The sequence below is a fragment of the Myxocyprinus asiaticus genome, chromosome 29, assembly GCF_019703515.2.
Source record: "Myxocyprinus asiaticus isolate MX2 ecotype Aquarium Trade chromosome 29, UBuf_Myxa_2, whole genome shotgun sequence".
Classification (NCBI taxonomy): domain Eukaryota; kingdom Metazoa; phylum Chordata; class Actinopteri; order Cypriniformes; family Catostomidae; genus Myxocyprinus; species Myxocyprinus asiaticus.
The window spans coordinates 20,918,311-21,057,585 of record NC_059372.1 but is presented as its reverse complement, the minus strand read 5'-3'; the positions used below and the strand labels follow the sequence as shown (position 1 = coordinate 21,057,585).

The following is a 139,275-nucleotide window of genomic DNA, read 5'->3' as shown; positions in this document are numbered from 1 at the left end:
CATAATCTTAGGTAAAGAAGCACAATTTATGATACTAGTGTTGTCAGAATTTACTGCTGATTTAAAATATGTTCTTTGATCGTAATCTTGACAAACTGTTTTGGAGATTTCGCTCTTTCCCCATTCAAGTAGATAGGAGCTACACTTGTATGCCGCTTGTTTACAGAAAAATAGCTGCAAAAGACTTTGTTAAAGCTGATGTAACTGTTTCAGTGTTAAAATACTGTATTATCTCTCAGCTAATTATGCAGAGACAACTATAAATAAGCCATTCATAGGATAATTTTCTCAAAAACTGTAAACATTAGGCTTGTTTCAAATGTCAAATGCCTCGCCTTGAAAGTAGACGATAATAGGCGGCTACAGTCAGGTGAGGAGTGAAATTAGTCGGATATTTCACTCCCATTCAGATGCATCAGAATGCAGCAGAGCGGAAACGCAAGCTCATGCAAAGAAATTTTGTACTCTTTCTAGCAAGTCAGTCCACTGTTGGTCATATTTGGAACGCACCTGGGAGGCTATTTCCAATCATGACAGTGCAGCTCCTATCTACTTGAATGGGGGAACACCGAAATCTCAAAAACAGTTGGTCAAGATTACGATCAAAGAACATATGCACAGAACTTGTAAGCAGAAGGTTTCCGGTTCGAACCCCACTGCCATTGTAACCGGTCCCACTCGACCCGTTCTGAACGGGACTCGAACCGGCGTCTCCAACATGGGAGGCGGGCGCGCTAACAAGGAGGCTAAAGGCTACACCCCTGTCAGTCGCTAGTGCACAGCTACCTACCAGCTGACTCCTGTTACTCCACCACCATTGTGTCCTTGAGCAAGGCACTTAACTCCAGGTTCCTCTGTGGGGACTGTCCCTGTAATAAGTGCACTGTAAGTCGTTTTGGATAAAAGCGTCTGCCAAATTCATAAATGTTAAATGTAAATGAAATGTCACATGCTGACCTCTTGGCTCAATTCAAATGATACTTATTTCAAAGCTGCGAGATTTATTGTTGCAGGAAAGTGAGTAGACAATATATTTTAATTTTTTTTTATATATTATTATTTGTTTTTTGTGATCTATTATTTACTTACATTAGAAGTCCTCCCGCATGACATCATATCCTGGTCTGTTGCATTGTATGAAAAAAATGTGCATGCTCATTGCCTAGTGTCACCGCCCCTTTAGACCGGCCCCAATAACTTTACTCAACCAATGGACCCATTTCACATATCTGGGTTGGAGAGAGAAGTAGACGCATAGCAGGGTAAACTTGAATGGTGGTGAATGGGAGACCACAGCAAATTAAATTTTTGCTTACCCATTTGCTCCAACAGCAAAAGAAAATATTCCACAATTATGCTTTCACAGCTTTGCAAAAGAAGATAAAAAAAATAGAGCGCTGGATAACAGCAGTAAGAAGAGAGAAATAGACCAAATTTTCTGTCACCCCCTCAACAGCTGTGTTAGAAGCCTCATTGCAGCTATGGTAACTGATTTTTAAAAACGTATTCCAGGATAATACAATACAAAGTGCAGTGTTATAAATGTACACTAAATACTTTTGAAATTGGAAATATAAAAATGCTTCATTTACGTTATTAAAGAACGTGGAAATGTGTCATCAACTGGTCTGTGGGGGTGGGACTATCTGACTGAACAACTGAAGATGAGGGTCGTATTCAGAAAGCTGTTTTGAAAACATTGTTTATTTTTGCAATTCATTCGATGGCACCTGTGTCACAGAAATTACATACTTGGTTTTTAATAAATGTTCTGAAACTCAAAAGATCCTCTTTGATCCACATTAAAAGCCATAGAACAAGGTCCAGTTAATTTAGTTCCATCTCTCAAAATCAAACAGTGCTTTAAAAATAGCCAAAACAGCCAATTGAATATAAAATTGATTGCAGGAGTTATGAATTATGAACTGTCCAAAATGTTCAAACAATTATAAATCCCTTATCAACCTGACTTGTTTGCAAGTAGGCATTGCTGTAGCCCAGAGATCTCCAAACAGGGGTGGAAAAAACTCTAGAAGGTTTAGGTTTAGAACTTTATTAATCCCTGTAGGGCAATTAAAGATAGGGCTACAGCTGTGCTTCATTGAAAAAAGAATATTAAAAGTACATTTAAAAAGACAAAAAAACAATGAGAAATCAATAACAGAGATTCAAGAGGAATAAGGGTAAAAGATTATTAATAGAAAATACTCACATGATAAAAATTATAACATGTACTGTATATATATATGTGTGTGTGTGTGTGTGTGTGTGTGGGTGTGTGTGTGGGTGTGTCAGGTGTATTCTGTTGATTCATGTCTTTTATTTTGAAATTCTAGTTCCTGTTTCATGTCATGTGTTCCTGTTTCCCTAGTCATGTGATTTCTGTTTTCCCTCCATGTTCATGTGTCATGTTTTCATTGGTTTATTGTTTAATTATCTTGTTATCAGTTCTGTTTGTTCATTGGTTTATGTTCTCACATGTCTTGTATTTAAGCCCTCATGTTTGCATTGTCTATTTGTGGAGTATTGTATGTGATGGTATGTGTTAGTCAAGTCAAGTCAAGTCAAGTCAAGTCAAGTCAAGTCCTTGTTAGATCACGTTTATGGTTAGGGTTTTTGGAGTTCACTTATAAAATAAACTGCACTTGGGTTCTTCATCTTCACGTCCTCGTCATCATTGTCAGCAGTTCCAGCATACGTTACAGTGTGTGTATGTATAAAAAAATTATATGCAGCAATGGATAAATACAGCTTTTCTATTACACAGGCAGATAGCTTCAGGCACAAAGGAAAATTTAAAACGGTTTGTAGAGCACTTAATACTAAATAGATGCCGCCCTAAGTGCAAGAGCTCAAACTGAGAGTGTAGGGGATGTGTATCATCTCCCGTAATGATATGAGACATTTTTATCACCTTCTGCTCATAGAATGGACCGTCATGGTTACTGGTGTAACCTCCGTTCCCTGATGGAGGGAACGAGACGTTGGGGTCGATGTAGTGACACTAGGGGTCACTCTTGGGAGCCCGAGACACCTCTGGTCTTTGATAAAAGGCCAATGAAAATTGGCGAGTGGTATTTGCATGCCACTCCCCCAAACATACGGGTATAAAAGGAGCTGGTATGCAACCACTCATTCAGGTTTTACGCTGAGGAGCCAATATAAGGTCCGGCCATTTCAGCGGGTAGTTCAGCGTTGTGGCAGGAGGGACCAACGTCTCATTCCCTCCATCAGGGAACGGAGGTTACACCAGTAACCATGACGTTCCCTATCTGTCACTCACTCGACGTTGGTGTCGATGTAGTGACACTAAGGGTCCCTATACAAAACGCCACAAGGCTGAACTGTGTTACGTGAACTGGCGGTGTGTGGTGGGCAGACTTGCTGTGTGCCTCATAGCCAGCGCACCAGGTCGACACGTAACCTCCCCCAACATAGTTATGAGTGTTGAACGGCCCTTTTTGGGGACAAGTCGACTACCCAGAGATAGAGACAGGCTTAACCCAGTCGTGGCCTCTTTCCCCTTCTCTTTTTCCACTCCCTAAAAAAGAAGGGGGATTATCCGACTGGGCCGCCAGGTCTAGTCGGAAGGTGTCCCTCCCAAGGGGAGGACACCGCGGAGACCACACCTCGCCCCAAGAGAGGGGGGGATATTTAAGTGGAAGAATACATCACATGGTCTTTCCAACCATGTGGAGAGCCTTCAAGGTAGATCCTGCCCAATGGGGGAGGAGTTACTACAACATGGAGACTGGGGCAGAGGGGCTCTGCCCAAGGAAGACGCAGTTTGCCAGCAGGGAAACGAACTAGCGGAAGATATAGATCGCATGGGGTTAGCCTTACAGAGAACCGCCACATGCGGAGCACCTACCCCAGAACCGGGCTCTTAGTTAGTGCGTGTACTGGGCCGGCAGCGAGTCTCCGAAAACTCGACTGCCACAGGGCTCGGAGGAAGTCAACCAGGGAACAACTTTTGTGAACACTACTGGGAATTAACAGCGCACGTCTTCAGCTCAAAAGGAGGTGGAAGGCGCTATGTGCAAGCGATACACCCGGCCAGCTATCCCGGGCTTATCCGCTTGTGTTGCGTGCCACTACCTGGGATGAAACCGGTTCCACCCGGAGGTTGTAGAACCTTGCAAAGGTGTTGGGTGTTGCCCAGCCCGCTGCTCTGCAAATGTCTGTTAGAGAGGCACCTCTGGCCAGGGCCCAAGAAGCCACTACACCACGGGTAGAATGGGCTCGTAGCCCTACTGGGGGCAGCATGTTTTGGGCGAGATATGCCATAGTTATGGCGTCAATGAGCCAGTGGGTGATCCTCTGCTTGGAGACAGCGCTTCCTTTCCGCTGTGCACCAAAGCAGACAAAGAGCTGCTCAGAGATTCTAAAGCTCTGCGTGCGATCCAAATAGATGCGTAAAGTGCGCACCGGACACAGCAAAGACAGGGCTGGGTCTGCCTCCTCCTGGGGCAGCTCTTGCTGGTTCACCACCTGGTCCCTAAAAGGAGTGGTGGGAACCTTGGGCACATAGCCCGGTCGGGGGTCTCAGGATCACGTGAGAATAGCCCGGACCAAACTCCAGGCACGTTTCGCTGACAGAGAACGCTTGCAGGTCACCTACCCTCTTGATGGAAGTGAGCGCAGTCAGGAGGGCAGTCTTCAAGGAGAGTGCCTTAAGCCCGGCTGACTGCAAAGCTCAAAGGGGGCTCTCTGTAGACCCTGAAAACTACAGAGGTCCAATGAGGGAACGAGGCGCGGCCTGGAGGGATTCAGCCTCCTGGCGCCTCTTAGGAACCTGATGATCAGATCATGCTTCCCTAAGGACTTACCGTCGACTGCGTCATGGTGTGCTGCTATGACAGCAACGTACACCTTCAAGGTGGAAGGGGACAGCCTCCCTTCCAACCTCTCTTGCAGGAAGGAAAGAACTGATCTGACTGCACACCTCTGGGGGTCTTCCTGACGGGAAGAACACCACTTAGCGAACAGACGCCACTTCAAGGCATACAGGCGCCTCATAGAGGGAGCCCTAGCCTGAGTGAACGCGTCCCGTCCAGGGGCCAGACATGGAGATTCCAGAGGTCTGGGCGCGGGTGCCGGATGGTGCCCCTTCCCTGAGAAAGAAGGGCCTTCCTCAGGGGAATTTGCCCGGGGGGAGCTGTCACGAGGAGCGTGAGGTCCGAGCACCACGTCTGGGCGGGCCAGTAGGGTGCTTACCAGGATGACCTTCTCCTCGTCCTCCCTGACCTTGCACATGGTCTGTGCGAGCAGGCTCACTGGGGGAAAACGCATATTTGCGAATGCCAGGGGACCAGCTGTGTGCCAGCGCGTCTATGCCGAGGAAAGCCTCGGTGAGGGTGTACCAGTGTGGGCAGTGGGAGGATTCTTGGGAGGCGAACAGGTGCACCTGTGCCTGACCAAATCGACTCCAAATCAGCTGGACCACCTGAAGGTGGAGTCTCCACTCTCCCTTGAGGGTAACCTGTTGTTACAGCGCGTCCGCCGAAGTGTTGAGGTTGCCCGGGATGTGAGTGGCTTGCAGCGACTTGGTGCTGCTAACTCCGTTGGAGGAGACGGCGGGCGAGTTATGACATACAGCGGGAGCGCAGACCGCCTTGGCGGTTGACATATGCTACCGCTGCCGTGATGTCTGTCCGAACTAGCACGTGCTTGCCCTGGATCAACGGCCGGAACCTCCGCAGGGCGAGCAGAATTGCCAGTAACTCGAGGCAGTTGATGTGCCAACGCAGCCGCGGACCCTTCCAGAGGCCAGCGGCTGCGTGCCCGTTGCCAACAGCGCCCAGCCCGTTTTGGAGGCGTCTGTCGTGACCACGACGCGCCTGGAGACCAGTTCTAGCGGAACACCTGCTCGTGGAAACGAGAGGTCGGTCCAAGGGCTGAAAAGACGGCGACAGACCAATGTAATGGCCACGCGGTGTGTCCTGTGGCGCCATGCCCGTCTCGGGACTCGAGTCTGGAGCCAGTGTTGAAGCGGCCTCATATGCATCAACCCGAGCGGGGTGGCCACCGCCAAGGATGCCATATGCCCCAGGAGCCTCTGAAAAAGTTTCAGTGGAACCGCTGTTTTCTGTTTGAACGCCTTCAAACAGGCCAGCACCGACCGGGCGTGCTCGTTCGTAAGGTGCACCGTCAAGGAGACTGAGTCCAACTCCAAACCGAGAAAAGAGATGCACTGAACCGGGAGGAGCTTGCTCTTTTCCCAGCTGACCCGAAGCCCTAGTCGGCTGAGGTGTGAGAGCACCAGGTCCCTGTGTGTGCATAACCCGTCTCGAGAGTGAGCTAAGATTAGCCAGTCATCGAGATAGTTGAGAATGCGAATGCCCACCTCCCTTAACGGGGCAAGGGCAGCCTCTGCGATCTTCGTAAAGACGCAAGGAGACAGGGATAGGCCGAAAGGGAGGACTTTGTACTGATACGCCTGACCCTCAAACGCGAACCGCAGGAAGGGTCTGTGTCGAGGAAGGATCGAGACGTGAAAGTACGCATCCTTCGGGTCTACCGCCGCGAACCAATCTTGATGCCGGACGCTCGCTAGAATGCGTCTTTGCGTCAGCATCTTGAACGGGAGTCTGTGTAAGGCCCGGTTCAATACTCGCAGGTCCAAGATTGGCCGCAACCCACTGCCTTTTTTCGGTACAATGAAGTAGGAGCTGTAAAACCCCTTCTTCATCTCGGCTGGAGGGACAGGTTCTATCGCGTCCTTCCGTAGGAGGGTAGCGATCTCCGCGCAAGGTCGCAGCGTTTCCGTCTTTCACCAAGGTGAAGTGGACACCGCTGGACCTGGGCGGATGCCCGGCGAAGTGAATCGCGCAGCCGAGTCGGACGGTCCGGACCAGCCATGCGTCCAAGTTCCGCGCAAGGGGGACCAAAGGGACAACGTCATCGGATGTACCGGCAGGTGGGGCCTCGCGGCGGGGCGGAGCTCGAGGTGCCACACCACATCGTGGCCGTGCTGAATCCGAGGACATCGAAGCACTTACCTGGCTCCTTGTGACCACCCCCGGAACAGCCTGGGACAGGGGAGGAAGAGACCTGTCCTCGTGACCCGTGGAGACTGTCACATCGGGGGTGGATTTGTGCCACAGCAGGGCGGGAGACCGCTGCTGGAGCGCCAACCTGCCAAATGGAGTGGTGGATGGTGGTCGTGATGCCAGCCGTACACACCGGATATGTGACCCAGGGAACAAGGAAACCACTCTTGATGAGCTCTTGAGTACTGCAGCCGCTTGGGCATGCAGCGCAATTAAATGCAAAAGGTAACAAAAAGACGAAGATCTGCTTACCAGCTCCAGAGCAGCGGGTTTCGTTGTCCCTGGGTCGCCCGTCTCAGGGGCGATTCGAAGACCTCCGTGGGTTCTTCGGTGCTGGCTGTGAGACAGGTGGCGTTGGCTTCCTGCGGTGGGCTCCACGCCGGGGCCAGGCCGGAGGGGCGGGCTGCGGCGGAGCCGGTGCAGTCACCGCAGGGGGACGCCCTCGGCGATGAGTAGATGGGGTGCAGGATCTTGAGCCGCGCCGGGGCAGGATAAGCCGGCTAGCATCCATCTACTGCTCTACCATCGAGAACTGCTGGGCAAAGTCCTCGACAGTGTCGCCGAATAGGCCCGCCTGGGAAATGGGGGCAGCAAGGAATCGTGTCCTGTCGACCTCACCCATCTCGACCAGGTTGAGCCAAAGGTGGCGCTCCTGGACCACTAGTGTGGCCATCGTCCGCCCAAGAGACCGCGCCGTGACCTCCGTCGCTCGGAGAGCGAGATCGGTCGCCGAGCACAGTTCCTGCATCAATCCCAGGGTGGAACTACCCTTGTGCAGTTCCTTTAGCGCCTTGGCAGACTTGCAGGAGAGCCATGGCGTGCAGGGCGGAGACGGCTTGTCCAGCGGCACCGTAGGCTTCGACCGTCAGAGATGACGTAAACCTACAGGCCTTGGACGGGGGCTTTGGGCACCCGCGCCAGGTGGCGGCGCTCTGCGGGCATAGGTGCACCGCGAGCGTCTTTATCCACCGGGGGATTGCCGAATAACCCTTGGCTGCCCCACCATCGAGGGTAGTGAGACCGGGGAAGCTGAAAAGATCGGGACTGGGCAGTAAAAAGTGCCTCCCGCGACCTTGTCAGCTCTTCATGCACTTCCGGGAAGAAAGGAACGGGGCGGGGCGTGGCTTTGAGCAGCGCCGCGAGCCCAGGAACCAATCACCGAGCCGCGAGGGTTCAGGGAAGAGCGGTGAAATGCACTCTAACCGACGCTAGCGGCTCTCCGGGAAAGCATGTCGTCATCTCCGCGTCAGCCTGTGACTGGGCGATCAACCCCGAAGGGAGGAGCCCAGCTGAGGCTTCCGACTGGACGAGCCCACTCTCCGATGCTGCGCTCGAGCTCATCACTTTCGCGGGCTCCGAATAAGAGGTCGAACTCGCCGTGAGACGAGCCGGCGGACTCACCCGGAAGCCCGCTCGGGGCAGACGAGCGTGCTGGGGAATGGGAGGTCCGCGGGGGGATACCCGGCGGAGGCGGTCCCATTGGGGTCCCCAAATCGCCCCCAGTGCTAGCCGCGCTGGCCTCAAACCCGTGGGTAAAAGGACCGAGGCGGGAGCCTCTGGGGTGGCTCGCTTTCTTACGAAGGCGAGCCGCGACTGCAGCGTTGCCATGGACATATTCTCGCAATGAGAACATGACCATCCACGAACGCTGTCTCCGCGTGAGCAGTGCCCAAACACGAAAGACAGTGATCGTGACCGTTAGAAGGCGAAAGATAACGAGCACAACCAGGAATAACACACAATCGGAAAAGCATCTTTAAAAAGACGCGTCTTTAAAAAGACGTTCCGTGTGTGCGCTCTTTTAGAGAAATATATACTCTTTTAGAGGGGAAAAATGCTCTTTCAGAAAATATACTCTCTAGTTTTTCTGCCGAAGCGCCCAGGGGCGTTCTCTGCAGTGCACCAGTGCAGAGGAGGGAGAAGCCGCTGAAATGCGCCGTCAGATCCAGCAGGTGAATGAACAGTAGTATTCAGCTCAGCGAGCATGACCGTCCGGCTCCGAAGAGAAAATCTGAATGAGTGGTTGCATACCAGCTCCTTTTATACCCGTATGTTCGGGGGAGTGGCATGCAAATGCCACTCGCCAATTTTCATTGGCCTTTTATCAAAGACCAGAGGTGTCTCGGGCTCCCAAGAGTGACCCCTAGTGTCACTACATCGACACCAACGTCGAGTGAGTGACAGATAGGGAACAATAATTTTTGAACATGTTTTAACAATAGTTTGAAGACGGATTTTGTTCTTAAGAGACACATAAGAAAACCAACATACAAAAGAAAAACATAAGATACTTTCAATTAATACGTTTTTAAAAGACGTAAGGATGGACACTGAATGAGTCCAGTTTTCTCAATACATACAGTCTTTGTTTTGATTTCCCAATGATGGCCTCAGTGTTTTGCTCAGACTTCAAGGATTGGTAAAAAACTTTCCCCAGATACTTATATTCTCCAACAATGTCCACATTTACCCCGTTGATGTACACCGGATGTAGCGTTGGGGACTTTTTCCTGTAATCGACCACCATTTATTTTGTCTTTAAGGCATTCATTTCCAGTTTTACACTGTCACACCAGGTGATAAACTGCTGTAGCGAAGCACCATGATCCTGTTCTGTGTTTGAAAGCAGGGAGAGGAGGACTGTATCGTCTGCATATTTCATATTCTTGCATATTCATTTTCAATAGAAGGGGGCGGGGTTACTCCAGAAGGGGGTGGGATACACCAAAAGGAGGCACTTCCACCCACGGTTAGGGTTAGTGTAAGGGTTGGGTTAGGGGCTCTGTATGCCTTTGCTAGCAGTTTGGAGGTCGCCCTTTTTGGATCTCGGCCTGCAGCTATACATCTCCTTGTTTGGGGCCCCCTGGAAATTTACTGAGGCCACCATGATGAAAGCCACTGCTTTAGAGCTTGATGAATCCACTTTATGGTCCAACTTGAAGATCTATAGATACATTTACACTAGAAATAAAATAGTTGATTTTTCAAATAGATTGGTCTAGATTGGTCTTAATTTAATAATGTTGGCCATTTGGAAAGTTCCACCGGTTTACCATAGTTACACTTTATATTGGCAAGAGTGTATTTATTCAATAGTCGAGTTTTCAAGAAGTGGTCGAGTTTATGTGCCAGTTGGTGATGTTGTCTCCCCATTCTACTTCCACATATTATGCCAGACAGTGCAGTCTGACAGGATATTATATACTGGTGTTTTAAAAGTGATTGCCATGAATTTTAAAATGGGCAAACTCTGGAACATTTGCAATTGGAAGTATCGCAGATGTATTTGGACCATTATATTAATCTAACTTAATACAAATTGGACACTGCTTGGACATAGTACAGGAAAATCAGTTATCATACAGTATAAGTTTATATGAAATTTACAGTGAATTAAAGAAAAACTATAATAAATGTATAATTGTCAATACAAGAACCATTGCCAAAGTTCATAAGTGATTAAAAACCTTTTATACACCACACTATCACATAAAACGCATGTGTTCTAGACTCAGACAAGATGATGTCATGTTGGAGGAAGTTGAATTGTTTCTAACCTGATTGTCTGGAGTTGTTCCACCCAAGCTTGACCCACTTAACACTGACTTGCACAGATGGAGGCCTCAATGAATTATGGCTTTGCTTGTTCTTCCTCAGTGCATTCCTGACAGTAAATCTGAAATGTTACAGGTCAACTTCATGAGCGCTTCATAAAATGTAGCTTTTTAGATCCCACATATACAGTATAGGAGAAAATGTAATAATTGTGTATAAAATTGCACATAATCTAGAATGATTTGAGGACATGTTCTATCTTATTTATTTGTTCTTTTATATTAATTTAGAAATATTTCCATCTTATTTATGATGTTAACTGTTCACAAGAGTTTTACAAAATTTTCTGCAATGATTGAGAAAATGCTTCAGAAAAAAGTAAGAGTAAATTTAAACATGCATTGCTGTCTTACTTTCAGGTCTTAGAATACTTCAATGTAGTAAATGTGCAGTGGCAAGAAATAGTATGTGAACCCTTTGGAATAACTGTTTTTTTTTTTTTTTGTTACATTTATTGGTCATAAAATGTGATCTCATCTTCATCAAAGTCACAAGTATAGACAAACACAATGTGCTTAAGCTAATAACACACAAACAATTATAATATTTAACGTCTTTATTCTACACATCCCTTTAGACATTCACAGTGCTGTTTGAAAAAGTAAACCCTTGGATTTAGTAACTGGTTGATCCTCCTTTGGAAGCAGTAACCTCAACCAAGCATTTCTGGTAGCTGCGTATTAGACCTGCACAATGTTCGGAAGGAATTTTAAATCATTCTTCTTTACAGAACTGCTTCAGCTCAGTCATATTCATAGGATGTCTGGTGTGAACGGCTCTCTTGAGGTCATTCCACAGCAACTCTATTGGTTAAGGTCTGGGCTCTGACTGGGCCACTCCAAAAGGTGAATTTTCTTTTTTTGAAGCCATTCTGTAGTGGATTTACTTCGATGTTTAGGGTCAATCTGCTGCATCACACAACTTCTACTGTCACACAGCAACCCTGACATTATCCTGTAGGATATCTTGATAAACTTGGGAATTAATTTTTCCATCGATGATGGCAATCGGTCTAGGCCCCGAAGCAGCAAAGCAGCCCAAAATCACGATGCTCCCTCCACCATACTTCACAGTTGGTATGTTTTCATGTTGGTATGCGGTGGCCTTTTTACACCATACGTAGTGCTGTGTCATCTTCCCAATAAATTCAGCCTTAGTTTCATCAGTCCACAAAGCATTTTCCCAGTAGTATTGTGGAGTGTCAAGGTGGTCTTTGGCAAACTTCAGGCGCACAGAAATGTCTTTATTGGAAAGCAGCGGCTTCCTCATGGTGTCCTGCCATGGACATCATGCCTGTTTAATGTTTCCTTATAGTAGACGTTAGATGTTGAGGGTTAACCAGTTTCAATGATTCCTTCAAGTCTTTAGCTGTTACCTTAGGGTTCTTTTTTACCTCACTGAGCATTCTGCGGTGTGCCTTTTGAGTCATCTTGGCTGGATGGCCACTTCTAGGGAGAGTAGCCATAGTACTAAATCGTCTCCATTTATAGACAGTTTGTCTAAATGTGGACAGATGAATATATCTAATTTCTTCTAGATAACTTTGTAACCCTTTGTAAATGTTTTAATAAAGCTTTATACAAAGCAACAATTCTTGATTGTAGGTCTTCTGAGATCTCTTTTTTGCGAGGCATGGTCCACGTCAGCGGATGTTTCTTGTGATTAGCAAACTCAAAATGTTTGAGTGCTTTTTATAAGTGAAAGTAGCTCTAACCCATACCTCCAATCTCATTCATTAATTGGATGCCAGGTTTGCCAACTCCTGACTGTAATTAGCTTTTGTTGACGTTATTAGCCTAGGGGTTCACATACTGTACTTTTTCCAACCTATACTGTGATTGTTTGAATGATGTATTCAATATGTACAAGAACAACACAATAATTTGTGTGTTTTTAGTTAAAAAAAAATTGTGTTTGTTCATTATTGTAACTTTATACATATATGCAGGTAATTCCAAAGAGTTCACATCCTTTCTCTTGACACTGTATGTGGTAAATCAATGAGTAAATGAGTGAGATATAATTATGGGAAAATATTTAATGATATGGTAATTCCTTTCCAGTAACTGGTGGTCAGAACAGGCCCATTGTCTCTGTTCCCCTCAAAACTATCCAACAGCATCACGAAACAAATTTGTTTTCTGCCTGCCAAAACAAAGTTTGGACTGCTGACATGAGAAATTGAGCATTAAACAACAGCAGGGAATGGGGAGCCCTGGATTTATAATAAATGACGTGCTTCATGCAAAGAAAGACCTGACTGCCCTTTTCATTGCTGCAGAGTGGACAATGGCACAGCTGTGCACCTTTTTAAGTCACACTTTCTCTCTCTCCATCCCACAATGCAGATAAGAAGCATGAATGAGGCGTAGCCAAGGTAACCATCATGTTACACCATGACAGACGGACAAATGGACAGAGAGATAGATAAATAAAGAAGACAATGAATAATGTATTACATTGAACATCGATTCATAGAAAGTATCAGTTGTAGGTCACATTTTATATTAGATGGCCTTAACTACTATGTACTAACATTAATACATACAAGACTATGTATTTACTGTGTAACTACATGTAGTTCTGCAAAATTCCCACATTTGCTGCTACTGAGGTTGAGGTACGGGTAGGTTTAAGAGTAAAGGAAGGGTTAGGGTTAGGATTAGGGGTTAGAGTTAGGTTTTGGGGTAAGGGTTGGGTTAGGGGTAGAGTTAACAGTGTAACTACAAATGAAATTAAATGCAAGTACTTTAAATGTAATTACAATGTAAAAACATGTATGTACATAAGTACATTGTATCAAATGGTTAAGTACATAGTAGTTAAGGCCACCTAATATAAAGTGGGTCCCAATTGTACATTATAACCCTTATAAAACATAAAACCATATGCAGTTATACCTGCTAGATTGTCCATGGACTGCTTCCACATGTTGTGAGTGATTCATTATTTATTCCTGCTCAACATTTATCACCTCCTTTGATATGTGATCACAGCACTATTAAGTATGTGACAGAATTGACAGAGAAATGCCTATAGCTATTTATAAATGTTACCCTTCACAAGGGCTCATTGTAGCTTGGAATTCTGCATCTGTCATATTAGCACATAGAGCTGTTACACATTTGACCCTGAGGATAATGTTTACAATATTGTCATGTCCATAAAATTACTAAACTTTTGAAAAATATATGCATGTTGTCTTCAAAGACAAAACTGCAACTCTAAAGGGCTGTAATGTCATGTGTGTTCAGAATGACATCATATGTGTGTCTAGAGAACAAGTTGCTGCTTTTTTTTGCAATCCACAGTAAGTCAACAGAAAATCTTCCAAAAAAGCCTCAAGCTGAACCTTAACCTGCCGACCTTGGCAGTTTGAGGATGACTGTTAACTTTAGAAGTTTCTATTGATGTTAAAAAGAAGCAAAGAAGAGGTATTCATTTTCAAGGCTTCATTGTTTTATTGTATTTTAAAATGATGTTATTGCACAATATTATAATTATTAAAATATATACATATATATTGCAATATGCAATATTTTCGCTAAATTGTTATAACACTGGACTATTCAATACTTACATTAGATGTAACCTGTAAAATAACTGTGCGGCATGGTACTAGCAAAAATGTAATCACCAGGAAGACTAAAACATGGTTATTTTCATAAAAGGATTACTGGACTTTTCTTCAACTCCAGAGACTTTCACTGTTAAATTTTTCTTAAAATGATAAGATTTTGTAAAATATAGGTCTAATTAAAATTAAGGGTGCCTCTCAATCGGAAGGCTGCAGCCTCGTTAGGCTGGATATCTCGGCTGCCACATCATCACCGTCAAAGGCCGTCTAAATTGTGAGGACCCCTGGAAGTCAGCCTCATTTTGCAGCCTTCCTTTGACATATTTTGGAGGATGCATCGGGTGTATCCTTCGTGGCCTTCAATTACCCACAATCCTTTGCACATGTTATTTTAAAAAGGGTGGAAAACTAGTCGTTTGACTGCGGATGCAGAAACCTTAATGACCAGCTTACTTTTCTTACTTTTTTGAAGCTTACTTCAGTTTTTATGCGCATTTGCAGCAATGACAGTAAGTAGAAAAAACAAATGCAAGTAGTTTAGACAATGCAACAAATTAGAAGATACAAATCACAATAAATAAATAAATAAAATTCATAAAAGGGCAATTACATAAATGTAAAAAGCTTTAAATATTTAAGCTATATTTTTTACAAGTCTAAGTTTCCGTTTAATCCTAAGATTAGTGTTGCAAAATGTATTATATAAAGGCTTTTTTTGAGTGACTCTAGCTTTGTGAATAAAACATTTTGCTAAAATAATTAAAGACAAAATAAACGCACAAGAACACCACGGTCTTTGCTTATGAAGAGGCTGTAGTCATTGAAATATTAGTGAGTAAAAGATAACCATATTTTAAAGTTTTAAATCACAATGCACTAAATATAAAGGAATAAAAAACACTTACTCATGCTGTGTTTCTCAAGATAACTGCATTCAAAAATATAAATAAACTCCAGAGGCATCCGAAGCATTGCATTCATTAGTGATCAGGCGTGAAATGTCTCGAACACAACCGCAAATTTGCCGTTATTTCTCCGCATTCGAAATGTAAATTCAAGCCAGCTGACCCGTAACCAAGGAAGTTTGGGTTAAGGAACAATAGTTTTGAAGGAAGTAGGGAACACCAACATGTGACTGAGGCTTCGTATAACTCACCGCCGATACTGGGTGTCTATAAAGTAAATTAATCCAACCAATAAAAGTATTCCCGAACCCATACATTTCCAAAATCTTAAAAAGATAACCCCATTCTACCATATCAAATGCCTTTTCGGCATCCACATGATATTGATGAAACGCCTAATGTTATCAGAAGAGCTGCAGCCCGAATAACACCCACCTGATCTGTATGTATAAGAGATGTCATAACTTTACTTAATCGGTTAGCCAAAATTTTTGATAATATTTTTACATCTAGCTGGATCAGGGAGATTGGACGGTAACCTTTACACTCGCTTGGATCTTTGTCCTTTTTAAGAATCAGACTGATCTGGGCTTGTGTCATGGTTGGTGGAAGCTTTCCATTCTTTAATGATTCCGTATAAATTTTTAACAAAAGTGTAGCCAGATCTGTAGAATAAGATCTAAAAAATTCAGCGGCAAAGCCATCTGGCCCTGGAGTCTTGCCTGTAGGCAAGGCCTTAATTACCTCGCCAAGCTCCTCCAAGGTTATCTCAGAATCAAGAGAATTTTTTTGCTCCTTCGTCAGTTTAGGGAGTTCTAATAGTTCCACAAAGTTTCTAATATCTTCATCAGTAGACGAAGACGTGGAACTATAAAGATCAAGATAGAACTCTTTAAAGGCATTATTAATATCAATGGCTGAGGTAAATATTTCACCACCAGCAGATTTCACTGAGGGAATGGTAGAAAAAGACTCTCTCTGCTTTATATATCTAGCCAAAAGCTTCCCTGCTTTGTCCCCCGACTCAAAGTACAACTGTCTTGCCATGAATAGCCAAAACTCCACCTTTTGCGACAAAATAGTATTATATCTGTATTTCAGTCCATCAGATGACATTCGGTGCTTCAGCTCTGCCTCTGCACTTTTAATATTCTCTTCCAACTCCACAAGTTCTCGTGCTTTGGATTTTTTGATGAATGAGGCACACTGTTTGATCCGACCCCTAAGAACCACCTTAATTGCCTCCCAAGCCACGCCCACAGAGGATACTGTGGACCAGTTGGTCTCCATATAAACGCTGATTTCGGCCTTTAACATTTGTTGAAATTCAGGATTTTGCAAAAGGGATACATTAAAGCGGCAACTATATGATTTCTTTTTCTCCGTATGTGGCAACACCTCTAAACTCACCAGGGCGTGATCTGAAACTAAGATGTTTCCAACTGAGCAATCAACAGATGAAATGAGGGACTTAGATATAAAAAAAAATAAAAATCCATTGTAGAATAAATCTTATGGACTGATGAAAAAAATGTATAGTCCCTACGTTCAATTTTATTTGGATATTTTTATTAGGCATCATTTTCAATCAAATGTGAAAACAATTTTTAATTGTGTGTATTTAAGATACATAAAATACTAGTTACAAATATACAGCTCTGGAAAAAAATTAAGAGACCACTGCAAAATTATCAGTTTTTCTGGATTTTTTACTATTTTTACTAATTTTACTATTTATAGGTATGTGTTTGAGTAAAATTAACATTTTTGTTTTATTCTATAAAGTGCAAATAAATTCCATATAAAAATATTGTCATTTAAATCATTTATTTGCAGAAAAATGACAACTGATCAAAATAAAAAAAAAGATGCAGTATTTTCAGACCTCGAATAATGCTAAGAAAACAAGTTCATATTAATTTTTAAACAACACAATACTAATGTTTTAACTTCAGGAAGAGTTTGGAAATCAATATTTGGTCATTTTTGCCACTCCTGGTGCAAAAAATCAAGCAGCTCGGCTTTGTTTGTTTGTTTGAAAACCTTGCATGCGATCAAGAGAAGATGGATGGCTTGTGACCATCCATCTTCTCTTGATCACATTCAAGGTTTTCAATGGGGTTCAGGCCTGGAGATTGGGATGGCCATGACCATTGATCCGGTGGTCCTCCATCCACACCTTGATTGACCTGGCTGTGTGGCATGGAGCGTTGTCCTGCTGGAAAAAACAATCCTCAGAGTTAGGGAACATTTTCAGAGCAGAAGGAAGCAAGTTTTCTTCCAGGATAACCTTGCACTTGACTTGATTCATGCGTCCTTCACAAAGACGAATTTGCCCGATTCCAGACTTGCTGAAGCACCCCCAGATCATCACCGATGCTCTACCAAATTTCACAGTGGGTGTGAGACACTGTCGCTTGAAGGCCTCTCCAGGTCTCTGTCTAACTATTAGACACCCAGGTGGAGGTGCTTCAGCAAGGCTGGAATCGGGCAGCTTCGTCTTTGCATGGGACTGGATGTGAAGAGGAAGTGTTATTTTATGAATTTTTTTTAATTCACATCAAGGAAAGCTATTGTACATTCATTTGACCTAATCCACCTACATTTTCTTGTCTCAGTGAAACTGACTTATTTAATTGTGTGTAAAAACTTTTTATAATTCAATTAAGTTATGGTAATGACATTTGAGTGTGTGCAAAATGTTTTAATGATACTTTAATTTCTTAAGGTACACAGGACTAGTCCAAAGTTGAAGAAACACCCAGCTATATTTCCATAGTTTTCCTTTATATTGCGGGTAAAACAAGCTATAACAATTGTGTGGTATATATAAAATTATATTACTGGGTAATAACACAAACTACTTTATTGACATATTTTGCTGAGGCAGATATTAAAAATAACTGTCCCATAGTACTGAATCTGAAACTCAGTGCTTTCAATGACCCTGTTCAGGAAAGTTGTGGCGTGTATATTGGCACTGCCCAGAGACTGGAGATATTACACATCCTTCATGGAATCCGACACAGCTGGGAAAATGTGCTGTCTTGACTATGACTTTATAAGTTGGCCTTTGATTAATGGAACAATTCCCTCCCTTTAACAATATCCTTGCCTGTGCTTTTTCAATTTGTTTTATTTAATAATATTTAATTTTGCAAGGAATATTAAGGCCCATGCCAACCAAAGCTTTAAAAGATTTAAAAGAACAATTAATAGTAAACTTTATGGACAAGTATCAACAATTTGTAAAAAGCCATATGTTTTGATTAAGATTTACCATTTGATGCCACTTCATGCATTCTGAATGACGTGTGCCATTTACAATGCACAAGCTTGAATATGAGGGGCCTTCAGCTAGCCAGAGTGCTAATAAATGGCATTCATCATTAATAAACTGATATGTAAATGTCTGATATGATTTCATTTCCATTCAATTTACCTGTACAAATACTGTATGGTATCTTGTTGTTAGCATATAACTTACTAGTATATGCTGCTGTTCAAAGGATGCTATATACCATAAGAAATGAAAACAGAGGTTCAAGCTGCTTAGACCAGCCTAAAGTGGTTTGATGGTCTTAGCTGGTTTAAGCTGAAGTAACCTTTTAAGCCTACCAAAGCTGGTGTTAAGATGGTCAGCCAACTTGGTCAGCCAACTGGTGTCCCAACCTGCCCAAGCTGGTTTGGCTGGTCTGTGTTAAAGGTTTTAAATGGGTTTTGGAGACTAGCTAGACCAGCTTGGAGACCAGCTGGCTGAACAGTTGACCTTTTAAGGCTGGGGGTAGAATAAGAGACAGGGGCTTTTCTTCTACGTCAAATAGCCTCAGAGAGTTGGTCCAGTTAAAGTTCCCTGCCACACATATCAATGAAGTTGTTTGCAAAGGCCAGAGTTTAAGTGGAGATCTATTCAGCTGTTCTCCGGGCTGTGCGAAAGTGCTGCAATCACTCGTCAAGGTTTGTGCTGTGAAGACCACTCCAGCTGAAGACTCCCACTTTCTTCAGACTGCATGAAAACATCCATAAGTATATACCATAATATTCTCTTGAAAAACTAAAAATGATGAGATTAGAAATAATTTGTAATGTTTTCAAATATAAGTTTATTTGACAGTCTTTGCTGATGCATTTTTTCTTCCAAAGTTAAGACAGTCATATAAATAATAACTTCGAAGTCTAGTGAGGGGATTAAATGGACTGTTATGACCTTGTATAAATCATTGTATGACAGTTAGTTACGTATGTTGAAATATTTATTTATTTATTTATTTATTTATTTTAAAGTGGCCTGTCTATTAGTTTGCTACTATATCCAGTCATATCATCGTGCATTGCTTCGGTTACAGCTTCAGATCTGTTATCGTTTAGCATAGATCAGAAATGGCATGATTAAGCTGCTATGTACCGCATTAAGCTGTAGTTTGCAGGGACCGTTTCATTACTAAGTTTTAGTAATATTTTACTGGCTTATAGTAATGCAGTGGGCAACTGATGACACCGAATACTTCTTTCACAAGTACAGCACCTGTAGCCAACCTGGCAGAAGGCTGAATGATGAATTTGGCATGGGCTCATTTGTTCTTTGCTGTCATCTTGTGGTCATTGCCGTGCACGACAGCATCACTGGCGGTCAACAGCTCACCAGATGATGTTTCCATTGTGGCTCCGCTGAACGTTAGGAACAGGAGCGACATCAGTGCACCTCGAGACCGATGGAAACGCTACATCTCCAGCAGAGATATGATGGCAATACTGGATTATCACAACCGCGTTCGCTCACAGGTCTTTCCATCCGCAGCCAATATGGAATACATGGTAGGAATTTTTTTGTTTGTTTGATTTTTGGCGTAATTAATTAGTATTTAAAATTTAATTTAAATAATTATTATTTATGTTACAAATACTACTACTACTACTACTACTAATTATTATTATTACTGCTAGTTTAATTAATTATAGTAATAATAATAATAATTATTATTATTGTGATTATTATTATTATCATTATTATTATTTGTCTAATTACCATCATCATTATCATCATCATCATTATAATTTATGTTTCTCTGTTTGTGTTGTTATTATTATTGTTCATTATTATCATTGTTGTCATTATTATTTGTTTAGTTATTATTATTATTATCAATTACAATTATTTATAATAATACAAATTATAATTATTATGATAATTATTATGATAATCATCATCATTATTTTTATTTATTTATTAAAATAAATATGTATTTATTTATTATTGTTATTATTATTATTATTATCATTATTATCGTTATTATTGTAGTTATAATAGTATTAATAATAATAATTATTATTATTATTTGTGTTTCTATGTTGAAAAAACAGTGTTTTTGTGTATGTACTGTACGTTGCATACTAAACGATTAAAGATAAACATTATTAGTTTTTTTTCCTGAATGCAACATTTCAGGACAGTCTGTGGTTGCCCCTCAATTTAACTGAATTAATTATTTTTATAATCCATTCTTTCTCCTTGGCGAGGTGTGGGATGAGAGACTGGCTAAATCTGCAGAGTCTTGGGCTTCTCAGTGCATGTGGGATCATGGACCACCCCATATTATGCGGCATACAGGACAGAACTTGTCCATCATCTCTGGAAGGTACATTACAAAAAAGTAATGCCATGGTGCTATCTTATATATATATATATATACTAGCCTAGGCTGCAAATTTTTCCATTTACTGTTAGCATGGAATGATTATTTAAGATCCCATCTGTCAATTCTACATCAAATCTATATGTAGTGTTATCATATTCTGAATATGCTTGTAATTATCGTTCTGATATCATGGGGAAGACAATTAATGGTACAATTTATTTCCTCTTGCAGATACAGATCAGTCATTGAGCTGGTACGATCCTGGTACGATGAAAGACACTCTTTCTCCCACCCCAACGGATGCAGTGGATTTGTCTGTTCACACTATACTCAGGTGTGTCTCCAAAATCAATAAGCATTTTACAAACCCTTTTGTCAGTGGACCTACGCTGGTGGCCAAAAGTTTGGAATAATGTACAGATTTTGCTTTTTCGGAAGGAAATTGGCACTTTAATTCACCAAAGTGGCATTCAACTGATCACAAATTATAGTCAGGACATTATTGATGTAAAAATCACTATTTGAAAAAAGTAATTTTTGATCAAATCTAGACAGGCCCATTTCCAGCAGCCATCACTCCAACACCTTATTCTTGAGTAATCATGCTAATTTGCTAATTTGGTACTAGAAAATCACTTGCCATTGTATACCAAACACAGTTGAAAGCTATTTGGTTCGTTAAATGAAGCTTAACATTGTTTTTGTGCTTGTTTTTGAGTTGCCACAGTATGCACTAGACTGGCATGTCTTAAGGTCTATATTAGGTAAAAATGGCAAAAAAAAGAAGCAGCTTTCTCTAGAAAGTTGTCAGTCAATCATTGGTTTGAGGAATGCAGGCTATACAATGCTTGAAATTGCCAAAAAAGTTTCATTACTTTCGTAACCTCTGTTCCCTGATGGAGGGAATGAGACACGAGTGTCCACGTCGGGGGGGGGGGGGGGGGGGGGGGGTACTTCAAGTGGAAATACATCACATGGTCTTACCGAGTCTTGTCGGAAGTATGTCATGTGGAGAGTCGCATGATAGGTCCTACCCAAGGGGGGAGGATTTTCTACAGGCATGGTGACGTAGTTTACCAAGAGGGAAATGATTTTACGGAAGATATAACACATGGGGTTACCTATGGAGAACCACCGCATGCGGAGCACCTACCTCAGTACAGGTACAGGTTTCTCCGCAAACTCGACTGCCACAGGGCTAAGGAGGACGTCATCCAGGGATCACAGTCTGTGAACACGACTGGGAGTCAAGAGTGCACGTCTTCCCCTCAAGGGAGGGGAAAGGCGCTATGCGCAAGCAGTACACCCGGCCAGCTGTCCCGGAACTTACCTGCTTGTGCCTGCCACTACACGGGACAAAACTGACTCAACCCGGAGATTGTAGAACCTCACAAAGGTGTTGGGTGTTGCCCAGCCCACTGCTCTGCAGATGTATGCCAAAGAGGCGCCACTGGCCAGGGCCCAGGAGGCCGCCACACTCCTGGTAGAGTGGACTCGTAACCCTGCAGGGGGTGGCACGTCCTGAGCTTGATATGCCATAGAGATTGCGTCAATGACCCAGTGGGCGATCCTCTGTTTGGAGAAAGCGCTTCCTTTCCGTTGTCCACCAAAGCAGACAAAGAGCTGATTGGAGCTTCTAAAGCTCTGTGTGCGATCCAAATAGATGCGTAAAGCTCGCACCGGACACAGCAATGCTAAGGCTGGGTCTGCCTCCTCCTGGGGCAGCACTTGCAGGTTCACCAACTGATCCCTAAAAGGGGTTGTGGGAACCTTGGGCACATAGCCCGGTCGGGGTCTCAAGATCACGTGAGAGTAACCCGGACCAAACTCCAAGCTGACAGAGAATGCTTGCAGGTCCCCTACCCTCTTGATGGAAGTAAGCGCAGTCAGGAGGGCAGTCTTGAAAGAGAGTGCCTTAAGCTCAGCTGACTCCAAGGGCTCAAAGGGAGCTCCCCGTAGACCCTGAAGGACTACAGAGAGGTCCAATGGGGGAATGAGGCGTGGTCTAGAGGGGTTCAACCTCCTAGCGCCTCTCAGGAACCTGATGATCAAGTCGTGCTTCCCCAAGTACTTACCATCTACTGCATCGTGATGAGCCGAAATAGTGGCTACATACACCTTCAAGGTGGAGGGGGACAGCCACCCCTCCAACCTCTCCTGCAGGAAGGAAAGCACCGATCCGGCTGCGCATCACTGGGGGTCTTCCTGTTGGGAAGTACACCACTTAGCGAACAGACGCCACTTCAAGGCATACAGGCGCCTCATAGAGGGAGACATAGCCTGAGTGATCATGTCTACCACCGCGGGCGGTAAGCCACTTAAGTCCGCCGCGTCCCGTCCAAAGGCCAGACGTGGAGATTTCAGAGGTCTGGTTGCTCCCAGTCCTCCCTGATCTTTCACAGGGTCTGTGGAGGAAACGCATACTTGCATAGTCCAGGGGGCCAGCTGTGTGCCAACGCATCTATACCGAGAGGTGCCTCGGTCAGGGCGTACCAAAGCGGGCAGTGGGAGGATTCCCGGGAAGCAAACAGGTCTACCAGTGCTCGACCGAATCGACTCCAAATCAGCTGGACCACCTGAGGGTGGAGACTCCACTCTCCCCTGAGGGTAACCTGGCGTGACAGCGCGTCCGCTGCGGTGTTGAGGTCGCCCGGGATGTGAGTGGCTCGTAGCGACTTGAAGCACTGCTGACTCCAGAGGAGGAGACAGCAGGCGAGTTTTGACATGCAATGGGAGCGTAGACCGCCTTGGCGGTTGATGTAAGCTACCGTCGCTGTGTTGTCTGTCCGGACCAACATGTGCTTGCCCTGGATCAAAACCTCCGCAAGGCAAGCAGTACTGCCAACAACTCTAGGCAGTTGATGTGCCAACGCAGCCACGGGCCAGTCCAAGAACCGGCGGCTGAGTGCCCATTGCATACAGCGCCCCAGCCTGTCTTGGGGGCATCTGTTGTAACCACGATGCGCCTGGAGACCTGCTCTAAGGGAACCCCTGCCCGTAGAAATGCCAGGTTGGTCCAAGGGCTGAAGAGGTGGCGACAGACTGGCGTGAAGGTCACGCGGTGTGTCCCGCAGCGCCATGCCCATCTCGGGACTCGAGTCCAAAGCCAGTGCTGAAGCGGTCTCTTTTGCATCAACCCGAGCGGTGTGGCCGCCGCTGAGGATGCCATATGCCCCAGGAGCCTCTGAAAGTGTTTCAGTGGAACCGCTGTTCATCTGAATGCCTTCAGACAGTTCAGCACCAACTGTGCTCGCTCATTCATGAGGTGCGCTGTCATCGAGACTGAGTCCAACTCCAGACCGAGAAAAGAGATGCTCTGAACCGGGGAGAGCTTGCTTTTTCCCAGTTGACCTGAAGCCCCAGTCAGCTGAGGTGCCAGAGCATGAGGTACCTGTGTGCGTATAGCAACTCTCGAGAGTGAGCTAAGATCAGCCAGTCGTCGAGATAGTTGAGAATGTGGATGCCCACTTCCCTTAGCGGGGCAAGGGCTGCCTCCGCGACCTTTGTGAAGACACAAGGGGACAAGGACAGGCCGAAGGGGAGGACCTTGTACTGGTACGCCTGGCCCTCGAAAGCAAACCGCAGGAAGGGTCTGTGTCAAGGTAGGGCCGAGACGTGGAAGTATGCGTCCTTCAGGTCTACTGCCGCGAACAAATCTAGATGTCGGACGCTCGCTAGAATACGTTTTTGCGTCAGCATCTTGAACGGGAGTCTGTGCAAGGCCCAGTTCAGTACTCGCAAGTCCAGGATTGGTTGCAACCCACCGCCTTTCTCTGGTACAATGAAGTAAGGGCTGTAGAACCCTTTCCTCATCTCGGCTGGAGGGACAGGCTCAATCGCGCCCTTGCGCAGGAGGGTCGTGATCTCTGCACGCAAGGTAGTGGTGTTGTCACCCTTCACCGAGGTGAAGTGGACTCGCTGAACCTGGGCAGGCGCCTGGCGAACTGAATCACGTAGCCGAGTCGGATGGTCCGGGTCAGCCATCGCAACGGGTTGGAAAGCGCTAGCCATGCGCCCAAACTCCGGGCGAGGGGGACAAAGGGAATGATCACGTTAGACGTACGGGCGGGTGGGGCCTCGTGGTGGGACGGAGCTTGAGGTGCCACTTGAGAGGACTCGAGCCCTGTGGCTGTGCTGAGTCCAGGGACATCGAAGCAGTTACCTGGCTCCTGCCGCCCACCATAAGATTGGTCGAGGAGGGGGGAGGAGGAATCTCGTCCTCGTAGTCCACTGGAACCAATCCCGTGTGGGCATGTTTGTGCCACAGCTGGGCGCACAGGGGCAGGGGGTCCACTGCTGGAGCGCCATACCTTCCAAAATGGGACGGTGGACATGACGACGGCCATGCGCACCGAATATGTGACCCAGGGGACAAGGGAACCATTCTTTTGTCAGGCTTTTGGGTGCCGCAGCCTCCTGGGCATGCGGCGACAAAAGATTCTCCTCCCGGCCCTCCACCGGGGGATGGAGTGTTCTGTTGACCAACCCCAGAGAAGTGGATCTCCTCGCCCCTGGGTCGCCTGTCTCGGGGGTGCTTCGAAGCCTTCCTCGGGTTCTTAGGGGCCGGCCGCGAGATGTGTGGCGTCTGCTTCCTGCGGATGGCTCAACGCCGGAGCTGGGCCACGGGGGTGGGCTGCGGCAGAGCCGGTGCTGCAGGAGGACTCCCTTGGCGACGAGCAGACAGGGTGTGGTGTCTCAAGCTGCGCCGGGGCAGGATGTGTTGTAAAACCTCTGTCTGCTTCTTCACTGCCGAGAACTGCTGGGCAAAGTCCTCAACGGCGTCGCCAAACAGGCCAACCTGGGAAATGGGGGCATCAAGGAACCATGCCTTGTTCGCTTCTCCCATCTCGACCAAGTTGAGCCAAAGGTGGTGCTCCTGGACCACCAGGGTGGACATCACCTGCCCGAGAGACCGCGGCGTGACCTTTGTCGCCCGGAGAGCGAGGTCGGTCGCCGAGCGCAGTTCCTGCATCAATCCCGGGTCAGAACTACCCTCGTGCAGTACTTTTAGTGCCTTGGCTTGGTGTACTTGCAGGAGAGCCATGGCGTGCAGGGCGGAGGTGGCTTGTCAAGCGGCACCATAGGCTCCAGCCATTAGGGATGACGTAAACCTACAGGCCTTGGATGGGAGCTTTGGGTGCCCACGCCAGGTGGCGGTGCTCTGCGGATACAAGTGCACCGCAAGTGCCTTGTCCACCTGGGGGATCACCGAATACCCCCTGGCCACTCCGCCATCGAGGGAAGCGAGAGCGGGGGAGCTGAAAGACCAGGACCGGGCAGTAAAAGGTGCCTCCCATGATCTTGTCAGCTCCTCATGCACTTCCAGGAAGAAAGGAACAGGGGCGGGGTGTGGCTGGCGCCCCATGCCCAGGAACCGATCATCAAGCCGCGAGGGTTCAGGGGAGAGTGGAGGGTTCCACTCTAGCCCAACGCTCGCGGCCACCCGGGAAAGCATGTCTGTCATTTCCGCGTCGGCATGAGGCTGGGCGACTGTTCCCGAAGGAGGAAGCCGAGCCGAAGCCTCTGCGTCAGACTGGACGAGCCCACTCTCCGATGCTGCACTCGATAACTCATTGTCTTCCGGAGCTCCGAACGAGAAGTCGAACTCACGCTGAGACGAGCCGCCGGTCTCGTGCGAGAGCCCGATCAGGGCAAGCAAGAGTGCTGGGGTATGGGAGGTCTGTGGGGGGATACCCGGCGGAGGTGGTCCCATTGATGTCCCCAAATCGCTCCCAGTGCTAACTGATGCGGCCTCAAACCTGTAGGTAGAAGGACCGGTGCGGGGAGCCGCTGGGGTGGCTTTCTTTCTTATGAAAGCAAGCCGCGACCGCAACGTTGCCATGGTCATGTTCTCGCAATGAGGACATGACTCATCCACACACAATATCTCCGCAAGGGCAGTGCCCAGACACGTAAGACAGCGATTGTGGCCATCGGAAGCAGAGGGATAACGACCGCAACCAGGAATAACACACAAACGGAAAGGCATCTTTAAAAAGACGTGTCTTTAAAAAGACATTACGTGTGTGCCGCTCTTTCAGAAAGAAAATATACTCTTTTAGAATATACTCTTTTAAATGTTCTGCCGAAGCACCCAGGGGCGTTCTCTGCAAACCACAGATGCAGAGGGGGAGAAGCCGCTGAAATGCGCCGTAAAATCCAGCAGAGAGAGGTGAATGATCTCGGCGGATGAATTCAGCTCAATGAATAGAACCGCTCGGCTCCGAAGAAAAAATCTGAATGAGTGGTTGCATACCAGCTCCTTTTATACCCGTATGTCCGGGGGTGTGGCATGCAAATTCCACTCGCCAATTCTCATTGGCCTTTTTTAAAAAAAGCAGAGGTGTTTGGGGCTCCCAAGTGTGACCCCTAGTGTCACTACATCGACACAACGTCGAGTGAGTGACAGATAGGGAACTGAAGATTTCATACAATGGTGTACACTACAGTCTTCAAAGACAAAGGACAACTGGCTCTAACAAGGATAGAAAGAGATGTGGAAGGCCCAGATGTACAACTAACAAGAGGATATGTACATTAGAGTCTCTAGTTTGAGAAATGCCTCACATGTCCTCCGTTGACAGCTTCATTGAATTCTACATGCTCAACACCAGTTTCATGTACAACAATAAAGAGAAGACTCAGGGGTGCAGGCCTTATGGGAAGAATTGCAAAGAAAAAGCCACTTTTGAAACAGAAAAACAAAAAGAAAAGGTTAGAGTGGGCAAAGAAACACGTACATTGGACAACAGATAATTGGAAAAAAGTGTTATGGATCTTAACCCCATTGAGATTTTGTGGGATCAGCTAGACTGTAAGGTGTGTGAGAAGTGCTCGACAAGACAGTCACATCTATGGCAAGAGCTACAAGAAGTGTGGGGTGAAATGTCACGTGAGTATCTGGACAAACTGACAGCTAGAATGCCAAGGATCTGCAAAGCTGTCATTGCTGCACGTGGAGGATTTTTTGATGAGAACTTTTTGAAGTAGTTCAATTGTTATAGTAATTTTTTCACATTATTAATGTCCTGACTATACATTGTGATCAGTTGAATGCCACTTTGGTGAATAAAAGTACCAATTTCTTTCCAAAAGAGCAAAATCTGTACATTATTCCAAACTTTTGGCCGCCAGTGTATCTGAGCAAAAAGAATTTTGTTTATCTCATAATATAAATGTAACATACATTATATTTCAATGATAACTCAGCGATATGTAGGACATTAATATTAGTAATGGCTGTGTTTCAGATGGTGTGGGCCAGCAGCAATAAGATTGGGTGTGCTACCAACAGGTGTTCAAACATATATGTATTTGGGAGTATGTGGAAACAAGCCACCTTATTGGTTTGCAACTATTCTATCAAGTAAGAATAATTCTGTATCAAAATCATTTTAAGGCATAATGCATAAGCAGAATGAAAGTAATCAAATCCCCTCATATTGGTACTTTTCTTCTAGGGGTAACTGGGTAGGAGAAGCTCCATATAAGTCAGGAAAACCATGCTCTGCATGTCCTTCAAGTTATGGAGGTTCATGCAATAAAAACCAGTGTGACTCTAGATCAAAATCCAGAAAAAATATAAATGGTTTCAAAAGCTTATAAATTGTTCACACTCAGCAGGAAACATTTACAAATTTTTTCTTCCATTATTATAAATCAAATAATTTTAAAGAAAAATATTTTACAAATGAGCTAACTATAAGGTACATATTTCACTTTATGGTGTAAGGTGTATGTATTTTTACTAAACATTTTCTTATATAATAGAAAACCACTAAAACATACATTTCATGATGCATTTCTTCAAGAAGCAAATTATTCAATGGATATCTTAAACAACTGAACAGCACTGAACTGCTGTAAAATGTGCAATGAATCAAAAGTTGGTCCAATTATCCCTAATGACCACATTGAGTCAACTGTTGTGTCATTAACCCTTATTTCTGACAAATTTTGTATATTTCTTTTTTATCTTCTTTGTGTTGTTTTTATGTTCATTGTTTTTCTTTTCCAATGCCATGGACTGTTTGCACTGTTTTACCTATCTTTTTTGTACTTAGCTGCATTGCAATGACAGTTCACATTGAGAGTTAAGCACTTTCTTTTATTCTGCCTTTCTGTGCAGGTAATAAATTTTCTTTAGATTGGGAAACGTATTGTGTTCACTGGTTTCCAAGTTACTATCTTTTCGAAATGTGTACTGCACTCATTTCATGCAGAGGACATGACTACATTGTCAACACATTTGTCCTCATAAAAACAGACCTTTTATTTACATTTTCACTCATAACACATACATGTCTCCTACAGGCTGTTGCCAACACCTTCACAGTAGGCACATAGCCAATGGCAAAATAAATAACCACCTATCAGAGAATCATTTATAATTTACAGCAATTTATTTTAGATTTAGGGGTATCTCCTGTAGGACAGTGCAATTATAGTCCTAGACCTCATTAATGTGCTCAGTTCACCTAAACAATCCAGATATGCTGTAAACCAGAACTAAAAAGGCGTATAAAGCCATAAACACAAGAGCAGGACCACTGTCTCCAATTCAATGTAAAGTATTGGGAATACTTAACGGCAATTGCAATCATTTGGATGAATAATAAAACATGGAATATATCTGAAATAGTGCAATATGCCACTAATCATTTAATTTGCAGTAATGTAGGGACATAGGGCCTCAATCAGTTGGCTCTTGAATATGCACATTGCAGTATAATAAGCCTAATGGATGCACATAATTAAGGACTGTGGCGACATTTTTACATAATGATATTTCATTGTTCATTACACATATAGCCAGTTCAGAGGGGAAATGCTGACTGTGTGGCGCTAAAAGCTAGTAAAATATTCTCCCAAACAGATGAGGTTTTTTAGGTAAATGGTCTATTGAGTTTTAAATAAACAAAAACCTACCTCTCTTCCCTAAACCTACTGTACCTAACCAATAGTGTCATATAAGCAAATGTGAAATGAAAAACAGATCAAAATTTTAAAGGGGTCATGACATATTCTTTTTCAATAACTGTATTATCTTCCCTGGGGTCCACTGATAATGTTAGTAAAGTTTTTTTCTCCACCAAAACAGTCATAATTTAGTAATATATAATCATTTTCCACCCTGTCTCTGGTCCTCTGTCTGAAACGCTCTGTTTTGGTACACGCCTACTGTTATGATTGGCTAACATCGTGCATCCCTTCAAATACAGCCATTTTTTAAACTCAACCGGAAAAGAATGAGCAAGCTCCACAAAATTATTAAACAAAAATTCTGGGTTTACATGGAACGAACATCCAAAACATTGCATCCAAATATATTAAACTATAAACTATCAAACATTTGAAAACATTTGAAACATTCATGAATAAAACTGTTTACTTACAGTTTTGCGATTGGGTCCAATAGTGCTTTTAACTGCCCCATCCTTCAATAACAGTTCCTTTGCAAAGCTTGAATCAAACTGTGACTGGTTCACAAGCAATCCATGATGATATGAGTCGAAACAAAAATACAGTCCACGCAGAAATAAAACGAAGACACATCTATATGACGCACACACATACAGTATCATCCTGCACTGATGTTCACATCAAAACAGTCAAAGAAGTCCATCTAGTGTAATGCATGTTTTCATATACCAACAATAAAAAAATCGCTCACATGGGCGCTAGCACTCATCCAAGATGCATCTGTGCTCAAAACAGCAAGATGCAGTGCAGCCAAATGAAACAGAATGGGGTCTCCTTTCCAGAGTTGTAACTTGATACTGCGTCTTTGAAAAGCGATGAAAAATACATGGCAATGGTCAAAGATGTTTGTCTAGTGCATGTTTATATACAAAAATAATGTAAAATAGTCCAGATGGGTCCCCTTTGGTGTTCAGGAATAGTTATGCCACACTAGGCTTGTCTGTCCTGCTCTTTCTCTCTGTTTACGAACTGAGCACTAGTGGACAGGGCCAAGGGTGTGATGATGTAAAGTAGGAGTTGATGTTGTTGCTTTAGAGGCGGTCATGAATTAATGAGCCTCCTAGTGACGTCATGAAGTTGCGGAAGTAAAGAACAAGGTGTTTTTGCAGCTTGGTTTCAATAAATGCTTTTATTGCATTGGGGATTAAGTTTTGAGCTCTGAAATTTACAGTATCTTATTAAAGTAGAATGACCTCTTATATGTCAAAATATCAAGAAAAAATGTATTCCTCATTACATGACCCCTTTAAAGTTAATGCTCTATCGAGTTTAAATCAACAAAACAACCACCCTACCTTAAACCTTGAACCTAAACCAAACCAATAGTGTCATAAAAAGCAAATGCGAGATGAAAAGTGCAATAGCTTCTATGACACTTTTGGTTCAGATCTTGACTCGCATGCTCTTCAGGACTCTTACCTCAGTCTTTTGCGTCGAAAGTGTAACGCTGAATCATTTGAGCTACCGCGCAATTTGATCGCACTTGAACAAGCTTGTAAATGTAGTTGGTTATGTAATGCAAACATTAAAATGTATTGCCTAGCAAGTCAAGCGCTATAGTAAAAGTGTTTTGTTGTCATAAGATAGCATTCTGTGAGAAACAGAGCGAAGAAACTGATAAACTGCTATTTTACATGTGAATTGTGTGAAAGTGAATAAAAGTAATTGTTGTTGTACCTCTAGTGTTCATTTCACCATGAAAGTGCAGAGTTGCGTACAACGAGCTATGTTTAAATCATTTTGCAAAATGTAGGGCTAGTAATGTGATTTTATGTGACCATGCCTGATGTCTTAGCAGTGTGACAAATGTGGGAAGAATATAAAATTTCAAAATAACCACTTTCCCATGAAGTTACTTGAAAGTGAAAGCAACAGTAGAGTAGTGTAATGCTATACTTCTGTCTGAAAGCATCACATTATATTCGTGGGAAAAGCTGTTGAATCTAACACACTGTATCCATTATTTTCGAAGAAAAAAGTCAGTTAATTTACTTATGCAGTTTATGACCCCATGTCTATACACAAGCTGTAAACAATTGAAATTGGTAGTGGTCTAATGGATAAGAATCTGATCTGCAAACAAAGGTTTCTAGTTTTATCACAACCAGGGATGGGATTACAATTACAATCAAGCCACTTTAGTGAGGCACCTAGATTATTCCAGAAGACTCACCATTAAATTATTGAACTGCAATTCAATTTCAGAAAGAAAAAGGCAAATGACAAATAATTACAGGAATCTATAGCATCTGATACGACTGTCTCAAGTTATTATCAAAGTAATGGGATTCTGACAAATCAGAATACATAAAAAAGTATGTGCAAACTCTCCACTCCTTTCTTTTCTCACACACCTTCCCCATTTCCTCTTGCCTAACTAAACAAAGCACTTCCTACCATTAATAATCCATTCCGAATATGACAATTGTTGAAAAATAGATGCAGACTTGGAGAAATGAAGAAAAAATTATAACAAACTGTCTATTTGAGTTTCTATCATCTTGTTACCATAGCTACAGCTGTCATATGGATTGGTCTCTATACAAGCTTGGTTACTGTTTAACCTCTCCACCCACATTTGCCCAGATTAGGAAAATCAATAAGATAACAGGAGTACCGGCCTTACCTTGCGCCAGCAACACCTTCCCCAGAAACACAGTGGGCTGTGCAAAACTTATATGTGTTTATTCCTCAATTTTTAAACATAATAGAGAAAAAACACTCAAATATAGTTGTGGGGAGCAGAGGAACCGACATGGTCAATGTTAACTCTCAGGTTAACACCCATATGGATCTACCATATGGTAAGTACTCCATCTCTTCCACTCTTTAGATAACAGCTTTCAGAAAAAAAATTGTGGAACGCTGCGGCGTCTTGCTGATGTTGAATGGACATTTTGTTCTCTGACATTTAATCCAATATGGTAGCTATCTTCGCCATTCGTGAGAGCTTTTCATGCACAACTGTAATTTGGGAGGTGTGGCAACTCCATGATGAGTGCTAAACAGGGCCTATTTGCAGGAGGGAGATTAATCGTGTGGACAGAGTGGCATAAGTTCCTCTTTTCTCGCTGTAGTTTAATGACTCAGTGTACTCTGGATAAAGTGCTGCACTGGAACAAAGCGAGCATTATAGATGATCTCTAAAGCTTTAGTCTTCACACCAAACCGGACATGATGTTGTCTTAAGGATACAGCTGTTTAATGTAGCTAGAAAATACAGCAAGATTTTCTGCATGTGTCAAGACAAAGTCTTCTGATTCTATCTCAGTTCTTAATTGCATGACAATGCATTTGTTTACATTCAAGAATTTGGCAGACACTTTTATCCAAAGTGACAGTAAATTCAAGCTATACATTTGATCAGTTTGTGATTGAATGAAAATACTATATGCTACTATTTATGTCAAGACCTTTTAAAAATCTTTGAAAATTGTAGATGAAAATGGCCCATAACTTATACATATAATTGAAAGTTAAATTAAGCATTCGGTTGCCTTTTTTACATTTTCAATTCATACATAGAAAAAAATATAAACACATACATTCAATAGGTCATCTGTGATTCTTTAGAATAAGAAGTTAACATGTCGTCATTAGTTTTAGGAATGAATGCACAATGCTTTGCATTTAGCAACATAGGATGCAAAACGTCTGAGTAAACTTGACATACCTTTGTTCAGTGTGTCACATATACCGACACCCGCTTCAGTCAACTCCTTGTGGCCAGCAACTGGTGGCTTGCTCACTTGAAATATACTTTCTAACAATCATATATTAAAGAAGTTGATGTCATAATTCAGCATCTCAAAGTGTCTTTTGATACATTTTGTTAAACAAGTATAGCATTATAATCATATGCCATCATTTGCATGAACTTAGTGGAGTATTTATGGCTACATGTTTGTCTCAGAGTAGCTCTAGTGTATTCTAAAACATTTATATTACAGTTGCATAGTCTTGGCATTGTCTTTTCTATCTGTCTTTTTGTGTAGACACAGAATGCTGTCAGGGACTGTTGAGGTAAATCCAAGTAGCAGCAGACACAGAATAATTTAGAATATGGCACAAGTATATTAGTATATTAGCATATTAGCATTTTTTTTTAAAATTATTATTATTTTGTTTACAGTTGGTAACATTTACAATGTGGTTGTAAACATTATCATTATAATATTCATTATAACTCAATAGTTAACATGAACTAACAATGACAAATAATTGTACAGCATATACAGTATTAATCTTGGTTAATGCTCATTTCTGCACATGCTAATAAATTCTGAATAACACTTTACAATAAGGTTTTATTTGTTAACATTAGTTAACTACAGTAATTAACATGGTCTAACAATGAACAATAATTTAACAGCATTTATTAATCGTATTCAATGTTAATTTTGACATATTGCTTCTATTTTTTTTTTTTTTTTTAATTAGAAGAAGTATATGTTAACATTTGGTTATGCATTATTTTCATAAATTACATTAACAAAGATTAATAAATGCTATAAAAAACAATTTTCATTGTTGGTTCATGATAACTAATGAATGTACTAATGTTAACAAATAGAACCTTATTGTAAAGAGTTACCTAACTATTTTAACATTAGTTAATGAATGCATTATAAACTAACAATGAACAACAGTATATTTATAAACAAACATTAATCAAGATTAATAAATGCTACAAAAATGATTGTTGTTGATTCATGATATCTTATGCACTACCTAATGTTAATGCATAAAATCTTATTATCATAATTTCCAATACTTTTTCTATGCAACCACAACAGCTAGCTTTAACCTTCCCTATTTATACAACAATGATATTGAAAAAAGAATTAATGAGAGGTTTCAGTGTGGTGTGACTCTCTCATAACTGAATCATTCACAATCACTATGCTTTTATAAAGGCCAAATACTGCAGGACTCTCTTGCATTGAGAATGATCATTAAGAAAATATAATATTACAGCTGAATAAATCTTGGAAGTATCTTGCATATGAGGACTGGGATGCATGAATTGCTTGACTGTTACAAACAGCACAAATAGTTTCCCTGCAAATTTAGAAGGATCTCCCTCGAAAGTAAAAACAACAAGCGCTCTTGAACACCTCATGCCCTCTGTTTGCCCTGAAATGCTAAATGAGTTTGTGGTGGAGGTCCAGTGGCTCCATTGTTGATTCAGAGGCTGTTCAAGGCTAAAACAAGCAGAAACCATATATAGTAAGTGGAATTTTGCTAAAAGGAGAACACCTTCAATAAACTTTTTTCTAAGTTTTAGAAAAATGTGTTCCTTATCCATAGTCATTTCAGAAGAGTTTCTTTCTCCTGCTCACAGAAAAACTGATCTCTATTTAGCATGCAGCAAGGTTTCGAGAGGTGTTCAGGCCTGGAATTAGGCAATTTCATCCAGATTTCCAGAATGTTTTATACTTTTAATCTTATCCTGCTCAAGTTTTTACCTCTCTTGGGATAAGAGTGGACAATCCATATAGGCTACAAGATATCATGGGGTCCAAAAATCCACTACTGAAAATTTAATTTAGCATTTTTCAAATGTAATACTATTTTTTCATTACAAAATATTTGATCAGCATAACAATTTGATTAAAAAGTAAAAAAATAAAATATATATTTTTTTTAAATTAACATGAATATCTGAATTTCATAGTATTTGGTACCCTTTTGCTTTAATGACAGCATGCACTTGAGCTGGCCTGAACTCCACAATTTTGTACAACACCTGATGATCAATGTTATCCAACATGATTTGAGAATGTTTCAAAGAGCATGTTGTGTGCTTCAATGGAAGCAAGGAAATCTGACCTTTAATGACCTTTAAATTAAATTTGGAATCCCAGATTTTCAGTGTTGACTTTCAGACTCCTCAATATATAGAGTACATCCACAACTTCCATACTATAACAATGCATAACAAAATTTCTGCATATGAGGATTGTGGATTGAACTAAACATGATAGACTAAAAATGCTGTGTTGTTTTGTGCTCTAGAGAAGTTTTGCAAAAAGCAGCAGAATCAATTAAATCAAATCACATACTGGAGTCTCAACTCACCATTAAAGGGATAGTTCACCCAAAAATGAAAATTCTCTGATAATTTACTCACCCTCATGCCATCTGAGATGTGTATAACATTCTTTCTTCTGCAAAACACTTTTGAAGATTTGTAGAAAAAGATCCAGGCTCAGCAGGTCCTTAGAATCTGAGAGGATTGTGATTAGAAATTTGTAGATAGTCAGCATAACAGTAATCCATTTTATCTCCAGCAGTGACATTAATGTCTTCTAAAGGGAATTGATCAATTTGTGTGCGAAAAAGAATGATATTTAAGCACTTTTTAACTATAAAAGTTTGCTTCCAGTCAGGTGATGACGAATGGCAGAATTTACCCGAGTGCTCCTGTGATGCAAGCGCGTTGGCACGTTCCTTCGACTCACTGGTTGTGTGTCTGTCTGCGTCTGTCAACGCCTGAGTGGAAGTGATCTTTTACAGTTAAAAAGTGCTTAAATATTGTTGTTTTTTGCACACAAAGTGATCGATTCGCTTTAGAAGACATTAATGTTACCACTGGAGATAGGATGGATTACTCTTATGCTGGCTATCTGTGCTCTTTGGACCTACAAATATCTAATCACCATCCTCTGCCATTCAAAGGACCTGCTGAGCCTGGATCTTTTTCTACAAATCTTCAAAAGTGTTTTGCAGAAGAAAGAAAGTCATACACATCTCAGATGGCATGAGGGTGAGTAAATTATCAGAGAATTTTCATTTTTTGGGTGAACTGTCCCTTTAACTCCCATAGAGTTACAAATTAGCTTGTTGCTAAGGTAACAAGTGACACTTCAATAACCATATAAAATATATACCAAACACAAATACTGGCTAAACTAGTAAATTTTTTATTATATTTTTTTTTAACTAACTTATACTTTTCAGTAAATAATAAAATATCTTTGTTATTTTTATAAATATATTTAGAATTGACATTTCTCTCGCCTTCGTCACCAGTCTTGGATTAATTTTTCCATGGAGCTTGTCACAATGCATTCTGTGATGGCCTTATCCATGAAGGATATATGTGCAAATTGTGCAAATCTGTAAATAAGGTACTTTAGAAGGCAGTGTAATTTTGCTGCATATTGGAAGCTCGCTTATGATACCTTAAAATGCTTTTGGAACAGAAATTATGTTTTCTATACATTTGTGGTAGAGTTCAGATGCATCAGGAGTGCGAGATATGAATTATGCGATTTGTACACTTGACACTATAAGACCATGTGCTCAAGCCCCCAGTGAAATCTCATTGTGACAGGCATTAAGGGATTAGGTGAGTTGCCGGTCAGCGTGTGTGTTGCAGTGAGAACAGTGGCTCCCACATTCACAGATACACATAGAGGACCGAATGGGCAGGCGGTTGTGTGGAGGAGGTTGAGGAGCAGGGGCCTGCCAGCTCTCAGTACCACTAAGTGCAGGATGTATGAAGAACATGGCAGTGGGTACTTCAACACTACACCAGGTACAGGAGTGTGAGGGCTGCATAGATTCACTCTTTTAGTGAAAGTAGTCTGTGTAAAAGACTATGAAGGGAGGCCCTGCAGTTTGTTTATCTGCTAAACGGAGAGAGTTGTTGTTGTGGCGTTCATGAAAAGCAGTGCAATTTCCTTGCAGTTTGTTGAAAAGATGAAACAAGACATGAAAAAGAGTAATGAAACTTGAATGAATGCTAATGAAGCGAACAGTTTAAATACTAATAGTTATCTAAAAAAAAATATTAAAAAAAATAGTTGACTCAACTTAAGCTTGATTTTTTACTATTCTTATTAGTTTAAGTCAAGTTACTGTTACTCTGTAAACCCTAAAGTTATAATTAATAAAAAATAATCAAGTGGTCCTACTTAAACATACTTGAAATGTCACATTTGGAATCATAACTCAAATATATCAGTTCTTAAACTTTAGCTTTAAGCTCTACTAAAAACAAATTATCAGATACAATATTGCTGCTGTGTGGAATACTAGAAGACATTTTTGCATGAATAAATAATGTATGTTTTGTCAAGACAAGGGAACTAATGAGAAATACAATAATTGTTATTAAGAATTAATACAGTTTTAGCTCTTTTGACTATTGTTGTTGTTTTGTTGTAGCTGGTAGATAGTTGTGATCTGTGTAAAGTCACCAAAATTCAAGCTGTTCTTCTCTACTCAAATGTAAATAAAGTACTTTAACAAAGTGTATATTTATGTGCACTAATACGTACTGAGGAGAATCCATGTGCTCAATGGCTAACCTAGTCATAATTTCCCTGTGAAACTTGAGGCATAACTCAATTTAAATGATTAAATACAAACAATTATTCGTTAACCATAGATGAGTTAAGTTTACTTGTAACTAGTTAGCTGCACTTAAATAATTAAATTCACTTTACTTGAGCCAAATAAGTATGTTTACTTAGACAACGCATGCAAACTGATTGCCTTAAAAATCTAAGTAAGGTCATTATTCAGTTTTACAGTGAAAACATACAGGAATATAATAATGTTTTAAAACCAAAAATGCTTCCAAAGAATTGTTATGACTCACATTTAGCTTCAGATTTTAATGGTACAGTTTGAAAATACTCACTGCATACCAGAAGCAACAATTTGATATTTACCTATAAATCTGTAGAGCCTGTGGTTCTCCTCAGTGTCTGTGTGAGGTCCATGCAGGGCTGGAGGAATTTGAAAGATAGATGTAAAAGATAGTTTTGCCCACATGGAGGAGCTGCTTAATAGTAACAGGAGCAGTTTTCATTACATTTATTGATGGTGACTGGGCACACTAAAATCTTGATACACTCAGATATATTTCTTAAAATATCTTAGTTTGGTTGTTTTATTCCAGCAGTAAACACATTTGACTTTGCACTCACTATATATAAACTATATTAACAGTGGTTCCAAAAAGTATTTGGACATTCAAGCCACACTTAAATTAGCCTATATGAATGTCATTCCATTAGATATCAACCATGTTATCAAACCAAGAGGTATTTATATATTATATTTATAATATACAGTATATGAAAAGTGTATTTGTATATATATAAAAATACACTTTTCATTATAAAACAATAAATATACCATTCAAAATGAACTACAGCTGTGGTCACTCTGCTAAGACGTGTGTGAACATGAGGGAAATTTCATACATCTACTAAAATGACCTAAACAACTTTTAATCAGTTGATTAAAAGTAATTGCTGAGATCTAGAATAATTTGTTTGTGAACTTGGTTTGATATTTTGTTTCTAATGCAAGGAAATTCAAACAGATTTAGGTGACAGTTTACAATAAAGCTGTATTTCTTAGAATTAGTTAACACTATTGTAAACAATGAATAACACACTCTGTGTGTGAAAAAAAAAAAAAAAAAAAAAACAACTCTTTGGCTGAACTTGATTTAATCATTAGTGGTTCCACATATTTTAGGGTGACCATACGTCCTCTTTTTCCCGGACATGTCCTCTTTTTCGGACTTTAAAAAAGCGTCCGGCCGGGATTTGTAAATTTGCGAAAATGTCCGGGATTCGGCTTTAGTTGCATTATGATGTGCATCTGTCTAATACTTCATTGTGTGTGCGCGCATATTTTTGTAAGTCCCGCCTTCTCGCACACCAATTGGTCGATTATAAGAGGCTTGCAGCAACTATTGGCCAAATTCCTGCCTGTCAATCTCTCCGCGAACGCGCAAAGCGCTGCTGTGTTCGGCGTCAAACAGTTGCTTGACAGTAGCAGCAAATGACAGCTGAGTGGAAACAATGCCCAAACGAAAGTGCAAATTTACAGAAGATTTGCACAAAAAATTCTCATGCTTTCATCCAGATCGAGATCCGTGGGAAGCAGAATGTATGACATGTAAAGCTGGCACTTATGAGTCAGTTGCTAATAAAGGTACAAGTGATTTAGAAGCACACATTAGCTCTGCGAAGCATAAAGGGTCAGCAAAAGGTGAAAGTTCATCAGATAAATTAACGGACTACTTTTTGCAACCAGGTAAAATAGTTATCACATTGCTTCATTTTCCATGGCCATTCAAAATAATAGTAATAGTAAATGAAGGTACACTCATGGCATCAAATATTTATTTTAGTACATGGACATTCAAAAAAATGTTGGAAATTTTTTATTTATTTATATATATTTATGTTATGCTAATAGAGTGTCTTTTTCACTGTATTAAAGTTTGCATTCATAGTAACACTGTTTTGAACCCTATTATTCCAACCTACCCCATACACCCCCAGCAAAAAAAAAGAAAAAAAAAAAGGTGTCCTCTTTTTAGAAAACCAGAATATGGTCACCCTAACATATTTGAAATGAGATTTCTTAAATTAAAATTGCCTTGTAATTTCAACATAAATATTTCAAGTAGCAATACTTCAACTGAATCAAGAAAACCCAACACAATTTCACATGTCAAAATAACTCAAATGAAACTCTTTTAGTGATATGCTAACTAGTGACAGGAAATGTTAGCATGCAAATACATGCTGGTGGGAAGCACTACTGCATGCCACTTGGTCACTATGCTGGTTAGCACAGCAATTGTTGGATAAAGCAATATGTAGAATACTCAAATCGTATTGGTCCTCAACTTAGGATCAAGCTCCACTCTTCAACATGATGCTAACCCCCAAAACTACAACATAACAAAACATTAAACACTAACAACTCTTCCCCTTTAATATCATCTTGCACAAAGGCACATAAAATAACACTTAATTTGAATATTTACTCTCCCTGGGGCCTGGGTAGCTCAGCGAGTATTGACGCTGACTATCACCCCTGGAGTTGCAAGTTCGAATCCAGGGCATTCTGAGTGACTCCAGCCACGTCTCCTAAGCAACCAAATTGGCCCGGTTGCTAGGGAGGGTAGAGTCACATAGGGTAATCTCCTCGTGGTCACGATTAGGGGTTCTCGCTCTCAATGAGGCGTGTGGTAAATTGTGTGTGGATCGCGGAGAGTAGCATGAGCCTCCACATGCTGGGAGAAAACATTTACTCTCCCTGTCGAGTTCTATGCAGAGCATGCTGGAAACTAGAAATCCTCTGCCCAGTTTCAGTTAACCGAACAAAAAATATTAATGTTGTCCCAATGCAAATGGATCATGTAAAGTTGAATCAACTCAGTTAATTTAAGTTCCCTTGGTCACATACATTTGTTTTTTTTAATAAAATGAACAAGGGAGGATTGAGTAAAACTAACAATAGTTAAAGTTCATTTTTTTTACTAAATACTGTAACAACATTTATTAATCTTGGTTCATTTAAATTTATATACTGTATAAACTAATATTTTTTCATTAAACGTTGTATACATTAACAAACAATGAACAGCAGTATTTTGATAAATTAACACTAATTAACATTAAGATTAATAAATGCTTAAAAAACATTCATGATATCTAATGCATTAAATAATGTTAAAGAATATAACCTTATTGTAAAGTGTTACTCCTTTTTTAATTGTGGCTTAAATCTCTAAAAACTTTAATGCTTTAAAACTTTGAGCTGACAGACCAAAATCCTAAGACTCTAATGAACAACAGAGAAAAGAGTATGTCCTGTACAGAGTGTCCTAAATGTCTTTAAAATGGTTAAACAATAATCACAATGGAAAAAATGTCACATTCATTCCACAATCATATAATATCTTTGTACTACTGTGATTTTCAAAATCCATAGAGCACAAAAAATTAAAAACAGACTAAACTGCAATAACAAATAACTGATTATAAACCAATTTATAAGCCATGCATGACTCAATAGCTTAGATAAACTGGGGTAAGGTTAAACTTGTTTGGGCAAAATGTTCCATGAGTTGTACACTGTGATGAAAAGGTGATTGATTGGTGATAACAAGTGAGTGATAACTGTCCACGCAGCATCACTGAGCCTGCAAATATGATTGGGTCAATGGGCACACTGATTTTCAGCAAAAAAAAAAAAAAACAAACAAAAAAAAACAGTTAATCATTGAAAGAGCCTTATCAGAAGATGTGATTGATTTACAAAAAGAGCATTGCTCTAAATGTTTATTGATGCAATTGTTTACTTGTGTAATGTGCAGAGAGCTTTTGTAATATAATGAAAGAAACAGAGCAGCTTAATCATTTCAGTAGCATGTTCACACATTTTATTTAATCCCTTAATGGAAACCTGTGATCACTTGACGAAGGAGCTAAGCATCACAACTGCAACCCATCAGGAAAAAATCCTATCACAGGCTTTATCGTGTTTCTGATGGAAAGCATGACAGAGATAAGCAGAAAGTAATAGCAATGGTTGGCTGGTCCAAATCTGAATTTTATTTATTTATTTATTTATTTTTTTTTGCCGAATGCATTATTACCCAATGATTTTGCATTTTAAACAGGAATACTTTATGGAGACAGTGCATTATTAGGCCCTATAGGGGTTTATGATTACCCAGACTACAAATACCCTGATGGGTGATGACATGGGAGCTTCATAGATAACTGTGTCTGTTAATAGTTATGGAGGAAGCTGGTTCAGTCTCAGACAGCCCTTAAGAAATTGCATTTGCTTGATGTTATTTGGTATCTCTTTTAAAGTGAAAACACTGCTAAAAGAAATGTTTTGATACTGTATGCATTGACAATCAGAAAGCCAAAGCCAACAATATTTTAAATATATCAACTATATCTAACTATAAAAAAATGCTAACCTGCAATTGTTACCTTAAGGAGCTATTTCTACCTGATCTAACCTTTAAAATTAGTTTTGTTGGTGTAGCCTACCTAATGTAGACATGTTGATTCAGATATGTTAAATAATATTTTTTTGACATGAATCAAACCAGTTCATTTAGATGTTACCACATGAAGCCCATTTTTAGGTTAACATTTTTTTATTTACACACAGAAAAAGTTTATAAGAAAGAGCAATTGAATTTCAGTTGTAAAAAGCTGTAAAACTTTCCCATGGCCTGTAAGGTTTTGGTTTAAGTATCAGTTACAGGCAACATCTGTGGATTACATATTGGCATGAATTACAGATTTGCTTGTAACTTGATTTTACACCATGGCTATGTATTAAAAGCTGTATGCTTGTACACCTATTGTTTGTCAGGGTTACATGAGATGGTCCTCCATTCCATAGCACTGATAACAGTTTGATTAGCAAATGGTTTGCATTCTTCCATCTGTTCTTGCTGGAAGCTTAATTGTCAGAATGAGTTTTATCATGTCTACACAAAATCAGCTGACCGAAATGGGTGTCTTGAGATCACCAGGAAATGATGAAATATACTATTAAAGTTGAAAATGAACAATCAACTTAGGAACAGAATGAATGGAAATGTACATCTCTCGCTGCACATATTCTGACCTAAATGTCATTTGGCATCTGATTTAAATTAACAGGCCTTTAAAAAGCACCACAACTTGATGAAACTCAAAAGTAAAAGTTTAGACAGAGGGGAGGGGCATTATTCATGCTTATCAGTCCCCTACTCACTCAGTTTGGAATGATATATTTAAAAAAAACCTTACATTAACATTGCACCAGTTTAAAATTGAATCAAAAGCAAATTATACAGAATATAGTCCAGATGTTGATTTCCATAAAGCAAAATATAGGCTAAATATTTTGCCCTCAAAGACAAGGGAGGCATGAGCTGTGTGGTTTGCACATAACCAACCATTCTGTTGACAATCTGTTGTGTGTTCACTATGTCGCCATACTCGCATATCTGTGCCATCTACCCCAGTCAAGTGGCTTTTCACTGACCTCAAATGTGCTGTGGCAAGCATATTGCCTCTGTCTTCTCCCATTCCTATGGAACAAAGCTTCATAAAAAGCATTGTTTGAAAACCAAAGAAAACAAAACAATGTATTCCCATGTAAGACATATCAGGTACTCCAAGATGATGTTATTCCATGTAGGCCACCAATTCCACAAGCTGTGAATTACAACCACTTTTGTAGTACTACTTGTTAGTCCCATTTGGTCAGACAGGTGAAATGAAAAAAGTGATTGGAGAGAAAGTACAAATAGGCAGTGGTTACAAATGGAGTTTGGTCAGTGGTCGGAGATCCTTATTGTGGAGATAGACAGGACTTTGTTCACAAACTGGAGTTTGAAGTTTCAAAGGGGAAAATAGGCAGTTACATCAGTTGTGAGCAACCCTCTGACTTTTAGCCCCAGGCGGTATGGGTGACTGATTTTAGTGCAGAACATGACATCGCTGTGTGAGGAGACGATCAGGGCAGGACATGTGCTATGTAATATTGTCTTCTATGATGAGACTCAAAGTACACTTGTTGCACTGTGCTGCAGTGTGCATGTAAACATCTGTCTCGGGCCATCAATGATTATAGCAGTGCTCTGTTTCATGGGTTGTAACTCTGCCATAGATATGCCATGTGGGCAGCGATCAGAATTTGTTTACCATGAGATTAGAGATATTTGGGTTTCAAATAGTGATCCAGTTGATTTGACTTTGTTGTACTGGTTGGGTCTAAAATGGTTTGGTCTCTGTGTTCACAGTAACAGAGGGTTTAGGGGAGGAGAATGGAGTGAGATGAGAGTGTTAAACCATTAAAATATAATCAACAAGTGTGATTCAAGGTTGATTAAACTTGACTTAACTTGATTAAAAGCCTGGTTAAAATAAAAAACAAAGAAGGCTGTGATTAATAGATGACGACAATGTTTTGTTAGTGAGGAAATTGAGGATTGATAATTCATTGTTTTAGAGAAACCCTGGACATGTGCAAAGCGTGTCCATGTACTTCATTTTAACCAATATCAAGATTTTAGGTTGAAATTACGTTTTTCACCTTTGTAATCACCTTTTTGCCTTAGTTAGAACTAGTTAAGTTTAAATAGTTCTGTAGTGTGACAAAAAATTTGTGAAAGTACAAATATTCAATTTAGTCTCTCAAATACACTAGATGATAAAAGCTGCATGTACAGTATAATAATTATAAAAGAACAAAAGGCTGGTTAAAATAGTTATAGATTGAGCATGTATATTTTACAACACTATAAAACTTAATAATAATAATAATAATTAAATTGTTACTGTACTAATACTATAGTAACTAATACTTTAATTATTAAAGGAATATTGTGTGTTCAATACAAGTTAAGCTACATCGACAGCATTTGTGACATAATGTAGATTACCACAAAAAATATTTTCGACTTGTCCCTCCTTTTTGTTAATAGAAGTAAAAATCGAGATTACAGTGAGGCACTTACAATGGAATGATCCAATTAAAAGCAGAAATGTGAAGCTTATAATTATATAAAAAGACTTTACAACATGAATTCTTCTGTTAACCGCTTCATCTCTGGGGCATTTTGGGACTGCCGAATTTTTCACACTCAAATTTGAAAGTTTACCTTTTACACACACAGTGGACTAATTGCCAAAATGTTGTCTAATTTTTCTTATCCTAACTTTATAAGCATCTAATTCTTCACTCCATCTCCCTCCAAACAGTCTTATTTTATTCCACTAGATTCAGTTCATGCACCACCTCCATTGTTTTATCAAATATCTTGGCCTCTGAGTGGACTAGAAGCTCAATATAGGAGTCATTAGAAAGCTGAGATTCATTACTTTGCAATCATATATAACATTTTATCATCAATAGTTGATAACATATATTCCCAATTAATTGTTTTGCATGTTTTTCCTGCTGGACCGCATATTTTGTTCTGGATATCTAAGATATAGCATTGGATTATTCACACAAGCAATCTCACAGACAAGTAAAAATGGTAAATTGTTTAGAAAACTGTCCAAGGTAAAAGCAAATATAAAGTTTTTAACTATTTGGGGCTTACAGCAGCAGTGATCGGCGCATAAAAGAGATGTTTGTATTTTATGTCTTACAGAAATCATATTTCACTTTGTGATTCTTTTAAAAATCTTACTAACTGTGGTATTAGGCAGCAAAATAAACTGTACAGTCACTTTTCTCAGAATGGGAGCTTTCATTTGATATATGAGTTGTCTATTTACGTGCTACTTGAAAGACTTTTATATTCATATTAATATTTCTACCACATGACCTCTAGGTGGTGCTAATTTGTAATGGGAATGTTTTCAGGCCTTTGTTATTTTATGTAACATAAATGCAGTGATCTATGAAAAGTTCAGATTCTAAGCTTTCAAATGATACCACAAATGCCTGACATATGTATTTTGAGACTTGAACATTTTAAGCGTAAACGTTTTTCGTGACATAGCGCCTCCTTTTGGACCAACTGGCGAGTCTGCAGAGTTGTAGAGGTTAAATCTCGGGTATAATTTGAGTTGTAAAGTTGTTTAAATCGTTGTTTTTGCGACGGACTACTATATTACTGGGATTACAATGTTTACGCCGTTACATCATCATGGCAACGAAGTTGTAAATTTGGCTATAACTTTACTCACAAAAGGTTAGTAAGCGATTTTATCACACTAAAATCATGTTAAACACACATATTGTTTTTGTCTTGCGGCTATACATTTGAAACAGTGAGTATTTTAACGTTTACAGAGTAGCCCCATTTACCTTCCTTGAAAAGTGCCACACTGTAACCCAGATTTGTGCTTTTTTTTTTAAAGAAAAAGAGGGACAAGATGAAATAAATTTTTGTGGTAATCAACATTATGTCACAAATGCTGTCGATTAAGCCTAACACATATTGAACGCAGAATATTTCTTTAATAATATAGTAGATAATTTATCTATAAATCTTTTATTTAAATCAAATTCAAAAATTCCTTTTTTCAAAAGTAATTATTTATTTACATCTAATGGCCTGACACATTAAAGTACATGAGTGACACATGAATACAAGTTTATGAATACATAGCCAAACCCACCTTTTAATTCCACATCAGCATACTTGCAGATTTAGATCTTTTAAATAGGTTTGTTCACCAATAGGCTTTGCCCATGTAAGGTAATGATCTAATGCAGTTATCTGTGCCTACCTGCTCTGATTGTTGAGTTGCATGTGAGCAAAGACCATAACTGTACAGATTATACTTTATAGAGGTCATTCCTTACTTCAGAGAGATGTGGAGATGTGAGCTGCGATAAGGAATTTAATGGTGACTCAGATAAGATTTGTCCATTGTGAGTCATTCCTGTACACTGATTGTCATTACTATTTTTTTTATTAAGTAATTATTGGTGAAGTGAGAACAAATAAGTATTCCTTATTCACATAAAATAGCCAGATGTTTTAGTGTACAAAATCTATACAGATACAGCTCTCAAAATTTGTAGATACCCTGAAATTTGTTAAGGACTGTTTGAGATTTACCATCTAAACATCCTCATGTTAGAACTCACTAAGCTAAGCATTAAAAAAACCACACAGTCTCTACATACTGTAAACCTACATATCATATACATACTGTATTTTCCTATGAATGTAATTCACTTTTTTATGCCTTTATACATTTTAGTATCCTTTTAACTACACAAGTAACTGATGTCTATGGAATACATTCAGACAAGCTTTCTTGTGAGTTTAGGTGTTTTCCAGCCTATTCAAAGCCAACTCAGCACATTTATCCCACAGAGATAGTCAGGTGGGATGTGCATTTATTAGATAATAAACAGAGTCTGTGCTGTTTTAGCAAGCTTAACATAAATAGATAATCCCACATTGTCATTATATTTCACCCAAAAGAGTAAATGAATTTAAACACTGAACAAACAAAAGGATGAATAGAAACACTACTATGACACTTCCGTTTCATTCAACAAAGAAACAAATTTACATTGCATGAATTTATCTGTGTACACTGTGTTGTGGACAGCACACTCAGTGATATTTAGGTTGTTTACTCTGATAGCATGTTAGTCATCTCTTCTCTACATAGTATATACTTTGGGCAGGTTGACATGAGGTCCTTTAGCCTGATTTTAAAGGCTTCAGTGCAGTCTGAACTGAGGAACGTTGACCTGTGGGTTGTTCTGTTGCTTTCTACTTTTCAAATATACATACTTGCCTCTGTTTGCCTTGGCTCACTTATGTACTTAAAGTTGGTATTTGCGTAACTGTAAAATTTTCCTGTTTGAGTAACCAGTCGTTCTATCCTCTCCAATGAATGTTAGGACATTGGTTGTTCTACTAATTCAGCATGTCACACACAAAACCGATGTTTATCACTTTAGGATTTTTTCCTTGATTAGTTAGAATCAAAGCTCTGGATACTGTTTTGTGTTAAAATCATTGTGGATTAATATAGTAGATTCATCTATTTCTAATTGATCTTACCCATCAAGGTACATTTTTTTTGTCACCTAAATGTTTTTTTGTTGTTGTTTTTTTTTTTACAGTGTACCAGGTGTCACCAAACCTTATTTACAGTTAAAGCAACAAAGGCTAGCTTTGTATGACTTTGATGTAGAGAAACCAGAAAAGAAATTTCTACTGGAACAGAGTTGTGTATCACGTGCATATGCAGAATGTTCAACAGAACAATGAGTTCTTTTACATAAAGGCCACAATTTTTACACTGTGTAAGTTATTGCTGTTGTTTATTGTGCTAGAATTAACAGAGATTTAGCAAACATGTAATTTGCACATTGAAATGTGGTGGACTAGTTATTCTCAATCTGATCTATTGGAATGTTCAATATGATTAAGCTTTCCTGTCATTAATAACACAACCTAGCCGGTCAATTAAAGGGATAGCTAACCCAAAACTAGAAATTCTGTCATTAACTCTGATTAACCCTCATGTTGTTCCAAACCCCATATGACCTCCTTTCGATATTAGGAAGAATGTTTGCCTCATTCGCCATTCACTTACATTGAATTCTTTAAAATTCCAATTTTCCACTTGTGCACCACAGAAGAAAGAATGTCATATGGGTTTGGAATAACATGAGAATGATTAAATTACAAAATTGTCATTTTTGGGTAAACTATTATTTTTCTACTTTTATTGATCTCTTGAAACCTTATTGAGGACCTGAAGTATGAAGCACAGTGTGGAAGGTAGTTGAGACTGACTATCCTGCAAACTTCTTCCATTAATGAATTTAGGGCAATGAAACAGAACATAAGACAGTAAAACCCCCTGATTGTCTTTGTCCGTGAAAAAACAACTCTGATTTAGCACTAAAGAAGCTTTAATCATTAACACAAGGGCCATCCCACTCCAGACTGGGGCCGTGCCCGGGGAGGAGGCCTGGACTGTCAATCACAGCAAGCCTCATCTTTGCTCTTGAGGACATGGCCCCTGTCACTCAAAGGTGTCTACTCCTCAGAGGGGAGGGGCTTGGCCTGTGAGGGGGTGTCCAAACTCTGTAGAGAGGACAAGTCTTTCCCCCCGCCATCAGGTAGCTGAGAATGCGCTTGTCCAAACCACTAGTAGACATGGAGATGGCAGACTATAGCGAGGCCTTGGACCCAGCCTACACCACCCTGGAGTTTGAAAATATGCAAGTGCTTGCAATGAGCACAGGTGAGTCATCCACTTGGATATTAGACCCCACGGTGAACTTTGAGACCTTTACTGACTTATATAGGCTACTGAAACTATGGTCAAGTGATGGAGGCTGATTTTAACAAGGCTGAAAGTTTATAGTTACAGGAAAAGCCATTGTTCAGAGATATCTTTGCATTGCCTGGCAGGATTGGCAAGCTTGTAACCTCTTGCACAGAACACCCAATGGTGACTGTAAAAGTCAATAGAAAATGCATTTTTAAGTAGAAGATAAGAAGCACAGTATGCCCTATCTTGCAGACATGGTACTCTAGAAGAACAAGAAGAAAGAAAGTGTCAGTTCATTCGTCTCCTCTTGCTTGTTCTCATAAAAATGGCTTTGGATAAAATGACTTGTTTGGATAGTATTCCCAGAAGTTTGACACCCAGCATGAATGATTACTGAGAAAGGAAAGCGTCATGTAAATGTTTTGCAGCCAAGTGTCCCATGTCTAGGTTTTATGCAACAAATTGATATCCATTGATATCTGATCTGGCAAAGTAATCTAATATGTATGGTAAAGTTATTTAAAGTTTTAGAAAAGCAGTAAAATAATAAACAATATCTTCTCTCTGTAGATGAAGGTGAGTCAATTTGATACATTTATAAACATTTAGGTATTGGAGGGATTCACTGACATTTGAGCTTGATTGACATTTGCTAATCGAAGCACACATAAGAACTTTTATTTTGATTGACCCCAATATCAATGGCAGTCACATTAGCATTCAGTGTGGAGGGGGTTTCATCAATAGTGTATAACAATTTTTTTTTATTAACATTTTATTACTAAATGAAATTATTATTATTTTTTTCTGTTCAAAATCATTTTATTTTAATCACACATATTTTTGCACTATAGTCTATGAGAAGACTCTCTCACAAATTATTTTCCATTTAGATGATCATTACATAATCACTGATGAGCCATTTACCCAGTTTTGCCTTTGATCAGCCAAAGTCATTATGTTGGTTTTAATGTAATTACCTCTAATTGCTTCTCTAGCATAAAAATGAACATTTCACAACTCTTCCAACCTTCCTTTGAAATTATGAATTAGGTTAATATGACATATTGTCATTGACAAACAACATAATACAATCAAATGAACCAAATGTAAGTCTTGGAGTTTAATCATGTATCTAATGTTTATTTATTTGTATGATTATTAAGTTCATAGACATAGTTTAATGTGTTTAGTAGGTCATCAGTAACACTGATTTGAGTTAATATAATGAAACATGATCTTGTTATAGCTTTAGTACAGAATATAGTAATAATCACTTTTGGATTTTTAAGCAAACAGTCATTTCCAGCACATTTTAATCATGGTAATCTACAGCTAATGATTTAGAAGTAAAAATATATTTTGTTAACGTATTTTTGCACCTCATGACCTTTCCCCCATTTAGGTCTGGTCTGGAATCAGGAGTCTGACTAATTCAATCTGCAATCCAAATATTTAGGCCTCAGTATTCAATATAGTCCAGTCTTTCATAGTCCCTATTATAAGAACGTCATATTTGTTGCACAAAAACGTAATAAAACAGCAAAGTGAATTATCCACCCCATTTGGCTTTCTTGAGAGTGTTCCATCCCATTAAGTTCTCTAAATTCAAGATCCTTGTAATTTCAGACTCCTCACCAGCTGAGAGTGCCAACATGAATGCTGCCAACCACTTAGGGTCGGGCACCCTATGCGCCATCTGTGGAGATCGGGCCACAGGCAAGCACTATGGAGCCTCCAGCTGTGACGGCTGCAAAGGCTTCTTCAGACGCAGCGTACGCAAAAACCACATGTACTCCTGCAGGTCAGAAACTAACAACCTTCAGTAACACCATAGCATTGTTGAATTCTGCAAACAAGCTAAACTCTCATTGGCATAGAAGAGTTCATTAACCATCTGATGTGCTAAATAAACATTTGGTTTCTTTATGCTTTTGTTGCAGGTTCAACAGACAGTGCATAGTGGACAAAGACAAGAGAAATCAATGTCGATACTGTAGACTAAAGAAGTGTTTTCGAGCAGGGATGAAGAAGGAAGGTACTTGCTCCTGTTAGATCACATTCAACTAATGCTATTAAAGAAATAAAGACAAAGATTCCCCCCCGTTTGGGAGGTAAGGGGATGAGGAAAGCCATTGGTGGGGCAAATAGAAGATGTTGCAACTGCGGGGTGAGAGCGAGTGAGAGCCATGTTGTTAATGATCACTCAACAATGCAGCAAGGTCTATGTCTGGTTTATGCTGAACAAATAGTGTAGAGCCATCATAACTACACACTGATAAAAAGCGCAACCTTGAGGTCTCCCCACCTCTCACAAAGTCTGCTAATATCCCTCATCTCTGCTATCTCAATTGGTTGTCGGAACTGGATGGCATTCATTGCTGCTGATAATAAAAGACTGAGTTTAAGTGGTCTTTTCCAGAGTTGTTTTTATGTTCAACATGCACAGGTAGGCATTCCATTTGTATTTTTAATGATTTAAATTTTTTTGTCTTCAGCTGTGCAGAATGAAAGAGACAGGATTAGCACTAGAAGATCCAGCTATGAAGACAGCAGTTTACCCTCCATAAATGCACTTATTCAAGCAGATGTCCTTTCTAGACAGGTATATATCTTATGAAGTATAAGCACACTTTAAAGGTGAAGTGTGTAATTTCTGTACCTCAAGAGACACCTACGGAATTGAAATTTTAAATAATTATTGTTTTCATACCTGTCTCCTGAACACAACCCCCATTAGCCATTAGATGGAAAACAGATAGTCCCGCCCCCAAACGTATGCCATTTGTTGAGCCAGTGTTGGTGTGTTGAGCTCAAAATATAGTCAGTTCTGTATTATGTTTCTATTTAGCAAACAGTCCTTTCCAGCACATTTCCATCATGGTGATTCACAGCTAATTGATTTAGGAGTAAATATTTTTTTGAAAGTCATGTACCCCGTGACCTTTCCCCATTTAACTCTGGTCTGGAATCAGGAGTTTGACTGGTTCAATCTGCAATCCAAATATTTAGGCCTCTAAATTCAATATAGTTCTATATTTAATAGTCCCTTTTGTAAGTAGATCATATTTGTTGTCAAAAACTTGATAAAAACCAGTAAACAAAGTGAATAATTTGCCTTGAAGATCCTTGAATGTTGCTGTATTGACCTGGTCGGGTTGCTTAAACAAACAAAGCAATGTTTTGAAAGAAATGGATTTCTTTTCATTTTCTCTGTATATTAAACTGGGATAGGAGATTTTAAGTATTTTAACATTGAAAAATTACACACTTGACCTTAAATTGATCGTTCAAATCTTGTCAAATGATGCATGATATACATATATGGGAAAAATAACATATATTCGTAATGGTATTGTGTAGATCTCATCACCAGGACCTATCATGAATGGTGACATCAGAATGAAGAAGGTAGCCACTATAACTGATGTGTGTGAGTCTATGAAACAACAGCTGCTGGTGCTGGTTGAATGGGCCAAATACATCCCTGCTTTCTGCGACCTTCCCCTGGATGATCAGGTAGGATGAGAGCAGCCTCTTAAATGGATAGTTCACCAAAAAAAGAAAAAAAAAATGTATTTATTATTACTCTTTCCTACTTTCTTCTGTGGAACACAAACCTAGATGTTAGTCAGAGGCCCTGTCCCAATACCCACACTTGCGGTCTTGGCCACTTGAGTGCATGTGCACGCGACAGGAAGTAAGTGTTCAAGACTGTCCCATGTCTAAAACATGCCAAAGCTCAGTGCACTTAACCCATACTAAATCCACACTAGTGCAAATACCGCTTCGGAGCAGTCTTTCAGGCTAAGTGTATCCCAGAGTTCATCACGTTCAGGAGCCACACCCCGCCTAACTGAGTGATCGGCATATTTTATATAATATGTTTAGGATGACTTAATATCAGCATCATAATTACAAAATATTATTTATGTGTATATTTATATACCTCTTTGATTTCCTTCTTGCCCAGTAATTACTTTATTTTGTTTGTTCTTGCCTAATACTGCTGGTCATTTTGGACATTTATCAGCCAGTGTGGCATACAATATGCGGTCTAGTAAATGTTGTTTTAAAATAAAAAAAATGTATCAACTAGTACCACAGTTTCTCTCTCATCTTTATGTATATAAAATGTACATTTTAATGCTTTTTATTTGTTGTATGAAACCACATTCTGATAAGCTGTGTAAAGCAGTCTTTGGTCGTCTTATATAAATGACCAAAAAGCCAAAGCTTTTTGTTAAATATAATTTAAATGGTTTGTACTAGTAGCTATTAATGGATCACAAAGGTTTATAGAATAAAGTTTTTTTGTTTGTTTGTTTTTTTTTAAGTTCTATGCAGTATATTGAAAAAAAAAAGTAGAATGAAATTGCAGTTATGGACAACGCAATTTTACAGTTAAACAGTTTAATGTTTAATGTGCAAAGTATTGTAAATCAAAATGAGTAAAAATAATTAACTTTTACAATTATTTTCACACAATAAAAACATTATACAAATTTTTTACTTACATATTTTCTACAGCACAATACACTTCCAACAACCAGTAATGTATTAATAAATGAAAAGATGGGTAAAATTTTCGGTTATTTATTATTTTAAGTAGGCTATAATAGTCACTGCAACCAAAAACAATCAGTCTTCCGCTGAGTGAAAAGACAAAAACAGCTGTCGCGAACAGCACCAACATCCTTAAATCTATGAGTGTCCGCATAAAATCTCATTTTGTGTTCCATGGAATAAAAACATCATACAGGTTTGGAACAACATGAAGGTGTGTGAATGATGGCTGAATTTTAATGTATGGGTGAGCTACTCCTTTAATTAGCTAAAAACGCAGTTCCAAAAGATAGATGTCATGGAAATTGTTGTGAACAAATTCAAATGTGGGCTTAATTTGGAAATAAGGTTCAGAGATCCTTAGTTTGGGTGGTTAATGTATTTTGATGGCTCAAGTTAGAATATGATGAGCTGGTTTGAAAGTTACATCTTTTCTTGAGACATTCAGAATCATTAACATGCTGTGCACTGAGGCATGCTAACTGATAGAGTGTTTAGCTGTGTGTGAGAGCGCTACAAATGGCATCTTCTCACACAAATACACACGTGAATAACAAACATGTGCATACATGAATACCTGCCTAATTTTGCCTGCATGTAAGGTCTATTTATAATGGTGCAATTTGGATTTTTCAAGTGAAAGTCAGCTGGTTTCTACTGGACATTTCATCAGTGGTGGAAAGAGTACTTATTTTTTAACTTAAGTAAAAGTACTGCTAATGAAGAAATACTTCACTTGAGTACAAGTACTGAGAAATATTATGACTCAAGTAACAGTAAATAAGTAGTTTGCCGAAAAACTACTCAAGTAATTACGTTACAAGTTACTTTATGAAAATTATATTATATAGTATATACACTTCCATTTTTAGAACACAAAGACATTTTTTTTCTTGAAAGAAATTGATGCTTCCTTTCACCAAGGATGCATTAAATTGATCAAAAATACTGCCAAAATCATTAATTATTATTACAGTTTGAAATAATTGTTTTAAGTGGTATTTATTAAAACATTTTCTTTACCCATGATGGCAAACATATACTGTGTCACCTATTCCTTACAAAAGCTTTCTAAAGTGTTAATTTGGTACTGCGGGCTTCCGCCGTGCCGCACACAGCGCGTTTTAGTTTCACTGATATACAGTATATATATATATATATATATATATATATATATATATATATATATATATATATATATATATATATACAGGATTGGGAGGGTTACTTTTGAAATGTATTCCACTACAGATTACAGAATACATGCTGTAAAATGTAATTTGTAACGTATTCCGTTAGATTACACAAGGTAAGTAACGTATTCTAAATACTTTGGATTACTTCTTCAGCACTGGTAGATTTTTTCACTTGTTTTGATTATAAAAACTCTGCCAATACAGTAAGACAAAATACACGTTAAAAATACATTCTCTGAAAAACTTAAATATCTTATGCAGTGTTGTTTCTAAAACAAGATCAAGCAAACTGAAAGGATTTTTAGATATTTTTATAGAAAAACAATACAAAAATTATTATCAAAAATAGGATTTTTGCCCTAATATCAAAGGTCTTACTAGAAAAAAAAGAAATTATGATCCAACGTGAATTGTCTTGATAAATAAATATGATCATGCCTGGTAACGTGCATGTAAAATGGCTAGAAATAGCATTTTAGCTTAACGTAAAGCTGACAATTTACACAAGGTTTATTTCTATTTCTTCTGCTCCAAACTTCAAACGTACTTCTCCGTCTGCTCGTACGAATGTAACACATCATAAGAAAGTGTTTTACCGCTGTTCAAATGCACTTTGGATTGCATAATTTATATGTATAATTGTTTTCCATCTACATTTATGCATTTGGCAGACGCTTTTATCCAAAGCAACTTACAGTATACTTAATACAGGGACAATACCCCTGGAGCAACCTGGAGTTAAGTGCCTTGCACAAGGACACAATGGTGGTGGCTGTGGGGATCGAACCAGCAACCAGTAACCTGATTACCAGTTATGTGCTTTAGCCCACTATGCCACCACCACTCCTGAAAGGACTAAATATTAAATGAAACAAATGACAATAAAATGCAAAGTAATCTCTTTAGTAATCAAAATACTAAATACCAATGGAATACAGTTACTTATATTTTGTATTTTAAATGTGTAATCCCATTACATGTATTCCATTACTCCCCAACTCTGTATATATATATAGAACTGGATCGCTGATGCAACGGTAAACTGCCAGCAGGAGGTGAAGACACCGCAAGTGTTCGAGCGGCCATCTTGTTGTGCCCAAGCTCTCATAGAGCATCAATGACTGACAGGTGAAAACGCCCCCGTTTCACCGTCTCTGACCTCTGGATACGACAGTCACATTTCATCCACTAGTGACAATCATGTTTAATGTTTAATTTGCTCGTTGTGGATAATTCATTACGAGGGAGAAGATATACGCTGATCGGATCGCGATGTCAGAGCATCCACCTGCCCCGGTTCTTAGTCTATCAATGCAGCACAACGATCACCAAAGGAAGCATCAAAACTGTCCACAGGTTGTAAGGAAAAGCTGTAATATCTGCTTGTTTAGGGTGACAGTATGTCTTTACCCCTGAAAGGGATGTTAAAAACTGGGGATTTCTAAATCACCTTAAATGCCTGGATTTGCTTGTTTTCATATTAAAGTGTTCTCTGTAGTCATACATGGATACATGTCATATATATGTGTTCGTTTGCCATTTAAACCTAGCTTATAAATTAAATTTTAACCAAATTTTGTTTTTGCATATCTCCCTCTCTGCATGCCCACTGCGTGTGTTTGGTAGAGGGAGAGCGTGCTCATTTTTAAGTGACAAAGAACAAGGCACTTTTTTGATGAAAACATAAAACAAGTAACTCTGAACAAACACTTCGATGTTCACAATAAAGAAGTCTGAAAATGTCTGTTTGTGTCTTTCCTCAGTTTCAGTGAACTTGTTTATATTCAGCTGATCTGTTCGCTGATGAAGTTTGTTAGAGGTGGATACTGTTTGATATAGATACACATAACTCGCTTGGGCTTTCAAGAAACAGGAAAAATTCCCGACTTTAAATAAATAAATAATTAGATGTCAAGGACGTTTGCGTTGTAAGGATGTACATGCAGATTTCAGTCGGAGATTGAATGACTAATGTTTACTCGCTGAAATAAGATAGGGAATTGGAATTGGAATTCTGACAGAAGATAGAACATTGGAATATTTGGGCATAGCAGTATGATGGATCAGTGGCTTCACTGTTATGACATCATGAGTAAACCAGTTCTATATTATATATCAGTTTTTAGTTCATAAATAGAATTTTCCCAAAAATTTAGACATACTGTGTATTTTTTTGTACTTTGTAATTGTGGTGAAAAATAACTGTAGCGAAGTTGAATACTTAATTTTTAATCAACTCAAGTACTTTTATTTAATTATATTTAAAAAAGTAGAAACATTTGAAAAATGTACTCAAGTACTGTAACGAGAGTAATTACTTTCCACCTCTGCATTTCATTCAGACAAAAAAACTTTCTAACCAAACGAATGCATATTCTTTCCTCTCAGGTTGCCTTGCTGCGTGCTCATGCTGGAGAGCATCTCCTAATAGGTGCAGCCAAACGTTCCATGCTGTATAAAGACATTTTACTATTAGGTAAGCAACAAAGAAAGACACATTGAGAATACAGTAATGAATTAAAAACTTAAACTTGCTGTGTAAAGTTGGTGTGAGTTTATGTGCTTGAAGAATCTGTCACTATTGTGGTCATTAAGTAGCTACTGAGGTTCAAAGCACACAGCAACTTCAAAATTCAGGTTTGAGGCATTGTGTCATTTATGTTGTAGAACAAAATGTGCAAGTCTCTTCAAGTAGCCTAATGTCAACCACAGACTTTACTAATACATAAAAAACTGCTATTCTAGTGTAAAAAACCTATTGGAAAATCATGAGGCAAATGGCGAATTAGTTTTCCATGTTGGCCTACAAATAGACATCATGACTGAACAGCTTTATTTCTATTGCAACTCCTTTTTAGATTTGACCAATGTTTTACCTCAGAATGTTTCATGTTTCTCACAGGTAATGATCATATTATTCCTCGAAACTGCCCCGAGTTGGAGGTGAGCCGAGTGGCTGTCAGGATCCTGGACGAGTTAGTTTTTCCCTTCCAGGATCTCCAGATCGATGACAATGAATATGCTTGCTTGAAGGCCATCGTATTCTTCGATCCAGGTAGATAAATATTCCTGAAACTGAAACAAAACTTAATCTTCTGAACAGAATTTTAAAATAGAGTATTGTTACAACTTTTGAGTATTCAGACAGATCTTATACGATGGTACTTTCTCTACTCATTTAGATGCCAAAGGTTTAAGTGATCCAAGCAAGATCAAGCGTATGCGATACCAAGTTCAAGTTAGTTTGGAAGACTATATCAATGATCGCCAATACGATTCGCGGGGACGGTTCGGCGAGCTGCTTCTTCTGTTGCCAACGCTACAGAGTATCACCTGGCAAATGATCGAACAAATCCAGTTTGTTAAACTGTTTGGAATGGCAAAGATAGACAACCTGCTTCAAGAGATGCTTCTGGGAGGTAATTACAAGAATGTAACAATTTCTGTTCAGTGAAAGGAACTTTGAATGGAACTTTGTTTTAAAAGGATAATTCACCCCAAAATAAAAATTATGTTATAATTTTAATCAAGCTTATGTTATTCCAAACCCATATGATTTTCGTTCTTTCGTGGAACACAAAAGGATAAATTAGGCAGAGTATTAGGGACTCACAGCCTTAAGGATAAATTTGGCAGAGTATTATGGACTCACAGCCTCAAAGCCCCGATATACTTCATGAGAAATCGAAGAACAAACATGTATGACATCATTTAGAACAAAATCTGGCCAAAAAGAAGGCATTTTTGCATTTGTTTCAGTGGTACATAACTTTTAGGAAAACATTTAACTGGCTGCTAAACACCTTCTTACTGCCATTGGTCGACGTCATCAGAAGGAGTAACCTGAAAATCCACCTACTACTTTGTTTATATTGTTCAGTAAGACTGAGTTAGGAACTGCATGCTACACATACTTCTACTACTTCTGTCTATGGCAGAAATAGTTTGAGTAGTATGGTAGTATGCAATTCCGAACTCAGTGTCAGTATTCAACTCGAACACACTAGCATGCAGTTATTAGACAGCTGGTGCAAATTTACCTTCATCTGTACGACCGTTTGCGTAGAGATATTTTCTAAGACCATGTAATGTGATTTTTGTTTAATTGGTCTATAAAAGGAATCAAATCTACTCAAATACCTTCAAGTGCCTATTCACTCATGTGCCATCTGCAGGGAAAGCCATTCACACATCTGCCCAAAATAAGATATGCCTCTATCACCATTATTTTGTCTGCATTCTGCCCATTAACACTCTTTTATACAGGTACATCCATCTTTGCAGTAGTATCAGTATCATCATAAATTACAATAACAGAGTTTAATCGCTGCATATTATGGCCATGTAGAGCATGTTAGCACATTAGCGTCATGAATTCAGAATGTAAACAAGACAAAGTAAACATTTTCTACTGCATATATATTACTTGAAATAATCATAGAGTGGTTAAAACTGCTTCTTTTACTGACCTCATGTGAATTCTACACATAGAATGAGGCATATTTCGATAACACATTTTATGGTTTTACATGTAGCATCCTCATATTTAAATGTACCTCTAAACGGCTCACACAGTGGTGTGGCGGGTGTCTGAATGTTCACAAACATTATACCAGGGCTTTCCAACTTCATCGACAAATGGGCCAGATGGAAAATATCTTCGGGGCACGTGGGCCAAGCGAGGATATTTTGTTATCGAAAAGCTTCTATCTACAGATATTGTGTTATAACAGGCCTATAATATTTGTTTAATATATAAATAAAACATCTGTTTTATAGCTTTAGTTTTTTTTTGTTTTTTTTATCATGAGAAAAATTTCCACCTAGCATGAAATTCTGCCCCCAAGACAACTGACAACCTCACGCCACTGAAAATTTCAAACGGGCCGGATTTGGCCCGCGGGCCATCAGTTGAATAGGCCTGCAGTATACCATTGCTCAGCTGTTTCAAACTTCTTTTTACCTGTAAACAAAGAAGAATTCTCTGGAAGTATATCGGTGTCTTAATGAACCACCGAAACAAATGCAAAAAAAAAACTTTTTTTGGATAGATTTTGTTCTAAATGACATCACACCCATTCATTCTTCGATTTCGTATGAAATATATCGGGGCCTTTAAACCTTTTTCTCATACACATGCTCTACAAGTATACATCATAGACAGAGAATAATGCTACTCTCCATATCAAAAAGAGTGGAGAATTTCCTTCATCTGAATCCTAATGAGCTTCTCATCCTATCAGGTTCAGCAAATGAAGCCCCTCACACCCACCACTCTCTACACCCACATCTGGTCCAGGAGCACCTTAGTAACAATGTCATTGTTACCACCAACATGGCCACTACAATTCACAATGGCCAGATGTGTAAGTACTTTACACATCTTAAACGGATTTTTAATGAAAATTTGTCATCATAAAGGAAGATGTAATTGGGACTAATACAGGTCTTGATGGTTTTCCCTCAGTTTACATTCACTCTAATGGATGAAGCTATGGACAAACAGGCTTGTTGAAGTAATCCCTGCCAGAATCGTAAAAACTAATCAGGCATACTTAGTCAAAGAAGGCTACTGTAATTCTTTCCTACCCTAATGCCTTCAGAAATTTCATAAGCGTGCTTATTTTGGGTCAGCCAATGGTTTCTTTCTGCCAAATGTTATCATGCTATGTAAATTATGTCTATTTAAGGTTCCATAAGGTTCCACCCCCATGGAGTCCCCTGATCTAACATATCCTCTCGCTCTCTTTCCAAACAGCCACTCCAGAAACTCCAATCCCATCTCCCCCCACGGCCTCAGGTTCTGATCACTACAAAATGGCTCCGGGAGTTATAGCCACAGCTCCCAAACAGTCCAGTTCCATCCTTCAAACCATCACTAAACAAGAGACGATCTGACTGCTTTAGGAGAAACATAGCTCATGGATTTAATTGAGTATTTTGTATAACGGTAGTTTTAATAGGCAACAGGTTGACTCATAAACATTGGACACCGTAAAGCTGACATTTATAGTGGTTGAAGTTAAGGTTTTTAGGAAAGCCAATGTGAAAAGAATTTCCAGGTTATTATTTTATTTGTTGGCTGTATGTATTTTTAAATCTAGAGTTGCATATTTATACTACCAAAGGAGTCATAAAAGCATTCAAAAAGTCAGAAATGCCCATAGAAAGGTTATGTGTTGTTTTTTCTTTTTCCTTTTCTTTCAGGAGTTTGAGTTTCATATATGTTACAGCAGGCCACTTATCTGAATGTGATCAGATGTTTGTTCTATTGTACAGTATTTTAATAGCTTGACTCTTAAAGTACTTTTGCGGTAGCCCGAAAGAATACATAACATTTTGTGCCTTGAAAAATATTGTTATTTACCAAAATGCTGGAAATTGTTTTATGTATGTTAAGAGTATGTGCATTTAATATTTTTCTGTATGTGCCATACTTAAATTGTATATATAATGATTTCTTTCTTCTTTTTTCATAAACGGGTTTAGTCTGTTCTGAGTCACCCACTACGGGGGAAAAAGCTAAAAAAAAAACATTTTGGTCTCCTCTTCAACCCCTTAACTGTGACTATTAAGTAATGCATTTGTATGCATTCAGTGTATTTTAGGAGAGAATGCCAAACTTCTTTCATAACTAGTTTTAAATGTTGGTCTAACCAATTTACAATTACCACCTTCAGGGAGAAGGATCATTTTAAACTTGCAATGTGAACTGATATTAAATACCAATGCTATATTTTTTACATAAAAGTGTGCTGTGGTTTATTTTCATCCTTTTTTAACCTTGATTTATAACATGATTTAAATAGGTAGCTGTTATAGCATAAATGTTAAAATAGGACCCACTATAATTTCCGTGGGAGGTCTGAACAAATATCTAATGATGAAATGATGAGTATTAATTTCAGTTCCACTTTATATTATGTATCATTAACTACTATGCACTAATATTTAAATACATACAGTTGCAGTCAGAAGTTTACATACAGCTTAGCCAAATATATTTAAACTCAGTTTTTCACAACTGCCGACATTTAATCAGAAAACTTTCCATGTCTTAGGTCAGTTAGGATCTCTACTTTATTTTAAGAATGTGAAATGTCAGAATAATAGTAGAAAGAATGATCTAGTTCAGCTTTTATTTCTTTCATGACATTCCCAGTGGGTCAGAAGTTTACATACAATTTAGTATTTGGTAGCATTGCCTTTAAATTGTTTAACTTGGGTCAAACATTTTGGGTAGCCTTCCACAAGCTTCTCACAGCAAGTTGCTGAAATTTTGGCCCATTCCTCCATACAGAACTGGTGTAACTGAGTCAGGTATGTAGGCCTCCTTGCTCACACACGGGTTTTTCAGTTCTGCCCACAAATTTTCTATCAGATTGAGGTCAGGGCTTTGTGATGGCCACTCCAATCCCTTGACTTTGTTGTCCTTAAGCCATTTTGCCACACGTCTGAAGGAATGCTTGGGGTCATTGTCCGTTTGGAAGACCCATTTGTGAATGAGCTTTAACTTCCTGGCTGATGTCTTAACATGTTGCTTCAATATATCCACATATTTTCCTTCCTCATGATGCCATCTATTTTGTGAAGTGCACCAGTCCCTCCTACAGCAAAGCACCCCTACAACATGATGCTGCCACCCCAATGCTTCACGGTTGGGATGGTGTTTTTTGGCTTGCAATCCTCACCCTTTTTCCTCCAAACATAACGATGGTAATTATGGCTAAACAATTCAATTTTTATTTCATCAGACCAGAGGACATTTCTACAAAAAGTAAATATTTGTCCCCATGTGCACTTGCAAACTGTAGTCTGTCTTTTTTATGGCAGTTTTTAGAGCAGTGGCTTCTTTCTTGCTGAGCAGCCTTTCAGGTTATGTCGATATAGGACTCGTTTTACTGTGGATATAGATACTTGCTACCTGTTTCCTCCAGCACCTTCACAAAGTCCTTTAATGTTGTTCTGAGATTGAGTTGCACTTTTCGCACCAAACTACGTTAATCTCTAGGAGATAGAATGTGTCTCCTTCCCGAGCGGTATGATGACTGCATGGTCCCATGGTGTTTATGGTACTATTCTTTTTACAGATGAATGTGGTACCTTCAGGTGTTTGGAAATTGCTCCCAAGGATGAACCAGACTTATGGAGGTCCACAGTTTTTTTCTAAGATCTTGGCTGATTTATTTAGATTTTCCCATGATGTCAAGTGTGGTGGTGGGGGCGTGGTTAAGCACCGGTTTGTAAATGGAGAGCGAGATCAGAAGCTGAGAATGGTAAGGATCATCACCTGGCATTGACTGCCTCTAACAGCTGTTTGTCATTGCAGTGATTGTGGAGACGGGTTTTAAAGAGCGAGCCAGACACCAGTGAGGGGGAGAGGGCTGCACAGAGCAGAGTGTTCAAGACTGCAATATTTGTGTTGTGCTGAAAAGCCTTATTTGAGTGTGTCCACTGAAAAGTGTGATTTATAGACTGTGAAAAATGTGGGAAATAAAGCCCCTTTTGAGTTGGATCTCGCCGTCTCCCGCTTCCTCCTTGCCACGAAAACTATGAACTTTATTACACTGGTGCTGAAACCCAGGAATTAAGGGAGGAAGAATGCCGCCATGGATCCCTCACCTCTGGAGGACATGGTCAAGACCCTCGCCAGCTTTCACCAGACACAACATCAGGCTCTCCTCGAGCTGCCTACTGAGCAGGAACAGCAATTCTTTGCACTCCTCCAGGCCCAAGTGGAGGACCGGCAGGTGTTCTGGAACTTGCTGCACCAGGAGGGTGCTGCCACAGCGACCTCGGACCCTATGACCACCCCGCCCCAGGTTCCGCTCATGAAGATGGGCCCCCTCGATGATCCGGAGGCCTTCTGGGAGCTCTTTGAGCGGACGGCAGGGGCATATGGATGGCCGAGCACCAGTGGGCTGTCCGATTTATTCCACTGCTGTCCAGGGAAGCCCAACTCGTGGTGCAGCAGTTACCAGCGGAAAACCTCCTGGTGTACGCCGAATTGAGAAAAGCCATCCTGCAACAGGTCGGCCAGACACCCAAGCAGCAGCACCAACGCTTCCGCTCTATGACCATTGGCAAGCACGGCTGCCCATTCGCCTTCACCCAACAGCTCCGGGACGCCTGCCGGAGGTGATTGCTGGCTGAGCAATGAGATGTCGGAGCTGTCATCGATCTAATGGTACTGGAGCAGTTCATCGCTCAACTTCTGAGAGGGAGGACTGAGTGGGTCCAGTGTCACTGTCTGGCGTCGCTGCAAATGGCCATCCAGCTGTCAGAGGACCACATGGTTGCGTATTCGGGAGCCGGCGAGCCCTGAGATGCTTCTCTCTCTCTCTCATTCCCTTGTCTCCCCATCTCCCCCTGCTTTCCATCCTGTTCCTCCTCCCCGGAAACGGGGAGAAGCCCCCCCCATACCGGCTCCTCGACTCCGGGATTGCACTATCTGCCGGTTTCCCCTGCCCCTCTCCACACTCACTCCCAGGGTGGTGGACCTGTAATCGAGTTGGGACGTACCGCATACCTGCGAGTATTAAGGGGGGTACAAACCAGGCCTTGGTGGATTCAGGTTGCAGCCTCCATCCATCAATGCCTGGTTCTAGACGAGGCTTTGGGTGCTAGTAACAAGGTGAAGGTAAGGTGTGCGGCATGCCGTGAATGTCAGCTGGTGAATCCGCCGGCCACCCCAAGAGCACCTTTGCAACCACTTCCTTTGATCGAGGTCCCCTTCGAAAGAATTGGTATGGACCTCATCGGGCCATTAGAGCGGATGGCATATGGACATCGCTTTGTGTTGGTTGTGGTGGACTATGCAATGTGATATCCAGAAGCAGTGCCTTTGCGCATCATCTCAGCACGTAGTGTTGCGAAGGCACTCTTCAGAATAATCTCCCGAGTGGGTATTCCAAAAGAAATCCTCACTGATCAAGGCATTGCTTTTATGTCATGTACACTATGTGAGCCGTATGAATTATTGGGCATTAAATCGATTTGGACAAGCGTCTTCCACCCGCAAATGGACGGCTTGGTTGAACGGTTTAATAAAACCCTGAAAAACATGATTCGTAAGTTCATGCATGAAGATGCTCAGAATTGGGATGGCAGTGAGGGGGAGAGAGCTGCACGGAGCAGAGTGTTCCAGAGTGCGATATTTGTGTTGTGCTGAAAAGCCTTATTTGAATGTGTCCACTGAAAATTGTGATTTATAGACCGTGAAAAGTGTGGGAAATAAAGCCCCCTTTGAGTTGGATCTCATCATCTCCCGCTTCCTCCTTGCCACGTAAACTAAGAACTTTGTTATGTCAAGCAAAGAGGCACTGAGTTTGAAGGTAGGCCTTAAAATAAACCCACAGGTACACCTCCAATTCAGTACACCTCCTATAGAGGCTAATTGTCTAAAGGCATATCATTTTCTGGAATTTTCTAAGCTGCTTAAAGGCACAGTTAACTTAGTGTATGTAAACTTCTGACCCACTGGAATTGTGATATAGTTAATTAAAAGTGAAACAATCTGTCTGTAAACAATTGTTGGAAAAATTACTCGTGTCATGCACAAAGTAGATGTCCTAAACGACTTGCCAAAACTATAGTTTGCTAATATTAAATCTGTGGAGTGATTAAAAAATGAGTTTTAATGACTTCAAACTAAGTGTATGTAAACTTCTGACTTCAACTGTACATACAATGTACTTATTGTGTAACTACATGTTGTTCTGCAAAATTCTCACAAGATTCGCATTTGCTGCTAATGAGGTTGGGATAAGGGGTTTAGGGGTAATGTTAACAGTATAACTACAGATGTAATTAAATGCAGGTACTTTAAATGTACACTGCCTGGCCAAAAAAAAGTCGCTGTTTGGATTTAAATAAGCAGATGCTTAAGAGCCTATGACTGGATCATTATTGCAGTGATTAATATGTTTCAGCTGGCAACAATACTTTTAACCCTAAATGATACAGTGTGTAGCTTCTCATTTCTTAAACAACCATGTCGGAAGACGTATCCTGTGGTCGTGGAAAAGATGTTACTGTGTTTCAGAAGGGGCAAATTATTGGCCAGCATCAAGGAAAGAAAACAACTAAGAAGACTGCTGAAATCACTGGAATTGGGAACTGTCAGCTTTGCGGAAGAATTGCGGTCGGAAAAAAATCTTGAATGATCATGATCGGAGATCACTAAAACGCTTGAAGTCACATCATAAAAAATTTACAGTAGAACTCACGGTTATGTTTAATAGTGAATGTAAGAGCATTTCCACATGCACAATGTGATGAGAACTTACAGGATTGGGTCTAAACAGCTGTGTGGCCACAAGAAAGCCACTTGTTAGTGAGGCTAATTGGAAAAAACAACTTCAGTTTGCTAGGGAGCATAAAGATTGGACTCTGGAGTAATGGAAAAAGGTCATGTGGTATTATGAGTACAGATTCACCTTATTCCAAAGCGATGGGTGCATCAGGGTTAGAAGGGAAGTGCATGAAGAGGTGCACCCATCATGCATAGTGCCCACTGTAAAGCCCCTGGAGGCAGTGTTATGATCTGGAGTTGCTTCAGTTGGTCAGGTCTAGTCTCAGCAATGTTATGCAGCAATAAAATGAAATCAGCTGACTACCTGAATGTACTGAATGACCAGGTCATCCCATCAATGGATTTTTTTCTTCCCTCATGGCATGGGCATATTCCAGGACAATGCCAAGATTCATCGGGCTCAAATTGTGCAAGAGTGGTTCAGGGAGTATGAGGAATCATTTTCACACATGAATTGGCCACCACAGAGTCCTGACTTTAACCTCATTGAAAGTCTTTGGGATGTGAATAAATGAATGTTATATTTACATAGCACTTTTCTTACACTACAATCAAAGCACTTTACATACCGAACAGGGGACTCTCCTCACCCATCACCAGTGTGCAGCATCCACCTGGATGACGAGACGGTAGCTATAGTGCACCAGAACGCTCACCAAACAACAGCTGTTGGTGGAGAGGACAGAGTACAGTTATATAGCCAATTCAGGGTTGGGGATTATTAGGAGGCCATGATTGATAAGGGCCAATGAGGGGAATTTGGCCAGGACACCCCTACTCTTTGCAAGAAGTGCCCTGGGATGTGCTGGAGAAGACTTTACCGAGTGGTTCAACTCTCCTGTCATCAATAAAAAATCTCGGCCAAAAATTTATGCAGCTCTGTACAGAAATAAATGTTATGACGTTGCATAAGGTTGTCAAAACAATGCCACGATAAATGTGCACAGTAATCAAAGCTAAAGGCAGTCCAATGAAATATTATAGTATGCAACTTTTTGTTTTGGCCAGGCAGTGTAAGTACAATGAAAAACACGTATGTACATAATAAGTACATTATATCAAATGCTAAAAGGGTTAGTTCAGCCAAAAGTGAAAATTGTCTCATCATTTACTCACCCTCATTCCATCCCAAATATGTATGACTTTCTTTTTTCTGCTGAACACAAACAAAGATTTTTAGAAGAATGTTTCAGCTCTGTAGGTCCATACAAGTGAATGGTCACCAAAACTTTGAAGCTCCAAAAAGCACATAAAGGCAGCATAAAAGTAATCCATAAAACTCCAGTGGTTTTATCCGTCTTCTGAAGCGAGCCAGTTTTTGGGTGAGAACAGACCAAAATATAACTACTTTTTCACTATAAATCTTCACATCAGCAGTCTCCTTGGTGCTCTTGATTACACTTCCTAGCGCCATCTCACGCTCTGCGCATGCGTCAAGCACTAGGAAATATAATCGAGCTTGAAGTCAAGATAGTGCCTAGACTGTGGATTGTACAGAGACTGCAAGATGAACAGTGAAAAATGAGTTACATTTTGGTCTATTCTTACCAAAAACCGATTAGATTAGATATGGATAAAAACCACAAGCTCTATGTATTATTTTTATGCTGCCTTTATGTGCTTTTGGAGCTTCAAAGTTTTGGTCACCATGAACTTGCATTGTATGGACCTACAGAGCTGAGAATTTCTTCTAAAAACCTTTGGTTGTGTTCTGCAGAGGAAACAAATTCATACACATCTGGAATGGCATATGGGTGAATAAATGATGAGAGAATTTTAATTTATTTCTGGGTGTACTATCCCAGTACATTAAGTACATAAAGACACCTAATATAAAGTGGGTCATTGATTTCTTAATACTTGCATGCCTTGTCAATTTAGAACTGATGGCCTGCTTTTATATAGTTCAAAAGTGGTCGTGACCATATGGACATTATCAAATGACTTTAATTAGGTCAAAACAAGACAAGTGTCCAGAGGAAACTTTCAGGCTTAAAATTGCCGTAAAACAAGGTTCAAAATAAAATGATAAAAGTGAGTGTACGTGGCAGAGCATGGTCAAGGATTTTTAGTGCTGAGGGTGTGTACGCTGCTCAACACTGATAACAGACAATAAAACAATTCATGATCCGGTAGTTACTCTTAAGAAATCTCTGTTAGGGGATGATATAACCAGATATGTCAATTACTGAACGTACTTCCATTTTAATCATATTTACACTCACTGAGAACTATATTAGGCACACTATGGTCCTAATAAAGTGCCCGACGTGGTCTTCTGCTGTTGTAGACCATCCGCCTCAAGGTTCGACAGGGTTCCCTGTCAATTGTCAAATTCCCTGTCTTTCACTGACTAAAAAGCTAAATTTCCATGACCTATAATGAGCGGAAAAACAGGCTGCCGTTGTGCTGAGCACTGAGCAGACAAAAACCAGCCACAGTATTTTAAATCCATTAATTTGCGAGCTTTATTTACTAGTTCACAGACGTTTTCAGTACAAAACTACATTTTCACTGCTTAAATAATTATGATCACATATGGCTAGGCCTATACACCCTTATAAACACACTGGCCTTTATATGCAACAAACTTTGAGCAAAATATTTGTTCTTAAATGGTAACAAAATTAATGAATTTACACAGATATTACTTCCTTGAATACTTACATGAACTTAGCTCTGAAGTATCAAATGCTTTGGATTAACATTAAACACATGAAGTTCTGATAACACTGCCTTTAACAAATAGCACAATCAAACTACCCTTCAGAAACACACAAACACACTACTTTTTTTGGTTTGTTTGCTTTTAGCCGTTAAATGCACTTTGATATTTTTCTGTACTATTTCTACAGAAATTAATTTATGGTGTTTATGCTTTCAGGGGTTAAACGCTCTGAAGGATTTTCTGTTTGTCATCAAGTTCATCATTCAGTCTTTTTGTTTCTTCACATTTAGGTTTTGCAGACGGTCTTAGACTGTTTGACTGGGCAATGAATGTAAGATTCAGTACACTTTCTGCCTTTAATGCAAGGTCATCAGCAGATTGCTCCATGGCTGAGGCATCTTTCTGGAGGCGTGCTCTCTTTTTCTTTAGCTCATCGATCTCATCAGAGAGTTTTCCTTTTCATGTTTTGTTTTTCTGCTCCTTTAAGTCTTCTCTGTTCCTCAAGATGAGAGAGGTATCACTGTCTTGCCAAGGATGAAAACTGAAAGGCTTAGTTACCACAAAGTTATCAATCCCCCCCACTGACCTCAAATGATCACACACAAGACGCTGTGCACTGTAAGTGCTTTCCTTCATGTTTTCAACCTCTATTTGTCTATTGACTGAAAAACCTCTCTCCACTGTCGCATTTCCATGCGAGAGCACTAGGAGGAGTGCCGCAACATTCCACAGTGTTTCGTACACCTTCTCTCCTGCCATTGTTTCATAGAATAGGGTATCTACCTGGCCTGTAGCAGGATTGAAGTCAGTGAAATCTGCCCTTCTCTTTGGCACAGTCTCATTGATGAACATCCTGTACTGTTTGAGAATATCATCAATATCATTTTCATCTACTCGTTTGGTTTCAGTGAGCAGTTTGAGGATTCTTTTCAACTTGTTGATGCATGAATCTTTATTGCTTGCCATCCCCCTTGGATCTAGGCAATCCATGTTGCGCACGAGAGTATACTGTAGTGGAGATTTTTCTTGTAATTTCCCTGCAAGTGACAGTAAGCACATTCTGCAATCCATCCTGAACTCCAACTCTCTCTTCTCACTAATCTTCTGTGATGACACCAGTTCCTTCAGCATTCTGTCTGCAGAGAACTCCACATGAACTTTACTTGCATGAATGAGATTGTTTTTGACTGTGACATCTATTGACATCAATTTTGATACTGTGTTTGCATTAGCCATCACATCAGGCTTGATAAAATTATCCATAATTGACATGATAACACTAGAAAGATCAGCAGCCAGAAAATAGGCTGTCTGTTTGATGTAGATTCAAGAAAGGTGCAACCTCTTTTAAAAATGACATGTGAAAGGCCAACTTTGCAGGCATCAGTGGGTCTCTGCACACTTCTTTGACAGTAGTATAGGATTTAGTTCCAAGGTTGGGGAATTTGCCTGCCTCTACTGCATTCACATATTTCTTCAAGTCTGTCAATATCTTGATCATTCTCTCTGTAACTGGGACATTCTCTACCCATCTTGTTTTACAGAATTTGAATGGCATAAGAGGAGATGTTTCTCCAACAGCTTTGGCATAATCCTGTCTTTGAGCAGGGGAATCTTTCAGTAGCCAATAAGCATTACTTAAGAACTGGTCTACATTCAAATTTGATGCATCTGCACCTTTTTTAAATGCCCCGTGCAAAATATGTAGGCTACAGCTTCCCACATTTAGTAACAGTATTGACATCTCGTTCAAGTTCAGTTTGTATAAGGTCTTGGAATTTAAAACTGACATTAGGTCTATCCATTGAAAGCTGTACAAGACCTTTGTAATTTAACCCCTCTGTCGACTTGTGGAAGACCTCCACCATGTCCTCTGCTGTGGCGTGGCCAATGAATTCAGAAGTGAAGTAGCATGTAACTACAGCATCACTGTCCAAAAATCTTAAATTAATGTCCATTTGCTTTGTCTTGGTCTTCTGATTCAAGCTTTCATCAAAAAGCAAAACATATCCATTCTTAAGAGACCTTATCCTGTCCATCAGAAGTGACTTGCAGTATGGTGCTATGCCAGAAACGGTCAAATAAGATTATTTAGTCTCTCCACATTTAAAGCTGCTGGCAATGTCACTATCTGGCAACAATCTTTTGAACAAAGACCCTAAAAAAGAAAAAAATGCACAAAGCTGTAATTTACCATATATGCCCCAAATATAGGCTACTCATAATATTAAATGAATCCAAACCACAATCCTATGAATTAATTCAAATGTAAGCATTGAACCATTATTATCCTAATTGTATACTAGGTCTAAAATTAGTGCGATTTAATACCCAGTATTATAACTACACCACAATTGGAGTACCACCAGCAATCTTAAACCCCCAACAAAGCTGCTGGACCAGAAGCTAGATTCAATCACCTTATTTCAAGGGCCTGTTGTCAGTCTTTTTAATTACACCTCTTTGGTTGATTCAAACGTTAAATAATGATTAATTTACACAAATCTATGAGTTTAAATACATGACTAAGTACCGGTTGCAGAGGCTAAGAATTTGTCTAGCGTTAACTGTAATTAGCTCGCAACCTATCTACATTTTCAATTCCATCAGCGACCACCAATGCTACTTAACATAGGCTACAGTTTAAAAATAACTAGCTAGCTAACGTTATAGCTACATTCCAGTTTGTTCTGATGACCTGTATGACCAGTTGGACTCAGTAAGCTTCAGGCACCACAAGATTTCAGCCTCCAGGAGGAGGGAGTGGCTTCATTAGCTGACTGCTGTTCTCTTGGTACAGGCTGCAGTAGAGCAGTGTTGGGCACTTGGGCCGAAGATGATGCTCCTGTCAGCTTCATGTGGGTAGCATGCTTCTTACTGTTTGCGTGGCTGCGAAGTGCTCCCTCTCCCATATTTGATAGCTCGATAGTAGTTTTACAAACTTTACATTTAGCTTTTCTGTTGTCTACTTTTAACACCCAGTCTTTGAAGTGATCATTTTGTAGCCAAAGCTTGTGAAATTGACATTTTCCTGGCATGTTTGACCTAGTTAGCAGGTACAGGTGAGTGCATTTATTGACTGAAGTGATTGCCAGTTGACGAGCGGGAAGGGGATAAAATGGCACTAAAAATAGCCTAACCATAACAATACACAATAACGGGAAACGCGTGAAATAACCCGATAAAGAAAAATATGGCATGAAAAATTTTACATTTTGATAAATGGCAACTAAAATTTAAACATACTTCAAACAAAATTCCCTGATATTCCATGACTTGGACCAAAAAACAAAAAAAACAAAAAATAAAATTAAAAAAAATCCCCTGACTTTCCATGTCTGTAATAGACTTTTTAATATTCCATTATATTCCAGAAATTCCATGACCCGTGGGAACCCTGTGTGCATTCTGAGATACAATTCAGCTTACTACAGGTGTACAGAGTGGTTATCTGAGTTACCATAGCCTTTCTGTCAGCTCAAACTAGTCTGGCCATTGTCCGTTGACCTCTCTCATCAACACCATTCTGAGTAAACTCTAGAGACTGTTGTGTGTGAAAATCCCAAGAGATCAGCAGTAACAGAAATACTCAAACCAGCCCGTCTGGTACCAACAATCATGCTACGGTCAAAATGTGACATGTGCGTGGGAACTTAACAGATAATGTCATTCATTATGATAACATTTCCATAAAATTATTAATTTGTAAAAATGGACTTTGTTATCCTTGTGAGTTTGATTCTCCAGGAGGAAATCAAATCTTGCAGGATACCACCCAAATAGTTCCTGTAGAAAAGTTCCTGTAGAAAAGTCCTGCACAATGTGTACGGTTTAACACATATCATGTCCTGCAGGATTTGAAATCTACCCTGCACAATATTCCTCCAGGGAATAAAGGCTTTTTAATGACCTGTAAGACAATTCCTGCAGAAAATTCTTTCCATTCCATCATAATATTCCTGCAGGATTGCTACAGGAAAATGAGGCGAAAATCCTGTAGGAAAACTGCAGAACATTCCTGTAGGATTTTTCTTTTTTTTCTTTTTTTTTTTTTTTGGTTTTTTTTTTTTTTGGTAAGCTGCCACAGGATTAGCTGATTAGATAATCGCATGAATAAGTAGGTGTGCAGGTGTTCCTAATAAAGTGCTTAGTGAGTGTATATTTCCATAAACCAGAATCAAGGTTTAATTCCAAAATAAGGTTACATTTTTGTGATTTCGTGGCTTTTTTGTAGACTTATTAGGGGCCGTTCACACCGAACTAAGTAGCTTTTTTTTTTATTTATTTTTTACATGGCTTCTAAAAACGCGGAGCTACTGTCAAAATCGTCCGTCTAGCGCATGTTTACATAGGAAAACAATAGCAAAACAGCGCAGAGGAACACATAACGTTTCGGTGTGAACAGCCCCTGAACGTCACTGAAAGTAACATTACATAACCCAGACCGAATCAACGTGTACACCCTGATGTTATAGGTATTACTTGTATTGCTAGTTAAACGTAACAACCTATAAATGACATTATTGCGCAGCTGTGCAAAATACTTATAACACTTGAACAGGGAAACTCACCAAATAAGAGCGTTTGACGTCACGGACCATATGATTCAGAGTGACCAATTGAAGGACGCCTGTACACGGAACTGATTGCGGATTTCCTTGCCAGGTTGGTTATGTTCGCCGTTTGATTTCTGTTCGGTTTTGCATGAAGTGCAGTACCGTTTCAACACAAAAAACTAAAACTGTCACGATTAAGAGTAATGTCCTCATTCAGCATTTGATCATATTCTGCCCGCCTTTTATTAATTGAATTAGAGTGCCTCATCAGGACAACCACTGTAAAGCTAGATAGAATTTTAAAGGTCATATCATATAATAAATATGTTTACTTTTGTGTCTAGCAACAGTAATTGAAAATATTTGTTTTCATGTACATATATAATATAGTTAGGTTACTGTTTAGACACAGTAGCCAAACTACAGTTGTTCTTAATGAAAGATTTTGATATGTGTGTAGCACTTATATTGCATTTTCTTTATTAAAACCTATCAATAAACTGCTTTATCATAATCTTTTTCACTTAATAAGACCTGGAATACTTTGACAGACAAATAGTCCATGGCAGACCAAAATGGTCACATTGATGTGGGCCCTCCAAGGGAACCTGTAGCAGGTATAGGCTTCCCTGCTCCTCCCCCACCCATCTACACCTGCACTCTGACCCCTGAACTGGTGGCCAAGGCCCGGGAAGAACTCCAGGAGAAGCCAGAATGGAGGCTGCGGGATGTCCAGGCATTACGAGATATGATACTCAAAGACCACCCTAATCTGAGGACGCGGTTAGACGATGCATTTCTCCTGCGATTCCTCAGGGCCAGAAAGTTTGATTATGACCGGGCCCTTCAACTGCTCCTGAATTATCATGCCAGCCGGAAAGCATGGCCTGAGGTTTTCCAGGACCTGAAGCCCTCCACAGTGAAGCATGTGCTGGAACTGGGTTTTCTCACTGTCCTGCCCAGACCAGACCCACATGGACGCTACATACTGTGTTTACGGCCAGGTAAATTGTAATTGACCAGTAACTGAACTGATACAGACAGCTAGCTATGGCTAAATCTTCATTAGATCCACATAAGACTTGTACTGTTCATGCAAAATTAGAAATTAGTGTAGAATTAATAAATAATGCGAAACAAAGCGTGTCAGACACCAGAATTCTGTACTTATTTCACTTGAAGATGAAGTATGTCCCCACCCCAATGTTTAAATACCTTCTCCTATACCAGCTGAATATATAGAGACAACTAAAAGTAGTACAGTACATTGGAGGGATCTGTGGCACTATCAAAACTTTACTGTGTTTGAGCCTCCCAAACAGCCCAACATGGCAACATTGGCTGAATCAGTGGAGTTAGTTTGGGGCAGTACTGTCTGTTTTCCGAACAGGGGAAGTTAAAGTTGAGTAAACTTTAAAAAAGTAAAGCAACCAGCTGCAAAGTATTTTTGAGTTTACTCAACTTCAGGCAAATTAGTTGTACCAACTTAACAATTCAAGTTGGACTGTAAGTTTAATTAACTTAATACAATAAGTTAAACTCAAAAATATTAATGATTTTTACAAGTAGATTTAAATGAAATAAACTTGAATAAAGTACAACTAACCATAATTTTCAGTATTCTTGTTATAAAAAGATATTCCTCACTAAGCAGGTCTACATAAGTTCATGTGTCAGCCCCACCAAGGTAACAAGTAGTTTGTCCAACTTAAAAAGTGGTGTAAGTAACAATTACTTATGTCAGTTTAACCGAAGAAACTTCATCAAAGTGAACACTAATCACCCTGATGGTGACTAAACAAAACACAACTTTTTACAGCAATACATAATTAAAAACACACATGGAGCTAAAACATCTATTAATTCAAAACAGATTATTTACAAATTATTTACATGTCCTTATAAATCAGCACACTTTGACCAAACACATTTGAATAAATTCAAGCACAAGGGATTGTCGGTATTGCCTTCGGCCACAATGCTTCTCCAATGGGTATACTCAGCCTTACAAGGATTCCACAGATTTTGACCCATGAATTTTCAGGACCCTATACTGCCACTAATGGCCTCCTCTGGAGAATCAGTGATCAAACTGAGCTTGCTCAAAAGCCTGTAAATTCTACCTAAACCACCAAACTTGACATTGTATGTGCTCACTGTTTAAAAATGTAAGTTACTCTGACATAAATGGCATAAAAGTTGACTTTATTTATTTTTAAGTATTCTCAAATGCTAGATAGTTCAATTAACTTTTAAAATTGAGTTTATCTGACAAAATTGAAGTTTTTACAGTATGTTACAGTATGCTACTCTGCATTGTTTTTTGCTCTTCTAGGTAAATGGAAGCCTAATGATTATCCATTTGTGGACAACATTCGGGCTATTTATTTAACATTAGAGAAGCTGATTCAGCCTGAGGAAACCCAAGTGAATGGAATTGTTATCCTGGTGGATTATGCAGGAGTTGGCCTCTCTCAAGCTTCTAATCCAGGGCCTCTTCTGGCAAAGAAAGTTGTTGGTATCCTTCAGGTAAGACATCAGTAAATGCTGTCAATAACGACAGAGTCTTTGATTTTGGCTGAAGCACTGAACGGCTGCTTTTGTATTTCAGGATGGATTCCCAATCAGAATAAAGGCAGTAAACATAATAAATGAGCCACGCATCTTCAAGGGTATTTTTGCAATAATTAAGCCCTTTCTGAAAGAGAAAATGGCAGAGAGGGTAAGTCACTAGGTTGTGATCTGAGTACTGGTATTTACACAGAAACATTTCAAATAATAAACATTTTTTACTTTTTTTTTTAAATCCAGTGTTGTATTTTATTGTTACTATTTTCAGACTGAATTGAAATGACTTGCATACCTTCATTTTAGCATAATTACTAGTATTACTAGTAACAGGATGTCATTGTGGGCCTGTCTTTACCCCACAGTATGTCCTGCATGGCTCAGATTTGGCCTCTCTCCACCGAGTCATCCCTCAATCTGTGCTGCCTAAAGAGTATGGAGGTATGGCTGGTAGACTTGATATGTCTGCCTGGTCCAGAACACTGCTGGAGGCTGAAGAGGAGTTTGTGGTGGAGTTCTGTCAGCCTGATCCTCTGGAGGGCATAATTCTGCCAGACTCAATGCTCTTTGAGGGAGAGCAGGCTGGGGCACATGGAGAGGAATCCTTCAGACATCTACGATCTCAGCTTTACTATTGTTACTGACCTCCAGTGAACTTGCCACTGTTTTTTTTTTTTAAACATTTGTTAGCTGACCAGTTATGTAAGATGTCAAACTATTTAGTTCTAACAGTGCAATGTCAAACACTGAGGTCACCGCATAGGAGTCACTTTTATAAAAATAAAAAATAAAATCTCATCAAAGAGCTTTTAGATGCTGGGTGGTATACTCAGTTGGCCTACTCTAATCTGATCACTTGCGTTGTAAAAACTTGATTCAAGATCATTTTCACAGTATAATAGACAGTCGTTATAATCGTTCTTTTGAGAAGGAATCCTGGGTGTTTGTGTCTATCAATCCCTGTATTTATTTTCAGTATTTTATTCAAGTGTCTTAAATGTGTTTTTATTTTTTCCAGCACTACATCATTTTAGTTTCATGTTACACCTCAAATAATGTTTGCCTTAATTTGCGATTAAGGGAAAATGAGATGAAATTAGATTAGTTAAGATTTTGTGTCAAGGACCATGAAATAAATAGATGATTTTGATTGCTCATTGCAGATGTCAATTCAAATCCAAAGTAATAACAATGTGCAATTTACATTCAAATGTATGCAGCCTCAGTATTTTATAACTCTGTATTTATGGATTATTGATTGGTCTACAGAGAATTGTAAAATGTTTCTTTTTGATTTGTAGATAGCACAGCATAAATGTTTTTTTTTTCTTTTTTTCATTTATGCCTTTTAGTGTTCACAAAAAAACAAAAAAAAATCCTGTGCATTATTGAATTGACATAATTATGCCAAAATACACTTGTTGAGCACAGTACCGTTATGATTCTAAGTTACATCATAAGCTTTAAAATTAGCTAGATACATTTACAATATATTGAGATGATGTGGAGTTCACAATGCGTGTTTGCATATTGTTGGTTGCCAAAATACTTTAGATGGATTACTTTTAATTTTGTACAGACCTTGTATAGAAACTGTAACTGTCAGGTGAGAGTTTTTCCAAAATGTATGGAATTTCAGTTTTGTTTTACTGAGCGCATTGTTATGTCTTATCTTCTAGCCTTACATTTACTTTCAATATTATAAGTATATTTGTATTATTATTTTTGATTGTGGTACAGTACAGTAGTTGTTAACAGTCATTAAACATTATAATTTTCAGAGTTTTAATATTTTTGAATGAATCGGTGCTGTACATTATGGAGTTTGCCAGAAGATGGAGACATACACCATTTGACACAAACATCCACAAGAACTCTTCATTTCTGTGTATATTGGTATCAAAATACCAATACATAAAAATACTCTAGTTGTAGAATATATAATCTTCTTTAAAGGAATATTCCGGGTTCAAAAACAAATTAAGTTCAATTGACGGCATTTGCGGCATAATGTTGATTACCACAAAAATAACTTTGTCTCGTCCCTCCTTTTCTTAAAAAAAAGAAAAATCTAGGTTACAGTGAGACAATTAAAGTGAGTGGAACCAATTTTTTTGAGAGTTTAAAGGCATACATTTTTATTGAAGCACTAACATTAAATATTCTTTTAAAACTCGTATTATTTGAGCTGTAAAATTGAAAAAAAATAAATAAATAAAATAAAAATCCAGTCATTTTAGGGTTTTAGTGTTTGTTGACATTATGTCGTCATGGTAACAAAGTTGTAAAATTGGCTATAACTTTACACAGAAAAGTTTAGTAGGCGATTTTATCACAAAAATCATGCTTACATGCATATTGCTTTTGTCTCGTGGCCTTTGAATACCTTTGAAACAGTGAGTATTTTAATGTTTACAGATTGGCCTCATTCACTTCCATTGTAAGTGCCTCACTGGAACCCAGATTTTTTTTATTTATTTTTTTTTATTATTATTATTATTATTATTATTATGAAAAGGAAGGGCAAGTCAAAATTATTTTAGTGGTAATCATTATTATGGCACAAATGCTGTCGATTGATCTTAACTTGTATTGAACCCGGAATATTCCTTTAAGCACCGCAAAAAGCTTTCAGAATATTTCAGGTATTATGTTCAGCTTCATTTTTTGATGACAGCGATGGATGATGCCAAGTTACTACAGTTGTAGTGTGGTATTTTGGCGGAAACTGCCGTTACCATGGTAATGTTTTTGGGAATGTGTCCGCATAGGCTAGTTACTCAAAATTGAAAACGTGCTCCTTTATAGAACCCCCTCCCCCCAAACTCCCAAATACATAATTTTCAAGAGCAAATGTTTCAAAGCCACAGTTCAATGCATACAATGCAATTCACAGTTCAATGCAAACAGCTCCGCGTGAACAAAGCGAAGAGCTTTTATTGGGAAGAGGTAGACGGAGTGTGATTGGCTGTGGGATAACTCCATTTTGGAAACAGATGTTTAAAGCCCTATCCCTTTTTTTTTTTCTCGTTGTGTTCAATTGACTGTCAGAAGAAGGCTGGATATAGGGGTCTCCTCTCGCTGTCTTGCGGCTCTCGACGGAACCGAACAATTGTAATCTATTAATCTAACAGAGTGTGGAGCTTTCCGAAATTAAGGGGAATCCTGACAAAGAGTGAATGGCGTAGTAACAAGTGGAAGAAAGTGAAGCGGATCAAGGTTAGTGGTTGTTACCGTGTGGTATCGCTGCAATGATGGTCGACTGCAGCCGACATAGTTTCGGTAGAGAAAGAGCTGGCGATGTAAATGTAAGAAAATAACCACAACATTATTTATTTATTTTTGAAAGACTGTTAAATATTTTCTCAAGGACTATGGTCAAATTCCAGTTTTGGGGTGTTTTGTGATGTTACTTTGTACGAGTAGGCTATGTTTAATTTTTATTTTATTTTTTTTAAGTCTGTCAATTTAGAAGAAATAATTAAGTGCACCTTCAGTCAAGTATTGTGAATTTGTTTGTAAAGACAAACATAGGTGGTCCGGTGATTGATTTTTTTTTTTTTTTTTTTTTTTGCCACCTCTGGTCATTGTTTACAAGTCGCATTTCCCAAGTGTTTTGCTTTAATTGGCAAAACACCCTGCTGAAAACCCACTTAAAACCAGTCTTAGATGGTTGACTGGTCTTAGGTGGTTTAAGATAGTCTCCCAAGCTGGTGCTCGCTTGGTTTTGCTGGCTGGCTAGCTGGTCTCCCTTTCTAACCAAAAACCCCTCTAAAACCAGCCAACTGACAAGCCTTGCAGGCTAGGCGACCAACTTAAAGGAGCAATATGTAACATTTACATGAAACGTTTAAAATGGGTACTGCAGTCCAAATTCAAAATATTGGAGAGAGTTGTTTCCCCCGTCCCTTCCTCCCCCAGACTCGAAGCTCTTGCGGGTTGCCAGGTTGAGTACACGCAACAGGAACGAGCAAACTGTCAATGGCAAGCGACGAGCCTTACACTGTAAGTTGATCAGCTAATGTATTTGTTTGCATTGTTTTTATTGTTTGTAATTATAAATCAGCTCTTGTGGATTTTTTTTATAACTCTGTCAATGTTAGCTAGATGTACTGTTGGCTTCCATGGCTGCAGCGCGCTGTGATTGCTCGCTAACATGTTGCAAATCTGGCAACCCGGGGTGTCGAAATACCATTGGGAAATGGGCAGTGGGCGGGATAACACAGGCTAAAACACAAACAGAAATTCCGGCCCGGAACAGACATTTCAAAGTAGCCAGTATTTCAACTTAGCATGTTTCCTAAATCTCTGATAAAATATTGTGATAATTTTATGCTTTAGTACAGTAAATATTACATATCGCACCTTTAAAGACTGGTTTTAGTTATTTTTTTTTTCTTCTTTCTAGTAGTGCACACAGTGTATGCCTAAAACTTCAAGCTTTAACAAAATCTTGTACAACAACAGTAGCTTTTTATGTAGGGCTTTATACTTCCTAACTGGCAGGTGTGGGCGTGACAGCTGCCTTTGACAAGTTCAAGCTTCCAGAACATACTTGCATACAAGTTACAGGACCATGTTTCATGAGTTTATCAGTAATATAGTAAGAGGTCAGCCAGGCCACTCTCAGTGGCTGATTCTTATTTGGACATTTTTATTACGATATAGTGCTCTGGTGCTGCATTCATAAAGATTATAAAGTGCCAAAGGCATTACATAAATTGAATGTAGTGTGTGAGGATGAGCTCATTGCTCTCTGTTCTATGTATTGATGATGTAATATGGTCTGTTTTTAGCTCTCACTTGTAAAGAGTCCGTTTTGGCTACTGCATTCATTAGGACCCTTTGCCAGAGCAGGAAGAGGGATGCTGGAGCTCAAATACATCATGGATTTGATTCAATGGGGAGTCTTGCTGAGTTTCACTCAACAATGAACAATCTAAAGCAAAATGATCTTGAACAATCAGTGCATTGTTGTCGTCATCCTTTTTAATTTTTCATAGTCATGTGAGCTGTGTAAATGGATCTGGACTGTTGTGTCTGAAGCTGATTCTGAATGGACTCTATGAATTGCTACTTAAACTGTCAGATTGTACTGTACATCCAAAATGTTGCTGGTGCCTTTTCTTCTAATAGACATTGTTGTTCTACAACAAGTGCTGTTTTGGGCCTCTGAAGCAGAAGATGTTCTTTCAGCTAGTCACCATTCACTTGGCTTCTTCCACAAGAGTAGGTTGATGAAATGCCAGGTAGTGGTACTCAGAGGAGTGTTGTGACTATTATCATTTATCATAGTGATGCAGCAGAAGCATTATCTGAGCTCTGTTGGCAGCACTCTTGATTGGTAAGTGCTCTCAGGCTCTTTGCTTTAAGTGAAAATTTGCATGAGTACTTGAGCCATTATTATGACGCAGTATCCATGGAGAGCCTTTGTGATTATTTTTGTTTCAATCTGTTATTTTTAAAAAGATTTCTGTGGTTGGTCTGGAGAGTATTGAGGCCCAAAATAAAATGCTTAAATATAAACCACATTTGTTTGCTATTGTTGGCTCAAAGCACAGGCTATTTGTGGGGTCTCTTAAAGCCCTTTCCACCGACATGGTTCTGGGGACAGGTTCCTGGGCCTGTGTGAATTCTCAAACTGTTCCGGGCTTTTCCACCACTGTAAAGGCCCCAAAGCTTGCTGATCTCTACACAGGAACCGATTACGTCGGGGAGCGGAGGGTGTGATTATGTTTAGTCACCAGGTAGTTTTCCAAACAACAACAACAACAGTAGCTACCATCTGCAGCAAGGAGTACTTCATCACTCTACAACAACAATAGAAAAAAACACAAAAATATCAGACATCCATAATGTTTAGGAACCACGAAAGAAACGAGCACTCTACTTGCGAAATTGTCTTCTACGGAAATCCAAGATAAACTAGAGAGATCGCAAAGAAAAAAAAAAAGAGTCTGTGAGGAGATAAAGCTTAAAATTATGCACACCGGCTTCAATCGGACGATTGGTTAAATCATAAACAAATTGAAAACTTTAAAGAGAGTGCAGGGACCATAAGAGACCCAAGCAAAAGTGGCAGCGGAGGGAGCAATGATGTTTTGGACTCTGTGCTCGGAAACTGACAAGTCAGCTAACTAACCTGGGCATTGATTTCAGTCAGTCTCGTTTGAGATAATCACAGAATCGCCGGTATCTTCTGAAGCTGATCTCGGTAATTAATTATATTTGCCAACTTTGTTAGTTTTCCTAACACTCTTCTTATCTTTGTGCATTGTTTTGTTCAGTAAGGGGATTACTCACTTAGTAAGGATGATCACTACTATCTGTTATGTAAACTGTTGGGATTCTCAATCAAGACAAAGACATATTATATGCAATGGCAAAAATCCAAATATAACCATCTGCTACACCAATGTTAATAACGATTCCACTGTTACAATTTATAGTACTTAGCAAGATAAGCCACTTTAAAAAGTTTATAAATAATAATGTAATTACGTTATCTGTTGTCTTGGGTGCAGTATTGTCTCTGGCAATCTTCTTGAGCAATGTATTAATGTTGGATTGAATTTCTCTGTATGTTTAAATATGTCCTCATTAAAAAAAAAAAAAGAACTGTAGGCTACACAATGTGACGTGCCATGTTTGTTCATGTTTAAGGTAGTCATGTAAAACTGCCATGTAGCTAAGTAACACGTTACGTCACCGTTCGGCCTTCAAGTTAGTGGAAAAGCGCGGCCGGCTTGCGATAGGCTCCAGATTGCCCCGGCCATTAACCAGCCAAACACAGAATCGGCACGAGAACCGTCGCCATTTTGGTGGTGAAGGGCTATTAGTGAGTACATGTACACACCATCGAAAATGTTTGAATTAAAAGCTAATTAAATGTTTTTGGAATATGAGATCGATGAGATCCAGAAATAATTTGATGCTCATAAGTATTTTGATCAGATTGCACAACAGTAACTTCAGGCCCTCATCAAGAAGACTGTTGGTAGTTTTACCGTTATTGCTGGATGGCAATTCTCAGCTCCTTTATAGCATGCTTGGAGAACTGTTGAGGTTACCATTAGGATGAAATATACAGCCAATTTAAGATCTCCTCAAGGCAATAAAGAACTTGAGTGGATCAAATGGATCACTCTTCAACATTTTAGTCAGTGTCTTCAGCCACACTTAATATATAATTTGATGTTCGCAAATACTTTGATCAAATTGCATTACTACAATGTCTTCATGGCCTCATTAAGAAGACTCTTATTACTTTGACATTACTGCTGGGCAGCAATTCTAAGCAGCATTATAGCTTGCTGGGAGAGCTTATTGTTATTGCACATTACATTTTTCAACCTAATAATATAATTAAAATGAAATTTTACACAACTTTTTCTCATTGAGGGGTCTTCACAGGGATTGTCACATTTATTTTTACATTAAATATAGGCTATTAAACATGTATTCCTCCACTGTTATCTTGAAATTGACATTTTCCACATTGAATAATTCAGTGGGGCTTTCTTGCAATAATGTGGGCAATATGGCCAGAGCTGCTGGTCAGATTCATTCAAGCTGTCATGCAACGTTTGAAAGCTGCTCTTAGGATATGTTTGGCTTGTTTTCCTCGTTTCACAACTCAGAGCAAATCAAATCACTTTAACGCCCACATCCTCCCTGATCTGTGGGAGAGAGGCGTGCTGCAGCTGTGTGGGATCCACTCGCTGCAGAGAAAAGAGAGAATGAGAGGAGGCTCTCTCATAAACACAAGGACAGGAGGACGTTGCTTTCTGTTTCTCGTGTGGACTAAAATAAAACTGCCTTTATTCTGGTCCTTGGAGAGCTTTGTAGCAGCATGTCATTAGCGTTCGGAGTGTGTTTGGTAAGTAATTGAACCTGTGTGCTGTGACTAAGTTTGGATAATGGTTGTTAGCTTGAAGTATTGATAATTGGAAGTGAGATGGGGTTAAGAATGGGCCATTCAGAGAGAGGAAATGTACAGTGACAGGTGGTCTTTAAGACTTCAACAGCTGTTCAGCTTCATTTGCTTGTCCAGGACAGTTCTTTTTTAATTGGTATCTGGGTTTGATAGCTGTGGGCACTGGGTCGCCAAGGAAGAGCTTGCCTTCATGTGACAAAATCATAAAACTATCATAGAATAATGTGCATTATGAAAACTTTGTTAGCAAAGTTTTAACAGAGATGTTTAACAGAGCACTTTAAACCATGTTTAGTTTTCCTTTTTAATGCTTAAGTTTTTCTGTTGCAATGTAGTTGTAGCTAGTTAAAAGAATCAGTTCTGGGTCTATTTGCAATGCGGACAAAACGCCCCACAAACCCTGAGGTGGACTGGTAGGTCATTGAGTGTGTTTACATGCACACCAGTATGCTTATAATGACCAAAAATGGCCTTATTAAAAAAACGCATGAACCTTGTTTACGTGAGAATTTAAATCCTCAGGCTTTTCTCTGCTTTTGACATCAAAACGTGAACTGTCACAACAATTGCGCACATTGGATAAGCCAGTAAGAATTCTGTTAGAGTTGTTTACATACAGAGTGAAATCAGGGAAATAGCAAAAATCTACATGTGCCAATCGGTTTATGGTTAAAACATTTATGACCTTTCCCCTAGAAAGGAAAACTGTTTAATGTCTGTTTAATACATGACCTTGAACGTTGGTGGCTAATTAAAGGGGTCATGGCATACATTTTTAAAATAATTGTATTTACTTCCCTGAGGTCCACTGATATTTTTTCATGTGGATACATCCACGCCTCCACCCATGCCAGGTCCACATCTAGTGCATGTTTACATACAACAACAATTAAAAATAGCACAGATGGGTGCAAGGCGGCGTCCAGGGCACGTTTTTGCTCAAAACCGCAAGACCCAGAGCAGCTGATGAAACCAAATGGCTTCTTTTCAGAGATGTAACTTGACAGCATGTCTTTTAAAAGCAGTGTGAGATACATGCCAATGGTCAAAGACATCTGTCTAATGCATGTTTATATAGAAAAATAATCCAAATGGGTCCCCTTTGGTGTTCAGGAATAGTTAGGTCACACTAGGCCAGTTTGACATGCTCTCTAACTGTTAACGAACTGAAGCACCTGTGGATGGGGCCAAGGGTGCGATGACATAAAATAGGCGTTTGTTTTTTCACTGTAGAGGCAGTCATGAATTAATGGGCCCCCTAGTGATGTAGGGAAGTTGCGGAAGTAGAGAACAAAGCATTTTTGCAGCTTGGTTTCAATAAATGCTTTTATTGCATTGGGGATTAAGTTTTGAGTTCTGAAGAGATTCCTCATGAAATTGCCCCTTTAAGCAATCACGCTTAATTAAAGGGATAGTTCTCCCAAAAATGAGTAATTCTCTCATTTACTTAGTCATGTAGTTCCAAACCTGTATTTTTTATATTCCAGGTCAAAACAGAATTTTCATTTTGGGAGAAACTATTCCTGTTAAATCCTGTCAGGTTCTGCTTTAAATGTTCATATTCAAAAACTTAATTAGATGTTGCAGCACTCCATGATAATAGATTGTTGTGTTCTGTATTCAGCATAATGAATATGCCTGTATACTCCATTATTAGGTCCACTTTTTGTCTGTCTCCTCACAAGTGAGTGCGGTAAGGTCCTGTCTGTCCTCCTTTCTCTGTCTCATAGTCAGACTGCAGTGGCAGGAGAAGGACATAAACAACAAGGACAGGCATCCCACCTGCTTCCTATTAAGACCATGTGTTGATTGATGCAAGAGCAGAATTGGATGTGTGTAACAAGGTCCTGTCAAACTGACAACATTCTGCCCTTTATAGCACAAGAGCATCAAGATGTTAGGTTGAAATTTAAATGAATGTATGAGGAAAAATGTATATCTGTAATTGGTCATCATTTCCTTAAAGTTTATTCCATCATTTTTCAAGCCTTTTTGGCTTCTAGTTCATTTTCAATAGTCCTATTATGTGACACATTAATTTTTAAAAGTACAAAAATTCCATGTGGGCTTTCAGTTTTTATGAGGTCATAAAAGCTGTATAATAAATACTGGATGAAAGAATTGGCTAAATGTTTAAAATCACACTGCAGGACATGTCAACTACCCATATTGCTTGTATTTTTTGTTGTTGTTGTTGTTTATCTTGATTACCATTAGGCATGCATTGTCCTTTTTGTTTAATGTTAGACTTACATGGATCATTGCATCGTGTGCATTTCTCAATTTTCATTATTGTGTACAGTCATTTGAGAATTGCATTTGGCTCACAAGTTTTCAACTGTTTCTTCCGGCTGTCAAGTATTTGCTCATGAAACTGAATGCACACTGAATCCATGATTCCACCAGTATCGGATATAACTTAATAAAAGCAGAGAAAACAGAATTCTGGCTTTAAAGTTTCTGCATCAATGGCACCAAATGGATTTACACAAAAAGCCTGTTTTCAGATGGGTTTCCCCGAACACAAATTATCCCACCCCTAACTAACACAATTGGCTCAGCCAATGTTGCTATGCTGGACTGGTCAGGATGTGCTAACAAACAGAGCAATGTTTTGATAGAGCAGTGTTTGCACTTTTTAGGGGAAATCGACCTACAAATTGCTTCCTTATTGTTGTCTCTGCATATTAAACTAGGATTGGAGAAAGTATTTAAACATCGAAAAAGTTTCACACTTTAAAGAGTTAAGAGTTGTTTATTACAAATGGCTGTGTGAGAATGTGATTAATTTTTAGGGAGTCTTGCTTAATTCATTTCACTCTTAATACTCCTTCAGTATTCCATGTCAAATAAGCTTCCAATGTTGTCATTTGAACGCACCACCTGTTCATGACTCAGCATTGATTCCTCCCTTCAGTCTCCGTTGTCGTAGTTTGATGTCTGATTCATGGGGAAATCCAAAACTCTTCGCTTAGCCCATTTAAGCACACTCCCTCTCTCTCCTTCTCTCTGTGAATTTTATGGGGCCAGAGCCACATGAAAACACTAAGTGGTAATTATCTCTCAAAACAAATACAGGACTGATTCAGACATTTGATACTACTGGTTCAGGCAGTGATTTGAACCCTATCAGTTAGCAAAACGTTTGCTCTCTGCACATTTTTTGGTCTGATGATTCACAGACTGATCGGCTGTGAATATTGACCGCACACTGCCTGTTATGTGCTTGCATGTCATCATAACCTGTTTTATGTTGATTGAGGAAAACATATGTCATCATTCTTTGGCACAGAAGAGTTTTACTTCCTCTAAAGTGGGTTAAAAAAGAACACTTTTGCTGACAGGATAATTATTGCTTAATGAGACCTTTACATTTTTGCCCTAAGAACATTTTAAAACGACTCTTGTGTGCTTTCATTTAAGGTGTTTTATTTTTATTTGTTTCATTTTTCATATACGCTGCGACAACTATAAGTAAAGAATTCATTGGGTGATTCCCCTGAAAAGTGTAAACACTGTGGCTCTGTGGTGTCCCAACCAGCTTGAAACATTAGCCCAACCAATGGGTGAGGAGATCGGTTTGGCTGACTAATAGAGCGCAACAGTACCTGCCCACTTATTCAGTCGTCTGGGTTCTGGAAGTGTTTTTCCTATTCATCTTCCCCATAGACTTTTCATAAAATCCTTCATAAAAGAGCTGTAAGCCAAGAACCAAACCATCCAGCTCTGAGGTAAATCACAACATCGCAAACTTTGTTTTGAGCCAAAAAGGTATTTGAAAATCCGACAAAAGACAAAGGTAAAAGACTGTGTACTTACAATCTTTCATGAGGGCATGGGCTACAATCCCATTAAGCATTGCAAATGATGTAATTGAATAAAAAATTATGAGAATATATATAAAAGTAATGATATTAGGTTGTTGATTTTTAAGCATAGAAACTATATATTTTACGTTTATTGCAAAATAATGGAAGCATATTTCATTGATGAACAGCTTCGGAGCTCAAGAGAGGTCTGTCTTTAATCAATTTGTCTATGGAAAAAATGAATGAGATTTTAACTTCTGGAACCAGACTGTTGCTCTATGGGCGGCAGGGGGAGTGGTCTGGAAAACTCTCTCAAAACTCTTTTGTAATTTTCGCTTGGTGACACTAGTGGTGCGTTAATTACACACAAAATAACTACCTTCTTTTTAGCCTTTGTGTACCTCGAGCATTGTCAGATGATTTCAGAATGGCACATTTACTTGCTTGCTGATTATAGCTGAAAACTACTTGTATATGAGGTGGATGAATAGATAGAAAGCTTGTATTCCATATGTCTTTATGAAGTCTTGTTTCTGCTGCCAAGATTGGTGCATTTTATTCAAATAACAAGGCAAATACATCCACGCCTCCACCCGTGCCAGGCAAATAATGTTGCGACTGTGTTGGATGTGGCTGCTGCAGAATTATTAAAGAAGGATTTGTGTCTTTGTTTGGCAGCTCTGAAGTTCAGCAGCCCCTAACATTTGACTCTGTCTCCCTGCAGTCTCATTATTATTTAATATCTGCTCTGATATCAAAAGGGTTGATAGGCCACACAGGGAAATGAAGCCCATCAACTCATGCATTAGTAATGAGACAGCAGCCGCAGACCTTCATCTCCTCAAGACTTTTTAAATGCTAACAATTTGTTTCATGAAATAATGCCAAATACCTGCTCCGTTAAAGGCCCTGTGATCTAAAAGCCTCATCAATGAGAAAAAAAAAGAGCTTTAATCTTGATTTCTCTATCACTTCCAAATATCAGTTAATTGCTTCATAGTGGCTTTGAAAAGCTTGCGGTTGTAAAGTAGCAGCTCTTCACTTGGAGCACAGGGAGCTGAAGAAGTCACGCTGACATCAGAATACTTCCTCGAAATGGTCTCTGTGTCAGTGGCTAAAAGTTGTGCATTTGCTTTGCAATACTTTCATTTGTGGGTGTCACTTTGTTGAAAAAAAAAATAGGTACAGTCTAGGACAGTAAGCTATTCATTACTTATGCACAAATAATTTAAAGTAATATTTTACTTTGTTGTAGGGAATCGTAGGGAATCACATGGAATTCCAATTCCTAATAGCATCTCTAGTTCTTTAACGGTTACAATAACGATCCTTTTAGTACTTAAGATGAAGAAACATTTGGATATAAGAACTGCAATTTCTTATTAGATTTGTTGCCCTCAGCAATTGATTACTAAATTATGAGAACATTTAATTTAACAGGACGTGTTCTTGCAAATGGTGTGTTTACACAGACTTTTTAATTAAGATATTTTATTCATTTTTCTTCCCATAAAATACCACTAATCACTACAAAGCTCATAATGTGTATTTTTAGGTTCACATTGTGATATAACCAACCATCCAGTAATTACTCTGATGTAGGTCTCAAGAGCCTTGAGTACACGTAAAACAGTCACCGTTCTTGTTTTACAGTATTTTGAGTCTGACTAAATGTGTTCAGTTTTGATTTCAATAAAAAGAAAACTGATAAGAGTCATTAGTACGGGTGGAAACGCTTTGTTTTGTGGTGTAGATTCAAAAGAACCAACTTGTAAGAGTCATTTGTTTGATAATCGGACTTCACTGGTCACACTGTATGTTTCGTGCTGCCGATTTATTAGCAGTGTTGTAGTGCCGCTGAATGCTAGAGAAGGGAAATACGAGTATTTCAGCATAGTGTTGCATCTGCGTCTGTGAAAAAATGCATGTTTGAGAACCGTTAATGGAACTGTAAGTCATAAAAATCATTCAGGTCTGTGTTTTTTTTTAAAAAAAGGAACTGGTTCTGAATAAGAACCATTTCTTTGTTCCCCAACCCTAATCTTGTTGTTAATAAATAGTGTGCTGTATTGACCCAGGTCTGTAGTTTTTGCTTATTTTCACTTCAAAACTTAAAGGTAAAATAATTTAATCAAAAATGTTATTATTTTTTATTAGTTCAAGTGCACATTAATTTGAATATGGCATATTTGATAACTTTAATCCCTATATTTGCCACAGTCTTTTTTTTTTTTTTCTCACTAATTTTGTAAGTCAGTGAATAAATGCAAGGATCGGTTTAGGAATACCAGATATGATCTGTTGGACCAGTGGTAACATTTTCGCTTGGCATACAAGGGATTCCGGCATCTTATCCACCCTTGTGTAACTTTAAATATATATATATATATATATATATATATATATATACACACACTGGCGGCCAAAAGTTTGGAATAATGTACAGATTTTGCTGTTTCGGAAGGAAATTGGTACTTTAATTCACCAAAGTGGCATTCAACTGATCACAAAGTATAGTCAGGACATTACTGATGTAAAAAACAGTACCATCGATATTTGAAAAGTAATTTTTGATCAAATATAGACAGGACCCATTTCCAGCAGCCTTCACTCCAACACCTTATCCTTAAGTAATCATGCTAAATTGCTAATTTGGTACTAGAAAATCACTTGCCATTATATCAAACACAGCTGAAAGCTATTTGGTTCGTTAAATGAAGTTTAAGATGATCTTTGTGTTTGTTTTGAGTTGCCACAGTATGCAATAGACTGGCATGTCTTAAGGTCAATATTAGGTCAAAAATGGCAAAAAAGAAACTCTTTCTCTAGAAACTCATCAGTCAATCATTGTTTTGAGGAATGAAGGCTATACAATGCTTGAAATTGCCAAAAAACTGAAGATTTCATATAAAGGTGAACACGACAGTCTTCAAAGACAAAGGACAACTGGCTCTAACAAGGACAGAAAGAGATGTGGAAGGCCAGCTGTACAACTAAACAAGAGGATATGTACATTAGAGTCTCTAGTTTGAGAAGTAGATGCCTCACATGTCCTCAGCTGACAGCTCCATTGAATTCTACCCGCTCAACACCAGTTTCATGTACAACAGTAAAGAGAAGACTCAGGGGTGCAGGCCTTATGGGAAGAATTGCAAAGAAAAAGCCACTTTTGAAACAGAAAAACAAAAAAGAAAAGGTTAAAGTGGGCAAAGAAACAGACATTGGACAACAGATAATTGGAAATGAGTGTTATGGATCTTAACCCCATTGAGCTTTTGTGGGATCAGCTAGACTGTAAGGTGTGTAAAGCTGTCATTGCAGCACGTGGAGGATTTTTTGATGAGAACTCTTTGAAGTAGTTGAAGTTCTGAACATTTTTTTTCTAATTGTAATAGTAATTTTTCATGTTATTAATGTCCTGACTATACATTGTGATCAGTTGAATGCCACTTTGGTGAATTAAAGTAAACATTCTTTTTTCCATAAGAGCAAAATCTGTTCATTATTCCATACTTTTGAAGATTGATACTTTTGGATTGAAGAGAATGTATAATGAGAATGAGACGTGTGTGTGACATCACAAATTCAGTGTAAAGCATGACCACAAGTCTGGCAGCCTCTCTCCTCACTCTTTCCTCAGCCACCTCTATGACCGATATGCCTATAACCATTACACATTTCAGAGCTATTCTGTGTGTCATGCAAGCTGTCTTTGTCATTGAAGGGACACTTAGGATTTCGGACATCTTGTTCATGTTAACTGTGGTGTCTGATTGGTCCGTGTGCAGGGTTTTTCCTGCATTGAAGATTTTTCAGCAGCCGCCCAAGCAGAATTTCCATTTTGCGTTTGCCGCGTCACGAGCACTGAAGATGCTTCCCATATGAAACACACTTTACATATGTGAAATGAGGCTTCAATTGCGCAGGAGTGTTTCGCAAGCCATCGCAGAGTAACTCACGCCAGTGGTCTGCTCTATCTCTGGAGTAGTGGTTGACCGATATGGGTTTGTTAAATACCAATGCCGATATCCAGAGAGCAGGGTGGCTGATATGCCGGTATAATGCTGATATATCACACAATTTATCATAGTAAATAATATATACATAAAATTAAAAAAATGCTTATTTAGCACTATTTACTCAATTTCACACAAAACTTTTACTTTGTAAGAAAGAATCTTTAAAGAAATAAGATAGCAGTTTAGTCATCCAATTTTTGTAATTTATTTGCACTTAAATACATTTTTAATATATTAGGAAGAAGGAAATGACAGTAGTTTAGCAACCACTGATGGCATATGCACATTAGCAATCATATTTTTTCACAAAAGGCCAAATCAAACTAACTGTACATACAGTGTACAGTGAATATGGCATTTACTCATAGTGCATGTGAAGCGCTTTTATTTTGAAGTTAGTCTTATGCTTGTGCGGATCCAGCGAGAGCAGCAGTCTATTGACAGCTTTCAGCTTACATGGTTCAGATCGCCTGCTTGGATTGTCACAGACTGATACGACATGATGGCACGTAACAACGAAACAAAATGCGATTTGCTCGTTTATGTGTCCGTTTACGTCTTTTTTTTTTTTACATTCAGTCAGCGATTTTCGCGCCGTCGCAGCTTAAGAATCAAATCGGCCAAATGGTAAAATTTATCGGCAGGTGCCGATTATTAAAAATGTCCAAATATCGGCTGATTTTTTTTTTTTTGGCCACAGCAATATATCGGTCGACCACTACTTTGGAGCATGATTGAAGTTATTTAATTATACTGTAAATAAACCATAGAATTATGTGTGGGATAATGTACAGTCAGCTGATCATTATTGCAAAATAAACCCTGACCTTTTTTATATTTTTGAAGGCTGACTGTATACCATCCCACTTATTACATGGCTTATTACATCCCGCTTATTACACGGCTACTCCCCAAATAGCCCAATTAAATAAATGAACACGAAATATTAATTTGAGTTAATAAATATATATATTTTGTGAGGAAAAGACTATGGAGCACTACGAGTGACGAAACTAGCACAGTGCAGGAGATTTGTTGCGAGGTACAATGGTCAGTTATGCAGTTCTGTGCTCATTATACATAAATATTGACCAATCAAGAGTCCGGTATTTCAGAGAGCCATGTAATAGGCCCTAATGTTATGTGTTGTTGTGATCTTTTATTGAACTGAATAACCTTTCATAACCTTTTCCTGGAGTTGGTGAATATGTGCCGTGAAATGTTACAGTATGCTGATAAGATGCAGTGAAAGTGCAGCTGAAGTGCTTGGGGACCATAAAGTTGGCATCTAAAATGTCATGATAGCACGAAATGCGCCAGCAGTGGGTGGAAGTGACCGTTCCTGAATAATATCGCCAGTGTGGAAATTTAGCCAGTGGCTCTTTTGATGTTGCTTGAGAAAAATACATCTGGACACACAAAGCCATGCCCCTCAAAAGGAGGAAGGATACGTAGGACGACAGCAACTTCGAATTTGTTGAGATTTTATTTATGGCTGGAAAGGAAATCCAATGCCAAACAAAGAAAAAAACCAATGCTTGTTTGACTGAAGAAAATGCACCCTCTTGTGTAAATGGTAGCTAGGGTGTTTTTTTCCCTTCTCTGATGCGCAGCCACATACATCATGTGAACACAAAGTGTGTGTTCGTTCAGTTGAGCTGTGGCTCATCTGAGTAAATATGGGAGTGCTGGAGCTGGTGCACTTATCTCGAGAGCGGCTAAATGTGCTCGATTCTTTAAACAGGCTGGAGTCCATTCAACTTGATTAGACGCAGCTCCTTAGTGTCCAGAAACTATTCCCTGATAAAGACAGAATGTGGGACGTTTTTCTAACTCACTTCATTCCTTGGGAGCTATTATATAAACTTTGTTCTTGGAGCTTTAATCCTAATATCAGCAGACTCATTCTTCTTCTAAAATTACTTTTTAAAAGGGCTGAAACTCTTGAAGTTTGCAGACATGAGCAATTCTTTCTATTAGAAATATTAAATGGGAGTTCTCATATTTCCACACATAAGCTTATCCCCATTTTGGATAAGACATTTCAATCTGTTTGCCATGTTTTATTTATTTTAATTATCATATTGAGAGTGTATGTCTTGTGACATAACTAGAATCTATTCATCAGGATGCCAAAAATAGCTTTTAAGAGGTGTTAGTTGATTCGTCCGTTTGTTCATTTATTTGTATGTTTATTTCTTAATTCGTTTATCATTCATTTGTTTGTTTGCTTCTATGTTTGTTTTTATTTTAAAACACCAGTGTCAAAAAAATTATTTTGTATTAAGGAGGGAATATTTGCCCCCTGTAATTGTTTTTCAGGGGAATTTCTTTCCTTTATGAGGGCAAATTTTGTCTACTACTAAATATTACTACTTTTCTTCCCATAAATATATATCAAATAGTTTTTATTATGAAATACAACCCCAATTCCAAAAAAGTTGGGACATTATTGATAATGCTAATAAAACAAAGCAGTGGTTTGTAAATTCTGTTCACCCTGTGCTATATTGAAAGCACTACAACAACACATTATTTGATGTTTACTTTGTGAATTTAATTGTGTTGTTTTTTGTTTTTTAAATATACACTCATTTCAATTTAGATGATTGCAACATGTTCCAAAAAATTTAGGAGAGTTGAGTGTTTATCACTGTATAACATCACCATTTCTTCTAATAACACTTAAGCATTTGGGCATTGAAGACACAAGTGTAATTTTTAGCTAGCGGAATTTTCCCCCTTCATCCATTGTGCAGGTCTTCATCTGCACAATTGTACGGGTCCTTCATTGTCGTATTTTGCACTTCATAATGCGCCACACATTCTCAATTGGAGACCGGTCAGGACTGCAGGCAGGCCAGTCTAGCACTTGCACTTTCTGCTTACGCAGCCATGCATTTGTAATCCGGGCAGTATGTGGTTTGGCGTTGTTCTGTTCGAAAATGCTGGAATGTCCCTGGAAAAGACAGCATCTGGATGGCAGCATATGTTGCTCCAAAATTGTTACATGTTTTTCTACATTAATGGGCCCTCATAGATGTGCAAGTTTCCAATGCCATAGGCACCAACACACCCCCATACCATAAGAGACACTGTCATTTGGACCCGACAGCTTAGACGGTCCTTTTCCTCTTTGGCCCAGAGAACACGACGGCTGTTTTTTTTTTTTTCCTTAAACTATTTAAAATGTGGAACCCATGTCATGATATCTATTACAGACGCATGGTGGTTTTTAAGACTGTGACGTCTGAGAGATCAGAGATCACGCTCATTCAGAAGTGGTTTTTGGCCTTTCCCTTTACATACTGAGATTTGACTGGATTCCTTGAATCTTTTAACTAAATTGTGCTCTGTAGAGGGTGAAATTCCAAAAATTCCACTACTTGTCTTCGGGGAACATTGTTCCCAAAGAGCTGGATTATTTTCTGCCACATCTTTTGGAAAATTGGCGAGTCTCTCGACCCATCCTTGCTCTTGAAGGACTAGGCTTTTTTTGGAGGCTCCTTATATAACACAATTGCCTCACCTGTTTAACATCACCTTGTTATTTCAACTCGTCAGATTGTTATTAATCCTAAATTGCTTCTGTCTCAACTTTTTTGGAATGTGTTGCAGGCATCAATTTCAATTTCAAAACACGAAGTACCTTGTTTTTATACTGATTTTGAATAAAATGCAAAGATAATTTACAGTTCACTCCATTTTGTTTTTATATGCATTTTGCATACTGTACCAACTTTTTTGGAATTAGGGTGGCATATCAAATGTTACAAAATACACATTTTATAATATATATATAATATATATATATATATATATATATATATATATATATATATATATATATATATATATATATATATATATATATATATATATAATATAAATACTTTCTGTGGTATTTTTGATCTGAGTCCTGGTGAATTTCTGATTCATGTGTATATACTTTTATAATACCCTATACATGGCACTAATATGGTCAGTAAAATAAAAAATGGACCAGGACCTATTCAGCTGCTATTGTAATTATTATTATTTATTTTTTTTTATGCAGGTCCAGTTTCCAGAATGGCATACCACTACACTGAGGCCACAGTTTGTTTGGGTATAGCCTACTTTAGCTTGAACACTGGATTATGTTTTCATTATGCTCAGAGAGGCACTAAGAGTCCCAGTAGAATTGTAGCAGCAGGCTAATATCCCCCAATGGGCTCTCTGGCCTTTGTTCATAATATCAGTAAGAGCTCCTGTTACACTGTTCAGAAGATTCCCCATTCACCAGTCCACAATAATCGCAAGGATAGAGGATTATAAGGGAAGCCTATTTGCTTTGCAGGTGTACTGATTCACACTACATTAGTGGCTGTAATAATAGGGACCCGCTGGTGTATGATTAAAGCATCATAGTGACACCACGAACAAGGATTGTTTTTCATCCTTATTGAGACGTATGGACTGTGTTATTGACCATGCTCATGTTACAGCTGGTTTAATGAAATTAGTTTGCAATACAATAGGTGCAAACTGGAGTCATTGCAGTCTTTCAGTCCACAGGTGTTACCTGGGTGAAGACTGAGTGTCTAGAGTGAACTTTTAAGTGAATCAATTTGCAAAAAGAGAGGATTTACCCCTTAAAGGGCTGCATCTAGTGCATTCTGTTCTAATACAATGCCTGTCATTGTAATTGTGGCTCTGTGATGTTGTAATGAGGCCTCTTATGATGTCATCATGTTGCATTTATGATGTCATAACATGGTCCTTATGAAGTCATTATGGTGCCTCTGATCATCATGGGGTTTATATGATGTCACAATGGTGCCTCTATGATGTCACAATGTTGGCTGTATGGTGTCATAATGGGGTTAATATGATGTCATAAGGCCTCGTGATATCATAGGGTCTATATGATGTCATAATTGTGATGCTATGATATCATAATGGGGTCTTTATGATGTCATAATGGTGCCTCTATGATGTCACAATGGGGTCTATATGATGTCATAATAGTGTCTCTATGATGTCATAATGGTTTTTCTGATGTCATAATGGGGTTATGATGTCATAAGAAGGCCTTGTGATATCATAGGGTCTATATGATGTCATAATTGTGATGCTATGATATCATTATGGTGCCTCTGTTATGTCATTATGGTGCCTCTATGATGTCATAATTGTGGCTCTATGATATCATAATGGTTTCTCTAATGTCATAATGGGGTCTTTATGATGTCATAACAGAGCTTCCATGATGTCATAATGGTGGCTCTATGACATCATAACTGTGCCACTGATGTCATAGTGGTGTCTCTAAGATTTAATAATGGGGTCTATTTGATGATATAATCAAGACTCTAGATTTCATAATGGGGCCTCTATGATGTCATAATGGAGTCAGTGGCACTGCGTGCTCTGCGAACAGCATGGGGTGCAAATGTACTTAAATATATAATTTCATAGAAAGTGGAGAGGGAAATTTACCCTCATTGCACACTACCTCCTAAACAAAACTTTGTCTAAACTGGAAACAAGTATATGATGTCATCATGCACCTAATCTGTGTGAATCGAGTGTAGTCTGTGTTTGAAGGCATTGCAGGCAGGGCATTGCAAATATTGTGAAGTGAAGTAAACTTTTGCATAGATCTCCAGCTCAGTTTGTAGGGAGCACAGAAAACAGAAGAGGCTCTTTATTGACTGGACAGTTTGCTTAGAGTGGCTTGGTGCATTTCTGAAAACACAATGGGCCAGGAGGTTTTATGGAGGAAGAGAAGCGGTTGTGAGCAGAAAGTCTTTAAGCTCTCCCTTTTATTGCTTAGGCATATGTTGACACACCCCGTTACTGACAACTTACCAGAGTTCTGTTTATGGACTAGATTGCCTTAGACATATAAACATGTGGCTTTTAAGTGTAGAAAGCAACAGACATTGTACGAATGGGCACTTTTGCCCATATAATGCATTAGCTTGTGGTCATCTATTTAATATCATAATACAAACTAGAGTCATTTTATTTCCTTTTGAGCATGCATGCATTCCTGAGTGAATCCGTCTGAGCAATTTGACCTTAGTAAGGATCCACACTTCCATGAAAAACAGTTAATTTCTTCTATGTGGTCCAGCAAGTCTCTCAATCACAGCCATAGCATTGTTAATTAAGACGGATAATTTCACAGAAAGTCAAAACTTGGTGTGTTTGTTTTCCAGGAACAAGGGGGTGCAAAGAAAGCATCTTAAACTGTTGAAGTGACATAATTTAGCTTGAGAAAGGCCAGTGAACTTAAAAAGAGATTTGCACTAGTGATTGACTGATATGAGGTTTTTAATGGCCAATGGCGATATCTAGAGAGCAGGGTGGCAGATAGGCCAATACAATGCTGATATATCACACAATTTAAAATAATAAATAACATAAACAAAATTGCTAAAAAAAAAATAATAAACTCTTATTTAGCACTATACAGTATTTACTCAATTTCACACTAAACTTTAACTTTGTAAAAAATAATCTAAAAAATAATATTGTATTTTAAATGGTAGATCGCAGTTTCTTCTGATTTCTGTTTAGTCATCAAATTTTAGTAATTTATTTGTACGTGAAGAAATTGTTAATATATTAGGAAGAAGGAAATAACACAATAGTCCAGCAACCATGGATGGCATGTCCACGTTAGCAATTGCATTTTCTCATTTTCTACTTTGAAGTTGCACTCACATGCTTGTGCGGATCCAGCTTGAGCAGCAATCTCCTGACAGTTTAAATGGCTTGGATTGCCTACTTGGATTGTCACGGACTGACTATCATGGTTTGTGAATCAGAGGAACTTTTGATACTGACCTTGAAGTTTTTGATTCTGGCTGATAGAATACATGCTTCAGAGGAATATATTAGATGAACGCTCGATGGGAAGAAAACGCTGGATTTTTGTGAGGTTTGTGAATTACATCTTTTTAAATGAGATATTTGCAGATGGTATATAGTAAAAGTTTTATTGATATTTGCCTTTTATCATTAGAAAAGTTACAGGGAACTGTTTTTCATCAGGGTGGCCCAAGTCTCTGAATGCTGTATGGTGATATAGTGGAGATGTATAAATGTGGGCAGTAGGGGTTGCACGCCTACTGATTTTTAATAGTTGACTAGTCCAATTTACCCCCACAAATTCCACTCCCCCACCCATTGAAAATAGAAAGCTACAATGTAATGGGTTTTAGCTAGTCATATGTAATTAAAAAATAGCAACTTAGCTACATGTCATCAGGCATTAGATAGCCAGCTGAGCTGTTCTTGGGGTCCTATAGGTTGCCATGGAAACACGCATATGTAATTTGACACCTAAAGGAAAAAAAAAATGAGCAACGGCCTGAGCGTTGTTTTGTATGTGATCGGATGGAATAAACATCTACAATTATGTTATTTTACATTTACATTTATGCATTTGGCAGACGCTTTTATCCAAAGCGACTTACAGTGCGCTTATTACAGGGAAAATCCCCCCGGAGGAACCTGGAGTTAAGTGCCTTGCTCAAGGACACAATGGTGGTGGCTGTGGGGGTAGAACCGGCAACCAGTTTACCAACCGATTACCAGTTATGTGCTTTAGTCCACTACGCCACCAACACATCTTCTTGTAAGCACCATTTTCGGTGTTACTGGACTACCTCTAGCTGCTGGTCATTCCCCCTCCTATTGCAACCACTTGTGCAGATGATTACAGGTGGACACCGGGTCTATCATGCAGGATGGGGATTCATTCAATCATATCATCGTACTCCAACTTGAAGTGCTTTTCTTATTGTCGCCGAATCATGTTCTTAGCGAAAAGCAACCAGGTCAGATGTCCAAACACGCAAAGTTGTGCTGATCATGTTCAAATTCACTAACTAGCGCTAGAAGTGGGTGCCTTTTTAAATTATTATGCATAGCACTAGTATTTCTGTTATATTTGAAGGCCACTTTTCATTTATTGGAGTCTACTGTAGCATCTGTGTCATCTTTATCAAAGTACATTTGAGCCACTTCGCTCTTTCAGTGAAGAGCCATCGGTCTCCGCACCCGTTTAAAATCATGAGCAGAGTGATTAACTGATTGAACGATTCGGTAATATTCATCAGGAATGCGCTTCCTGATTGGTCAAAGAAACTATAACCCAACTCCTAAACCTAAACCCTAACAAGCTTTCCTTGTTAATATGAATGAGTCTTACATCCTACATTTCGGAAATCCGCCACCCGCTGTATTTTCTACAGACACGTTTTGTAAATCAAGTGGAATGCGACTAGTCGACTTCAGGCTGGCATTGTCAACTAGGGCTGGGTATCGCCTGGCAACTCACAATATGATACGTATTGCAGTACACATGTCACGATTTGAGATATTGCAATTACATCACAATATCATAATTTGATTCGATTATGAATCAATTCCAATTTAAATTCCGATTCATTTTGATATATTTCAGTTGTGTATGATCTCTGATGAAAAACATGCAATTTGAAACATCATGTTTTTGTCACTTGGTGAGCTCGTTAAATTGATTTGGAAGTAACAGTGTGCAAACTTTGTGCGTTTACATAATATGAAGACACAAATATTTTAAATATCGATACATGGATCTAAAGTATCGATACAATATCATGAGAAAAAGTATTGCAATATATCGATATTTGATTGTATCGACACAGCCCTATTGTCGACTACATTTGTTATAGTCGACTAGTCTATGCAACCCCTATTTGGTGGTACTCATTGCTGTGGTTGCAACAATTTAAAGGTTTCTGAAATACTTATTTTTGCAGCTTTGTTTTCATAAGAATATATGCATTGTAAAAAAAATTCAAAAGAGCACAGAAAATCCATTATATGTCCCTTTTAATGATAGTTGACAAGACATTGAGTCTTATTTTGAATGAAAATGTAGAGGGCACAACTAGTCATTGAATTTCATTCTTATATCTATTTGTCCTAATATGAAGATGAGCAGTGCGTGCATGTACCCAGTGGCCCATGTCGACTGTTTAGACACTGCACATATTGAAACATCTACTGAGATTCAACGAGAAAATCTCTTTTTTGCTTAACTGATTTTTTTTTTTAATTTTATTTATTATTATTTACTTTTTTAATGCTTATTTAAATAAAGGCTAAATCGGAGTTTGTCATTTGTTTAGACCTGCTGGCGTCTCTGAACTTACGCAAATGATAAACATGTCAGCTCAAGCTGTTATTTTTGTAAGGCTCTTGTCCTTGATCATATGTAGACTGCAGGCAAAGGGCAAGCTGTGCTGTTTCTCCTCCGGTGTGTGAGGTGTTTTTGTGATATTCCTAGATTTGTGTGCACACCTGTGTTGTTTGTCCTCTGCTGCCTCCAGCTGTATCAGACTCCCGTTTTCTTGTGTCTCATCAGCAAATAAAAGGAAAAATGGGCCACATGGAAACAAAAATATATCAGTTTACCACTGTTAGTGTAACTTTATTGTAATGAAATTTGGGAGAGTAAATGAAAAAGTAACCGAACACTGTACATTTGAGCCAAGCACAGCAACCACCCCCTGTTGAACTCTCACTATATATAGAAGCTCTTACTTCAGGGTTCCCAGGCTGAAACACAATATGTTGGCCACTTGTTTTCTACTTTTCATGACCCAATCAGTTCTCGATGGCTAGAATCAAGTCCCTACATTTTCATGTCATTGAATACCTTGTTTCACTCTATGAATCCCTGTTTGCATTGGACAATTTTCCAGGCCTTATGTCTTGACAGTTAGAGAAGAGAGGCTTGCAGAATTTGCATGAAAATGGAATTGGCTTGTACTTCTCAAGGGTTCTGGGTGAAGGTGAGGTCGGGCGTATCGAGTAACGGCATGTTATGTTTAATAGTTTGGCCTGAAAAAACAGATGGTGGCCAGTGTTGGATGTGCACATGCTGCGATATGATAAGTCAGGAACAGACAGCAGATGCCTACATATTAGTGTATGCTACATCACAGAACACTACAAATGAATTGATTTCAAGGATCTAGAGGGAAGATGCAAGGGTTATGCAACGAAAGGCTGAGAATTTTTTTTAACTTTAACTCGATCTCAAACTAACTCACTCTGACATAGGCATCTGTTGACCAATAAGAATTTCAGAGATGCAGAGCTAGTCATGCTTTCAAAAATCGAATTCTGACCCAACTCTTTCCACACCCTTAAGGAGCGTTCAAACATACAGCGATTTTTCAGCGAAACCTAAAACAGTTGCATTCTGCAGTCAAGTAGGAATGTCTACCAGAAGACGACAGCACAGAGATTCGGCGACTGGAGTTTAAACGCTACATGTGAACTCCTCTTTAAAATGCTTTTGTCTTGTGCCGTTTTATTCATCGAACACTCCGTCACAGCTTTCTCTAGGGTGTAAGCATCCCTAGGCAGGAGTAAAATTTTTAAGGAGTTTCATTTTATTTTGCTGTTTGCTTCAGGGGCAGATAAATCCAGAGAACCATTACTTTCCATGTCACTGAAATTTAAATCCTGCACTATAATTTATGCCCTGTAATATTCTCTGCCTGTTGCTCCCTCTCCACCCTGCTGCATCAAACACATAGCATCACGGGTTTTTTTTTTTGTGTGTGTGTGGTTGTCGTTCCCTCGCCCTCTTGCATTCCTCTGGAATAACCCTTCACTTCTGTTGTCCCCTCTTAACACTATCTCTTAAGATGGATCGGCTGTATAGTTCTGTGGTGTCTTTAAGGAGTCACATTCCAATTAAAGGGATAGTTTACCCCAAAATGGAAATTCTTTCATCATTTACTCACCGTTATGTTGTTCCAGACTTGTCTGCTGCTGTTATTTCTGTGGAACACAAAAGTATTTTTTTATTTTTTATTTATTTATTTTTTTTTTAAAGTATCATTGCACTGTTCTTGCCATAAACCAACATATCATGGTCACCAGGTGCTGTTAAGCTCCAAAAAAGCACCATAAAAGTATTATAAAAGTGATCCAAAGTGGCTTAGTGTGTTATTCCAAGTCTGCTCATGGCAAACAATAGCTTTGTGTGAGGAACAGGCTGAAATTAAAGCCATTATTGACTTACATTCTTATGTGCATTCGTGTCCAGAGTAAAAAATGGCATGTTGCGAGAAATAAGGCTGGGCGATATGACTATATATATTGTGGCATAGAGATTTTGCTGCATCAGTCACTTTTGTATAGTTCTCAATAAGACCCGGAAAGTGTGTTAAAGTAAATAGGGTCCATATTGATTTCATGTTGACTTAAAATGTTGTCAGAGAGGAGGGGAGAGAATGAGTAACTAATGTGTTTTGATACATCCTCTTTCTCTATCACCAATCATTCTCGCTTTCCTGAATGCAACTTGATGAGCTGTAGCTTCAAACAACTCCCAAAATGTGTCTAATTGATCGTTTTGGGTTTTAGGTCTTGTTTGCATGCCAGTAAGGCTCCATTTGCCAGCTTGCATGGATACTTGTAAGAAACCCTGAGTGTAAACAAATATGAAAAGAATGGCAAACGTGTTGGGGTTTGGATGAATGCTTTTGGCTCTCTTATATAATTAGGCCATGAAATGAGTTCAGCGGCTGAATCTATTAACTTTAGCGTTGAAATAGATCCCCTGAAGTAATAATTACTCTCAGTTCATCAGACTGCGCGTTCTGTCATGGGTATTATGAAGCTGTGAGATTCACGAGCTTGTGTTCATTTATGGTTTCTCTGTGTTATGATTTTCCTTTTCAGAGCTCATTATATTGATTAATTTAGATTTTAATTAAACTGTTCATTGAATTTTTACCAGACTAGTAAATTCACTTTTTTTGTCTTTCTGTCTTTTGTTTTTATCTCTTTTAGGTGTAATGAGTGGGCATTTCGTAAGCAGATGATGGCAGACGTTGAGGCGTCATACTCTGAGTTTATAAACTGTGATCGTACGGGTCGCAGGAACGCAGTGCCAGACATTAAAGGAGACGGGGTAGTGGCGGGGACCAGTGAACTTACCAAAGACATGGCTCAGATGGACCTGAAAGCCACTGGTAGGTCGCTATTTACAGTATTTGAAAGGCAGCACTGTATTGACATTCCTTTCTATTTTTCTTCTTCACAGTTCTCCATTCAAACTTTTTATTAGTGCTGTCAGTCGATTAATCGCCAATTTTGAAAGTGCTGAAATATGACTCTAAATATAGCCGCCTACTTTTTCTGTCAAAATGCATTTATTTCCTTTTTAGGAAAGAAAACAAAAAAATATGTAACAATATACTGCTTTATGAACTTTTTCCAAACAAAGCCTTCCACATAATTAAGATGGAAATGCACTAAAATAGCACCAATTCAAGTAACATTAAACATTTCCCAAAGTCTTAGTGGGAGGTTGACTGAAAGAATTGAAAGAACTAGTCCCCACATAGGTTGCATATTCATTGCAATGTGCATTAAATCTCTTAAACTCTCATCCTCCACAATATTAATCAGCCGGCAGACTGTGGCTATCTGCTTTGTAATGGCAATCATGAAGCTGTATTCATGATTCGCAGCAGCGTCAAGTGGTGCTTTGATCTCCAGATGAAAAGCATTTGCAGACAAAAACTTCTCATTCTTCATTTTGGTAATAGTTAAGACTTGGCGTGCTTCTGTTGTAATTAAAACGCACCTTAGGCTGAAAAATACTTGATTTCTGTCACAAGTTTAACCTAGGCTTGTTTTGTACAACAAATAGCACTAAGGGCTCATTTCCCCATCATTTTATCGCTGACACTGAATCACTGCTGTGTGTGTGTTGTGAAGTGTGCATCAGTGTAATGACTCTGGATGGACACATCGGAAAGGTTCTGCCCTTCCAACCAGTGTTTATGCTGTATTAACGGTAATTGCGTTAATCGTGATTAATTAAAAAGTTTACTGTGTACATTTTTCTTAATTGCATGCGTTAATGCGTTCATTTTGACAGCTCTTCTTTTTATAGATAATTTCAGCCTTAAGTGTGCTATCTATTTTTGCCATTTATAAATGTTATCACATTACAGGCATAGTTCACAAAAGAGGATATGAAGACTTTGACCACCTTTCCTTTTACACTGTCCATTACTTTATCCAGGACACTGCTCTCTAAGGTCACAGTGTCCATTATGAAAACAAATAAGTTTCTGTGAGGTTGAATAGATGCAGTCACCGCTGACAAAGATTTATTATCTGCCCTTTCAACAATAACCACTTCTTTGACCATTTCCTATTCGTATGGGAACTTTTCCACTCTTTCTTACTGAAATTAGAGTCACATCTGTCTCTATTTGACCCAGTTTCTGTAGTTCAAATTCTTGGCACCATTTTATAACTCTGAAATAACCTGAGACTTTCCCGTGACCACAAGGGCTCTGCCAAGAATGTGTAGCTGGAGGATATACTGCAGAAATCTTTGATATGCCCGCCTAAGAGAGCATTTCAAATTTCTTTCAATTCTTTTGAAGTCTTGTTAGGAATTACCAAGGAAGTCTATGAGACCTAAAAAAAACCTACCCATTAGCATTCACATTCATCTTAATCGCAGTTGCTTGGTTGGCACGAGACCCCTCAGAAGTACGCTATTTCGAATCTGTCAGTTGAATGCTATTTGCATGACCGTTGATGGAGAAAGATGCTTTTTGGGTCCAGATCAATATAGTCTTGTGACAACTTGTAATTATTAGTACGAGATGACAAAATCGTAAGATATTGTATGACTCGGCTCATACAAAACGGTACGACTTTTATTACCATAGAGATTAACCAAGCAACAAACAGAATTTCAAACTGATACAATACAGGCCTCCAATTTTAGCAAGCCTTTTATCCAACACTTTATTTTAAGAAAGGAAATGTATGTGAACAAATTTGGTAACTCATTCCATATTTATTTATGAAATACAGATGACTGATGGATGTCAATAACATTTAATATGTGGCCGTCTCTCGTCTTGTTCCATAGCAATATTTTCATTCTCTAGTTATTTTCCTATTAAAAATCATGGTTAGGTTTAGAGTTTGGGTAGGGGTTGCACTTTATGGATCGGTTTAGGGGTTAAACTTAGGAAAAATCGTAATAGCATTTGTTTGTTGGTTTATGTTTCTCTGTGGGGGTAAAAGTTGTACATTTTTGTATGATTTCGCCATCTCATACTATTACTATTACTTGGGATGCACCGATATGAACATTTCTGTCCGATACCGATTTTAGCGAAAAACTACAGGCCAATAATGATACAGATATTTTGCAACTTACCTTCTTTTGTCATCAGTTCACTGTTTTGCATAGGAATGCTTAAATTTAACAAAGTTAAGAAAGTTACTGTTCAGATAGTAAAAAAGTTTCATTGAACATTGGATCTGTTGAACACATGACAGGCCAAAATTTTAAAGAGAACCACAGCGTAAGGTACATACAAGATAAAGAAAGAGACAAAAAATGACTAAATATGATAACATGATGATTGATATGAAAAGGTTATTTTGTATTTCTAAAAATTGTCTGTGCTTCTGTTTTTGCAGTTTAAAATGCAGCCTTTTAAGGTTTTTTAATCACATAAAAAAAAAAAAAAAAACAGTGCAATTTCAGCCTTAATTCAATCAATCATGCCGAATTAATGGATATCATACAGATATCTCAGAAGTCAAAGTCTGCTGATTTCAAAGTGTTTTGGTTGGTTTCCCTCATCATGGAGCCTATTAGGTCAGTGCCGCTTTCACAACTGTCAAGTTCATTTATGGCATTTTTCTGCATAATGTGAGAATGAGACAGATTAAAATTTCAATATTACATGTTCTTAGGAGTACCAATCCTTCATATTGTGGCTGTTGTTATTTCTGGACTGTGCATTTACATTTAAAAGAGTTTTTACAAAGTGCGTTACTAGCCGTTTTCATGCTTATTACCGATTTGGTTTTATTTTGGTCAATAATTGGCTGATAAATATTGGCAGCCGATACACCAGTGCCTTCCTAATTATTATGATTTGTCACAAGACCAGGCTGAACCAGTGGTGTGCCATGCTTACCAGCCAAACCCTGGCCCCTTGAGAGTTACCCTCCTTAATCATCTTGATGTTTGTATTCAAAGTTTCATGAAGGTCTCGATCAAGTGATTCTCAATAAGCTGGTCAAGGGGATCTGGTCTTGCTTAGCCACATTGTAACATTTGTCATATCTGTGTCTCATAGAGGGAGATGCCTCCGGATCTCCAACCCCTGAAGCGGAGTCATCTGGAAACCAGGACAATCCGGGGAACGAAGGACCGTCATAAACATCAAGAATTACCAGAAGGAGAGAAAAGCTGGGGAGTTCTCTCCTTTATCATCACTAATTCTCCTCATCTTTACTCATCAGGCAGCAGTGAAGAGCTCCTCTCATAGACTGCTATTAAGGCGAACTTCCTCCCATTGCATGCTGTTGAGTGCCTAAGAGACAGATGGAGAAGACACTGCCTTTGCAAACACCACTGCATGGGATGGATCAGTCAAGGACAGGCTTGAACATTGATTGACAGTGCTGAGTGATGGAAAATTGTTTTTCTAACAGATCAAACAGAAGCAGAGGTGTTTTGATAATTTTTTCATAATATCAAACTTCAGCTAAACTGTTCATTCTGAATGTGAGTTACTGGTAAAATACTCAGAGCTACTATATATTATAAAGAGTACCAAATATGCCTATTTGTTACAGTCCATGCGCCGATGACTTTACTTCAGTTATTTCTTTTTTAAATACAATGACCACTACAGTTGAAGTTGGTCTGATTATAGGCAACACGTCCAGAATTGTTTCTATACTTCATTATATAATGTACTGTAATACAAATGTAACATAATTAACAATATTTATGTAGTATCTTGATTTATTGCTTTCTGCTCCTGGCACTGTTTTGTGGTTTTTGTCAAACTCTCAAAAACACTTGTTGAAACACTGCATTTATATAAATGTAAGTACCTCAAAATAAACCGGAATGACATTATTACAGTTTGAAAGTCTTAATTCATAGTACTCATGTACACAGTACTTGGCTGAACCTCTAAACAATATGCTTGAATATAGACTGAACATTTATCCGGTCTGGATTTAAGTTGAATGCCTTGACGTGAACAGTCTTGCCATATCGAAACTTTTTTTAGCTACAAGATATAGTATCAAGCAGGTGTTACATTTACTTTCAACTTTCTTGTGGACTCCCACTGGAACGAAGTTTTTAAATTTAGGGTGCGGGTACTGACCGAGTGCCTTAGGAAGATATTTGCATTGGATTTTCATTTGCTCAAATTTAGGAAAATGATCATGACAGTCGTCGAAAACTGCATAAACCATATCAATTGCACTAAAACAAATTCCTCCTCTTTTAACTTTCTCATTACAGGTCAAGAATGACACAACAATCATTTCAGATGCAAAATTATCTGTATTGATCATCTACTATACAGCAAGTGTTAAAGTCCCTTACTTTAAAGCCCCACAACATTCCCAGTCCCTATGTTTTCCTGTGCAGTTCACATTATATTACACAATGTAAAACACAATATTTGTTATGGTTCACTGAGGTATGATCAACTCCACAACTTCAACATTTAAAAGATGAAATGGCAATTCCTGAGTTAATCATTTTGCCATCTAGCACTCTTCGAACTTTTCTAGTAAGTGTAATTGAGCTTGAAATCATGATCGTTCCTGTAGACTGCAATTGCAAGATGTACAATGAAAAAGGAGTTACATTTTGGTCTGTTCTCACACAAAACAGATTAGATCACTTTAGAAGACATAGATTAAACCCCTGGAGTCTTATGGAAGACTTTTCTGCTGCCTTTATGTGCTTTTTAGAGGTTCAAAGTTTCAGACCCCATTCACTTCCATTGTAAGGACCTACAGAGCTGAAATATTCTTCTAAAAATCTTAATTTGTGTTCAGCAGAAGAAGAAAGTCAGACACATCTGGGATGGCATGAGGGTGAGTAAATGATGAGAGAATTTAAATTTTTGGGTCAACTATCCCTTTATCTTTTTGAGGTTCAAAATTTATGATTTTACTTTGGGATGTGTGGCAGAACTAATTTCATGACCACTGGTGTGAAAAGCAATGGTAAAAAAAATGACAGAAATTTTAGGTAAATCTAGTTAAGCTTATAAACAAGTAAGAGTTAACTTAATGTTATGATGTGAAAGTGTTGAAGAAAATACAACATTTTATTTCAAATATATATATATATAAATTCTAGAGAATAATTTTTACTCTGTCCCACTTTACCCGTAGGCCCTGTTGCTTAAATGCATCTGGCATTTGGTCAAGAGGATCTTCAAAGGTTCTACTTCCCATTATTGAATATTTCTTAATTTTTGCTTTTGACTAAGGTAGAAGACATCCTAAGCTTTCTTCAAAGGTATAACGTTAGGTTATGTGTCGTTTGGATCATAATTCAAAGCGTCAAGAAAATAAAAATGTGAAAGTGTCCCACTTTGTCCATATTCACCCAAGTATAACAAAAACTAAAATGAATTTGAGAATTTTTATTATATTTTAGTTAGTTTTGGAGTTATGAAAAAGTATTTTAGTTTCAGTTTTTTCCAATATTTTCAATTTTTATTTTAGTTAACGAAAATTATTTTAGTTATTTTTCGTTTTGGTTAACTAGAATAACTGTGTGACGGTATAGTGGGCTATATTTGTGTATTTATGCAGTATGAGTAATAGATATTACATTCTTGCATATAGTCGATCACATTATGCTAAGGACAGTGGCTAGTGGAATATAAATGTGGTTTATCTAACACTTACTGTATGTGGATAAACTGCATGTTTACATCTAAATGAAAGTTGACTTATTTGATCTTCAGTGTGGTGTAATTTACACATTTCACTAGGAAATGTGGGTTCGAGTTCTCCAGCTTTCTGAGAAGTAAGTTTCAAGGAATTAGGGCGCACATTCACTTGTGTAAAGGCAAATGTTCTGAAAGGCTCTGCATGCTGCATAGTTGTTTACAACAGTGCTGTGCTTAAAAGCTGGTGCTGTTCAGCATGCCATAGGCCTCATAAAGTTGATTAACAAGCTCCTCTTTCTCCTTTGCAGGAAGGAAGCAGGACTTAGCTGCATTTATGTTCTGTGGGAAGGGAAGCAGGCAGGTTAATTCAGAAAAACATGCCCTTGTCATTATTATATGGGAATCTTGAACTTTATTAGACCAAAAAAAAAAATAGAGTGAAGGGAGCCTCTTTAGCAAAATGTGTTTTACCAGTCTCTTGAATTCCTCTTCAGTGAAGCCCATGTCTTTCAGCGCCACCAGATAGTCTGAGTTCAAGGTGGAGTTTAAGATCATGGGGTCATCTGTGTTTAAGGAGTAGTTGGCTTTGTCCTCCCTGAATCTGAAACACATGATGTGCATGCACACATTATAAAGAGTAAAAAGAGAAATCCCTTTAACTCCTTTTTGCTGTAATACACTGCAAATCATTTCTTCATTTTTTTCTTGTTTTCTAGTAATATATACACTCACTGGGCACTTTATATGGTCCTAATAAAGTGCCTGACTTGGTCTTCTACTGTTGTAGCCCATCTGACTCAAGGTTCAACGTAGCCTTTGTTGGCTCGAAACTGTCTGGCCATTCTTCGTTGATCTCTCTCATCAAAAAGATGTTTCGGTATGCAGAATTGCCGCTCACTGGATGTTTTTTTGTTTTTAGCACCATTCGGAGTAAACTCTAGAGACTGTTGTCATGAAAATCCCAGGAGATCAGCAGTTGTGTGTGAAAATCTCAGGAGATCAGCAGTTACAGAAAAACTCAAACCAGCCTGTCTGGCACCAACAATTATGACATGGTCGAAATCACTGAGATAACTTTTTTCCCCATTCTGATGGTTGATGTAAACATTAACTGAAGCTCCTGACCTGTATCTGCCTGATTTTATGCACTGCACTGCTGCCATATGATAGGCTAATTAGATAATTGCATGAATAAGTAGATGTACAGGTGTTCCTAATAAAGTACTCAGTGAGAGTATATTCAGAAAATAAATCTCAATATTTTATGCAATTTTTCTTATGTTAAATGCATTATATTTTTTCCTGGAAACAAGACGTTTTCTACACTGCATTTAACATTAAAACAAAGTTTAGGTACAGAAATAGATAATATAAGCTTTCTATATATTTTAATTTGGCATGTAATGTGATGAGCATAATGTTAAGCTATGTGAATATGGTACCTGATGAGAGGATGTTTCTTGAAGTCTGGGCTACAAGCTCCTGTCAGTCTACTAGAAACAGGACACATCTAGAGAAGGGAAACACACACACAAACACAAATCAGGATCACAGTGGCATTGCAACATCATGAACATTTAAACATCTCATAAATACCCTTGCTGCTAAAATGTAAATATTATTATACTCGAATATCCAAAGACACGTTTATAAACAAGAATGTTGAAATTCTGTCCAGCAGAGGGAAGTATGAGTTTACATTTCAGATAATCCTCCACTTCAGTGTTTCTAAATCCTGTTACTGAGGGCTCTGGCCCCCTGCATATTTTATGTCTTTCTTATCTGACACACCCAATTCAGTTTATGTGGCATTCTGCTAAAGAGATAATTACTTGAGTCAGGTGTGTAAGATAGGACAGACAACATAAATAATCAACCAGTGATTACTGTTCGCTGTGCAACTGCATTGGCTACATTAATAGTTACATCGGTGAGGTAAGTGGGCATAAAGTATAAAGGTCTAAAAAATACTGAATATTGTCAAAGATGAAACAACCAACTGTGCCTTGCATTCTTCATTTACATATGTAAAAGCCAAAGTTGAATATACAAAAAACCAAAACATATGACTATAAAGCCACCCTTAAAAATGTCCAAAGTCATTGCATTCAATAACAAAATATCAAACAAAGTGGTATTTATTGATATCTGAAGAAACATAGCACAAGCACATTTTTCATGCAAAATATTTCCCAAACAGAAGTTGTTAGGTTTAAAATGATTAAATGATATATAGACTGTTCAAAGTTAAGACAAAATGAATTTGGACACTTCCTGGTAGCTAAGCGTTAGTGAAACACAGTCCATAGTTTTTGTAAAGAACTACACCTGTGTGAATGTGAACTTGAGGGGAACTGAATTCACACATCCACTAAAAATCACCTTGAGATCAAATGGTTTAACATATTTGTAAAAATGTCTCAGGAAAGTGAAGTTAGTTCTGAAAGTAGGTCCAGCATAATTTGTTTGCAGATAACACTTAATTTGACATGACATTCATAAAGTATACATATACATATATATATATATATATATATATATATATATATATATATATTTATATATATACTGTCTATGTCCAATAGAATGGGTTACTCAACTAGAAATGTTTGAAATATTGGGCCATTATTGTATCTGAGCACTTTGACCAAGACCAGAGTCCAGTGAAACATACACATAATAAGGATACAGTATAATGCCATGCATTTTTTTAATCAGACTAATAATGATTAGTGAAGATTCCAAGTAGTGAAGATTACATGGGTGTGTACCTCAAAGCACTTCTTAGAACTGTCTAAAATTTGTCATCAAGCAGAAGAAAAGTTTGCTAGACTGGTATCCCTAAATAGTTTTACCTCAAAATGCATGTCTTCTTTAAGCAGTCGTTTGTACAGTGCTTCATCTTCAAGCGTGTGGTAGCCGTGGCCAATGCGTTCTGCTTTTAGAACGTCTACAGCCTGCAAAGACAATGCACATTTTGGGAAGCGCTGGCAAGCACATTCATGTCTGAGTCTTTTTTTTTATGGTGTGGCATTTTGAAAATGACCAGAGCAGGGTTTTTTAATGTGTTTTCTAAAATATCTAGAATATGATTAGGTGAAATGTACTTTACAGACAAAATAAACCTGAAGTCGACAGTGAAGTACCAACTCAGCATTGTTTGACAATATTACATCTAGTAGAGATAGCAGAAGGTGGAACTTTATGCTGACCAAAACAGAAGATTCGTACCTCTCTCACAACAGAGGGTGGGCCCACTTCCCCCGCATGCACTGTTCTGTGGACTGCATATGTGACTGCTTTCTGTCAAAAACAAAACTCAATAAACACACTGATAGATATCAGCCAGCAACATCTGTTTTTTCTGCATAGGCAGAAAATATAAAAAGCAAAACAAGAGAAAACAAAACAAAACACATTAGCATCCAACCATCTAGCATCCAACAAGGATATTATCGTTAACTAAAAACTAAATAAAAACTAAATACACTGGATAAACTAAACTGAAACTACTACATAAAAAAATAAAATAAAACAAAAAACTAAACACATTAGCATACTACCATCTAGCATCCATCAAGGCTATTTTAGTTAACTAAAATTAAATAAAAACTAAATACACTGGATAAACTTAACTGAAACTACTACTACCAATATATATATATATATATATATATACGATATTCCTTATCATCTCATGATCTAAACTGAAATGTGCAAACACTGTGCTAATGTGGTTAGACCTATAATAATTATTATATATAATTATAATAATATATAATAAAAGCTCAACTAAATTGCAATGGCAAATTTAAAATAAAATAGAAATAAAATATAAAAATTAAAATGTAATACTACAGTAAGGTCTAACTACATTAGCACAGTGTTTGCACATTTCAGTTTAGATCAAGAGATAATAAGGAATGTGTTTTGTTTCCTGAATGTCTTAGCTCTGGCTCTATGCACGCTAATAGTCCAAACAGATGTCTTTGTATCTATGTTATTTAAATGATAGATTACGCAAGTGTGTATAGATCGCAAAATACACTTAAATCTCATGGTTTTCAATGCATCCATTAATTAAACTGTTAACACGACTGTCAGGGTTAGACTACAACTGCCAAAACTGTATATATAAAGTTATTCAAATAGTCCTGGACAAAATGTATTTGTTCTGTAGGAGATACTGTAGGCAGCATGTTAAAACAAATTACTGCGAAATCAGAAAAGAAGACCTCGACAACTATTTATGTTGACATGACATGGAATTATCATATATGTTCTTTAAGATTCCATGAATCCAGTGCAGGCACAGTTGTTTCTTTACAGGCCTAATAAAGATGGGTTGAACTTTCACAGATTTATCTACTGAGAGCAACACATCCATAGAAATCATTAACATGTTAAATAATGTTAAACATGTATCAATTTCCAATACAGCTCTCTAAAATAGGTTTGCAGTAAACTTTACAGCCAATAGTTTTGTTTTCATAACAAGTGACTTTTTACCTCAAATGCTTTCTTGTGTCCTGGACATGCCTCACAGTCCTTGGATTCATCTCCAGCTAGATCTATAGCCACGACTCCATCATTACTATACTTCTTACATAGCTCGACCACTTCCATAGACCAATCTGCACAAATGACACAAACAGATGGCGATATTAAAGCATAAGATTATGACAGTCATTGATTTGGGTGTCTTGTCAGTTACATCTAGAAATCAACCAATACCAACAGCCAATAAGTATTGTTATAATATGGCCAATACTGTTCCTATACATCATTTTTACAAGTGAACTCAGGCATTGAACCATCTTAATGTACAGTATAAAACAAGGATAAATGTTTAGTAGTTTCATAACCTTGCATAAAACAAGAGTATGCAATTTGAACTGGAAAAAATATGCCCTGATTTTATCAACCAATTAGGCCATAATTAAATAAGCGATGCATAATTAAATGCAGATAATTAAAAATATATATAACAATATTGGCTGATTTCAATACGGTCACTAATTATGAATTGCTAATACCAAGTGTATCAAGTGTATCATACAATGTTACTTAAAATCTATAAAAACATAATGTCCTTAACTGACTCTTATATATCATGCAATGTGACATTCTCAAGATGAAAGGTGATCTGTAGGTGACTGTTACTTCCTGCTACATGACAAATATGTTGTGTTTCCAAGGGGGTGATTCTCAAGAAACCTGTCAGGAAAATTTCTTGGTACTATTTTACTCAAAAATCTAAAGAAACAAATGAGAAATTATATTTTGCATGTATACCATGGAGCCTATTTTTAGGGCCTTTAAGATTTTTTACATTGTGACATTATTTTCATGACAGCTACACACCTTTACCCCCAATTCTTATTAGAGCAATGCAAAAAAAGATGGTCATTATTATAATCTGACTTCAACAACATGGAAAAAATTAATTATTATTTAAATGGTAAAGTATTTAAACATCATACTATAATACTCCCTTGGCATTGCCTTTTATCTGTGCTTATTTTAATTAAAAGAAATCATTTTCCAACAGCATCTGTTCTGCTGGAACACAGTAACATAAAAGACTGTGTAACAGTAATGAGAATAATCGTAAAAAATGGGAAAAGTACAAGTAAAATGTCCGGATGTGTTACAGTAATGACAACTGGGGGGTAAAATATGCTTAAGTGTTTAGAAAATAAGGTCACAATGCAAAAAATACTCATCATCCTAAATGTAGGCTTCATTTTCTTATACATTTTCTTAACAGGTTTTGTGAAAATTACCCAAGTTACTTGAATTTACTTGAGTTTACAAAACATATTGCACAATGAGCACCAAAGCTTCCAAAATCTCTTTAGCATTTCTAAAGAATGACACACTACATTGCTAAACATATGTCACCACACTTATTTATGTGCTTTTTGAACATTTTATTTCAAAACCATCTGCATCACTCCATCTCTTTGCTGATATAACAGCTTCTACTCTTCTGGCAAGGCTTTCCACTACATGTTGGAACATGGCTGCAGGGATTTGCTCCCATTCATCCACAAGAGCATCGGTGTGGTCAGGCTGATGTTGAGCATGGTTCTTCTCTTTTCTCCTCTCAATTTTCCATTCAGGTTCTTTGTGGACCTTGCTTTGTGCACAGGGGCATTGACACACTGGGACAAAAAGGGCCACAAATTTGGTTGCACACAATTCTCTAGAATATCATTGTATGGCTTAGCATTAAGAATTCTCTTCACTGGAACTACTAGTATCCAAAGAACAGCACAGTTTTTTTTTAGGTGCTGGTCCCCAGCATGGGATGGTAGTGTTTTGGTTTCCCCACCAGGCTTCTTAACTACATTAGCTTTTACATCTTGGGTATGGTCCACCAGCATAAACTAGTCTTAACCACCATGGAAATGTCCACATACGTTTGGCCATGTAGTGTAATCATAAGGAACAAAAAATCTGAGCCAATCAGGAGGAGGCTGGTTTGAGTGTCATGAAGATTAAACACCTTTAGGCATGAGCAGAGAGCAGCAGTGGATTAATGGGTTTTAACCTCAAGGATGACAGTAAGTCATGGCCTCTACACACACAGCACAAACTGTGGGGGTGGGGGTGAGAATGCATTACTTGGCATGTCACGCATGCAGCACAGAATGGACCTGGCTTTGGTTTTGAAGGCCTTTTCCCCCTCGCTAAAGCCCTCATTCACCAGGCGCACCACATCCTCTGGCGTGATGTCCCCTCTGGGAGGAAGAGGAGAGGATAGTAAGAACAAAGCCCAGAACAGAATTATTGTGCAAAAGCAAACTTAGTTGATAATATTAAAGGTGCACTCACTAATTTTTCTTCACTAAAAACATGTTATGCCAAAAGAAATGAATAGTAGTTTTGTAGTAAAATAATGTTAATATTATGTACACTCACATGAAATGAAGACTCCAGACATTTCAGTAGCCTAAATAAAGCTGTTTTATTTTACATGGAGCCGGGCTGTCTCATGGGGGCTGCCATATTGAGATCACATGACAAAAGAGTGCAACCGTGTCCGCCCACTTTTTCAGACGTCCTGGTTCCAGAAGTATTTTTCCAATTGCATTTTTTTATATAGATTTCACAAAATGTTTCATAAAAGAGTTCTAAGTCATGAACCACACCAACCAGCTCAGATCAATGTGAATCACAACTTTCAAAGCTTTGATTTGAAGCAGAAAATTATTTAATAATTTGACAAAAAAGACAAAGGTACGAGACTGTGTACTTACCGTCTTTTATGAGGGAATAAATCCCATTAAGTATTGTGCAAATACAGTATATACAAATATATAAGCATATTGAGAGTTTCCCCTTAGGATCTTGGGTAATGTAGTTCTTCACCAGGAATTTCACTATTAAACATGATTTTTAAGTTGAAATAATGCAGACAGATGGCTATGACAGAAGAAGCATTGAATAACAACTTCAGAGCTCACGGCAGGTCTGTCTCTTTAAAGTTATGGTTAATAATCAATTCCCCTTTTTACTTTCGGAACCAGACTGTTGCACTCTATTATCAGACACAGACACAAGTTGCTCATGGCTGACTGCGAATAGCACATTTTTGCAATGTCATCAGTAACCTCTAGATGTCAGTATAAGTCCAAGATGACTACCATATCATCCAGCGCAACATTAAAGGGATAGTTCACCCAAAAATGAAAATTCTCTCATCATTTACTCACCCTATTCCATCCCAGATGTGTATAACTTTCTGCAGCTGAACACGAACAAAGATTTTTAGAAGAATATTTCAGCCCTGAAGGCCCATACAATGCAAGTGAATGGTGGGCAGAAATTTGAAGCTCCAAAAATCATATAAAGGCAGCATAAAATTAATCAACACATGGTTACCAGTGTTCTTCTATTTTTACTATAAATTCTCCTCCTTGCCCAGTAGGCGGCAATATGCACGAAGAATGTGAATCGCCAAAAACAAAAGAAGAATGTGGACGTGAAAGTGAAAATGGAGATTTATAGTCAAAAGTGACTTAAATATTCATCTGTTTCTCATCCACACCTATCATATCACTTCAGAAGACATGAATTTAACCACTGGAGTCTTATGGATTACTTTTATATGGGCTTTATATGCCTTTTGGAACTTCTAAGTTCAGGCCACCATACAGACCTACAGAGCTGAGATATTCTTCTAAAAATCTTTGTTTGAGTTCAGCAGAAGACAGAAAGTCACACACATCTGGGATGGCATGAGTGTGAGTAAATGATTAGAGAATTTTCTTTTTTGGGTGACCTATCCCTTTACTAAAAAATTACTGAGTACACTTTTAAAACACCAAGGTGACATCAAAATTATCATTGCAACATAAAAACAAAGACAATTAAATTAATATCTCACATGATTAACATACGAGAGTACACTCACTCTTTTTGGCCCCATGGTAGAGGATCCACTCCCTTGTTGGCCAGAAAGTGAGGGCTGTATCGCGCTTCAACATAGATCACTCCCTCTGTGGCCTTTGTCTCTACAAACTCATAAGCTATCCTCTTGATGGCCTCTCTGTCTCCTCTGTAGATGGAACATGGAAGGGATAAGATACCATGACAATCCCACCCCTTGCCTGAACGGCCCCTCGTGACCTTCAAGACATACGGTATCTTCAAGAAACATCTGAAGACATACCTCTTCTGTGATCACCTGATTCACAATTGTTAATGTTACTGAACAACTAAAAAAAATAAAAATTGTCATGAACTATACATGAACTATTGTTTTAATATGAAAAAAAAAAACTATGTAAAAAAAAACTATGTCTCACTTTCATATCTGTAAAAAATGTAATGTGCAACTGTTCGGAGACGGTCTCATTAAAAGATGGAATTCTTGAAAAAATAAATACTAGCATAAGTAGTTTTTATTTTAATATATATATTATTAATATTTGGAAAACTTTTGTCCACTTTTTTTTAAATTTGAGATATTTTGACATTTTTATGAAAAGGCAAATTTTTTCAGGTAATATGGAGCAAACCTGAGAAACTTTTTTATATTCTTGACTCTTGAACTTTTTTTTTATTTTTTTTATTATTATTAATTAATGATTGTGCACATTCTTATGTATTTAAGGTGCAAGAAAAGTATTTTAAAGCCATTTACTTCTTAAGTCATTAAATTATTCTTTTTTTTATTATTTTTTTAAGTCAACATGGACACAAATATAAAATTTCTACAAACTTGATTTAAACTAGATTTTTAAAGATTTCTTATTTTTGTTACTAAACCAACATTACTTTCTTTCTTCCATGGAACACAAAAGATGTTAAGCAAAATGTTAAATTTCAGTCACCATTCCCTTTCATTGCATCTTTTTCCATACAATGAAAGGTAATGGTGACTGAGGCTCCTTTTGTGCTCCACAAAAGAAAGTCAAACAGTTTGAAACAACTTGAGTGTGTGTAAATGATGAAACACAAAATACACGTCCTCTGGTTGAACCCAAACGAATTGACTGAATGTACCAACTTACAATATGATTTACACACTCATAAAAAGCACCACCCACAACTGGCACAAGATCTCAAAGGCAATGATACTTTTTAATGCCTCATTAACAATGTTATGCTATGATACATTTTAACAGTTCAGTAAAATTTTATTATTATGTTTGATTTTCCTCTCTTAGTAAACATGCTTAAAAGTACTAATTAAAATGCCTACTTGAATGCAGCAACAATGCATGTTTCTGGTGTATACCACATGACATGCACTGAACCTGCCTACCGCATTAGAAAATAAAGACTCCAGTGGGTACCAAAAACAGCCAGTGAGTTCCTCATGTTGTTATGGGATGGGGAGGGGGTGCACATGCTGCAAACAAGGCCCATTTTAAAGCCTCAGTGGATGGGAAATTTATTTAAAATTAAGCATGTCAGCTTCCTGCCCAAAAAACTGCCGGCTGTTTGTGAATCTGAGTGGACACGTGTGGAAAATACCACATTATCCAAACCTTACAAACTCTTGTTTAGAGGACAGTGTGCATGGATGGGGCAAACAACAGAAAAGCCTGTTCAGAGGTATATGTCAGTTGCCATGATTAGGTATGCTGGAGCATGAACTGCATGTAAAGATGTATGCCGGACATCAGAAAGGTTATTGTAGTATTTAGATTGTGTACACTCTGTACACTGTGTACTTAAGCACTACTTAAGCCAAGTTTCAGATTGGTGCCAAATTTGAGTCTACATGCATAGAATTCATTGTGTACCTACAGATCATTTGATAAAGTATGGGGCTAGCAACGTCAAGGTCATGGGTTTTATTCCCAGGAAATGCACATACTGATGAAATGCATAGCTTAAATACACCGTACAATAAGTGGCTTTGGGGGAAAAAAGCATCTGTTTAATGTAATTGTAAACATTCTTGTGGTCAATAATAGCCAATACACAGAAGTTACATTCAACAGTTTATGCTGCCTTTAAAGGGATAATTCACCTAAAAATAACATTTACAAGCCCGTTTGACTTCTTTCTTATGTGGAACACAAAAGGAGATTTTAGGCTGAATATTAGGTGAATGACAGCCTCAGTCACCATTCAGTGTTGACTGAGGCTGTCATTTACCAAACATTCTGCCTAAAATCTCCCTTTGTGTTCCACTGAAGAAGATGGGAGCTACTGCTACAACCTGACAGTCTATGCCACATAACAACACCAAAGTGGGGACCATTTGGGATAGGGCCAGTCTGGCAATCATAACAATTGTTAAGCCTTTCATACAAGGTCTGCAAGCAATAACAGGTTTTATATGAAGTCAGCAGTTATTTTCTCAGCACAACTACTTACGCAATGGCATGCATGTAGTGCTCAAACTTGCCAAGGAAATCTGTGAGTGTGGATGGCTCTTTAAGTGTGCACAGGTCTCTCATTTCAGCCACAGTGCTTTTAGGAAGAGTGATTCCTCGCCTCCTGAGACACAGTGAGAGTAGAGAGAATGGGTTACAGAAACCATTTCACTGAAGAGCTTTCTATTGCTGTAAAATTTCAATGAAAAGACCACAGAACTGCCCAGAACTATGGGTTTACAGTATGTATTTACCTAAGAAGAGCAGGTGTTGCTGATTTGTTAATAATGAATTAAAAGCTTATGTGATAACTTCTTGGCAACACATTACAATAAGGTTGTATTCGTTAACATTAGTTAATGTGATTAGTTCAAATGAACAATGAACAATATTGTACAGCACTTATTAATCTTGGTTAATGTTAATTTAAACATTATTTATTTGTATTTAATTTGATTGTATTTTAACAAATTGTATATGTGTTAACATTAGCTAATACACTATGAATGATCATGAACTATCAATGAATAATTATATTTTCATAAATTAACATTAAATAAGATTAATAAATATGTAAAGATATATAAATAATATTGTTAATAATATTTACAAAAATATTTACAATACCTAATGCATTTACTAATGTTAACAATTCGAACCTTATCGTATAATAACAATTGGGTAATAACTATAACAATAATCTGATGACAATTGGGAATCCAAATATCTGCACTCTCAAACATGTACTTATCAAGATACAGTGACAAGAAAAAGTATGTAAACCCTTTGGAATATGCTGGTTTTCTGCATTAATTGGTTATAAAATGTGATCTCATCTTCACATCACAAGTATAGACAAGCACAATGTGCTTAAGCTAACAACACACAAACAATTATAATCTTACATGTCTTTATTGAACATATCCCATTGAACATTCACAGTGCTGTGGAAAAAGTAAAAGAACCTTTGGATTTAATAACTTGTCGATCCTCCTTTGGCAGCAATAACCTCAACCAAGCATTTCCAGTAGCTGCGGATTAGACCTGCACAATGTTCAGAAGGAATTTTAGATCATTCTTCTTTACAGAACTGCTTCAGCTCAGTCATATTTTTAGGATTTCTGGTGTGAACAGCTCTCTTGAGGTCATCCCACAGCATCTCTATTGGGTTAAGGTCTGGGCTCTGACTGGGCCACTCCAAAAGGTAGATTTCCTTTTTTTGAAGCCATTCTGTAGTGGATTTATTTCAATGTTTAGGGTCATTGTCCTGCTGCATCACACAACTTCTACTGAGCTTAAGCTGGTGACATTATCCTGTAGGATATCTTGATAAACTTTGGAATTAATTTTTCCCTTGATAATAGCAAGTAGTCCAGGCCCCGAAGCAGCAAAGCAGCCCCAAATCATGATGCTCCCTCCACCATACTTCATTGCTGGGATGATGTTTTCATGTTGGTATGCAGTGCCATTTTTACACCATACGTAGTGCTGCGTGTTCATCCCAAACAATTCAACCTTAGGTTCATCAGTCCACAAAACATTTTTCCAGTAGTGTGGTGGAATGTCAGGGTGGTCTTTGGCAAACTTCAGGCACACAGCAATGTTTTTGCTGGAAAGCAGTGGCTTCTTTCGTTGTATCCTTCCATGGACACCATTCCTGTTTAATGTTTTCCATATACGGTAGTAGACTCATGAACAGAGATGTTAACCAGTTCCAGTAATTCTTTCAAGTCATTAGCTGTCACTCTAGGTTTATTTTTTACCTCATTGAGCAATCTGCGGTGTGCCCTTTGAGTCATCTTCACTCGACAGCCACTTCTAGGGAGAGTAGCCACAGTACTAAATCGTCTCCATTTATAGACAATTTGTCTGTGGACAGATGAATATCTAAGCTCTTCCAGATAACTTTGTAACCCTTTCCAGCTTTAAGCAAAGCAATAATTCTTGATCGTAGGTCTTCTGAGATCTCATTTTTTACGAGGCACTGTCCACATCAGCAGATGCTTCTTGTGAATAGCAAACTAAAAATGTTGAGAGCTTTATATAAGTCAAAGTAGCTCTAACCCATACCTCCAATCTCATTCATTAATTGGATGCCAGGTTTGCCAACTCTTGACTCTAAATAGTCTTGCTGACGTTATTTGCCTAGGTGTTCACATACTTTTTACATAAATGCAGGTAATTCCAAAGGGTTCACAAACCTTTTCTTGTCATCTTATCATATTCTGATCATCTACTTATTAAGTAATTGTTTCTTATTCATTACCAAAATGAATTATCTTGATAGGGGGGTCATGATAATAATATACATAAATTGTCCCTTACTTTGCAACATCTATAACAGTCTCTATACGGATAGCGCCGTCAAGATGCACGTGTAGCTCAACCTGCAAAGATATTTAAGACAGAAGGTTATTCAGTGTTTTACCCATAATTTTTATGTCATGCACTTTTTATTTCTTGATTATTTAATTTTTGTCTATTTCTGTAAAGCTGCTTTAGAACAAAACAGTATGTATTGTAAAAGCGCTGAACAAATACACTGAATTGAATTTGTACTGTTTTTATATTTCTCTATTTATTGATGTTCCTGTAGCCCAACTGGTAGAGCATGGCGCTAGCAATGCTAAGATCATGGGTTTAGTTCCCAGGGAACACGCAAACTGATAAAATGAATACCTTGAATAAAAAAAAAGTGTAAAAATGCATGAATGTAAATGTATTTATTTTTAAGTTGCTTTGGAACAATATGCATTGTTAAAAGCACTACAAATAAACTGAATTGAATTCAGTACTAAATAAAGGACTGAACTAGGTGACAAATGTCACAATGAAGTATTACAACTTCCCTTAGCATACAGATACATTTTGATACCACAGAGCAAAGGCACATTTGTGAAACATTTTAAGCTCAGCTTTCAGTAAGTTGTATGCAAGTGGCTTGTGGAATCTCCTTCCCGCACAGTTGTGAAATACTCCTCCTGGAGCACATCTAGAATATAGAATGCACAGTTGGGTGAAATGAGTTTAATGGAAAGTCCGGGGATCCCATTTATAGAAGTGAATGTAATGGCTCCAACGTGAGAGCATGGTGAGTTATGCTGACAGACGACCAAACTACATTGTGACCCTTGTTCTCCATCAGCTGTGAAACCCACCAAAATCCATAAAGAAGAACCCAAGAGGAGAGACAGTTCTGTTGAAGAATGCTGACCCCTTTCCAAATTTTTTTGTAAAAACCCTCTCAGACTGGCATAATTTGATCTAATAGTATGTTTAATCACTGACTAAAATGTGGCCCGCCTGTCCCATCAGGGACCAACATCTCAGATCCAACAACTTTTGAGGGGGCTTTTCACATTTTATTTAGCCCCGTAATAAGCCCCTCCCCCCACCCCCAGAAGAAAAGTAACGGTTGTGTGCATGCAGCCTTTTATATAATATGATATCAACACCTAAAGCACAGTTTCCAGTGATGGAAATACACATGCTCATATGTCATAAAAACATTTTTAGGATTCTTAAACAATGATTTAGATAGACACTGTGTGTCTTTGGCTGGAGTAAACAAGGATGATGTCAGTTTTCATGCTTTCACTTCATTGGCTTTTAAGCTCTCAGTTACTTGGATCATGTTAACAGAGCATGGGGATATGACTGGCCCAATGGGACTGCAGTGAGGGAATATTTTCCTCAGTCATGTTACGTGAGAGCCCTCTGGTCTGCCTCGTTCTTCTTTCAGTTCAGAAAGCAAACAATCTACTGGACACAAGGGCTCCTGAATTTATACACTTGCACTGCAGATCTAATTGCACTATTTACTAGAATAGATATTACAACATGTACTGTTATTCACTGCAATATGATGTTATGTTGTTATAATGAGCAACCTCTTTGTTTTCATTTCAACCTGAATACATTTTGGTGCAGAAGCATACTATTTTTAGAATATTGTGATGAATAAGTTGTTATCTAAAGTTTGTGGATGTTCACATGCTCTACCATGACGGATTGCCTGTCATCATGTGAGCCATGTCAGCATCTGTGCTCAAATATCAAAAGGAAGATGCTTAGTGGAAAAACACTTTCCCAATTAGACCAAATCGGCCTACCAAGTCTGACTCCATTTCTTCGTACTAGAATGTGGTTTGTAGATATATTGCAAAATTTAAAATAGTCTAACACTACTGTCAGTGAGAGGGTGGGCTTGGAGACGGCTAGAGATGCATGGATGACATCTTGTTTAAATATTGATGAGATTGACTGGATTGTTCACATTAGCACAGTGCTCAAATGACTCTTAAAGGAGTAGCGTGTAATTTCTGTGCCTCAAGCAACACTAAAGGGAATCGCAAAAATAATGATTGTTTTCAAACAGGTTTCCCAACCCTCCCCCATCTGTCTTCAGTCGGACAAACAAATAGTCCCGTCCCAAGTTCATGCCACAGGTTTAGCCAATGTTGCTATTTTGGGCTGGTCAGGATGCTCAAACAAGCAGCAATGTTTCTTTGTGTTCTTGTGTATGGACGACTGCTTCAATGTAATTGTAGCATTCCAGCTAGAGGTGAATCTTTAATTGTAACTCAGACTAAATAAAGTGCTTAGTCTGTCAGTTGGCACACATTTAACAAGTTCTCTGGGACCTCTGTTCTGTATTCATTCACTGTGTATAATCATGTAATCAGTAGTTGTGGGACAAAGTCTACAGGCAAAAAACTGTATAAAATATGAAAACTGAAGTTACTGCCTGTTAAGTGCCATTTAATCGGTTCAGTTTCTAATGCAAATATTATAAAGGGTACAGTTTAGGATTAGGATTGGTATCATAGATTACTCCCTGTGACTGTAGCTATCCGTTAGGTGTATTAAAAATCACAAAGAATCCTCTTGAACACAAATTAAGCAACAAAACAAGGGCACTTGAATTTATGTTTAGAAGGAGTCATCACAAGAGTAAGTAATGCTGTGTGTTACCAAGGCACACTTTCACACTACACTACAGACTAAGGTGAAGATTCAAAACAAATTAATATGCAATTCTCAAACAAGCATGTGAGACTTTATAGCCTTTTTACCAATACTTTTCATTTTACATGAATGGTATTCACCTTTATAATAATACTGTTTGTATTTGTATTAACATATCCATGCTATTCTGTAAATATGTTATTCTACAGTTATTCTGTGTCAAGTAGTTTTGTCACAGTACCTAAATTTCAGTAGTCTGTACCGATACCAGTGAAATTTCACGGTTCTCGATACCAATTTCGATACCACCGAAAAATTTGTTAATATGATAATGTGCTATAGAACACACTCCTTTAGCCTAAAGTTAAATTTCAATGTAAATAATAAATTAAAAGATATGCATGTTTCCTTCAAGTGTTTCTAACACGTTGTTTTTAAGCAGGATCTTACTGAAATCTGTTTTATTTTTTCCCCAAATCCCTTTTTCCTTTTTTTTAAATTATTTTTTCCAGAATTCCATGTTTAAAGTTTAATTACATTTCATTATCAAAATGGTGACTAATCAGACATTTTTCCTTAAACTTTTAAAAACTTTTAACAAGTAAAAAATAGAACAATTACTTATCAACATTTAAGGACAACCACTGCATTTTTAACTAACTTTTATTCAGTACAAAAGCACTCTTGCTTGTGATATATTGCTTAATTTATATTATTATCACAATCATTATTCATTAATCATTATTTATTATTATTACTAAAATAATCATCATTGTTGCTATTTCTACAGTGAGAATTCCATCTTATTATACAGTTAGAATATATTTCAGTTGCCATTTCTTCAATATCAGGTGTTTAGCTTTTATTATGAATCGTACTTTTTTTACATGCATTTTTGACGGAAGTTTAACCTCTCCGGATAAACAGTTCCCTACTGTAACATTGGTGTCAGGAGTGGAAGAGGAAGAGAGGAGACGCAGGAGTAGATTCTTATAATCTTTTAATAATAATCGCTGGAGTGGAAACAAATGCTGGAGTGGAAACAAATGATCAAGCTCAACATGCTAACATTTCACAAAATAACAAAACAAGGAAACACTTTATAAACTCAATGCAACACTTCAAAATAAGAGTCCTTGAAGAAAATAAGGGAGACAGACTGTGACATTACCCCCCCTTAAAGGGTGACTCCTGGCACCTAACGATGGATGAGGAGGGTAGGATGACGCAGAAGATGAGGGATCCAAGGAGGATGATCAGGAGGCCTGGGGGGCAGCTTCAGGGCTGGGAATGGATCTGGGGGCATGGGGGGCGGCTTCAGGGCTGGGAATGGATCTGGGGGCCAGGGGGGTGGCTTCAGGGCTGGGAATGGATCCGGGGGCCCGGGGGGCGGCTTCAGGGCTGGGAATGGATCAGGAGGCCTGGGAGGCTGCCACAGGGCAGGGACTAGGTCAGGAGGCCTGGGAGGTGGCCACAGGGCTAGGAATGGGTCAGGAGGCCTGGAAGGCAGCCATAGGGCAAGGACTGGGTCAGGAGGCCTGGGAGGTGATCACAGGTCTAGGAATGGGTCAGGAGGCCTGGGAGGCAGCCATAGGGCAAGGACTGGGTCAGGAGGCCTGGGAGGTGGCCACAGGGCAAGGACTGGGTCAGGCTCGAGGGGCAGAGCCGAGGGAGGCGGAGCTATGGAAGGCAGAGCCGTGGAAGACACTGGGGGCTTCAGGCACTGTCTCTGGGACGGTCGAGGCTACAGGCATTGAATCTGGCTCATTAACCATGGCAGGCATGGGCACTGGCTCATTAACCGTGGCAGGCATGGGCACTGGCTCGTTAACCGTGCCAGGCATGGGCACTGGCTTGTTAACCATGGCAGGCATGGGTACAGGTTGTGGCCCGGGGTTCCCACCATAATTTACAGCATAAGGGGGAAATGCAACCTCCGTGGTCACTACCGCTGACTGCGGCAGGGAATCGACCACCGGAACCTGGAGAGAATGAGCCCCCCCAAAAAAATTATTTAGGGGAATTTAATGGAGAGGAGTTACCTTGGAGATTGGATGGTGTGGAAGGCGTGGAGACAGGGTCCGTGGAAGGTGTGGTGGGAGGAGTCGTGGAAGGCGCGGAGACAGGGGCCGTGGAAGGCGTGGAGGGAGGAGTCAACAACTCTAACAAACGTGATGAAAGTGAAGGGTAATGGATATTCAGGGTGGCTAGGATGTAATTTGCCAAGGAAAGATTTTCTGCCTCTGGAAGTGCTGTGGGTCTGTGATAGTTTAATCCCATTCCATAAATGGGCTTGAGGTAAATGTCCGGTATTGATGTAGAAGCAGTGAGGTGAAGGAACTTGGTTGAGTAGTCCAAGAGGGGAAGATCCTGCCTGAACAGCTCCATGAATAACTCTGTTGGATCCATGCTCATGTAGGTCTGGATGAGTGGAAGAGGAGGATTAGTGGGATCGCTGGAGTAGAGGAGGACGCTGGGAGGAAGACGATTGGAAGAGTAGGTAAGTATATCCGTATTCCTTATAGGTCAGTCCTTCTATAACATTGGTGTCAGGAGTGGAAGAGAGGAGATGCATGAGTAGATTCTTATAATCTTTAAATAATAATAGCTGGAGTGGAAACAAACGCTGGAGTGGAAACAAACGCTGGAGTGGAAACAAATGCTGGAGTGGAAACAAACGATCAAGCTCAACATGCTAACATTTCACAAAATAACAAAACAAGGAAACACTTTAAAAACTCAACACAACACTTCAAAATAAGAGTCCTTGAAGAAAATGAGGGAGACGGACTGTGACAGCTACATGGCCCAGTGTGATCGTTAAAGCGCAAATGCTGTGATTTAATGATATAAATTATATAAAAATAATACTTCAGAGTGGATTAGTGCTCTGCTCTGTCATCTCTCATACAACGCAAATGATTCTCATAGTCTGCTGATTTTCCAGTGTATGAGCGGTCTGCTTCACACGTTCATTTAAAGCTCATGCAGCTCATACAGACTAAGATTGCAGCATTTTGCGGTTTAATAATCTCACTAGGACATATCACAATTTTAATTTGATTAGTTGTGCATTTCAGTGTAAAAGGAGTAACAGAGCACACAATCAAATAAGTGTGTCAGTAAGACAGTGTGCAGGTACCAAATTAAGTCTTTGCTCGATACTACCGGAACTGTAGAATCACTGGTATCGTTACATCTTTTTTTTTTTTTGTACCGACTTGGTACCGAAGTACCGGTACTTTTGACAACACTAGTGTCTAAGTTGTTGTATTTCTGAAAGAACGGGAAGCTTCTGTTACAATGCTAAATTCCTTAAACGTGTGAGCACTAGAGGTTGACCAATATTAATTTGCCAGTTAATCAGTGTCAACAGTGACTCTTGGAACTATCGGTTTTCAGCAGAAATTAAAGCTTATATTGTACATCCTTATGATTGATTAATCATCAAGTGTTCTAATTTGAATTGAGGGCACGCATGCACTGAAACAATGGGAGTATAAGGAAACGTGCCCTGTCAGTACATACATGCTGTCTCCAACTTCATATCTGCTGAATATAAAGTATAAATAAATATCAAAAAAGTCATCTGGTGAATGTAAATGTATATAAAAGCTATATCTGTCAGAATTAATGTGTTAACGCATGTGATTAATTAAAAAAGTTTGAGTTCATTTTTCATAATCACGATTAACGCATTTAGCATTAATACAGCATAAACCAGCATGAACACTGGTTTGAAGGGTAGAACCTTTGCAATGTGTCCGCCTGGAGTCATTAGACTGACGCACACTTTACAATACACACACACACGTTGGTGCAACTATCATTATGAGAACTCTCCGTAGACATAATGATTTTTATACTGTACAAACTACAGATTCTATCCCCTAACCCTAACCCTATCCCCTAAACCTAACCCTCACAAAAAACTTTCTGCATTTTTTAATTTTCAATAAAACATCGTTTAGTATGTTTTTTTAAGCGATTTAAATTATGGAGACACTAGAAATGTCCTCAAAAACCACATTTATTGCATAATACCCTTGTAATTACCAGTTTGTAACCTAAAAAAAAGTCCTTGTAAACCATTTAAACCTGCCCACACACACACAACAGCGCTTCGTATCAGTGTTCAAATGATGGGGAAAGGAGCTCTTAACGCTATTTGATGTACAAAACAAGCCCAGATGGGACTTGTTTTAGAAATCAAGTATTTTTCACGTCAACTCTTAACTGTTTCCAAAATGCAGAATGACATGTTTTTGTCTGCAAGGGCTTTTCATGTGGAGTTCAAAGCGGCGCTTGATGCTGGCATTGACGCCCTGATGCGAATCATGAATGCAGCTTCACGTTTGCTGTAGGAAAGCAGATAGTCACAGTCTACCAGCTGATTAATATTGTGGAGGATGAGAGTTTAAGAGATTTAATGCCCATTGCAATGAAAATGCAACCTATGGGGAGACAAGTTCTTTCATTTATTTAAACTTCCACTTAGACTTTGGGAAACATATACTGTATTTAGTTTCAAATTTCAGCACTTTCAAAATCTGCAATTAACTACAAAAAATTATGCGATTTATCATGTTTAAAATTTTAATTGACTGACAGCACTAATAAAACCATTCATCTGGTGAATATATGTGCTATTAAAGGAATATTCCGTGTTCAATACAAGTTAAGATCAATGGAAAGCGTTTGTGGCATAATGTTGATTACCACAAAAATTTATTTAGACTCATCCCTCCTTTTCTTTAAAAAAGGAAAAATCGAGGTTACAGTGAGGCACTTACAATGGAAGTGAATGGAGCCAAATTTGGAGGGCAAAAATGTTACGTTTATAATTGTATAAAAGCACTTACATTAATCCTTTTGTTAAAACTTGTTTATTATTTGAGCTGTAAAGTTGTTTAAATCTTCTATATTTCAGGGTTTACAGCATTATGTCGTCATGGCAATGAAGTTGTAAAATTTGAAAATACCTTTACACAGAAAATGTTAAAACTGGTGAATGTTTGCATGCTGTGCATTGTAAAGAAGCTAAGTCTCCTACGTCACTGTTTAGACTAATGCATGTATATGCATAAATATGAGATGACGCTATAGAAAAGACACGTATGAAGCATGAATATTATTTAATGTTTATTTTATAAAACCATTATTGATTACTGATTTCATGTAGATTTTGATAGTTAAAAGTCCCGCATTATGCATCCTATCTTATATTTTTCTGGTTAATATTGGGATTTTGGTTGTACAGTAAACTGCATCTGAGATTTCATTCAATTTGGACTCTTGTAGCCTCTATGTCTAGGCCTATCAACGTAAGAAAATACTAGGAAGATGTTCTTAGAAAGCAAACAAATTCAATTAACCAACTTTAAAAGCTATTCGCCGATTAATCGGTTAAAAGGCTATTCCCACCACCTTAATTAATGGTATCTGCTAAATTAATTATCAGTCGACCTCTAGTAAGCACACTTGGCCACTACTGTATTTATTGCAGCGGTAAAATCTTGTCTTTAAAATATGTGTATTTACAAACAATTTGATGGGTATCACATTTACAGAAAAAAATGAAAGAAGGACAGGGGTATTGCATAATCAGTAAAGGAAGTGGATTTGAGGTAATGCAAGTGCACAAGTGGAAGAGGCATTAGGCCGCACTGAGGAAGAATAAGGATTGATATATAGCTGCACGCAGTGATGAGCAGCATTCAGCAGTGAGCAGCACCATGGGTCCATTTCCATCAATAAAGGATGTGAAAATGGATTTGAGATAATGCAAGTGCAGAAGTGGAAGAGGCATTAGGCTGGACTGAGGAAGAATAAGGCTTGAATTACACTCTCGGTGAGGCCAATGTTAGTCCTCCACCTTGCATAAGAGAGACATTGCATCGACGCTCACCTTTAGGTTATTGCCACTTACACAGATTATTTGCTTATCAGCATTCTCCAGAATGACTTCTGCTTGCTGAGCCATTGAAATAATAACTCCAAAGGGCAGTTACTATGCTCTCGGTGCACCACCTTTCTAGGCTTAGAAGTGGAGCACTGTTTTCTTGTTTTTCCACTGTCGCTGTATCTGGCCAGTGCACTGTGTGCCCGACATAAATGAACATGCTCCAATTTAAATGATGTTCTGTTTGAATTTCTTAACCTAGTATATAAACTGTGATCCATCAACTGCAATGCAGATGACCACAAAGACATTTAACATTAAGACATTGTTTCGTTTAACTTCTAATCTTACAAGATGACTGTTGTTATTATTTAATTCAGAAAATACGTTTCAATTATTTAATTTCTATGATATCTTACTATTTATGATGTTTCTTTATATTCTTTGCGGGCCATAACCATCATAGGCATGCCCCCTCAATTAATTGTCTATCAATAAGGATTTTTTAAATGGAAAATCCCTTATGGAAAACCCCGATTTTAAACACGTAATTACAGTCTTTAATCTTTTTATTATTACTATTTAACTTAATAAAACAAAACATGAAGCATCATTTGTCAGATGGATTTGTCTCTTTAGCCAGTAGATATCTACATTTTTCAGAACAATGTTGATTTTAATATGATACGAGTATGATGCATGGGAGTCTTTTAAAACAACCTTTAAAGGTTGTTGTATACTAATTAGTATACACCTTTAACAACAAATATATGTAAACTACTAACCTTAGGTTTATCAAAAGCTGGTTTTCCATTGTTTCCGCAATGTTCAGCCATCGTCTTGAATCGAAACGTGGATTTATCAAGCTACACAAACCCCGTAACTTGTCAGCTCAAACAGATAAGTTCAGTTTCCTCATGCGCTCTACTATATACTCTATCCTACGCTGTCAAAAAAAAAAAAAAAAAAAAAAAAAAAAAAACACGCCTTATGAACAGATAATATATCTATCTAATGTAAGCGCTGAACCCCGCCTATACAGCAACGTTTCATAAGCGACATGAACACGTTCAATTCAATAGAGATGAGCGAAGAAAAGTAACTGACATACAGAACCTGAACTAAGCCATGCGAAGCGAAGAGATTAAACCATAATCCTATTAGAATCTTCTAGGAAACAAAGTAACTGCCCATCTACCCTGATAGTGACGCAACAACACTCGAATGCGCCCCGGCTACAATGTACACGTGCACGTTGTAATTTGGTCGCGTCGTGCCGCTCAGTGTAGACGGGGAGTTGCAGGAAAGTTCCCAGCTTACAGTTCTTGGTTCCCAGAACGTTCTGGGAACGTTTGTGGTTGCGAAAAAAAAAAAAAATAAAAAAAAAAAAATAAAAAAAAAAAAAAACCTAAAAAGAACGTTCCTAGAACGTTAGGAATTGGTTCCCACAAAACGGGAAACAAATTCTAACATTAGGGGAACGTTTTGTCTTTGCTGGGTTGGCTGTTCACACCGAACCTGTTTTTGCGTCCGTCCACGCTGTTTTTCCTAATATTTTCCTATGTAAACATGCAATAAACGGACGTCTTTGACCGTTGCGGCGCCTCTCGGTGTTTTTGCCAACGTCTCGCGCAGGAGCGCAGTGTTTTTTAGAGTTAAAATTAACTTCAACCGTTAAAAACGCAGACAGCTGCGTTTGAAGCCCCATTCACACTGTCAGCGATTTTGTCGTTAGATGTCGCTAGTCTCTGTATTTATTGTCGCTAGTGGGCGTTCCTACTGCTGTTGCTCTAACGTTATTGGCTGGCTGCACAACTGGCCATTGCTTCAGAAAATCTGATCACAGATGAGCTAGATTGCTAGTAAAACAAATATATCATTCTTATTTGACAAGAAATCATTTGTTTTGCCTCTAATAATAAATATTCTGCAGGGGAGAGTGCTTTTATATAAACTACAGCTGTGCTCAATGCATCCTATCATAAACAAGACGAACAATCTATTAATATATGCATTAAACTCACAAACAAAATCGACAGTTTCTGGTACATTATCCAATTTCATAAGAAATCAGTTTACTAATATATGAGCTAAAAATGAGCATTATGAACGGGAAAGTGTTATAAACGGCATCATTACACAATGCATTATATCAACACAAAGATCGATCTTTCAATGTATCAAACTCACTCAGAATTATGACAATTTCTGACACAGTTTTTCACGCATCACGGTTTTATTATATCTATGTAAGTTGTTACAGAAACATGATATTCACCTTATTCAGGCCCGCCCCTTCCTAATTTTGTCATCTAACTTCCTGTTTGTATTGAAGCTACTGAGAAGTGTAGATCAAAATTGATTACGTGTAGGAGCACAGAAAGTATTTTTCACCAAGAGTTGATTGTGTGAGTCTACTCCACCCCTTCTAAATGTTCGTTTTTTTCCGACACCCCCAGAGGTTAACTGAGCGAGGTTAAGATAGTTTTGTTTTTGATATTCCAGACACATTCAGCGATAACTCTTAAACGGCTTAGCAAATTCTTACCAAAAGAGTCGCAATGTGAGTTACCCCGGGAAGAGTTCCTCTTGTCGTAGCGGTAAGTAAGGGACCGTGGAGAAAGTGCAATTTCCTTTTTTTTTCTTTTTTTTTAATAGCTTGGTGTGTGAACTGCATGTCCGAAATTAACTTTTAATAGCTTTTTTGTAAAAAAAAAACAAAACAACAACAACAACAAAAAAAAAAAAACATAGAGGCACGAAACCAGCATTATTCAATAGACGAGGACAGTGCGCAACTTTCACAACCATTCATTTTACCCCTAGTGGTTGAAAAGCGAACTGCATGTCCAATATAAACCTTTTTTTTTTTGTAATGGCTTTTTTGTTGAAGGAGATAGAGGCACAAAATCAGCATCATTCAATAGAGTAGGACAGTGTGCAACTTTCACAACCTTTCGTTTTACCCCTAGTGGTTGAATAGGGAACTGCATGTCCAAAATGGACATTCTTTTTGTAGTAGGAGGACAGTGAGGAGTGATATCTTTAGCATACATTAAGGTGGAGCTAAGAGTGTTTGTGCGTAATGCAAAACGATATACAGTACCAGTCAAATGTTTGGACACTAATAATCATATAAGGTTTTATATTTATTTTTAATATTTTCTACATTGTACAATAATATTGAATACATCAAACCTATAATATCACACATATGTAATCATGTAGTAACAAAAAAGTGATAAAGACATCCAAATATATTTTATATTTTTAATTCTTCAGAGTAGCCACCCATTGCCTTGATTACAGCATTGCACAATCTTGTTATTCTATCAACTATGCGGTACAACTCATCCCAAATCATGTCAAATTAGGTGGAGGTCAGGTGACTGTAGAGGCCAGGTCATCTAATGCAGCCCTCCTTCACTCTCCTCATGCTCATTTAGTCTTTACACTGACTAGAGATGTGTTTTGTATCATTGTTCTTTTGAAAATAAATTATAGACCCACTAAGTACAAACCAGATGTGATGGCGTATTGCTGCATAATGCTGTGGTAGCCTCACTGGTCTAGTGTGCCTTGAATTTTAAATATATTCACTGACCGTGTCACCAGAAAAGCACCCTCACATTATCACACCTCCTACTCCATGCTTTAAGGTGTGAACCACACATACAGAGATCATCCCTTCACCTCTCACTAACACAAGGCATCTCCCCTTTTCTCCCCAATTTGGAATGCCAAATTCCCAGTGCGCTCTAAGTCCTGGTAGTGGTGTAATGACTCGCCTCAATCCGGGTGGTGGAGGACGAATCTCAGTTGCCTCCGCATCTGAAACCGTCAATTTGTGCATCTTATCATGTGGCTTGTTGAGCGTGTTACCGTGCTCTTGTTTCTGCGTCAATGAAGTCTCTTCTTATCATTGTTGTCCTTTGGTAGTGTTTTGTTACCTTCAGTTCGACCATGAAAACCTTATTCATGCAGTCTCCTTTGAACATTTTATATTGAGAATTGTCAGTTTCTTTAACTCTGAAACATTTATTTTTTGCTGCAATCCCATTTAATTTCAGATTTCTGAGGCAGGTAAGTCTAATGAACCTAACCTCGGCAGCAGGTTTAACTCAGGATGTTACTTTCCTGTGGTGGTCCTCCTGAGATCTTAATAACAGCGCTTTATGGATAAGGCGACTGCACTTGAAGATACTTTCAAATAAGTTGCAATTGTCCAGTTTGACTGACCTTTATGTCGTAAAATAATGATGGACTGTTGTTTGTTTTAGCTTATTAGAGCTGTTCTTGATGTAACATTGACTTAATAAATTACTTTTGAGTGGTCATTTCAGTTTTATTGTTTGTGTGTGTGTGTTTATGTGTGTGTGCATGTATTCATAAACTATTTCTTTAAATTATAAAGATGGGGTTTGTAGTCTGTATTGGTTACTAATTATTTCCTCTCTCAATAGCAATATCCTATTATACCTAAGGTGGTCAAAGTATCTTTGTGTCCAACTTTAAAAATAAGTTAGATTAAATGGCTACCTACAATATACATCTCCCAATCAAATCTTGAAAATACATATTTCTCTCTACACTTGTGTTTCCATTGGATGTTAGTCCATCAGAAAAACAGGAGCAGACTTTCAATTAATTTACCATTCCATTTTATTCTATTGATGTTCCAGGTATAACTTTGTGCTTAATACTTCTTAAATCCAATGAGAAAACAAGGTGACAGTAACTATGATTCGCTATTACAGTGACAAACCCTCACCAATATTGTCCAGTATATGCCAATTCCTTTCTCTAACACAAATGGGAAAACACTAAAACTGCATAAACCATTTGTTGATGACTTGTGTTAAATAATAAACTCACATCATTAGGCTGCCATGGTCCCCCTCCATGGTGGTTTCCCTATCCTTAAGTGTACTGAGGCTCCCTGCCTGACCTAGAATATGAGGACCCTGGGATACCCCTCCAATGACCCTCCACCCATGGGTCCATTATCAATGAGCTTAGCTACTAGGAATTGTAGATGGACATGTCCACTGTCTCTTATATTACATGCTATTGTAATGTTATTAAACATCTAAAATATATTAATTTACTGTTCTCCTATTCCACTGATAGGACAATTGTTTCTTACCTATTCAGTACACCTAGCATTTGTCAACCGTCTCTTGAGTTGGATGTCCATCACTTGATGTCTTTTCCTTAGATGTCTTCCTTTATTTTCTGTCTGTGCACTTTTTCCTTTTTTCTTCTCTGCAGGGTTTATTTGTATTCTTGGTGTTGTCTTACATGGGTATATGGACAGGCCTTGGTGAAACAAATTCATCTACATTTGATTAGAAATCCATATTCCTACTCCTGCAGGCTGCTGATGAGCTTGTTGTAGATGGGTAGGTCCTGGCTGCTTACGGACTGGTCATGGGGATGACTGAGGGTCAATCTCATCCTCTTCTTCCAACTAACTGTCGGACTCAGAATGGACAGGGACATGACACTGGTTTCATGCCTATATCTCTTTCAACAAAAAAGCTATTACAAAAAGAAAGTTAATTTTGGACATGCAGTTCTCTATTCAACTCTATTGAATGATGCTGGTTTTGTGCCTCTATCTCCTTCAACAAAAAAGCTATTGCAAAAAGAAAGTTAATTTTGGACATGCAGTTACCTATTCAACCAATAAGGGTAAAACAAATGGTTGTGAAAATTGCACACTGTCCTCGTCTATTGAATGACGCTGGTTTCGTGCTTCTGTCTCCTTCAGCAATAAAGCTATTACAAAAAGAAAGTACATTTTAGACATGCAGTTCCCTATTCAACCACAAGGGGTAAAACGAATGGTTGTGAAAGTTGCGCACTGTCCACCTCTATTGAATGATGCTGGTTTCGTGTCTCTATCTCCTTCAACAAAAAAGCAATTACAAAAAGAATGTTAATTTTGGAAATACAGTTCCCTATTCAACCAGTAGGGGTAAAATGAATGGTTGTGAAAGTTGCACACTGTCCTACTCTATTGAATAATGCTGGTTTTATGCCTCTATCTCCTTCAACAAAAAAGCAATTACAAAAAGAAAGTTAATTTTGGACATACAGTTCCCTATTCAACCACAAGGGATAAAGCTAATGGTTGTGAAAGTTTCACACTGTCCTCTTCTATTGAATGATGCTGGTTTCGTGCCTCTATCTCCTTCAACAAAAAAAGCTATTACAAAAAGAAAGTTAATTTTGGAAATGCAGTTCACTATTCAACCAGTAGGGGTAAAATGAATGGTTGTGAAAGTTGCACACTGTCCTACTCTATTGAATAATGCTGGTTTTATGCCTCTATCTCCTTCAACAAAAAAGCAATTACAAAAAGAAAGTTAATTTTGGACATACAGTTCCCTATTCAACCACAAGGGATAAAGCTAATGGTTGTGAAAGTTTCACACTGTCCTCTTCTATTGAATGATGCTGGTTTCGTGCCTCTATCTCCTTCAACAAAAAAAGCTATTACAAAAAGAAAGTTAATTTTGGAAATGCAGTTCACTATTCAACCACTAGGGGTAAAATGAAAAGTTGTGAGAGTTGCGCACTGTACTACTCTATTGAATGACGCTGGTTTCGTGCCTCTATCTCCTTCAACAAAAAAGCTATTACAAAAGAATGTTAATTTTAGACATGCAGTTCATATTCAACCTCTAGGGGGTAAAACGAATGGTTGTGAAAGTTGTGCACTGTCCTCGTCTATTGAATGACATCGATTTTATGTCTATATCTCCTTCAACAAAAAAGCTATTATAAAAACAAAGTTCATTTTAGACATGCAGTTCCATATTCAACCTCTAGGGGGTAAAACGAATGGTTGTGAAAGTTGTGCACTGTCCTCGTCTATTGAATGACTCTGATTTCATGTCTATATCTCCTTCAACAAAAAAGCTATGACAAAAAGAATGTTAATTTTGGACAAGCTGTTCCCTGTTCAACCACGAGGGGTAAAACTAATGGTTGTGAAAGTTTCACACTGTCCTCTTCTATTGAATGATGCTGGTTTCGTGCCTCTATCTCCTTCAACAAAAAAAGCTATTACAAAAAGAAAGTTAATTTTGGAAATGCAGTTTACTATTCAACCACTGTCCTACTCTATTGAATAATGCTGGTTTTATGCCTCTATCTCCTTCAACAAAAAAGCAATTACAAAAAGAAAGTTAATTTTGGACATACAGTTCCCTATTCAACCACAAGGGATAAAGCTAATGGTTGTGAAAGTTTCACACTGTCCTCTTCTATTGAATGATGCTGGTTTCGTGCCTCTATCTCCTTCAACAAAAAAAGCTATTACAAAAAGAAAGTTAATTTTGGAAATGCAGTTCACTATTCAACCAGTAGGGGTAAAATGAATGGTTGTGAAAGTTGCACACTGTCCTACTCTATTGAATAATGCTGGTTTTATGCCTCTATCTCCTTCAACAAAAAAGCAATTACAAAAAGAAAGTTAATTTTGGACATACAGTTCCCTATTCAACCACAAGGGATAAAGCTAATGGTTGTGAAAGTTTCACACTGTCCTCTTCTATTGAATGATGCTGGTTTCGTGCCTCTATCTCCTTCAACAAAAAAAGCTATTACAAAAAGAAAGTTAATTTTGGAAATGCAGTTCACTATTCAACCACTAGGGGTAAAATGAAAAGTTGTGAGAGTTGCGCACTGTACTACTCTATTGAATGACGCTGGTTTCGTGCCTCTATCTCCTTCAACAAAAAAGCTATTACAAAAGAATGTTAATTTTAGACATGCAGTTCATATTCAACCTCTAGGGGGTAAAACGAATGGTTGTGAAAGTTGTGCACTGT

At 38.5% G+C, this 139,275-nt stretch overlaps 5 protein-coding genes across 14 annotated transcripts; 4 read left to right on the top strand and 1 right to left on the bottom strand.

The window, feature by feature from the left end:
* The first annotated feature begins 18,652 nt into the window (after positions 1-18,652).
* LOC127419622 (peptidase inhibitor R3HDML-like) lies at positions 18,653-28,933 on the top strand. 2 transcript variants are annotated; one of them, XM_051661171.1, is made up of 6 exons: positions 18,653-19,175; positions 19,672-19,964; positions 20,667-20,785; positions 21,017-21,119; positions 28,036-28,151; positions 28,246-28,933. In XM_051661171.1, exons 2-6 carry the CDS (start codon positions 19,701-19,703, stop codon positions 28,388-28,390), a joined length of 747 nt encoding a protein of 248 aa, XP_051517131.1. In that variant the 5' UTR covers positions 18,653-19,175; positions 19,672-19,700; the 3' UTR covers positions 28,391-28,933. The 2 variants fall into 2 exon arrangements, with proteins under 2 accessions (XP_051517131.1, XP_051517130.1); XM_051661170.1 differs by having other exon boundaries at positions 19,667-19,964.
* A 3,475-nt stretch (positions 28,934-32,408) lies between these two features.
* LOC127419608 (hepatocyte nuclear factor 4-alpha-like) lies at positions 32,409-61,832 on the top strand. 2 transcript variants are annotated; one of them, XM_051661139.1, is made up of 10 exons: positions 32,409-32,571; positions 50,950-51,124; positions 51,264-51,358; positions 51,819-51,925; positions 52,684-52,839; positions 57,471-57,558; positions 57,985-58,137; positions 58,265-58,501; positions 60,326-60,448; positions 60,841-61,832. In XM_051661139.1, the coding sequence occupies exons 1-10, from the start codon at positions 32,523-32,525 to the stop codon at positions 60,978-60,980; spliced, it is 1,323 nt and encodes a 440-aa protein (XP_051517099.1). In that variant the 5' UTR covers positions 32,409-32,522; the 3' UTR covers positions 60,981-61,832. The 2 variants fall into 2 exon arrangements, with proteins under 2 accessions (XP_051517099.1, XP_051517098.1); XM_051661138.1 differs by lacking the exon at positions 32,409-32,571 and adding an exon at positions 49,171-49,290.
* Positions 61,833-73,695: 11,863 nt separating this feature from the next.
* LOC127419616 (alpha-tocopherol transfer protein-like) lies at positions 73,696-78,388 on the top strand. 3 transcript variants are annotated; one of them, XM_051661156.1, is made up of 5 exons: positions 73,696-73,729; positions 74,153-74,624; positions 75,956-76,149; positions 76,232-76,342; positions 76,554-78,387. In XM_051661156.1, exons 2-5 carry the CDS (start codon positions 74,183-74,185, stop codon positions 76,830-76,832), a joined length of 1,026 nt encoding a protein of 341 aa, XP_051517116.1. In that variant the 5' UTR covers positions 73,696-73,729; positions 74,153-74,182; the 3' UTR covers positions 76,833-78,387. The 3 variants fall into 3 exon arrangements, with proteins under 3 accessions (XP_051517116.1, XP_051517118.1, XP_051517117.1); XM_051661158.1 differs by having other exon boundaries at positions 73,701-73,729; positions 74,172-74,624; positions 76,554-78,388; XM_051661157.1 differs by lacking the exon at positions 73,696-73,729 and adding an exon at positions 73,747-73,820.
* Positions 78,389-79,188: 800 nt separating this feature from the next.
* Positions 79,189-107,934, top strand: LOC127419625 (cAMP-dependent protein kinase inhibitor gamma-like). Of its 3 annotated transcripts, none has more exons than XM_051661175.1 (3): positions 79,189-79,496; positions 103,806-103,987; positions 107,144-107,934. In XM_051661175.1, coding segments are annotated over exons 1-3 (267 nt in total). In that variant the 5' UTR covers positions 79,189-79,494; the 3' UTR covers positions 107,227-107,934. The 3 variants fall into 3 exon arrangements, with proteins under 3 accessions (XP_051517135.1, XP_051517136.1, XP_051517137.1); XM_051661176.1 differs by having other exon boundaries at positions 79,197-79,407; XM_051661177.1 differs by lacking the exon at positions 79,189-79,496 and adding an exon at positions 83,904-84,067.
* Positions 107,935-108,365: 431 nt separating this feature from the next.
* LOC127419614 (adenosine deaminase-like) lies at positions 108,366-132,635 on the bottom strand. 4 transcript variants are annotated; one of them, XM_051661152.1, is made up of 12 exons: positions 132,220-132,365; positions 127,575-128,067; positions 122,890-122,951; positions 120,566-120,688; positions 118,146-118,289; positions 116,354-116,469; positions 114,233-114,357; positions 112,955-113,026; positions 112,579-112,680; positions 111,166-111,233; positions 110,195-110,324; positions 108,366-110,062 (listed from the first exon to the last, which is right to left on the bottom strand). In XM_051661152.1, exons 4-12 carry the CDS (start codon positions 120,646-120,648, stop codon positions 109,958-109,960), a joined length of 945 nt encoding a protein of 314 aa, XP_051517112.1. In that variant the 5' UTR covers positions 120,649-120,688; positions 122,890-122,951; positions 127,575-128,067; positions 132,220-132,365; the 3' UTR covers positions 108,366-109,957. The 4 variants fall into 4 exon arrangements, with proteins under 4 accessions (XP_051517112.1, XP_051517113.1, XP_051517110.1 ...); XM_051661153.1 differs by having other exon boundaries at positions 127,575-128,005; positions 132,220-132,329; XM_051661150.1 differs by lacking the exon at positions 127,575-128,067 and having other exon boundaries at positions 132,220-132,634.
* Between the last annotated feature and the right edge of the window lie 6,640 nt (positions 132,636-139,275).

What these genes read in the sequence shown, in the direction of transcription:
- LOC127419616 (XM_051661158.1), top strand. Translation starts at nt 74,183, where the DNA reads ATGGCAGACCAAAATGGTCACATTGATGTGGGCCCTCCAAGGGAACCT. An exon ending in CATACTGTGTTTACGGCCAG is followed by an intron (nt 74,625 to 75,955) that starts GTAAATTGTAAT and finishes TTGCTCTTCTAG; the next exon opens with GTAAATGGAAGCCTAATGAT. An exon ending in AAGAGAAAATGGCAGAGAGG is followed by an intron (nt 76,343 to 76,553) that starts GTAAGTCACTAG and finishes TTTACCCCACAG; the next exon opens with TATGTCCTGCATGGCTCAGA.
- LOC127419622 (XM_051661171.1), top strand. Translation starts at nt 19,701, where the DNA reads ATGATGAATTTGGCATGGGCTCATTTGTTCTTTGCTGTCATCTTGTGG. An exon ending in CAGCCAATATGGAATACATG is followed by an intron (nt 19,965 to 20,666) that starts GTAGGAATTTTT and finishes CTCCTTGGCGAG; the next exon opens with GTGTGGGATGAGAGACTGGC. An exon ending in GTTTGCAACTATTCTATCAA is followed by an intron (nt 28,152 to 28,245) that starts GTAAGAATAATT and finishes CTTTTCTTCTAG; the next exon opens with GGGTAACTGGGTAGGAGAAG.
- LOC127419614 (XM_051661150.1), bottom strand. Translation starts at nt 132,270, where the DNA reads ATGGCTGAACATTGCGGAAACAATGGAAAACCAGCTTTTGATAAACCT. An exon ending in ACTGTTATAGATGTTGCAAA is followed by an intron (nt 120,689 to 122,889) that starts GTAAGGGACAAT and finishes ACTGTGTCTCAG; the next exon opens with GAGGCGAGGAATCACTCTTC. An exon ending in CTACCATGGGGCCAAAAAGA is followed by an intron (nt 116,470 to 118,145) that starts GTGAGTGTACTC and finishes TCTTCCTCCCAG; the next exon opens with AGGGGACATCACGCCAGAGG.
- LOC127419608 (XM_051661138.1), top strand. Translation starts at nt 49,176, where the DNA reads ATGCGCTTGTCCAAACCACTAGTAGACATGGAGATGGCAGACTATAGC. An exon ending in ACCTTCCCCTGGATGATCAG is followed by an intron (nt 52,840 to 57,470) that starts GTAGGATGAGAG and finishes CTTTCCTCTCAG; the next exon opens with GTTGCCTTGCTGCGTGCTCA. An exon ending in CATCGTATTCTTCGATCCAG is followed by an intron (nt 58,138 to 58,264) that starts GTAGATAAATAT and finishes CTACTCATTTAG; the next exon opens with ATGCCAAAGGTTTAAGTGAT.
- LOC127419625 (XM_051661175.1), top strand. An exon ending in GATGGACCTGAAAGCCACTG is followed by an intron (nt 103,988 to 107,143) that starts GTAGGTCGCTAT and finishes TGTGTCTCATAG; the next exon opens with AGGGAGATGCCTCCGGATCT.